The sequence below is a fragment of the Rhinopithecus roxellana genome, chromosome 1 (genome assembly GCF_007565055.1).
Source record: "Rhinopithecus roxellana isolate Shanxi Qingling chromosome 1, ASM756505v1, whole genome shotgun sequence".
NCBI lineage: Eukaryota > Metazoa > Chordata > Mammalia > Primates > Cercopithecidae > Rhinopithecus > Rhinopithecus roxellana.
This window is the reverse complement of record NC_044549.1, coordinates 51,884,792-52,028,970: the sequence shown is the minus strand read 5'-3', so window position 1 is coordinate 52,028,970 and position 144,179 is coordinate 51,884,792. Positions and strand designations below refer to the sequence as shown.

The 144,179-nt window shown below is 40.5% G+C and overlaps 1 protein-coding gene across 1 annotated transcript; it reads left to right on the top strand.

The window, feature by feature from the left end:
• Positions 1-34,907: 34,907 nt before the first annotated feature.
• On the top strand, positions 34,908-101,052 carry LOC104679021 (FYVE, RhoGEF and PH domain-containing protein 5-like). Its single transcript, XM_030937327.1, is given in 9 exon segments — positions 34,908-35,919; positions 35,922-36,163; positions 36,380-36,428; positions 36,431-36,585; positions 36,587-36,677; positions 36,680-37,113; positions 37,415-37,796; positions 37,799-37,940; positions 100,974-101,052. Coding segments are annotated over 9 exon segments (2,586 nt in total).
• Positions 101,053-144,179: the final 43,127 nt, after the last annotated feature.

The following is a 144,179-nucleotide window of genomic DNA, read 5'->3' as shown; positions in this document are numbered from 1 at the left end:
AAATTCTTTAGATACCTCATTAACCACAGAGAATACACATTGAAGAGAAACCTCATGATTATGTCACAGAGCCTTTAGCTGTAAAGACCTCATTTAGAGATAAAATAATTTACACTGGAGAAAACATTATCAATTTATTACATTCATTAGAATGTATAAGAGTCATGAATTACTTAACATGTAAAAACTCATGCACGAGGATAAACAACATGTGAGAACTCATACAGGTGAAAAGCCAGTTTGGGAAAATCATCTGGAAAAGAAACTTTGTAGATCACTAAATTCGTCCTGAGTACATACCAAATTATTCTATTAATTTGGAAAATTTGGAATGCATGTAAATGTATTCTAATAAATTGATATTATCAGATACCAAACTAAAAAGAAAAACTTACAAGCTTTAGGATTCTTCAGTATAGTGTTTATAATTTTTTGCATAATTTAAATTAATTCAGGTAGCAGAATAAAAATTCAAATACACTGGAAAGGAATAGGAATATGATAGGGTATGATTCAGAGTCCCTACTCTCATAGTAGCTTACTTTTATTTTTTAAACCAACAAGTTAGAAGGGAAACCTATTTGTGAGGGTCTTGTACCATATTTTATCAAATCAAACTCGTAATGAATTGTGAGATATGCCATTATTTTGTGTACCACTAAGACTTAAAAAACCTCCTAGACTATGGTATTTCATTGATTATAAGATGCATCATGATTCAGAGGTGTTGAAATGTGGGGGTATAAGTGAACCCTACATATAGAGTCTCTAAACCATATGATAATTCAGTAATATTTCATTAGGTAGAGGGGAAAATGTGTTGGATTTTAGCCCAAATTAACAAAATCTAATCTTTCCCTCTCTATCAAAAATCTTGTGCTGAAATAGTAATTGCACTTATTTCTGTAATATTTTGCTTTCTTTTCAAAAATTCTTTTTGGTATTTCAGCACCTGTATGGATGGTATACTAAGAATTGATCACATTTGGTTATTGAAGGGCCAGGATGGCTGATTGGAAGTAGCTGCAGTCTGTGGCACTCACATAGAGGAATAAAAAGAGCAAGTGAATTCAGCACCTTCAACTGAGATATTTGGGTTCTCACATTGGGACTGACTAAGCAATAGCTTGACCCACAAAGAACAAAAAGAAGCAGGGTGGGGTGATGACCCACTTGGGAGCAGCACAGAGCCATGGGAACCCACACCTCCAGCCAAGGGAAGTGGTGAGTGAATGTGTAACCCTTCTTCAGAAACCACGCTCATCCCATGGATCTTTGCAACCTGTGGATCAAGAGATCCCCTCATGAGCCCACAGCACCAGGGCCTTGGGCTCAATACATGAGCCTGTGTGGAGTCGTGACAGAGTGGCCACTTAGGCACACACAGAGACCCGGGAGTTTTGCATACTCCAACCCCAGGATCTGTGGCAAGGCAGGAGATTCGTCTGTGCATGTCCCTAGGAAGGGGACTGAGTCCGGGGAGCCAAGTGGCATCATTCTGCAGGCCCCACTTCCATGACATCTCACAGGTTGAGACCCAGTGGCTTGGAATTCCAGCCAGCCGGCAGCAGTAGGCTGGAGTTTGCCTGAGTCGGGACCAAGTTCCCAGTGGTAGGTATGGCTGCCGTCTCTGTGGTTTGGTTGACTCAGTTGTTTCAGCCTGCCAGCTTTGAAAAATACAGGTGGTCTGAACAAGGAGGGGTTCCCCACAGGACAGCACAGCTGCCTTGCCAGATCGTGGCCAGGCTGCTTTTTTAAGAACGACCCTGATCCATTTCTTCTTGCTGGGTGAGATCTCCCTGCAGGGGCTTCAGCCACTCCAGCAAGCGTTCTACAGACAGAGCTCTGATCTTTTCCCTGGGACAAAGCTCCAGGGAGAGGGGTGGGTACCATCTCTGCAGTTTGGTAGACTCAGCTGTTCCAGCCTGCTGGCTTTGGAGAATACAAATGGTCCAGATGAGGAATGGTCCTCCCCAACTCAGCTTACCTGCTCTACCAAAGGGCATTCAGACTGCTTCTTTAGGTAGGTCCCTGATCCTGTTCTTCCTCACTGGGTGAGACCTCCTAGCAGGGGTCTTCAGCCACCTCCTGTAGCCACATTCAGGCTGGCAACAGGTCAGTGGCCCCTGAGTTGGAGCTTCCAGAGGAAGGAGCAGGCTTCCCTCTTGGCTGTTTTGCACGAATCACTGGTGATACCTCCAGGTATGGGAAAAACCGAGGCAACGAGAGTCTGGAGTGGACCCCCAGCAAACCAAAACAGCCTTACTGAAGAGTGGCCTAACTGTTAAAACAAACAGAAAATAACAACATCCACAAAGATCTCATAAAAGCAACCTTGGCTGGGCGTGGTGGCTCACGCCTGTAATCCCAGCACTTTGAGAGGCCAAGGCGGACAGATCACAAGGTCAGGAGATCATAGACCATCCTGGTTAACGTGGTGAAGCCCCGTCTCTACTAAAAAAATAAAATTAAATTAAATAAAAATTAAAAAATAAAAATAAATTAGCTGGGCATGATGGCGGGCGCCTATAGTCCCAGCTACTTGGGAGTCTGAGGCAGGAGAATGGCATGAACCCAGGAGGCAGAGCTGCAGTGAGCCAAGATCACGCCACTGCACTCCAGCCTGGGCGACAGAGCAAGACTCTGTCTCAAAAAAAAAAAAAAAAAAAAAAAAAAAAGCAACCTCAAAGATTGAAGGTAGATAACCCCACAAAGATGAGAAAAAAATCAACACAAAAACACTGAAAACTCAAAAAGTCAGAATGCATGTTCTACTCCAAATGACCACAACACCTGTCCAGCAAGGGCACAGAACTGGGCTGAGGCTGAGATGGCTGAATTGACAGAGTAGACTTTAAAAGGTGGGTAATAATGAACTTCACAGAACTAAAAGAGCATGTTATAACCCAATGCAAAGAAGCTAGGAATCATGATAAGACAATATAAGAGATGATAACCAGAATAGCCAGTTATGTTTCTAAAGGAGAGAAACATAACTGACCTGATGGAGCTGAAAAATGCAACACGAGAAATTCACAATGTGATTATAAGTATCAATACAGAATAGACCAAGTGGAGGAAAGAATTTCAGAGCTTGAAGACTATCTTTCTGAAATAAAACGTATAAGAATAGAGAAAAAAGAATGAAAAGGAATGAGCAAAACCTCCAAGAAATATGGGATTTATATAAAGAGACTAAACCTATGACTGATTGAGGTACCTCCAAGAAATACGGGATTTACGTAAAGAGACTGAACCTGTAACTGATTGAGTTACCTGAAAGAGATGGGGAGAATGGAACCAAGATGGAAAACATACTTCAGGATGCAATCCAGGAGAACTTCCCCAACCTAGCAAGACAGGCTAACATTCAAATTCAGAAAATGCAGAGAATCCCAGTAAGATACTCAGTGAGAAGATCAACCCCAAAGCACATAATCAGATTTTCCAAGGTTGAAATGAAAGAAAAAATGTTAAGAGCAGCGAGATGTAAAGACCAGGTCTCCTACAAATGGAAGCCCATCATACTAACAGTGGACCTCTCAGCAGAGACCCTACAGGCGAGAAAATATTGGGAGCCAATGTTCCACATTCCACATTCCTAAAGAAAAGAATCTCCAACCCAGAATTTCATATCTGGCCAAACTAAGCTTCGTAAGCGATGGAGACACCAGATCCTTTTCAGAGAAGCAAATGCTAAGGGAATTTGTCACCACCAGGCTTGCCTTGCAAGAGCTCCTGAAGGAAGCACTAAATATGGAAAGGAAGAACCATTACCAGCCACTAGAAAAACACACTGAAGTACAGAGACCAGTGACTGTAAAGCAACCACATAAACAAGTCTGCATAGTAGTCAGCTAATATCATTATGACAGGATCAAATTCACACATATAAATACTAACCTTGTATGTAAATTGGCTAAATGCCCCAATTAAATGGTAAAGAGTGGCAACCTGGAAAAACAACCAAGACCCATTGGTATGGTGTCTTCAAGAGACCCATCTCAAAGGCAATGACACCCATAGGTTCAAAATAAAGGGATGGAGAAAAATCTGTGAAGCAAAAGGAAAACAGAAAGAAGCAGCGTTTGCAATCCTAATTTCAGAAAAAAAGAGTTTAAGCCAACAAAGATTAAAAAAATACAAGGGCATTACATAATTGTAAAGGGTTCAATTCAAGACTTACCCTAAGTATGTATGCACCCACACAAGAATATCCAGATTTATAAAGCAAGTTCTTAGAGACCTTCAAAGAGATATAGACTCCTATGCAATAATAGCGGGAGACTTCAACACCCCAGTGACAGTATTAGGCAGATCACCAAGGCAGAAAGTTAACAAAAGATATTCAGGACCTGAACTCAGCACTGAATCAGATGGATCTGATAGACATCTACAGAACTCTCCACCCCCAAACAACAAAGTATATGTTCTTCTCATTGCTGCATGGCACATAATCTAAAATTGATCACATAATCAGAAATAAAACACTCCTCAGCAAAGGCAAAATAACTGAAAACATCCACTCTTGAACCACTGTACAATCAAATTACACATTTAGACTAGAAAATTTGCTCAAAACCACACAACTACATGGAAATCAAATAAGCTTCACCTGATTGACTTTTGAGTAAATAATGAAATTAAGGCAGAAATCAAGAAATTCTTTAGAACAAATGAGAACAAAGATAAAATGCCATTTAATTGGGGCCTTTACCAGAATCTCTGGGACAGAGCTAAGGCAGTGTTAAGAGGGAATTTTATAGCACTAAATGCCCATGTTAAAAAGTTAAGCAGATCACAATTAATAACCTAACATCACAACTAAAAGAATGAGAGAAGCAAAGAAAACCAACCTCAAAGCTAGCAGAAGACAAGAAATAACCAAAATCAGAGCTGAGCTGAAGGGTGCTGAAACACAAAAGCCAATTCAAAAAAATCAACAAATCCATAGTTTTTTTTTTTTAAATAATAAAGCACATAAACCGCTAGCTAGAATAATAATGAAAAAAAGAAGATAAAAATAAATACAATTAGAAATGACAAAGGAGATATTATCACTGACCCAACATAAATACAAATAACTATCAGAGAATATAATGAACACCTCTATGCACATAAACTAGAAAATCTAGAAGAAATAGATAAACTCTTGGACACATACGCCCTCCCAAGACTGGGCCAGGAAGAAACTGAATCCTTGAACATAGCAATAAAGAGTTTCAAAACTGAGTAAGTAATAAATAGCCTACAAACAATGAAAGACCCAGGACCAGAAGGATTCACAGTCAAATTCTACCAGATGTACAAAGAAGAGCTGGTACCATATCTACTTAAAAAAATTGAGGAGGGGGACTCCTTCCTAACTCAATCTATGATGCCAGCATCATCCTGAGACCAAAACCTGGCAGAGATAGAACAAAAAAAAGAAAACTTCAGGCCAGTATCTGTGATGAACATGGATGCAAAAGTCCTCAATAAAATACTGGCAAATCTAATCCAGTAGCACATCAAAAAGATTATCCACCACAATGAAATAGGCTTCATTCCCAGGATGCAAGGTTGATTCGACATATGCAAATCTATAAATGTGATTCATCATATAAACAGAATTAAAGATAAAAACCACATGATTATCTCAATAGATGCAGAAAAGGCCTTGGATAAAATTCAACTTCACTTCATGTTAAAAACTCTCAATAGGCCAGGCGCGGTGGCTCACACCTGTAATCCCAGCACTTTGGGAGGCTGAGGTGGGAGGATCATGAGGTCAGGAGTTCGAGACCATCCTGGCTAACACGGTGAAACCCTGTCTCTACTGAAAATACAAAAAAATTAGCTGGGTGTGGTGGTGGGCACCTGTAGTCCCAGCTACTCAGGAGGCTGAGGCAGGAGAATGGCATGATCCTGGGAGGTGGATGTTGCAGTGAGCCGAGATCGTGCCACTGCACTTCAGCCTGGGTGACACAGTGAGACTCTGTCTCAAAAAAACAAAACAAAACAAAACAAAAAATCTCTCAATAAACTAGGTATTAAAGGAATATACATCAAAATAATAAGAGCCATATATGACATACCTACAGCCAGTAGTATACTGAATGAGCAAAAGCTGGAAGCATTCCCCTTGAAAACCAGCATAAGACAAGGATGGCCCCTCTCACTACTCCCATAGTATTGGAAGTCCTGGCCACAGCTATGACACAAGATAAAGAAATAAAGAGTATTCAAGTAGGAAGAGAGGAAGTCAAATTGTTTTTGTTTACAGATGACATGATCCTATATCTAGAAAACTCCATTGTCTCGGCCCAAAAACTTCTAAGCTGATAAGCAACTTCAGCAAAGTCTCAGGATATAAAATCAATGTGTAAAAATTACTAGCATTTCTATACACCAACAGCAAACAAGCAGAGAGCCAAATTATGGATGAACTCCCATTCACAATTGCTACAAAAAGAAAAAAATATCTAGGAATACAGCTAACAAGGGAAGTGAAGGACCTCTTCAAGGAGAACTACAAATGACTGCTCAAGGAAATCAGAGAGGACACAAACAAATGGCAGAACATTCCATGGTCATGGATAGGAAGAATCAATACAGTGAAAATGGCCGTACTGCCCAAAGTAATGTGTGGAATCAATGCTCCTCCCATTAAACTACCATTGACACTCTTCACAGAATTACAAAACACTATTCTAACATTTGTATGAAACTAAAAGAGAGCCTGAATAGCCAAATAATCCTAATCAAAAAGAACAAAGCTGGAGGGATCACGCTACCTGACTTCAAATTATACTACAAGGCTACAGTAACCAAAACAGCATGGTACTGGTACAAGAGCAGACACATAGACCAATGGAACAGAATAGAGAACTCAGAAACAAGACCACACATGTACAAGAGCAGACACATAGACCAATGGAACAGAATAGAGAACTCAGAAACAAGACCACACACTTACAGTGATTTGATCCTCAACAAACCTGACAAAAGCAATGGGAAAATATTTTCTACTTAATAAGTGATGCTGGGAGAACTGGCTTTCCAAATGCAGAAAGTTGAAACTGGAACCCTTCCTTACACCATATGCAGAAATTAACTCAAGATGGATTAAAGACTTGTGTATAAAACCCAAAAGTATAAAAACCCTAGAAGAAAATATAGGCAATACCATTCAGGACTTAGGCATAGACAAAGATTTCATGATGAAAATGCCAAAAGCAATGGCAGCAAAAGCAAAAATCAACAAATGAAATCTAATTAAACCAAAGAACTTCTGCACAGCTAAGGAAAAATCATCAGAGTGAATAGACAGTCTACAGAATGGGAGAAAAATTTTGCAATCTATCCATCTGACAAAGTTCTAAAATCCAGAGTCTATAAGGAACTTAAATTTGTAAGAAAGAAAAAAAACAACCCCATTAAAAAGTGGGCAAAGAAATGAAGAGACACATCTCAAAAGAAGACATGCACACAACCAACAAGCATATGAAAAAGAAGCTCAACATCACTGATCATTAGAGAAATGCACATCAAAATCACAATAAGATACCATCCCATGCTAGTCAGAATGGCTATTACTAAAAAGCCAAAAAACAACAGATGCTGGGAAGGTTGCAGAGAAAAAGGAATGCCTTTACACGGTTAGTAGGAGCGTAAATTAGTTCAACCATTATGGAAGACAGTGTGGGGATTCCTCAGAGATCTAGAGGCAGAAATACCATTTGACTTAGCAACCCTAATATTAGGTTTATACCCAAAGGAATATAAATCATTTTATTGTAAAGATACATGCACATATATGTTCATTGCAGAACTATTCACAATAGCAAAGACATGGAATCAACGTAAATGCCCATCAATGATAGACTGGATAAAGAAAATGTGATACATATACACCATGGAACACTATGCAGCCATAAAAAGGGTCAGAATATGGATGAAATTGGAAGCTATTATCCTCAGCAAATTAACACAGGAATAGAAAACCAAATACTGCATGTTCTCACTTATAAGTGGAAGCTGAATTATGAGAACACATGGACACATGGGGCATGGGGAGCAACACACACTGGGGACACAGGACTGTCGTGGGGACGGGGGAAGGAGAGCATCAGGAAGAATAGCTAACAGATGCTGGGCTTAATACCTAGGTGAAGGAATGATCTGTGCAGCAAACCACCATGGTACACATTTACCTTTGTAACAAACCTGCATATCTGGAACATGTGTCTTTGAACTTGAAGAAAAAGAATTGATCACATTTTCCTGGTTTCTCGTCTATTGAGTATTTTTGAATTATAGTTAGACTTTGTGATTTGTTCTCAGTCCTGGTACATAAATCTTGAGATACCCTGTGTACTATGATTATTTTGAATACACTGCAGTAACTCATCTTTTAACATATTTTTAGTTTTAGTTTTTGTATATATATACTATGTACCCATAATAGTTACAGTATATATGGGGTACATGAGATATTTTGATACAGCCATGCAATATATAATAATCACATGAGGGTGGATGTAGTATCAGTCAGCTCAAGCATTTATGTGCTGACAAAATTATGTGTTACAAAAATCCAATTAAAAATTAGAAGTAAGGAGATATTCCAACAGATGCCTCAGAAATAAAAATATTATAATTGACTATTATGAAGAATTATATACTAACAAACTGGATAACCTAGAAGGAATGCATAAATTCCTGGAAACATGCAACCTACCAAAATCAAATCAAGAACAGATAGAAATCCTGAACAGACCAGTAACAAACAAGATTAAATTAGCAACCAAAAACTTCCCAACAAAGCAAATCCCAGAGCCAGATGGCTTCATAGCTGAATTTTAACAAACATTCAAAAAAGAATTAATGCCAATGCTTCTTAAACTCTTTCAAAAAATAAAGCAAGAAGCTTTCAAACTCATTTTATGAGGCCACCATTGCCCTGATACCACAGCCAAAGACATCACAAGAAAAAACTTACCAGCCAATATCCATGATTTATATGGATGCAAAAATCCTCAATGAAATACTAGCAAACAGTTTCAACAGAGCATGAAAAGTATTGTACATCAAAGGTGAAGATGGTGGGTAGGAGACAGGGCTAATGTGCAGCTACCAAATGGGTGGACGGAACAGCATGTGGAGACTTATACTGTGATCTTTAGCTCCAAGAACCATTGCAGGAACATACCAGGAAAACCATAAAAATTAACAGATCCTTTGAAAGAAGTGACACACCACTGCAAATTCTGTGAAACAGGTGAAAACTGTAGATTCCCAAAGTGTGGGAGGGGGAAACCCTACCTCTGAACACACATCCCCATTGGGGAATCTGAAAATCTAGATCATGAGAGAAGGATTTAACTTCTTGTACACTGTCAGTGGTTATATAAATTAGTACAATTATTATGAAGAACAGTTTGGAGGTTCCTCAAAAAACTAAAAATAGAGCTACCATATGATCCAGCAATCCCACTGCTAGGCATATACATAAAATAAAGGAAATCAGTATTTTGAAGAGATATCTGCACTCCCGTGTTTATTGCAGCACTATTCACAATAACTAAGATTTGGAAGCAACCAAGCCCAGGGAAGCCATCCCTGACTATATCTCATAGGGACCCTTGGGGAAGACATACAGTGGAATTGGGGAGGGGTCGTGGGGCAAAAGAAGCTCTCAACTTAAATTGGTAGTGGTTTTGATTGGGCATAAGTTTTCTTGAACAGAGTCTGGGGATGAGCAGAAGCTGCTGTGGGTATGAGTGAGTGCAGGAACACAGGAGCTGCTGCCAACAGAGTGGGCAGACAGGGAGGCGTGAGGTCCGAAAGTTGTGCTTGCTTTCTCAGCAGGGTAGCTCATGGCCTGGGGCAAGGTCTGAGTGGGGCACTGTGGGAGTGACACCAGCCTCACCAACAGCATGGGAGCTGGGTCAGGCCTCTTGCCACTGGCTATCCCCAACTTCCCTGGTGAACTATATGACACAGCAGAGGCAGCCAAGATCCCCTCAGGAACATACCCCATTGGTCTGAGAACCACCCCCCACCCCATTATATACAGTGGTTGTGGCAAGCCCTGCCCAAGGAGAGTCTGAGCCCAGACCTGCCTAACCCTGCCCCCACCTGATGGCATTTCCCTACCTGCCTTGGTAGCCAAACACAAAACATAGAAACTCTTGGGAGTTTCATGGCCCCACCCATCACCTGAGAAACCTGGTATCCACGGCTGGGAGACCTGAATACAGATCACATCACAGGACTCTGCAGACATCTCCCAGCACCAGCCTGGAGCCTGGTAACCCTTCTGGGTGGCTAGACCCAGAAGAGAAATAACAATCACTGCAGTTCAGCTATCAGGAAACCCCATTCCTAGGGGAAGGGGGAGAGTACCACATCAAGGGATCACTCAAAGGGACAAGAGAATCTGAACAGAAGGCCTTGAATTTCAAACCTCTTTGCTGAAATAGCCTACCCAAATGAGAAGGAACCAGAAAAGTAATTCTGGTAATATGACAAAACAGAGTTCTATAACACCCCCCAAAAATCACACCAGCTACCTAGTGATGGATACAAACCAAGAAATTTCCAGATAAAGAATTCAGAAGATTGATTATTTAACTACTCAAGGAGATACCAAAGAAAGGTGAAAATCAACTTAAATTTTTAAAAATATAGGATATGGTTGAAAAAAATCACCAGAGAAAGAGATATAAAGAAAAAACAATCACAACTTCTGGAAATGAAAGATACACTTAGAGAAATACAAAATACAGTGGGAAGTTTCAATAACAGACTAGAACAAGTAGAAGAAAGAACTTTAGAGCTCAAAGACAAAGCTTTCAAGTTAATACAATCAGACAAAGACAAAAAGGAAAATAACGGAAAAAAAAATGAACACAGCCTTCAAGAAATTTGGCATTATGTTAAATGGCCAAACCTAAGAATAATTCGTGTTCCTGAGGAAGAAGAGAAAAGTTTGGAAAACTTACTTGAGGGAATATTGAGGACAACTTCTCTGCCATTGCTAGAGATCTAGACCTCCAAATGCAAGAAGTTCAAAGAATGCCTGGGAAATTCTTCACAAAAAGATCATTACCTAGGCACATAGTCATCGGGTTATCTAAAGTCAAGGTGACGGAAAGAATCTTAGAAACTATGAGAGAAAAACATCAGATAACCTGTAAAGGAAAACCTATCAGGTTAACAGCAGACTTCTCAGCAGAAACCTTACAAACCGGAATGGATTGGGATCTCATCTTTAGCCTCTTGAAACAAAATAATTGTCAGCCAAGAATTTTCAATCCAGTGAAATTTAAGCTTCACAGACAAAGGAGAGAGAAAGTATTTTTCAAACAAATTCTGAGAGAATTCATCACTACTAAGTCAGCACTACAAGAAATGCTAAAAGGAGCTCGAAATCTTGAACAAAAACCTCAAAATACACCAAAATAGAACCTCCTTAAAGCATAAATCTCACAGCACCTATAAAACAATAATACAATGGGGAAAAAACAAAGTTTTAAGGCAACAACATGATGAATAGAATGGTACCTCACATCTCAGTACATTAGTACTGAGTTGAATATAAATGGTCTAATGCTCCACTTAAAAGATACAGAATGGCAGAAGGAATAAACATCCACCAACCAAGTATCTGCTGTCTTAAAGAGACTCGCCTAACACATAAAGATTTACATAAACTTAAGGTAAAAGTGTGAGAAAAGATATTCCATGCAAATGGAAACCAAAAAGCAGGATTATCTATTCTTATATCAGACAAAAGAGACTTTAAAGCAACGACAGTAAAATAAGAAAAAAGGGACATTATATAATGATAAAAGGAATACTCCAGCAGGAACATATCGCCATCCTAAATATATTATGCACCTAACTCTGGCACTCCCAAATTTATAAAGCAATTACTACTAGACCTAAGAAATGAGACAGACATCAACACAGTAAGAGGGGGAATTCAGTACTCTACTGACAGCACTAAACATGTCATCAAGACAGAAAGTCAACAAAGAAACAATGGACTTAAACTTTACCTTGGAACAAATGGATTTACCAGGTATTTACAGAACATTCTACCCAACAGCTGCCGAATATAGATTCTTTTATTAGGTCATAGAACATTCTCAAGATAGACCATATGATAGGTCACAAAACAAGTTTCAATAAATTTAAGAAAATTGAAATTATATCAAGTATCCTCTCATACTATAGTGGAATAAAACAAAATTAATTCCAAAAGGAACCCTCAAAATTGTTCAAATACATGGAAATTAAATAAAATGCTTTTGAATGATCTTTGAGTAAACAATGGAATGAAGATGGAAATTAAGAAATTCCTTGAGCTGAACAATAATAGTGACATAAAAACCTCTGGGTTATAGCAAAAGTGGTGCTAAGAGGAAAGTTCATAGCATTAAGGGCTTACATTAAAAAGTCTGAAAAAAGTAAAAATAGACAATCTAAGGTCACACCTTAGGATGTGGAACTAGAGAAACAAGAACAAACCAAACCCAAATCCAGCCAAAGAAAATAGCAAAGAATAGAGAGAAATTGCAAAGAATAAAAAAGAAATAACAAAGGTTAGTGCAGAACTAAATAAAATTGCAACAAAAAAAATACGAAAGATAAATAAAACAAGAAGCTGGTGCTTTGAAAAGATAAATAAAATTGATAGATCATTAACGAGATTAACCAAGAAAAGAATACCTAAATAAGCAGGGCATGGTGGCTAACATCTGTAATCCCAGCACTTTGGGAGGCTGAGGCAGGCAGATAATTTGAGGTCAGGAGTTCAAGACCAGCCTGACCAACATGGTGAAACCCCACCTCTATTAAAAATACAAAAAGATTAGCCAGGCGTGGTGGTACATTCCTGTAGTCCCAGCTACTCGGGAGGCTGAGGCAGGAAAATCACTTGAACCCAGGAGGTGGAGGTTGCAGTGAGCCGAGATCGTGCCATTGCCCTCCAGCCTGTACAACAGAGCAAGACTACATCTTAAAAAAAAAAAAAAAAAAAGCAGCAGAAGAAGAAAAGAAAAATGAAACAGGAGATACTACAACCAATACTACACAAATACTAAAGATCATTCAAGGCTACTATGAACACCTTTATGCACATGAACTAGTAAATTTAGAAGAGATGGGTAAATTTCTGGAAATACACAATGCTCCCAGATTAAATCAAGAAGAAATAGAAACTCTGAAACAAATGATAACAAGTAGCAAAATTGAAACAGTAATAAATTGCCAACAAAAAAAAGTCCAGGACCAAATGGATTCACAGCTGAATTCCATCAGATATTCAAAGAATAGTTGGTACCAATCTTACTGAAATTATTCCAAAAGATAAAGAGGGAATCCTCCTTAAATCATTCTGTGAAGTCAGTATCACCCTAATTCCAAAACCAGGAAAGGACATAACAAGAAAAGAAAACTAAAGATAATATCCCTGATGAGCATATATGCCAGAAATCCTTAACAAAATACTAGCTGACCAAATCCAACAGCATATAAAAAAGATAATACACCATGATCAAGTGGGTTCCATACCAGGGATGCAGACATGGTTTAACATATGCAAGTAAATAAATGTGATGCATCACATAAACAGAATTAGAAACAAAAAGTATATGATCATCTCAATAGGTGAAGAAAAAGATTTGAGAAAATCCAGCATCACTTTATGATTAACACTCTCAGCAAAATTGGCATAGAAGGGACATACCTCAAGGTAATAAGAGCTATCTATGTCAAACCCACAGCCAACATCATACTGAATGGGGAAAAGTTGAAAGCATTCCCCTTCAGAACTGGAACAAGATAAGGATGCCCACTTTCACCACTTGTATTCAACATAGTACAGGAAGTTCTAGCCAGAGCAATCAGACAAGAGAAAGAAATAAAGGGCATCCAAATCGGTAAAGAGGAACTCAAACTATCTCGGTAGATGATATGATCCTATACCTAGGAAACCCTAAAGACTCATCCAAAAATCCCCTAGATCTGACACATGAATTCAGTAAAGTTTCAGGATACAAAATAAATGTACACAAATCAGTAGCACTGCTATGCACCAACAGTGACCAAGCTGAGATACAAATCAAGAACTCAATCCCTTTCACAAAACAAACGTAGGAATATACTTATCCAACGATGTGAAAGATTTCTACAAGGAAAACCACAAAAAACTGCTGAAAGAAGTCATTGATGACATAAACAAATGGAAACACATCCCATGCTCATGGATTGGAAGAATCAATGTTGTGAAAATGGCCATACTATCCAAAGCAATCTACAGATTCAGTGCAATTTCCATCAAAATACCAACATAATTTTTCACAGAAAAAAAAATCCAAAAATTCATATGAAACCAAAAAAGAGCCCAAATACTCAAAGCAATCCTAACCAAGAAACAAATCTGGGGTAGTCACATTACCTGATTTCAAACTATACTACAAGGCTGTAGTTTCCAAAACAGCATGGTCCTGGTATAAAAATAGGCATGTAAACCAATGAAACACAATAGAGAACCCAGAAATAAAGTGAAATACTTGCAACCAACTGATCTTCTACAAAGCAAACAAAACATAAAGTGGGGAAAGTACACTCTATACAACAAATGATGCTTGGATAATTGGCAAGCCACATGTAGAATAATGAAACTGGATTCTCATCTCTTAACCTTGTACAAAAATCTACTCAAGATGAATCAAGGACTTAAATCTAAGACCTGAAATCATAAAAATTATAGAAGATAACATTGGAAAAACTCTTCTAGACACTGGATTAGGCAAAGAGTTCATAACCAAGAACCCAAAAGCAAATGTAACAGAGAAATAGATGGGACCTAATTAAACTAAAAAGCTTCTGCACAACAAAAGAAATAATCAGCAAACAGACAACCCAGAGTGGGAGAAAATATTCACAAACAATGCATCTGACAAAGATTCAGAATCCACAGAATCTGACAAATATTCAGAATCCACAAGGAACTAAAAAAAAAAAAAAATCAGCAAGAAAAAAAAATCCCATTAAAAAGTGGGCAAAAGACATGGATAGACAATTCTCAAAAGAAGATATACAAATGGCCAACAAACATATGAAAAAAAGGATGTTCTCAACATCACTAATTATCAGGGAAATGCAAATGAAAATCACAATGAGATACCATCTTACTCCTGCAAGAATGGCCATAATTTAAAAATAAAAAAATAATAGTTGTTTGTGTGGATGTAGTGAAAAGGGAACACTTTTTTTTTTTGAGACAGAGTCTCACTCTGTCACCAGGCTGGAGTGCAGTGGCACAATTTTGGCTCACTGCAACCTCCACCTCTCACGTTCAAATGATTCTCCTGCCTCAGCCTCCCCAGTAGCTGGGCCTATAGGCGTGCACCACCACACCTAGCTAATTTTTGTATTTTTAGTAGAGATGGAGTTTCACCATGTTGGCCAGGATGGTCTTGATCTCTTGACCTTGTGATCCACCCGCGTTGGCCTCCCAAAGTACTGAGATTACAGGTGTGAGCCACCGTGCCTGGCCAAAGGAACACTTTTACACTGCTGGTGGAAATGTAAAATAGTACAACCACTATTGGAAACAGTATAAAGATTCTTTAAAGAACTAAAAGTAGAATTATCATTTGATCCAGCAATCCCACTACTGGGTATCTACCAGAGGAAAAGCAGTCGTTATATGAAAAGGACACTTGCCCACACATGTTTATAGCAGCACAATTCACAATTGCAAAAAAATGGAACCAGCCTGAGTGCATATCAACCAATGAGTAGATAAATAAATATGGTATATATACATCATGGAATACTACTCAGCTGTAAAAAGGAATGAAGTAACAACATTCACAGAAAACTGGATGGAGTTGGAGAACGTTATTCTAAGCGAAGTAACTCAGGAATGGAAAACCAAATATATGTTCTCACCTATAAGTAGGGGCTAAGCTATGAGGATGTAAAGGCATAAGAATGATAAAATGGACTTTGGAGACTGGGGGGAAGGGTGGAAGGTAGGTGAGGGATAAAAGACTACACATTGGGTACAATATACACTGCTAGGGTGGCAGGTGCACCAAAATCTCAGAAATCACCACTAAAGTAAGCAAAGAACCACCTGTTCCCCAAAAACTATTGAAATAAATAAATTAATACAGAAAACTCTAGTTAGACTGATTAGGAAAAAAAAAAGGAAAAGCACAGATCACCAATCAGTAATGAGAGGAGACATCCTATAATCATTAAGAGACGATTAAGGATATCCAGTGTGTATACCACATAATTTGGAAAAAAAATCTTTTTAATAAATAGTGCTGAAACAATAGGATATTCACATGCAACAGAATAAAGTTGAACTCTTTCATCATACCATAAGCAAAATGAATTCAAAATGGATCATCAATTGATACATTGAAGCTAAAAGCACAAACCTTCTAGCAGAAACTATTGAAGTAAACCTCCATGGCTTTGGGCTAGAAAAAGCCTTCTTAGATACAATATAAAATGTATAAACAACAAAAGAAAAATAGATAAATTGAACTTCATAAAAATCAAAAGCTTTGTGCTTTAAAGAACATTATTTTTAAAAGTGAAAAGACAACCAGATATAACTGAAAATATGTGCACACCATATATCTGATAAGGGACTTGTATCCAAGATACACGAAGAGCTCTTACAAGTCAATAATAAAAAGACAAATAACCTAGTTTTTAAAAATAGGCAAAGGATCTCATCTTAGTCTGTTTGGGATGCTATAGCAGCATGCAATAAACTGGGTGGCTTATAAACAGTAGAAATCTATTTCTTACAGTTCTGGAGGCTGTGAAGTTCAAGATCAAGGCACCAGTAGATTCAGGGACAGGTGAAGGTCTACTTCCTGGTCCCTTTCTTCTCACTGTATCTTCACATAGTGGAAGGGGTGAGGAAGCTATCTAGTAACTCTTTACTAAGGACACTAATCCTATTCATGAGGGCTCCACCCTCACGACCTAATCACCTACTAAAGGTGCCACCTCCTACTACGATCACAGGAGGGGTTAGGATAACATATAAAATTTGGTGGGACACAAACATTCAGTCTATAATGTATCTGAGTAGACATTTCTCCAAAAAATATATACAAATGGCCCCAAAAAAGATGCTTAGTATCATTAGCCATTAGAAAATTTCAAATCAAAGCCACGAGATACCACTTCATAACCACTAGGATGACTATAATAAAAGCAAATGTAAGGCAACAAGTGTTGGCAAGGATATGAACAAATTGGAACTTTCATATATGAGGATGTACAATGCAACTGCTGTGAAAAGCATTCTTGAGGTTTCCCCAAAGGTTAAACAAATGGTTACTATATGTCCCAACAATTTCACACCTAGCATATACTCATGAAAATTGAAAAGAGTTGTTCAAAAAAAAGTGCACATGAATGTTCACAGTGGCATTATTTATAGTAGTCAAAAAGTGAAACCAGTCCGGGTGCAGTGGCTCAAGCCTGTAATCCCAGCACTTTGGGAGGCTGAGACAGGTGGATCATGAGGTCAGGAGATCGAGACCATCCTGGCTAACACGATGAAACCCCGTCTCTACTAAAAAATACAAAAAACTAGGCGGGCGTGGTGACGGGCGCCTGTAGTCCCAGCTACTTGGGAGGCTGAGGCAGGAGAATGGCGTGAACCTGGGAGGCGGAGCTTGCAGTGAGCTGAGATCCGGCTACTGCACTCCAGCCTGGGCCACAGAGCGAGACTCCGTCTCAAAAAAAAAAAAAAAAAAAAAAAAGTGAAACCAACCCAAATAAGTAATAATTGATGAATAGAGAAATAAAATATGGCATATCTCTCTGAATCATTATTTTTCAGTAATAAAAATGAATAAAGTACATGCTACAACATAGACCTGCAAACATAACGTTATGTGAAAGAAGCCAGCCACAAAAGCCCATTTATTGTATAATTTCATTTATATGAAATGTCCAATATAGGAAAATCTATAAACATGTTAAATAGATTAGTAGTCAGAGGCCTGGAGGGTTGAGGGGAAATGGGGAATGGTTGCTGAATGGTATGTGGTTTCTTTTTAAGGTTATCAAAATGTTCTAAAATTGATTGTGGTGATGGTTGTGCAACTCTGTGAATATTTTAGGATATTGAACCCATCAATATATAAAAATATACATCACACCCTCTTAAAATGGCATCAAAGAAACATGTACTACTTAGGGGCACTTTAACAAAACGTAAGATATTTAGATTGAAAACTGCCAAATTTACTGAGAGATATTTTATTTTCAACTTTTATTTTAGAATCAGAGGGTACATGTGCAAGTTTGCTACAAAGGTATATTGTGTGATGCTGAGGCTTAGGGTGTGACTGAACTGTAACCCAGGTAGAAGGTATAGTACCCAAAAGGTAGTTTTTCAGCCCTTGTCTTCCCCCTTACTCCCTCCTCTAGTGGCCCCAGTGTCTCTTGTTTCCATCTTGATGTCCATATGTATTCAATGTTTAGCTCCCACCTATAAGTGAGAATATGTGGTATTTGGTTTTCTGTTTCTGCATTAGTTTGCTTAGAGTAATGGCCTCCAGCTGCACCCGTGTTGATGCAAAGGATATGATTTCATTCTTGTTATGGCTGTGTAATATTCCGTGGTGTATTTGTCCCATATTTTCTTTTTCCAGTCCACCACTGATGGTCACCTGGGTTGATTCCATGTTTTTGTCAAATGGTAGTTCAACTCTTATTTCTTTGAGAAATCTACAAATTGCTCATTACAGTGGCCAGACTTAAAATTACACTCCCACCAACAGGGTATAAATGTCCCTTTTTCTCTGCAGCCTTGCCAACATCTGTTATTATTATTTTTTTACTTTTTAATAAAACATTCTGGTGTGAGATGGTATCTCGTGGTTTTCATTTGTATTTCTCTGATTAGAGATGATGAGCATTTTTCATATGTTTGGGGGCCATTTCTATGTCTTCTTTTGAAAAGTGTCTGTTCATGTCCTTTGCCCAGTTTTTAATGAGGTTATTTGCTTTTTTGAGTGTTGATTTGTTAAAGTTCCTTATAGATTCTGTATATTAGATTTTTTTCCAGATGCACAGTTTATGAATATTTTCTCCCATTTGGTATGTTGTCTGTTTATTCTGTTGACGGATCTTTCATTTTTCTGCAGAAGCTCTGTATTTTAGTTAGGTTCCATTTGTCAATTTTTGTTTTTGTTGCAATTGCTTTTGAGGATTTAGCTATACATTGTTTGCTAAAGCTGATATCAACAAGGGTATTTAGGGTACTTCCTAGATTTTCTTCTAGGATTTTTATAGTTTGAGGTCATATATTTACGTCTTTAATCCATCTTGAGTAGATTTTTCTATATAATAGGTAGGGGTCCAGTTTCATTCTTCTACACATGAATAGCCAGTTATCCCAGCACCATTTATTAAATAAGGAGTCCTTTTGCCATTGCTTATTTTTGTCGAATTTGTCAAAGATCAGATGGTTGTAGGTGTGCAGCTTTATTTCTGGGTTCTCTATTCTGTTCCATTGGTCTATGTATATGTTTTCTGTTTTATTGTTATTATTTTTTTGAGATGGAGTCTTGCTCTGTTGCCCAGGCTGGAGTGCAGTGGCGCGATCTCGGCTCCCTGCAAGCTGCACCTCCCTGGTTCATGCCATTCTCCTGCCTCAGCCTCCCAAGTAACTGGGACTGCAGTCACCCACCACCATGCCTGGCTAATTTTTTGTATTTTTTAGTAGAGACGGGGTTTCACCATGTTAGCCAGGATGATCTCAATCTCCTGACCTCATGATCCACCCACCTCGGCCTCCCAAAGTGCTGGGTTTACAGGTATGAGCCACCACGCCCGACTGGTCTGTGTATCCGTTTTCATACTAGTCTGATGCTCTTTTGGTTACTGTAGCCTTATAGTATAGTTTGAAGTCGGGTAATGTGATGCCTCCAACTTTGTTCTTTTTGCTTAAGATTTCTTTGGCTATTTAGGCTATATTTTGGTTCCATATGAATTTTGAAATAGTTTTTTTTAGTTCTGTCAAGAATGACATTGGTAGTTTGATAGAAATACTGTTGAATCTGTAGATTGCTTTAGACAGTATGGCCATTTTAACGATGTGGATTCTTCCAATCCATGCACATAGAATATTTTTCCATCTATTTATGTCATTTCTGATTTCTCTCAGCAGTATTTTATAGTTCTCCTTGTAGAGACCTTTCACCTCCTTGGTTAGCTGTGCTCCTAGGTATTTTTTCGTGGCTATTGAAAATAGGATTGTGTTCTTGATTTGGCTCGCGGCTAGAATGTTACTGGTATATGGAAATGCTACTGATTTTTGTACACTGATTTTATATCCTGAAACTTTACTGAAATAGTTTATTGGTTCTAGAGGCCTTTTGGTGGAGTCTTTGCGGTTTTCTGGGTATAGAATCATATCATCAGCAAAGAGAGATAGTTTGATGACTTCTGTTCCTGCTTGGATGCCTTTTATTTATTTCTCTTGCCTGATTGCTCTGACATAGTACTTCCAGAGCTATGGTTAAATAGAAGTAGTGAGAGTGGGTATCCTTGTTTTATTCCAGGTCTCAAGGAAAAAGTTTCCAGCTTCTGCCCATTCTGTATATTGGCTGTGGGTTTGTCATAGATGGCTCTTATTATTTTGAGGTATTTTTCCATTGATGCTTAGTTTGTTGATGGTTTTTTTCATGAAAGGATGTTGGATTTTACCAAAAGCGTTTTCTCTGTCTATTGAGATGATCATATGATTTTTGTTTATAATTTTGTATATGTGGTGAATCACATTTATTGATTTGCATATGTTGAACTGACCTTGCATCCCACGAATAAAGCCTACTTCATCATGGTGAATCAGCTTTGTGATGTGCTCTTGGATTCAGTTTGCTAATATTTTGTTGAAGATTTTTGCATCTGTGTTCATCAGGGATATTGGCCTGAAGTTTTCTTTTTTCTTTCTGTCTCTGCTAGATTTTGGTGTCAGGATGATGCTGGCTTTGTAGAATGAGTTAACAGGTCCCTTCTCTGTGATTTTTTGGAATAGTTTTAGTAAAATTGGTTCCAGTTCTTCTGAGTGATCTTTTTAAAGACCTAAATAAATAGTGAAGTATCCCATGTTCATATATAGAAAGGCATCACGTTTCTGGAATTTTATTTCTCCCATATCAGTTTAAACATTCATTGCAAACCCAATCATAATCTCAGCAGCATTTTCTACAGAATTTGATAAGCCTAATATAACATGTATTGGAAATGCAAAGGATTTCATTATACAAACAATCTTGAAGAAGAATCAAGCTGGAGGACTTAAACCACCTTACTTCCAGTCTTGTTACACAGTGGCTCTAATTGCAACACTGTGGTATTGTCAGGACAGACACATATATTAATGGAATCAAATAGATACCAAAGAAATATACCCTTGTGTGTACAGTCAGATGACTTCTGAGAAAGGTACAAACGAATCCCATGAAAAGGAAAGTTTTTCAACAAATGATGTTGAAATAACAGGATCCATATGAGAAAAATGAACCTTGACTAGCACCTCACAGTATACACGAAGTTTAACTCAAGAGAGTTAATAAATTTAACGGCAGAAGCTAACAATATAAAGATTTTAGCACACAATATAGGAGGATATCTTTACAATTTGCATAGGCAGAGATTTCTTAAGACAGTGGTCCCAACATTTTTGGTACCAGGGGCCAGTTGAGTGGAACAATTTTTCCAAGAACAGTGGTATGTGGGATGCAGGGATGGTTTTGGGATGATTCAAGCACATTACATTTATTGTGCACTTTCTTTTTTTTTTTTTTTTTTTTTTTTTTTTGAGGCGGAGTCTTGCTCTGTCACCCAGGCTGGAGTGCAGTGGCCGGATCTCAGCTCACTGCAAGCTCCGCCTCCCGGGTTCCCGCCATTCTCCTGCCTCAGCCTCCCAAGTAGCTGGGACTACAGGCGCCTGCCACCTCGCCCAGCTAGTTTTCTGTATTTTTAGTAGAGACGGGGTTTCACTGTGTTCACCAGGATGGTCTCGATCTCCTGACCTTGTGATCCGCCCGTCTCGGCCTCCCAAAGTGCTGGGATTACAGGCTTGAGCTATTGTGCACTTTCTTTCCATTACTATTACTTACTATGATGGTTAATATTGAGTGTCAACTTGATTGGATTGAAGGATGCAAACTGTTGTTCCTGGGTATGTCTGTGAGGGTGTTGCCAAAGGAAATTAACATTTAAGTCAGTGGACTGGGAGAGGCAGACCCACCCTCAATCTGGATGAGCACCATTAATCAGCTGCCAATGTGGCTAGGATAAAAGCAGGCAGAGGATCGTGGAGGGGCTAGACTGGTTAAGTCTTCTGGCCTTCATCTTTCTCCTGTGCTGGATGATTTCTGCCCTCAAACATCAGACTCCCAAGTTCTTCAGCTTTTGGACTCTTGGACTTACACCAGTGGTTTGCCACAGGCTCTCAGGCCTTCAGCCACAGACTGAAGGCTGCATTATCGGCTTCCCTACTTTTGAGGTTTTGGGACTCGGACTGGCTTCCTGGCTCCTCAGCTTGCAGATAGCCTACTGTAGGATTTCATCTTGTGATCATGTCAGTCAATTCTCCTAATAAACTCCCCTTCATATATTCCTCTATCCTATTAGTTCTGTCCTTTTAGAGAACTCTGACTAATACACATGCTCATCGTAATGTAGAATCATTGCGAACCCTGAGCTTGTTTTCCTGCAGTGGTCCCGTCTAGGGGTGGTGGGAGACAATGACAGATCATCAGGCATTAGATTCTCATAAGGAACACACAACCTACATTCCTTTCATGTGCAGTTCACAATAGGGTTCATGTCCCTATGAGAATCTAATGCCACCGCTGATCTGACAGGAGGCAGAGCTCCACTTTGCTGACTTGCCTGCCACTCACCTCCGGCTGTGTGGCCTGGTTCCTAACGGGCCACAAACCATGTCCCGGGGGTTGGGAACCCCTGTCTTAAGACACAAAAGCAATAGGCATAACAGAAAAAAAAAAAAAAAGAAAAAAAGATAAATTAGGTTTCATAAAAACCACATTTATTCATCAAAAGTCACAAAAGTATTAATAAGAGGTATATGCTGAGAGAAAATATTCAGAAAGGATTTACCTGCTTTAGACTTGTATCTACATTGTAAAAACCTCTTAAACTCAACTATAAAAAGATATACTTGGGCATGGTGGCTCACACCTGTAATCCCAGCACTTTGGGAGGCTGAAGCAGGTGGATCATTTAAGGTCAGGAGTTCAAGACCAGCCTGGCCAACATGGTGAAACCGTGTCTGTACTAAAAATACAAAAATTAGCTGGGCATGGTGGCACCCACTTGTAATCCCGGCGACTTGGGAGGCCGAGGCAGAGGAATTGCCTCAACCTGGGAGGCAGAGGTTGCAGTGAGCAGAGATCGCACCACTGCACTCCAGCCTGGGTGACAGAACAAGACTCTGTCTCACGTAAAAAAAAAAAAAAAAAAAAGAACCACGTGCCCTCATTTAGACTGACACTATTGATTTTCTGATGACAAATCTGTGAAAATATGTGACTGAACCAATTATGCAATGTTATGTACCTCACATTTATAAATAAGTAGATAACTGTATTAATCGTGAAATATTCCACAACTAGCTCTTAATAAATTTCTTAGTAGAATTTTAACACTTGGACCCCATGACTGGGAAATATCCTTGCTGACTTAAAGAAGACATGAAAGATTGAACTCCTATGGGGAACCACCTTTTATGGTAGAAGTGGAGAGATGTCTTCTAATTATATCTGTAGAAAAATTATTCTAATCTTTATAAATAGTGAATATATTTACCACTATTTTCATGTGCCTAAGAATGAAGAGAGAAGAAATTTTGGAATGTGGTCCTGCTAATAATTGATGACTCTACTCACTTAGACTAGGTTTTTCTGGCATGAGTTTCAACTATATACATATCTTCAGGGATTCAGAGAAAAAGCTTTAAATTCTAAACATCAATGTCCTAAGACAGATTGTTGAAAGTCTACTATTCTAGCATTCATTGCTCCTTGGTCTTTGAGGCATGAACAAATTTGAAAAATTTTTAAAATAACTGCATTCTCTCAATCACATGTATGAGGAATTATATAATAAAAATAGTAGTTGCAATTTCAGTGGAGATTATTATTTGTCAGGAACTATCTATATTTGATACATTTACTTAATTTTTTTGCACGCATACCATGATATGGTTTAGCTCTGTGTCCCCACCCAAATCTCACCTTGAATTTTAGTTGCCATAATCCCTCTGTGTCATGGGAGTGACCTGGTGGGAGATAATTTAATCATGGGGGCAGTTACCTAATGCTGTTCTCAAGATAGTGAGCGAGTCATCATGAGATCTGATGGTTTTATAAGGGGCTTTTAGCCCTTTTGCTCAGCACTTTGCTGCCACTATGTGAAGGATGTGTTTACTTCCTCTTCTGCCATGATTGTAAGTTTCCTGAGGCTTCCCCAGCCCTGTGGAACGGTGAGTCAATTAAACCTCTTTCCTTATAAATTACCCAGTCTTGGGCAGTTCTTTATAGCAGTGTGAGAATGGACTAACACAGTAAATTGGTACCAGGTAGTGGGGTGCTGCTGTAAAGATACACAAAAATGTAGAAGCAACTTTGGAAATGGATAACAGGCAGAGGCTGGAACAGTTTGGAGGGCTCAGAAGAAGACAGGAAGATGTGGGAAAGTTTGGAACTTCCTAGAGACTTACTGAATGGCTTTTATCAAAATGTTGACAGTGACATAGACAATGAAGTCCAGGCTGAAGTGGTCTCAGATGGAGATGAGGAACTTGTTGGGAACTGGAGAAAAGGTGACTCTTGCTACATTTTAGCAAAGAGACTGGCAGCATTTTGCCCCTGTCCTGGAGATCTGTGGAAGTTTGAATGTGAGAGAGATGATTTAGGACATCTGGTGGAAGAATTTTCAAAGCAGTAAAGTGTTCAAGAGGTGACTTGGTGCTGTTAAAAGCATTCACTTTTATGTATTCACAAAGATACGGTTTGGAATTGGAACTTATATTTGAAAGGGAAGCAGAGCATAAAAGTTTGGAAAATTTGTAGCCTGATGATATGACAGAAAAGGAAAACCCATTTTCTGAGGAGAAATTCAAGCCAGCTGCAAAAATTCTCATAAGTAATGAGGAGTGAAATGTTACTTGCCAAGACAATGGGGAAAATGTCTCCAATGCATGTCAGAGGTCTTCATAGCAGCCCCTCCCATCACAGACCCAGAAGCCTAGCAGGAAATAATCGTTTCATGGGCTGGGCCCAGGGCTTGCTGCTTCATGCAGTCTCAGGAGTTGGTGCCCTGCATCCCAGCTGTGGCTAAAAGGGGCCAACATACATCTCAGGCCATTGCTTCAGAGGGTGAAAGCCCCAAGCTTTGGGGGCTTACACATGGTGTTGGGACTGCAGGTGCACCTAAGTCTAGAATTGAGGTTTCAGAACCTCCATGTAGATTTCAGAGGATGTATGGAAATGCCTGGATGTCGAATCAGAAGTTTGCTGGAGGAGTGGAGCCCAAGTGGAGAACCTCTGCTAGGGAAATGGGGAAGGAAAATGTGGGGTTGGAGCTCCCACACGGAGTCCCCACTGGGGCAGTCTTGTGGAGTTGTGAGAAGAGGGCCACCATCCTCCAGACCCCAGAATGGTCAATCCACTAACAGCTTGTGCTGTGCACCTGGAAAAGCTGCAGACACTCAACACCAGCCCGTGAAAGAAGCCAGGAGTGGGGCTTTACCCTGCAAAGCTACAGGAGTGGAGCTGCCCAAGGCCATGGGAGCCCATCTCTTACATCAGCATGCCCTGGATATGAGACATGGAGTCAAAGGAGATCATTTCAGAGCTTTAATCTTTGGCTGCCCTGCTGGATTTTTGACTTACTTGGGGCCTTGGCCCTTTTGTTTTGGCCAATTTCTCCCATTTGGAATGGGTGTATTCACCCAATTCCTGTACCCACATTGTATCTAGAAAGTAACTAACTTGCTTTTGATTTTACAGGCTCATAGGTGGAAGGGACTTGCCTCATCTCAGATGAGACTTCGGACTTGGACTTTTGAGTTAATGCTGGAATGAGCTAAGACTTGAGGGACTGTTGGAAGGGCATGATTGTGTTTTGAAATGTGAGAACATGAGATTTTGGAGGGGCTAGGGGCAGAATGATATGAGTTGGCTCTGTGTCCCCACCCAAATCTCACCTTGAATTGTAGTTCCCATAACCCACATGTGTCATGGGAGGGACCCAGTTGGAGGTAATTTAATCATGGGGGCAGTTACCCACATGCTCTTCTTGAGATAGTAAGTGAATTCTTATGAGATCTGATGGTTTTATAAGAGGCTTTTCACCCTTTTGCTCAGCACTTCTCCTTGCTGCTGCCATGTGAAAAAGGAAGTGTTTGCTTCTCTTTCTGTCATGACTGTAAGTTTTCTGAGGCCTCCCTAGCCCTGCAGAACTGTGAGTCAATTAAACCTCTTTCCTTTATAAATTACCCAGTCTCAGGCAGTTCTTTATAGCAGTGTGAGAACAGACTAATACATAACATCTCTAGAAGTAAGTAATATGATCCTTTGTATTTATAGGTGAGATAATCAGGGTTTAGATGTATAGGTGACAATTGTAGGTCACACATTTAGTAAATGTCAGTTTGGGGGTTTAGTTTAAGGCATTTGACTTCAGAGTCCGCACTTACCAACATCTAATCTCTTATGATTAAGAGTATTTAATCATACTCAGATACTTAGGAAGCTGATGTGGAATGATTGCCTGAGCCCAGGAGAAGGTTGCAGGTTACAATGAGCCTTGCACATGTAAGCCTTGCTGATGTAAGAGATGGGCTCCCATGGCTTTGGGCAGCTCCACTCCTATAGATTTGCAGGGTAAAGCCCCACTCCTGGCTGCTTTCATGGGCTGGTGTTGAGTGCACTCCAGCCTGGGCAACAGAGTGAGACTCAAAAATATATATATATATATTTGCCTGGCAATAAAGGAACCAAAATAAATATAGCACTGAGATAATATAACTGTATACATGGCTATACCATTGATACTCATTGTATGAGGGGGTCTCATTTCCATGTCTGTGAAATTCTCCTGAATTGAATTCACCAAAAATAGTAGAGCTCTTCCTGTGTACTGCACCTGGAACTTTACCAGGTTTCTGCAAATACAGATGGAAACAACTCATTGCTTCTGCCTATGAAGAAGTAGAACTACAGTAAAAATAAGAAAATACCTTCCTAATAATAGGGAGTTGTACTATGAAAGTAATGCGGAAGCCCAGCAATGGGAATCATGGTCCAGCCATGATGGCGTAGTCATGGGAGAAGAGAGAGGGTGGGGATGGCTTCCAGGAGGTGTGAAGAGGGGGTCCAGTACTGAAGGGAGAAAAGATGGATCAGGATTAATTCATGTATTTTGATGATGGCAATAATGTTTGAGATTGGAGGAAGTGGTAATATTTGTAATAAAGAATTTTTCTTGTTTTTCTTCTTAGACATTCAGTATGTGCTTATTTTCCCCATAAGATGAATAAAAACAAAAAACTTTCCAGTTTCATAGCCATAAGAAATGCTGCTTTCTCTGAAGTTTGCATTGGGATCTCGGCCAATGCCATGCTTCTTCTTTTCCACGTCCTCACATGCCTTCTCAAGCACAGAATCAAGCCCACTGACCTGATCATTGGTCATGTGGCTCTAATCCATATCATATTGCTGCTACCCACAGGGTTCATAGCTACAGATATTTTCGGGTCTCAGGATTCAGGGGATGACATCAAACATAAGTCAGTTATGTACATGTACAGGTTGATGAGAGGCCTCTCCATTTCCACCACCTCCCTGCTGAGTGTCCTCCCAGCCATCACCTGTAACCCCAGAAGCTCCTGTTTGGCAATGTTCAAAGATTCTCACATCACAAGCCACATTGCTTTCTCTTCCTGTGGGTCTTCCACATATCCATTAGGGGAAGCTTCTGAGTCTCCACTCTTCCTATCAAAAATGTTGCCTCAAATAGCCTTACATTTGTCACTCAATCCTGCTCTGTTTGGCCCCTGAGTTGCTTCCTTGGGCAGACAATTTTCATACTGATGACATTTCAGGATGTCTCCCTTGCAGGGCTCATGGCCCTCTCCAGTGGATACATGGTGATTGTCTTGTCCAGGCGTAACAGGCAGTCCCAGCATTTTCACAGCACCAACCTTTCTCCAAAAGCACCCCCAGAAAAAATGGCCACACAAACCATTCTTCTGCTCGTGAGTTGCTTTGTGAATGTGTACATTTTGGACTGCGTTGTCACCTCCTCCTCAGGACTGGTGTGGAACATTGATCCAGTCCGTCATTGAGTCCAGATGCTGGTGGACAATGGCTGTGCCACCATCAGTCCTTCAGTGCTGCTAGTCAGTACTGAAAAATGAATGATCAAAGTCTGAACATCCATGTGGGAGAAGGACAATAAATCCCTAATTATTCAGTAATGCATAATGTCTCTTAAGATGAGCATATCCTTTTTAAAATGATTAATCCCATCATAGGGGATATGCTTTCTAGGTTCATTTAATCATATGGGGTTATGCTTTTTCTGTTAAGCCTATTTACTTTGAAACATGTTACTAAGAAGTATACAATAGACAATTTAACCCTATAACTACTGAGATAACACAAGGATCTAATTCAAATCAGACACATAAACCTGGAGCTTTGAATTTAAAACTTCAAACAACAAAACAGAGATGAGCGAGTGTCTGAAGGTGCACCTTGGAGCCATGAAGATGCAGGAAGCTGGGATAATAAAAGGGCACAGGGGAGCTGTGGGGTGGCTGTGGTTTCTGCGTCACATGTGGTCCACATGCTGATATTTATCAATGTGTGTGCTTTAAGTATGTATACTTTATTTTGTCATTTATAAACCAACAAAGCTGTTAATAAAATAGAAAGTCGGAACAGAAATACAGCAAATAAAGAGATGCATTTGGTAATCAAAAAAAATCCCACAAGGAAAACCCCAAACCAGAAGGATTCACCACTGATAAATTGTATCAAATGTTTAATGAAGAATTAACACCAATGCTTCACAGAGTCTCCACCCTCCTCTGCCCTCCGCAACAATAAATGACTACCTCTCCCCATGACTCAGATCTCTCCAGGGTTTGCAGGGCAAAGTCCCCCAGAAAAAAACACCTTTCAGAGTACCAAGTCCCTGTCACTCTGCACTAAATCCCACCAGCGCCCACGGCCAGATGGAAAACTTTCAAAATGTGAGTTAGACTATCAATAAAAAGTCAGAAAACAACAGATGCTGGGGAGGATGTGGAGAAATAGGAATGCTTTTAGACTGTTAATGGCAGTTTAACCATTGTGGAAGACAGTGTGATGATTCCTCAAGGATCTAGAACCAGAAATACCATTTGACCCAGCAGTCCCATTACTGGGTATATACCCAAAGAATTATAAATCCTTCTACTATAAAGACAACACACACATATGTTTATTGCGGGACTATTCACAATAGCAAAGACTTGGAACCAACCCAAATGCTCATCAATGATAGAATGGATAAAGAAAATGTGGCACATATACACCATGGAATACTATGCAGCCATTGAAAAGGATGAGTTCATGTCCTTTCCAGGGACATGGATAAAACTGGAAACCATCATTCTCAGCAAACTAACACAAGAACAGAAAACCAAACACTGCATGTTCTCACTCAAGTGGGAGTTGAACAATGAGAACACATGGACACAGGGAGAGGAACATCACACACCAGGGCCTGTTGGGGGGTGGGGGGCTAGGGGAGGGAGAGCAGTAGGAGAAATACCTAATGTAGGTGACGGATTGATGGGTGCAGCAAACCACCATGGCACATGTGTACCTATGTAACAAACCTGCACGTTCTGCACATGTACCCCAGAACTTAAAGTATAATTTAAAAATAAATAAATATTTTTTAAAAAGAATCTGTCCCTCATCTGCTTTACCTCCTCTACAGCTCCACATTGTTATGAGAATAAAATCCAAAATCCTTGTGCTGTCCACCACTCTGAGTTCACCTCAAAGTTGCCCTTCATCCAATGCGTATAACATCTCAACCTTGCCTTTCCCTTGGAATGGTGGTGAGACTAGGGGATGTCCTTTGGGAGATGTGACTCCCCTTGTCACCTGTACAGTGCCACGCCCAGGAGGGGTTACTCAAGAGGCTCTCAGCCAGGCCTGCCCTCAGAAAGGTTAATATGGCCTCTTCATCCCATGGTTGCCATGGGGACAGTTCTTGCCCTTCAGGAAGCAGGGAGAGCAGTTCCCTATTTTGAAGAAGGCTTGAGGGCTGCTTTCCTCCAATCCACATGCCCAGAGAGGGGCAGGAAGCCTAGGGCCAGCTGCCCCTGCTGCTGGGTGTGTGACAGAGCTGTGCCCACATCCCGGCAGCCAGGAGGGGCTGTTTTGAAATGCAGCCTTGGGAAAAAGCCAAACAGGCCAAGGCAAGGAAAAAACTGGCTGCCTGAAAGAAGAGGATGTCCACTTCCTCCACAGACCTTGGAATCCCACCCAGTGATTAAAAACTCTGAGCTGGCCCTGCCCAGCCTCCATATGTCATGAGATGTATGGAAAGGGTGGAGCACAGAGCAGGTGCTCCGCAGGCATCTGCTGTCAGCATTTATTACTGTCATTGCTATGACTGCCTGTTATTAGCGCCACTACCTGTCTCCTCACCTGGCTGATGCACTGGATGTCCAGGTTCCTTTGATCCCAACTTCTGGGACCAAAGCTGGGCATGGGCACAGCTCTGTCACCCAGCAGGCTCTGAGGTGGACACCTGACTGGTCCTTGGATGGTGATGGTCCCCTTGACCCCCACTTCCAACACTCCTGCTGGGTTTTCACTGCAAGGTTGCTGGCAGCTGCTGGCCTTCTGATCATCCAAAGTAGATAGAGGGCAGGATGGAAACAGCAAAAAGAAAGGGGAAGAGAGGGAAAGCCTGCTCAGATGTCAACACTGCTGGCATCTGCCTTAGAGGTTCCTGTCCTTCACCTTCCAGCCTCCTCCAGAAAAGGGCAGAGAGGCTCTTGCCACCAAAAGGCAAAGCCACAGACTGCAAGCATTCACAGAGTAGTAAATGGGTGAATGGGATGCGAGTCCTGACTGGGCTGTAAGGGCAAGTCACTTCCCCTCTCTGGGTCTTGGTTTTTTTTCATCTGTGAAATGGGGATATAATAACTCCTTTATAGAATTCTTGGGATGAATACATATGTTAAAGGCTCAAGAAAGTAGCGATGATGGTCACCACCCCCACACATCATGTCTTTTGTGGGTATTTATAGTTACTCCCCCTGAATTCAATGAGTGGCTGTGGCTAAGTCCCATAAATACAACCACCAGTATTGGCAGTGGGTGTTTGTAAAGCCAACAGTGTCTCCCATCCATTTTCTCTTATTAGGAACAGCAAACAAAGGAATAAGCATTTCAACTTCACAGCCCATCACTCCACACTATTGTATGGCTTCAGCTGCACAAGCTCAGACCTGTGATTTTCCCAAATGGCCTTGGTGCTATGATCTTTTTAAGTAGACTTTGCTTAGCCTCAAGCCCAAATTCAACAGTAGTGGAAAGGACTTAGCAAAGCCTTGTCCCTCTTGTCCTCCCTTCTCCTTTGCACGGGCCAACAGTGAAGAGTAACACTGGTGGTGAATTGAATTATCTGAGGCTCCCACCCTGGGGATTCTAGGGTATTTTGCTTTTATTGCTAATCTCAGAAACAAGCTCAAGTTTTAAAAACATACTTTCTTTTTCCATCAAACATTGAAGCAATTTATCCACTCATTCACTTGTGCCCACATTTAAACACAGTTATACCTGCTCCACGACCTCCATCACCTCCCTTGACTCCATTACCTACACCACCTTCATCAACTCAATCCTTTCCACCACCTCCCTTGACTCCATCACCTATACTACCTCCATCAACTTAATCCACTCCATCACTTGTCCCACCTCCACTCGACTGCCTCTGTCACCTGCACCACCTCCCTCAACTCCACCATTTCCACCACCTCCATCACCTCCCTTGGCTCTGTCATCTATACCACCTTCATCAACTCAATCCACTTCATCACCTGTTCCATGTTCACCATCTCCTTCACCTCTTCCAGTTCCACCATGTCCACGTCATCTGTCAATTCCACCACTTCCCATTATTCCACCAAATATGCCCTCCAGCTGCACCACAATTTCCACAACTACGTCAATTACCCTTTCGACCATCACCACCACCACCACCTCGACCTCCTCTCCACCACCACTAGTATCTACTACCACCTCTGCCTCCTTCACCTCCAACATCACCTCCACCATCTCTGTTTCTGCTACCACCACCTTCACCACCTCTGCCACCTCCACCATCACCTCCATCTCCATCCCTGCCACACCTCCATGCATGGACCCATAAAATGTATCAAGAGCCTGTCTAAGTAACACCAGATTTTCTATTCGAGTCACAAGTATTTCTCCACAAAAGGCTGGAGAATTAAGGAATCTGTGGTGGCTTAGAAATGGAAAGGGCTTTGAAAGGATCAAGTTCAGTTCCTAATTTTACAGCTAGAGAAATCAGATCCGCCTCCAGCACCACCTCTGGACACTCCTCCAGCAGGCCAGGCCTTGTCCCACCTCGGCGAAGTCTTTGCCCCAGCAATTCCTCCTACTGGGAAGGCCTCTCCTCTGGTGGAACCCTCCGCACTGGGGTCCTCCTCTGAGCTCCCACAGGCACCTGTGCGTTCCCATCCCAGCACGAGCCTCGGGGTAGCAGAACTATCTGCCTGTGTCTGTGTGGATAAGCAGACTGGGAACTCCTGAGAGGTGGAGGCTTAGTCTGAGTCATCTATGTCGCCGAGCACCAGGCAGGTACCTGTGAGGGGCTGCGCGGTGTGTGCTGAGTGAATAAGGAAAGGCTCCTCATTAAAAGGATCTCCCTTACCAATGTCACCTCCTCAGGGAGGCTTTCCTTGACCACCCATTCCCTACTTCAGTGGTTCTCAAACCTGGAGGGTTTGATGAAACACGGGGTTTCTGATTAAGTGAGGCTGGGGAGGGCCCCAAGAATGCGTGGCGACCTGAGAGCCATTGCTGAGCTCCATTGCCCTGGTTTCCCTCCCTCGCTTTGAAATGGTGTCTCCAGCGACTTCCTCCCGTCTAAGCCCCATGAAGGCAAGAATTTGGGGCTGTCTTGTTCCGTGCTCAGCGCAGACTTAAAAATAAAGGGATAGATGGTCCGCTGGGCGAAGGAGCCAGGAACATCCCAGAAGCCCAACTCGATGAGTTCTGGTCCCTCCAACCTCACGAGCCTCCTGCGGTGCCCACAGCCACCGCCCCTTTAAATGTGCGCAGGGACGCCCCGATCCTTGGTTCTTTGGATCCCTAACTCAGCAGGAAAACAAAAACAAAAACAAAGTCCTTCCTTTTGGGGACGGAGGAAACGTCTAGGAGGGAGCGGAAGTGCGGCTGCGGCGCAGGCAGAGGCGCAGGCAAAGGCCCGACGGCCAGTGTGCAGAGTGCTGGTAAGGAGCCCTGAACCCGAGGGGACGCGAGGCCGCGCGCTGTCCCGGCCGCCGCCCCCGCGACCTCTGGCGGCGCCAAGGCACACGCGCCGGGGGCCCGGGCCAGGCGCTCGAAGTTGGAGCTCCCGGGGCGCCCGGGGACGAGCTTTCCAGGATTCCCCGATCTTCCGGTGCTGCTCGGCCTCGGCAGAAGCATGCATGGCTCCGGGGCCCCCTCGCCGAGAATCGGGGTCCACCCCTGCCAAATCGCCCCGCCTCAGGGACCCCCTCAACCTTGGCGAGGCCGCGCCCTGGCCGTGTGAGCTCGTATCCCACTCTCATGGCTGTCCACAGAGTGAGGGTACCCCTACAAGGGAGAAAGACGTCCCTTTCTCAAAAGCGACTTGATCGGGTCCCCAAACCCTTGCCTTCCACTCTCAGATGCCACAGACAGGCCTTGCTCCCTTCTCAGGGGCCCCACCTGACTGAGGCTTGGTTGGACACAGTCCTGAAGCATGCAGATTCCAGACATGACCCCCAGCAGAAGCACACATCACTGTTTCAAACCTTTTGGTGTGTCATTTGTGAAGGAATGAGATGGTGGCTATTCAGTCATAATATTCCAAGGGTCCCCGGATCTACCCTCCAGTTATTCTAACTTAACAGTGAGTTCTCAGCAGAGTCTGTCTTCTCTTGACCCTAGGAGACCTTGCCTTCTGCAGTGCTATGTGTGTAGCTAGTGGGTACCCAATGGAGTAGCTGTAGAAGGGGGGAATGTAAGCTCCATGAGGGCAGCAGGGAGGGTGAGGGCGAGTTCAGCCTTTTCTCCTGGTCGCTGGCTCATAGAAAGTGTTTATCAGTAGCTGCTGGATGAATGAATGCACTGACCCGGACACTTCATTTGAGGAGCACAGGATTTCATGTGGTTGATTTTCATTAGTTGGGCTGTGTGTAGAAGAAAGGTCTGTTCACCTTGTTTGCAGAATGAATCTTTAGTGGAAAATCAAGGGATTTTAAAGATCCTGGTGGAGGGCATAAGCCTAACACAAAGCGCGGGAGGTGGGCTTCACATGGGCAGATGGAACCATCTGCAGCGTCAACTGCAAGTGGTGTGTAGGAGACTCTGAATGGAAATAAAGTTAATCGTGTTTTTTCTCCTTTTCTCTATTTTTGTCCTCTAGATTTGCCAAAACCACCTGTTGCTCCCAAGCCAAAGACTACCAGTCCACTGACGCCAGTGACTGTGCCCAGATTCCCTTCCTCACCCAGGCCTGATAGTCTTCACAGTCCAAATTCCATGTTCAGGGGTCCGAAGCCCCCCGTTGCCCCCAAGACCAGGCTGACTGCCCCAAATGAGTGGAGAGCCAGTGTGTACCTGAATGACAGCTTGAACAAATGCAGCAACAGGCAGCTGCTCTGTGTAGACAGGGGGCTTGATGAAGGGCCCCGGTCCATCCCGAAGTGCTCTGAGTCAGAGACTGACGAGGATTACATTGTAGTCCCCAGGGCTCTGCTGAGAGAGGATGAACCCAAGGATGGGGGCAGTGCAGGGAATGCAGCCCTGGTGTCTCCTGAGGCCTCTGGGGAAGAGGAAGAGGAGTGTGAGGAGGGAGGTGAGGCATGTGGCCTGGAGGGGACAGGAGCTGGGGAGGACTTCGCAGTGACTGCTGCCCTAGCTGCAGTATCACTGAGCAGGGAGGGTGAGGAAGGCACAGACCTCGCTCCTGAGGACCAAGGAGAGGGCTGTGGCCCTAAGCTAGGGACACTGGAGCAGGTATCTAGAAGTGAGGAGGAAGAGAAACTGGTGCAGCCACACAGGGAGTGCAGCCTGGAGGATGGTGGGCCTTGGGCTGTAGAGGCAGTCTTCCAGAGCGACCTCCTCCTGCCTCACATCCATGGAGAGGAGCATGAGCTCCCCGACATCCCCCGGGAGGCAGAGGAGTATGATGAGGAAGGCTGTGCCAGCACAGACCCAGCAGGGGCAGATGAGGGTTTGGGTCCTGACAGGCCCACCGAGGACATGGGACAGGATGCTGAGGAAGCCAGCAAGGAGCCTCCTGAGAAGGAGCCGGCCATGGGGGTCCAGGAGGCAGAGATGGCCACAGACAGCCCTGAGGTTCTTGAGGAGGGATGGGAAGAAGCCACAGGTGTCACAGTTGGGGAGCAGGTTGACTTCAGTGAACCTCCTGACCACAAGGAGGAAACCAACCAAAAAGTGGCAGCCACCACCCTGGAGGACTGCACACAGGATGAGCCTGCAGAGGAGAGCTGCCAGATCATCCTTTTCCAGAACAACTGCATGGACAACTTTTTTCTCTCACAGGAAGCCCCTACGAGTTCTTCCCAACCGAGTGCACTTCTTTTTGTAGTGAGAGCTGTTCTCCTCTTTCTGAGTCAATGAAAGGCTTAGAATCAGAGCAGGCACCAAAGTTGGGGCTGTGTGCGGAGGAAGACCCCGTGGTCGGGGCTTTGTGTGGCCAGCATGGCTCCCTGCAAGATGGAGCAGCAGAGGGTCCTACAGCCCCTGATGTGGTGGTCCTGCTGAAGGAAAAGGTGGGGGAGGAGTAGGGGAGGGGGAGGAGGAGAAGGAGGAGAAGGAGGAGGTCTTCGTGGATGACATGCTGGCCAACCCCTATGTGATGGAAGTGGGCCTGCCAGGAGGAGGAGGGGAGGAGGAGGAGTAGGAGGAGGCCATGGATGACACGCTGGCCAGCCTCTATGTGATGGGAGTAAGCCTCCCAGGAGGAGGAGGGGGAAGAGGAGGAGGAGGTCGTTGATGACACACTGGCCAACCCCTATGTGATGGGAGGGGGCCTGCCAGTCTGGCAGCCCCTGGAAGAGGGCAGGCTGCATTGGATGCCCTGGGTTATTATGGCTCAAAAGAAGAAATGAACTGTGAAGCAGACGGTAGCCTGGTCTCCGTGGACAGGAAGAACATTGGCACAAGGGCCTGGCCCCACTTTGGGAAGGGGGCCAGAAACCATCCCAGAAACTGCCACCAAAGAAACCAGATCTGAGGTAGGTTCCTCAGCCCCTGGCATCAGAGGTGCTGCAGAGGAGGCAGGAAATAGCTTTTGTCACTGGAAGGGAAGCCCCTGGAAGCCAGTAGGGCCTTGCCAGCAAAGCCCAGGGCCTTCACTTTATACCCTCGGTTGTTTTCCATGGAAGGCCAAGAGATTCCTGTTCCCATCTCTGTGAACTGGGAGCCAGGAGGATCAGGGTTAGATGACCACAGGATAAAGAGGAAAGAGGAACATCTCTCTGTCCTGTCTGGGAGTTTCTCCCAGAGAAACCACCTTCTGTCCAGCGGCACCTCCACGCCTTCTTCCATGGTCAACATCCCACCTCCTTTTGACCTGTCCTGCATCACCATTAAGCCCATCACAAAGAGCTCTCCCTTGCTCCTTATCGAGAGCGACTTCTCGGACAAGTGCAAGAAGAAGTCATCCTTTAAGCAGTTCCTGGCACTGATGTTTAAGAAGAAGATGGAGAGACCAGGCATGGTGGCTCACGCCTGTCATCCCAGCACTTTCGGAAGCTGAGGCGAGAAGATCACGTAATGTCAGGAGTTGGAGAGCAGTCTGGCCAACATAGTGAAACCCTGTCTCTACTAAAAATACAAAAATTAGCCAGGCATGGTGGCACGCACCTGTAATTCCAGCTACTTGGGAGGCTGAAGCAGGAGAATCACTTGAACCCGGGAGGTGGAGGTTGCGGTGGGCCGAGATTGTGCCATTGCACTCTAGCCTGGGCAACAAGAGTGAGACTCCATCTCAAAAAAAAAAAAAAAAAAAAAAAAAAAAGACGGAGGGTAAATTGCACGTGAAGGTGTCTTCCTCCAGGTCCTCTTCAGAATCCAGCTGCCACGGGCCTTCCAGGATTCTGGAAGTTGACCAGAGAAACCCCAGTAACTCCCCTCAGCTTAAGTCTCGAACTGGGAAGCTCCAGGCTTCTGAATCTCCCTCCTCCCTCATCTTTTATAGAGATGGCAAGAGGAAAGGTGTCCCCTTCAGCAGGACGGTGTCCAGAGTGGAGTCCTTCGAAGACCGCTCCCGGCCGCCCTTCCTGCCCTTGCCACTGGCCAAGCCACCATCTATCTCCTTCCCCAGCACTGACACTTCAGACTATGAGAACATTCCAGCCATGAACTCGGACTACGAGAATATCCAGATTCTGCCCCGGAGGCCTGCAGGGCTGGCATATTTAGGAAGCTGTTTGAAGATCAGAGCAGATCCCTGTCCACAGCAAATGAAAACGATGGCTACGTGGACATGAGTAGCTTCAATGCCTTTGAGAGCAAACAGCAGAGTACCGGCCAGCACGCAGAAAGGTACCTGACATTCTATTTCCTTTCTTGTTTGATAGCTGTAACTATTCAAAAGGCAGCATGGGTGTGGGGGACAGATGGACTTGCTTTCCAGCCTCAGGCTCTGTTTCCCACTAGCTGCATTGACCCGGGGTGAGTGAGTGGCTTTACGTCTCTGAGCCCTAGTTACTTCATCCATGAAACAGGATTCATGCTACCTCACAGCAGATATTTAAGAATATCAGAGTAGATATTCTATGTAAAAGCAGTGTATAAAATGCCAAATATGGTACACGTAAGAGTATTTTTTTTTTTTTTTGAGACAGTCTCATTCTTGTCACCCAGGCTGGAGTGCAGTGATACTGTGTCGGCTCACTGCAAACTCCATCTCCTGGGTTCAAGCAATTCTCCTGCCTCAGCCTCCCGAGTAGCTTGGATTACAGGTACTCATCACCATGCCCAACTAATTTTTATATTTTTAGTAGAGAAGGGGTTTCACCATGTTGGCCCGTCTGGTCTCGAACTCCTGACCTCAGGTGATCCACCCGCCTCCCAAAGAGAGCATTTTTATTTAAATTATTTGGGGGAACAGTTCTCATATCTCCTAGGTAGATGGCTTTGTGACTCCGCTCTGAGAGTGTCACCAAGAGAGAAAGTTTTGGAATCTTGCCAAACTAAATATCTTTCACTATCAGGAAAATAGCCTAAATTGATATTGATACTTTTTATTGAGTAAATATATGCTGTACTCAATACGGAACTAGAAAAGAAATTTTATTTGAATTGCTTAAGGAGCTAATGGTGTGGCTCACCCCTGAAATCCCATCACTTGGGGAGGCTGAGGCAGGTGGATCATTTGAGTTCAGGAGTTCGAGACTAGCCTGGCCAACATGGTGAAACCCTGTCTCTGCTAAAAATACAAAAATTAGCCAGGCGTGGTGGCAGGCACCTGTAATCCCAGCTACTCAGGAGGCTGAGGCACAAGAATCGCTTGAACCGGGGAGGCGGAGGTTGCAGTGAGCCAACACTGCACCACTGCACTCCAGCCTGGGTGACAGAGCGAGACTCAGTTTCAAAAAAAAGAAAAACAAAGAGCTAATGGTGCTGTTACAGGAAAGGGGTCCCAGTCCAGACCCCAAGAGACACTTCTTGGATCTTGTGCAAGAAAGAATTTAGGGTGAGTCTACAGTGCCAAGTAAAAGCAATTTTATTAAGAAAGTAGTGAAAGCACAGCTACTCCATAGAAAGAGTAGGGCATTACTAAAAGAGGAGGAATGCATCCACCATAGGTACAATGCTTGTACCATGTATATATGTATGTATATATATACATATATATGTGTATATATGTATATATATGTGTGTGTGTATATATATGATAAAGATTCTCGGGAGATGCACTCTGCTACAAGGGTTTGTGATAAAGGATTAATTTTCTTAATTAGTATATTTTGCAATAATTAATATTATTATTTTTAAAGCAAAATTAGGAATGCCTTTGTTCGCCAGATATCAGAATATCTGGACACTCCCAAGTCTGGGTTTGTTTAGTAAACATTATTAATTTGTTCCCTTAACTGTAAACATCTAGGGGCTAGGAATGTCTAACCTTTTGGGAACGCAGTCCAGCAAGTCTAAGCCTCATTTTCCTAGCCCTCACCCAAAATGGAGTTGCTCTGGTTTGAATGCCTCTGACATATCTCCCCCTTCCCTTTACAAAAGGACCTTTAATCCTGGGGGTTGCAGAGGGACGAAGATCTGTCTTCTGTAACTTGTTCAGGCTGAATAGGGGCGATGATATTCCTGCCTAAATTAGGGTCTCTTGCATTCAGGGTAGAGAGAAGCTCAGTTAGACAGCGTTGGTATGGTTAAGGTTGTTTATAACTCCCGAGTTCTGACAAAAGGTGATGTCTGGCAGATCAGTAAGTGTTTAATTTAAGAAAGCATTGAGTGAGCTTGTCTTGCATTTCTACACAAAGAGTACAACCACAACAGCAAAGCAAAATATGTAAAATTATTCCAAGTAAACTAAACAGGGGCAGGAATATCATCGCCCCTATTCAGCCTGGGTCCTGCCCCAAGAACTGGGCAGTTGTTGGAACCAAGCTGATAAAGGGTTGACTGATAGCACATTAATGGCACAGATATGAGTGTCTAAAGCTTCTATAGTCTGGGTAGTATTATGTGAATAGTCTGGAACATACACACAACATTCGGTTTTAATTAAAGCACAGTTCCCCCCTTGGGCTGCTGTTAAAATGTCCAAAGCCATATGGTTTTGTAAGACTACCTGCCTAATCGGAGAAGTTTCCTCAGGAGGGTAAGGGCCTAGGGTGTATTACTGAAAACTGCAGCCATGTGCTTCACTAAGGCTTCACCTTGTAACTCGATACTGATTGTAGCTACCTGTGGGGAAAATACAGCCTTCGAATAGAACCGTTTTGTTGCCTATGGTGAGCTTTCACGATTTCCCAGTTAGATGGGAGACAGTCCAATTTGGTGAGGATAGATCTCTGGAGATAAGGATGACCCCATGTATACCTTTTAGTCCAGTTATAAGGTAAATATGGCCAGCCATGAGTTCTGCAAGCCCATAACCATCCCAAGGAGAAGGGTAGGCACTTATTTTTGGGAAATTGTCTTGCCATCCCATCCACATTTGATCTGTTAAAAGAAGGATCTGATTACAGGTGACAGCCATCCCATATAATGGGTTCCAGTTTGGTGGTGACTGCTGTGCCTTTTAAAACATATAGGTGCTTTGCCTGATGCCTGCACTTGAATAGCTGTCATTTGCCCAAGTTCATTATGTATAGCATAACCTAAAGTTGGGGTGGAATTTAGCTGTTTTTAATTAGATTAGAAGGATGCTGTTTTGTTTCTTCATAGGAGGGGAAGGGGCTAAGGCCCGTGTGGCTATGATACATGGGAAAAGAGGGGCTATGTTTATAATGTCCAATCATAATAAAATCCCCATAAACTTAAGTTGGCCAGTTGAATATGCCAGGGCCACCTGGAAATGGAGAAAAGGAGCAATTTCCCACATACCCGACAGTTTGATTTTGTAGAGAGGCTAAAGTCTGTGCCCACACAGTAAATAAAATACTCCGTAAATAAAATACTCTCTGCGTGATTCCAACTTACACCCAAAAGTAGAACGCCAATCCATATATTTATGTTACCCATCTTTTGTATTTTTTTTGAACAGGAGTTGGAGGTCACTGATTGGCTTACAGGAATAAACGTGATTAGTCTTCCGTGTTCCGTCGGCCTGTGAGACTTTTTATGAGAGACAGGTTTAATTTGAGATAGGTGGCCCCAGCTGTTTGTTTTCAGAAGTTTAACTGCAGTTGGGGTACTTAGGAGAACTTGATAAGGTCCCTTACATTTTGGGGAAAGTTGATCTGCTGGGGATCCTTTCTTTCATGTTTTGAATAGGACCTAATCTCCCAGCTGGTTGTAACAAAATTCTCTTTCTTAGTAGGGGAAGGGAGTCTTTGATTTCCATATTTAAGGAGTGCTTTTTGCACTTATCCTAAGTTGATTACATAATTTTGTAGCCTGAAAGTATTTATGTTTATTAGGAGGTCTATAGTTAAGAAAGGCCTTTCCTACATTATTTTAAAAGCGCTGAGCTGCAGATTTCCCTTTGGGGTCACTTGAACTCTTAATAAGGCTACAGGTAATAAATACAGTCAGGTTTCTGATGTTTCTTGTCATAGTTTTTTTTTTTAATCTTTCCATAAGTTATTGGGGCACAGGTGGTATTTGATTACCTAAGTTCTTCGGTGATGATTTGTGATTTTGGTGCACCTATCAACTGAGCAGTATACACTGCACCATATTTGTAGTCTTTTATCCCCCGCCCCCTCCCACTCTTTCCCCAAGTCTCCAAAGTCCATTGTATCATTCTTATGCCTTTGCATCCTCATAGCTTAGCTCCCACATATCAGTGAGAATGTATGATGCTTGGTTTTCCATTCCTGAGTTACTTCACTTAGAATGATAGTCTCCAGTCTCATCCAGGTCATTGCAAATGCTGTCAATTCCTTTCTTTTTATGGCTGCATAGTATTCCATCATATGTATATAAAAAATAAACTGTGATAATATATATAATAAACAGTGATATATATATCACAGTTTGGTAATATGGTATTATTTGGTATATATATTATATATAAACTGTGATATGTATAATAAACTGTCATATGTATATATCACAGTTTGGTAATATGGTGTTATTTGGTATGTATATTATATATAATAAACTGTGATATATATATCAGTTTGGTATGGTATTTTTTGGTATATATTTGGTGTATATATACACACACACGCATATACACACCAAATATGTATATGTATCTCTCACAGTTTCTTTATCCACTCATTGATTGATGGGCATTTGGGTTGGTTCCACAATTTTGCAATGGTAAATTGTGCTGCTATAAACATGCGTGTGCAAGTATCTTTTTTGAATAATGACTTCTTTTCCTCTGGGTAGATGCCTAGTAGTGGGATTGTTGGATCAAATGGTAGTTCTACTTAAGGAGTCTCCACACTGTTTTCCATAATTACTGTACTACTTTACATTCCCACCAGCAGTGTAGAAGCGCTCCCTTTTCACTGCGTCCACACCAACATCTAATTTTTTGGGGGTGGGGGTGGGAGTGGGGGTGGGGTGTTATGGCCATTCTTGCAGGAGTAAGGTGGTATCACATTGTGGTTTTGATTTGCATTTCCCTGATCATTAGTGAGGTTGAACATTTCTTCATATGTTTGTTGGCCACTTGTATATCTTCTTTGGAGAACTGTCTATTCATATCCTTAGCCCACTTTTTGATGGGATTGTTTGGTTTTTCTTACTGATTTGTTTGAGTTCCTTGTGGATTCTGGATATTAGTTCTTTGTTGGATGTATAGATTGTGAAGATTTTCTCCCATGCTGTGTGTTGTCTGTTTACTCTGCTGACTGTTCCTTTTGCCATGCAAAAGCTCTTTAGTTTAATTAGGTCCCAGCTGTTTGTCTTTGTTTTTATTGCATTTGCTTTGGGTTCTTGGTCATGAAATCCTTACCTAAGCCAATATCTAGAAAGGTTTTTCCAATGTTATCTTCTAGAATTTTTATAGTTTCAAGTCTTAGGTTTAAGTCCTTAATTTATCTTGAGTTAATTTTTTGTATAAGGTGAGAGATGAGGATCCAGTTTTGGTCTCCTACATGTGGCTAGCCAATTATCCCAGCACCATTTGTGGAAAAGGGTGCGCTTTCCCCACTTTATGATTTTGTTTGCTTTGTTGAAGATCAGTTGGCTGTAAGTTTTGAGTTTATTTCTGGGTTCTCTATTCTGTTCCATTGATCTATGTGCCTGTTTTTGTACCAGTACCATGCCGTTTTGGTGACTATGACTTTGTAATATAGCTTGAAATCAGGTAATGTGATGCCTCCAGATTTTTTCTTTTTACTTAGTCTTGCTTTGGCTATGCAGGCTCTTTTTTGGTTCCATATGAACTTTAGAATTTTTTTTGTAACCCTGTGAAGAATGATGGTGGTATTTTGATGGGGATGGCATTGAATTTGTAGATTGCTTTTGGCAGTACGGTCATTTTCACAATATTGATTCTACCCATCCATAAGCATGGGATATGTTTCCATTTGTTTGTGTCGTCTATGATTTCTTTCAGCAGTGTTTTGTAGTTTTCCTTATAGAGGTCTTTCGACTCCTTTGTTAGGTATATTCCGAAGTATTTTATTTATTTATTCATTTTTGCAGCTACTGTAAAAGGGGTTGAGTTCTTGATTTGATTCTCCACTTGGTCACTGTTGGTGTATAGAAGAGCTACCGATTTGTGTACATTAATCTTGTATCTGGAAACTTTGCTGGATTCTTATATCAGTTCTAGGAGCTTTCTGGAGGAATCCTTAGGGTTTTTAAGGTAAACAATCATACGATCCACAAACAGTGACAGTTTGACTTCCTTTTTGCCTATTTGAATGCCCTTTATTTCTTTCTCTTGTCTGATTGGTCTGGCTAGGACTTCCAGTACTGTAAAGAAGAGTGGTGAGAGTGGGCATCCTTCTCTTTTCCCATTTTCAGGGGGAATGCTTTCAACTTTTCTGTTTTCAGTATTATGTTGGCTGTGGGTTTGTCATAGATGGCTTTTATTACATTAAGGTATGTCCCTTGTATGCTGATTTCACTGAGAGTTTTAATCATAAAGGGATGCTGGATTTTGTTGAGTGCTTTTTCTGCATCGATTGAGATGATCATGTGATTTTTGTTTTTACTTCTGTTCATGTGGTGTATTACATTTATTGACTTGCATATGTTAAACCATCCCTGCATCCCTGGTATGAAACCCACTTGATCATGGTAAATTTTCTTTTTTTTGATATGTTGTTGGATTCAGTTAGCTAGTATTTTGTTAAGGATTTTAGCATCAATGTTCATCAAGGATATTGGTCTGTAGTTTCCTTTCTTGGTTGTGTCCTTTCCTGGTTTTGGTATTAGGGTGGTGCTGGCTTCATAGAATGAATTAGGGAGGGTTTCTTCTTTCTCTATCTTGTGGAATAATGTCAAAAAGATTGGTACCAATTCTTTGAATGTCTGGTAGAATTCTGCTGTGAATCCTTCTGGTCCTGGACCCTTTTTTTGTTGGTAATTTTAAAATTACCATTTCAATCTCGCTGCTTGTTATTGGTCTGTTCAGGATATCTAATTCTTCCTGATTTAAGCTAGGAGTGTTGTATTTTTCCAGAAAGTCATCCATCTCTTCTAGGTTTTCTAGTTTATGTGCATTAAGGTGTTCATAGTAGCCTTGAATGATCATAGTAGCCTTGATTTCAGTGGTGTCAGCTCTAATATCTCCTGTTTCATTTCTTAGTGAGGTTATTTGGATTTTCTCTCTTCTTTCCTTAATCTTACTAATGGTCTATCAATTTTATTTATCTTTTCAAAGAACCAGCTTTCTGTTTCATTTATCTTTTGTACTTTTTTTTTTTTTGTACTTTTTTGTTCCAATTTCATTTAGTTCTGCTCTGAGCTTGGTTATTTCCTTTCTTTTGTTGGGTTTGGGTTTGGTTTGTTCTAGTTTCTCTATTTACTTGAGGTGTGACTTTAGATTGTCCTCTTTTAGACTTTTTGATGTAGGCATTTAGGGCTATGAAATCTCCTCTTAGTACCACCTTAGCTGTATCCCAGAGGTTTTGATAGGTTGGTGTCATTATTGTCATTCAATTCGAAGAATTTTTAAATTTCCATCTTGACTTTGTTTTTGGCCCAGTGCTCATTCAGGAGCAGGTTATTTAATATCCATATATTTGCATGGTTTTGAAGGTTCCTTTTGGAGTTGATTTCCAGGTTTATTCCACTGTAGTCTGAGAGAGTGCTTGATATAATTTCAATTTTCTTAAATTTATTTAGGCTCATTTTATGGCCTACAACGTGGTCTATCTTGGAGAAAGTTTCACGCGCTGTTGAATAGAATGTGTATTATGCTGTTGTTGGATGAAATGTTCTGTATGTTTGTTAAGTCCATTTGTTCTAAGGTATAGTTTAAATCCATTGTTTCTTTGTTAGATGACCTGTCTAGTGCTGTCAGTGGAGTATTGAAGTCCCCCACTATTATTGTGTTGCTATCTCATTTATTAGGTCTGTTAGTCATTGTTTTATAAATTTGGGAGCTCCGGTGTTAGGTGCATATATGTTTATGATTGTGATATTTTCCTGTTGGACAAGGCTTTTTACCATTATATAATGTCCCTCTTTGTCTCTCTTTGTTTTTATTATTATATTTTAAGTTCTAGGGTACCTGTGCACAATGTGCAGGTTTGTTACATATGTATACATGTGCCATGTTGGTGTGCTGCACCCATTAACTCGTCATTTACATTAGGTATATCTCCCAATGCTATTCCTCCCTTCCCCACAACAATAGGACCCAGTGTGTGATGTTCCCCTTACTGTGTCCAAGTGATCTCATTGTTCAATTCCCACCTATGAGTGAGAACAGGCGGTATTTGGTTTTCTGTTCTTGCAATAGTTTGCTGAGAATGATGGTTTCCAGCTGCATCCATGTCCCTACAAAGGACATAAACTCATCCTTTTTTATGACTGCATAGTACTCCATGGTGTATATGTGCCACATTTTCTTTTTTTTTTTTTTGGAACATATAACATCATTTATTCTGACATCCAACAAGTCACACAAAAGAGGACACTTGGAGTTTTCCCCACCATTAAATGTCATGTCAGCAGTGACAACTTGGAGGCTTATTCCATATCTCTGCTAGTTTTTTTTTTTTTTTTTCACAGATGCAACCATCCATTTTTTTATCAAATATTTTTTACTGTGATTGGTTGAAGCTGTGAGTACAGAACCTGTGATACAAAGGGCTGACTGTGTATATGCACGTCCACACACACACTTACATACATATATGCATAAGTATAAATATTTCCAAGTATATTTATGTTACATAAATATTCTAAATTATAGGTAAGTATTTATAATTCTTATACATTTAAACATCTATGCATAGGACTAAATCATAAGGTATTAGCTGGGCATAGATGCTGAAAAATATTTTAAGTAGCTAATCCTTTGCTTATATGCAAATTCTGCAATTAAAGCAGTAATTTTCTTTCATAAAATTCTTTATGTAGTTGGCAGAATTTAACTTTTAAGCAGGTTAAATAGTTCCCTTGTTTACACTGCTGAAACTTTGCAATCTAAAAGATATTATCTAGGAAGGTAGATTAAAACTCAACCTGCTTGAACTACTATATATCCCAAAATAATAGAATCAGAAAATGAGATTTTGCTGAATTAAGTATCAGTTGATTATAATACAATGGTTTGATAAAGGAATACTTGATTCGGTTAATTCATTGTGTGAATATTCAGTAAATGCCAGTGGGATAAAATTAGACTGAAGGGAGGAATTATGAAAGCAAACTTTCCACTTGTTTTACATAAAATTTACAATTTCACATCTCAAACTAGTGATTAAAATATTTGAAATTATATTTACATTGTATTAACTTGATAGGATATGTTGAAAAATATGATTTCTAAATTTTAGTTTAATCAGATTTAAGAGGATTCTCATTCATTTTGCAATATCATATCCTATCCTTTACAACCTAAAATACTATAGTGAATTTTTTTTTTGTTTGTTTGTTTTATTATACTTTAAGTTCTAGGGTACATGTGCATAACGTGCAGGTTTGTTACATATGTATACTTATGCCATGTTGGTGTGCTGAACCCATCAACTCGTCAGCACCCATCAATTCCTCATTTATATCATGTATAACTCCCCAAGGCAATCCCTCCCTCCTCCCCCCTCCCCATGATAGGCCCCAGTGTGTGATGTTCCCCTTCCCGAGTCCAAGTGATCTCATTGTTCAGTTCCCACCTATGAGTGAGAACATGCGGTGTTTGGTTTTCTGTTCTTGTGATAGTTTGCTAAGAATGATGGTTTCCAGCTGCATCCATGTCCCTACAAAGGACGCAAACTCATCCTTTTTTATGGCTGCATAGTATTCCATGGTGTATATGTGCCACATTTTCTTAATCCAGTCTGTCACTGATGGACATTCGGGTTGATTCCAAGTCTTTGCTATTGTGAATAGTGCCGCAATAAACAAACGTGTGCATGTGTCTTTATAGCAGCATGACTTATAATCCTTTGGGTATATCCCCAGCAATGGGATGGCTGGGTCAAATGGTATTTCTAGTTCCAGATCCTTGAGGAATCGCCACACTGTTTTTCACAATGATTGAACTAGTCTACAGTCCCACCAACAGTGTAAAAGTGTTCCTATTTCTCCACATCCTCTCCAGCACCTGTTGTTTCCTGATTTTTTAATGATTGCCATTCTAACTGGTGTGAGATGGTATCTCATTGTGGTTTTGATTTGCATTTCTCTGATGGAGAGTGATGATGAACATTTTTTCATCTGTCTGTTGGCTGTATCTGTTCATATCCTTTGCCCACTTTTTGATGGGGTTGTTTGTTTTTTTCTTATAAATTTGATTGAGTTCTTTATAGGTTCTGCATATTAGCCCTTTGTCAGATGAGTAGATTGCAAACATTTTCTCCCATTCTGTAGGTTGCCTGTTCACTCTGATGGTAGTTTCTTTTGCTGTGCAGAAGCTCTTTAGTTTAATTAGATCCCATTTGTCAATTTTGGCTTTTGTTGCCGTTGCTTTTGGTATTTTAGACATGAAGTCCTTGCCCATGCCTATGTCCTGAATGGTACTACCTAGGTTTTCTTCTAGAGTTTTTATGGTTTTAGGTCTAACATTTAAGTCTCTAATCCATCTTGAATTAATTTTCATATAAGGAGTAAGGAAAGGATCCAGTTTCAGCTTCCTACTTATGGCTAGCCAATTTTCCCAACACCATTTATTAAATAGGGAATCCTTTCCCCATTTCTTGTTTTTGTCAGGTTTGTCAAAGATCAGATGGCTGTAGATGTGTGGTATTATTTCTGAGGGCTCTGGTCTGTTCCATTGGTCTATATCTCTGTTTTGGTACCAGTACCATGCTGTTTTGGTTACTGTAACCTTGTAGTATAGTTTGAAGTCAGGTAGCGTGATGCCTCCAGCTTTGTTCTTTTGACTTAGGATTGTCTTGGCAATTTGGGGTCTTTTTTGGTTCCATATGAACTTTAAAGCAGTTTTTTCCAATTCTGTGAAGGAAGTCATTGGTAGCTTAATGGGGATGGCATTCAATCTATAAATTACCTTGGGCAGTATGGCCATTTTCACAGTATTGATTCTTCCTATCCATGAGCATGGTATGTTCTTCCATTTGTTCGTGTCCTCTTTTATTTCACTGAGCAGTGGTTTGTAGTTCTCCTTGAAGAGGTCCTTTACATCCCTTGTAAGTTGGATTCCTAGGTATTTTATTCTCTTTGAAGCTATTGTGAATGGGAGTTCATTTATGATTTGGCTTTCTGTTTGTCTGTTAACTGGTGTATAAGAATGCTTGTGATTTTTGCACATTGATTTTGTATCCTGAGACTTCACTGAAGTTGCTTATCAGCTTAAGGAGATTTTGGGCTGAGACAATGGGGTTTTCTAAATATACAATCATGTCATCTGCAAACAGGGACAATTTGACTTCTTCTTTTCCTAACTGAATACCCTTTATTTCTTTCTCTTGCCTGATTGCCCTGGCCAGAACTTCCAACACTATGTTGAATAGGAGTGGTGAGAGAGGGCATCCCTGTCTTGTGCCAGTTTTCAAAGGGAATACTTCCAGCTTTTGCCCATTCAGTATGATATTGGCTGTGGGTTTGTCATAAATAGCTCTTATTATTTTGAGATACGTTCCATCAATACCGAATTTATTGAGCGTTTTTAGCATGAAGGGCTGTTGAATTTTGTCAAAAGCCTTTTCTGCATCTATTGAGATAATCATGTGGTTTTTTTCTTTGGTTCTGTTTATATGCTGGATTACGTTTATTGATTTGTAATGTTGAACCAGCCTTGCATCCCAGGGATGAAGCCCACTTGATCATGATGGACAAGCTTTTTGATGTGCTGCTGAATCCGGTTTGCCAGTATTTTATTGAGGATTTTTGCATCGATGTTCATCAGGGATATTGGTCTAAAATTCTCTTTTTTTGTTATATCTCTGTCAGGCTTTGGTATCAAGATGATGTTGGCCTCGTAAAAGGGTGAGTTAGGGAGGATTCCCTCTTTTTCTATTGATTGGAATAGTTTCAGAAGGAATGGTACCAACTCCTCCTTGTACCTCTGGTAGAATTCGGCTGTGAATCCATCTGGTCCTGGAATTTTTTTGGTTGGTAGGCTGTTAATTATTGCCTCAATTTCAGAGCCTGCTATTGGTTTATTCAGGGATTCAACTTCTTCCTGGTTTAGTCTTGGGAGAGTGTAAGTGTCCAGTAAATTATCAATTTCTTCTAGGTTTTCTAGTTTATTTGTGTAGAGGTGTTTATAGTATTCTCTGATGGTAGTTTGTATATCTGTGGGGTTGGTGGTGATATCCCCTTTGTCATTTTTTATTGGGTCTATTTGATCCTTCTCTCTTTTCTTCTTTATTAGTCTTGCTAACAGTCTATCAATTTTGTTGATCTTTCAAAAAACCAGCTCCTGGATTCATTGATTTTTTTGGAGGGTGTTTTGTGTCTGTCTCCTTCAGTTCTGCTCTGATCTTAGTTATTTCTTGCCTTCTGCTAGCTTTTGAATGTGTTTGCTCTTGCTTCTCTAGTTCTTTTAACTGTGATGTTAGGGTGTCAATTTTAGATCTTTCCTGCTTTCTCTTGTGGGCATTTAGTGCTATAAATTTCCCTCTACACACTGCTTTAAATGTGTCCCAGAGATTCTGGTATGTTGTATCTTTGTTATGTACCCAGTAGTCCTTCAGGAGTAAGTTGTTCAGTTTCCATGTAGTTGAGCGGTTTTGATTGAGTTTCTTAGTCCTGAATTCTAGTTTGATTGCACTGTGGTCTGAGAGACAGTTTGTTGTAATTTCTGTTCTCTTAACATTTGCTGAGGAGTGTTTTACTTCCAATTATGTGGTCGATTTTGGAATAAGTACGATGTGGTGCTGAGAAGAATGTATATTCTGTTGATTTGGGGTGGAGAGTTCTGTAGATGTCTATTAGGTCCACTTGGTGCAGAGTTGTGTTCAATTCCTGGATATCCTTGTTAACTTCTTGTCTCGTTGATCTGTCTAATGTTGACAGTGGATGTTAAAGTCTCCCATTATTATTGTATGGGAGTCTAAGTCTCTTTGTAAGTCTCTAAGGACTTGCTTTATGAATCTGGGTGCTCCTGTATTGGGTGCATATATATTTAGGATAGTTAGCTCTTCCTGATGAATTGATCCCTTTACCATTATGTAATGGCCTTCTTTGTCTCTTTTGATCTTTGATGGTTTAAAGTCTGTTTTATCAGAGACTAGGATTGCAACCCCTGCTTTTTTTGTTTGTTTGTTTGTTCTCCATTTGCTTGATAGATCTTCCTTCATCCCTTCATTTTGAGCCTATGTGTCTCTGCATGTGAAATGTGTCTCCTGAATACAGCAAACTGATGGGTCTTGACTCTATCCAATTTGCCAGTCTGTGTCTTTTAATTGGACAATTTAGTCCATTTACATTTAAGGTTAATATTATTATATGTGAACCTGACCCTGTCATTATGATATTAGCTGGTTATTTTGCTTGCTAGTTGATGCAGTTTCTTCCTAGCATCGATGAACTTTACATTTTGATATGTTTTTGAAATGGCTTGTAACTGTTGTTCCTTTCCATTTGCAACGGTTGTTCCTTTCCATGTTTAGTGCTTCCTTCAGGATCTCTTGTAGGGCAGGCCTGGTGGTGACAAAATCTCTAAGCATTTGCTTGTCTTTAAAGGATTTTATTTCTCCTTACTTATGAAACTTAGTTTGGCTGGATATGAAATTCTGGGTTGAAAATTCTTTTCTTTAAGAATGTTGAATATTGGCCCCCACTCTCTTCTGGCTTGGAGAGTTTCTGCCGAGAGATCTGCTGTTAGTCTGATGGGCTTCCCTTTTTGTGTAACCCGTCCTTTCTCTTTGGCTGCCCTTAACATTTTTTCCTTCATTTCAACTTTGGTGAATCTGACAGTTATGTGTCTTGGAATTACTCTTCTTGAGTATCTTTGTGGCGTTCTCTGTATTTCCTGAATTTGAATGTTGGCCTGCCTTACTAGGTTGGGGAAGTTCTCCTGGATGATATCCTGCAGAGTGTTTTCCAACTTGGTTCCATTTTCCCTGTCACTTTTAGGCACACCAATCAGATGTAGATTTAGTCTTTTCACATAATCCCAAATTTGTTGGAGGCTTTGTTCATTTCTTTTTACTTTTTTTTCTCTACACTTCTCTTTTTGCTTCATTTCATTCATTTGATCTTCAATTGCTGATACTCCTTCTTCCAGTTGATCGAGTTGGTTACTGAAGCTTGTGCATTTGTCACATAGTTCTCGTGTTATGGTTTTCATCTCTATCAGTTCTTTTAAGGTCTTCTCTGCATTGATTATTCTAGTTATCAATTCATCCATTCCTTTTTCAAGATTTTTAGTTTATTTGCGCTGGTTACATAGTTCATCCTTTAGCTCTGAGAAGTTTGATTGACTGAAGCCTTCTTCTCTCAACTTGTCAAAGTCATTCTCCATCCAGCTTTGTTACATTGCTGGTGATGAGCTGCATTCCTTTGGAGGGGGAGATGCACTCTGATTTTTTGAATTTCCAGCTTTTCTGCACTGCTTTTTCCCCATCTTTTTGGTTTTATCTGCCTTTGGTCTTTAATGATGGTGACATACTGATGGGGTTTTGGTGTGGGTGTCCTTTCTGTTTGTTAGTTTTCCTTCTAACAGTCAGGACCCTCAGCTGTAGGTCTGTTGGAGTTTGCTTGAAGTCCACTCCAGACCCTGTTTGCCTGGGTATCAGCAGCAGAGGCTGCAGAAGATAGAATATTGTTGAACAGCGAGTGTTGCTGTCTGATTCTTGCTCTGGAAGCTTCGTCTCGGGGGTGTACCCCACCGTGTGAGGTGAGGTGTCGGTCTGCACCTAGTGTGGGATATCTCTCAGTTAGGCTACTCAGGGGTCAGGGACCCACTTAAGCAGGCAGTCTGTCCATTCTCAGATCTCAACCTCTGTGCTGGGAGATCCACTGCTCTCTTCAAAGCTGTGAGACAGGGGCATTTACCTCTGCCGAGGTTTCTGCTGCTTTTTGTTTAGCTATGCCCTGTCCCCAGAGGAGGAGTCTACAGAGGCAGGCTGGCCTCCTTGAGCTGTGGTGGGCTCCACCCAAGTTGAACTTCCAGCTGGCTTTGTTTACTACTTAAGCCTCAGCAATGGCGGGCGCCCCTCCCCTAGCCTCGCTGCCACCTTGCAGTTAGATCTCAGACTGCTGTGCTAGCAATGAGGGAGGCTCCGTGGGCGTGAGACCCTCTGGGCCAGGTGTGGGATATAATCTCCTGGTGTGCCGTTTGCTAAGACCCTTGGTAAAGTGCAGTATTAGGGTGGGAGTTACCCAATTTTCCAGGTCTTTGACTCTTTTAACTGCTGTTGCTTTAAAGTTTGTTTTGTTTGATATAAGAATAGCTGTCCTGCTTGCTTTTGGTATCCATTTGCATTAAATGCCTTTTTCCATGCCTGTACTTTAAGTTTATGTGAGTCCTTGTGTGTTAGGTGAGTCTCCTGAAGGCAGTAGATGGTTGGTGAGTTCTTATCCATTCTGTGATTCTGTATCTTTTAAGTGGAGCATTTTGGCCATTTACATTTAATGTTAGTATTGAAATGTGATGTACCATTGCATTCATCTTGCTCTTTGTTGCCTGTGTAATTTGTTTTTGTTTTTGTTGTTTTGTTTTGTTTTTTAACTTATATTTTTGTTTTATAGGTCCTGTGTGATTTATGCTTTAAAAAGGTTCTCTTTTGATGTGTTTTCAGTATTTGTTTCAAGATTTAGAGTTCCTTTTAGCAGTTCTTGTAGTGGAGGTTTGGTAATGGCAAATTCTCTCAGCATTTGTTTGTCTGGAAGTGACTGTATCTTTCCTTCATATATGATGCTTAGTGTTGCTGGATACAAAATTCTTAGCTGGCAATTGTTTTGTTTGAGGTGACTGAAGATAGGGCCCCAATCCCTTCTAGCTTGTAGACTTTCTGCTGAGAAATCTTCTGTTAACCTGATAGGTTTTCCTTTATGGGCTACCTGGGTGCTTCCATCTCACATCTCTTAAGGTTCTCTCCTTCGTCTTAACTTTGGGTAACCTGATGACAGTGTGCCTAGGTGAAGATCTTTTTGCTGCTATGAATTTCCTGGGTTTTCTTTGTGCTTCTGGTATTTGCATGTCTAAGTCTCTAGCAAGGCCGGGGAAGTTTTCCTCGATTATTCCCCCAAATATGTTTTCCAAGCTTTTAGAATTGTCTTCTTCTTCTGGAACACCAATTATTCTTAGGTTTGGTCATTTAACATAATCCCAGACTTCTTGGAGGCTTTGTTCATATTTTCTTATTCTTTTTTCTTTGTCTTTGTTAGATTGGGTTAATTCGAAGACCTTGTCTTCAAGCTCTGAATTTATTTCTTCTACTTGTTCAGTTCTATGACTGAGACTTTCCAGAGCATTTCACATTTCTAAAAGTGTGTCCAAAATTTCCTTACTTTTTGATTGTTTTTTCTTCAAGCTATCTATTTCCTTGAATATTTTTCCCTTCACTTCTTGTATCATTTTTAGGATTTCCTCACATTAGGCTTCACCTTTCTCTGGTGTCTCCCTGATTAGATTAATAACTAACCTCCTGAATTCTTTTTCAGGTAAATCAGGGATTTTCTCTTGGTTTGGGTCCATTGCTGGTTAACTAATGTGATTTTGGGGGGCTGTTGAAGAGACTTATTTTGTCATATTACCAAGGTTGGTTTTCTGGTTCCTTCTTATTTGAGTAGGCTCTGTTAGAGGGAAGGTCTAGGGCTGAAGAGTGTTGTTCAGACTTTTTTTGTCCCATGGGGTGTTCCCTTGATGTAGGAGTCTCCCCCTTTTTCTGTGGATGTGGCTTCCTGTGAGCTGAACTGCAGTGATTGCTATCTCTCTTCTGGGTCTAGCCATCCAGCAAGTCTACCTAGCTCTGGGCTGGTACTGGGGGTTGTCTACAAAGAGTCCTGTGATGTGAACCATCTATGGGGCTGTCAGCCATGGATACCAGTGCATGTTCTGGTGGAGGTTGCAAAGGATACAATGGACTCCATGAGGGTCCTCAGCTTTGGTATTTTAATGCTCTATTTTTGTGCTGGTTGGCCTCCTGCCAGGAGGTGCTGCTTTCCTTAAATGCCCTTTGTCTTCTGCTACCAGGGTGGATAGGGAAGGACCATCAGGTGGGGATGGGGCTAGAGGTGTCTGAGCTCACATTCTCCTTGGGCAGGTCTTGCTGTGGCTGCTGTGGGGGATGGAAGTGAGATTCCCAGGTCACTGGAGTTGTGTACCTAGGAGGATTATGGCTGCCTCTGCTTAGTCATGCAGGTTGTCAGGAAAGTGGGGAAAAGCCAGCAATGACAGGACTTGCACAGCTCCCAAGCAAACAGAAGGGCCAGTCTCACTCCCACTGTGTGTCCCCCAACGGCCCCAAGTCTGTTTCCAGGCAGAGGGCAAAACGGGCTTGAAAACTGGCCAGAAGCTTTCCACCTCCCAGCCGAGAGAGAAAGGGGCTTTAGTTCTTCCCCCTGCCTGTGAAGTCTGCCAGGTTTGTGCCCTCCCCCAAGTTCTTGCCAGGAGGCTTCTTGCCCTGTTCAAATTGTTACAAAGCTCAGCTAAAGAATTCCTTCTCCCTGCGGAGTTTTAGCCCCTGCTCCTCTGGCCACCCTTTCGATGGATCCCTGTGGTGTCAGGCAGGAATGGGCTGTTTGGGGACCAGTGAGCTCCTAGGACCTTTCTGCTGCTTCCTTTACCCCTCCCTGTATTTTGCTCGGCTCTCTAACTTGACTCAGCTCCAGGTCAAGTCGGAAACTTCTCCCACAAACAGAACTTCAGCTTCTCCAGTGGGGGAGTGTGTTCGGGAGAGGAGAGTCTCCCTTTCTCACTTCTGCAGCTGGGGCACTCACAGTATTTGGGGTGTCTCCCAGGTCCTGCAGGAGCTGTGCTTCCTTCAGAGGGACTGTGGGTGCTCTCAGGATTGCTGGTTTGTTCTTGCAGTGGATCTGGAGCTAAAATTCACAATGCAAGCCTGCATGCTGCTCTGTCCAGAGCTGCAATTTAGTCCTCAAGAGTTCTTTTTAGAGTTTGATTAGCTCTTTCTACTTTCCCTGAGGACTGTGGCCTCCACTCCAAGTGAAGGCGGTATTGCATTTCTAAGGTTGAAGATATGTTTTGGGTAATTGTTGCTGTGAAAGATGGACCATTATCACTCTGTAAGCTCTTAGGCAGCCCAAGTCTAGGAATTATTTCCTTTAGTAGGAGTTTAGAAATCTCAATTGACTTTTCAGACTGGGTAGGAAAAACCTCAATCCCATCGGTAAAAGTGTCAACAAATACTAATAAATACTTAAACCCTTTACGTGGGGGCATTTGAGTATAATTTATTTGCCAGTCTTTACCAGGGTATGTTGCCCTATGCTGAACAGGCCTTACTAGAGGAGGAGGTAAAGATTGGTTATTTGGGTTGTTTTGGGCACAGAGTTCACAGGCCTGAGTTACCTGCTTTACTATTTTAAGTAAGCCTTTTGCTATAAAAAGCTGAGACATGAATTGACACACGGAATCTCTTCCCAAATGAGTAAAGTCATGCAAATGCTTAACTATTTTCCACTGATTAGCACCTGATATTAACAGTTTGTTGTTATTGATAAGCCAGACAAAAGGATCTTGAAAATTACACCCTGACCTTTAGCCCATTGTCATTCCTCTTTAGCGTATGAGTTCTGTCATTACCATGGCTGAGGGCACTAACATGCCGACGAGTTCAACTAGCTCCTTTAACACTACTGCCTTAGCAGCTGCATCTGCAAAGGAGTTTCCCTTAGCCACACTAGAGTCTCCTTTTTGATGTCCTCTGCAATGGATTACAGCTACTTTCTTGGGCAGCAAAATAGCATTCAATAGATTCGGAATTTTTAAATGATGTTTTATAGGGGAACCCTTAGCAGTTAGGAGTCCCCGTTCCTTCCAGGTAGCAGCATGAACATGAAGTACCAGAAAGGCATACTTAGAATCAGTGTGTTAATTCTTAAGTCCTTTCCCAATTGCAGGGCTCTAGTAATAGCTATTAATTCTGTATTTTGGGCTGAGGTAGAAGCTGGTAAGGCCCGGGATTCAATTACCTCATGTTGACTGACAACAGCATACCCAGCTTTCCTGTTTCCCTAGTGCACAAAACTACTTCTATCTGTAAACCATTCTACCTCAGGATTATCTAGAGGCTCATCCTTTAAATCCAGATGGTGGAGTAAACTCACTCCATAACTTGTATACAAGAATGATCTAGGGTAGGTGGATTCAAATAGGTAGGTGGATTCAAAGTTTGGCATACTTTAAGTGTTATATTAGGAGTGCCTAGCAACGAAGCCTGATATTTTAATAAACGTCCCCCTGTCATCCACTGGTGTCCTTTAGCTTCTAGGACTCCTTGTACTTAGTGTGGGGTTAAAACATCCAGATTTTTTAATAAAGCCAAAAAACCAGTTTATTGGCTTCATCTGCTAAAAGAGCAGTTGCTACCACTTCCCTGAGGCATCCAGGCCATCCCAAAGGGACATGGTTTAATTGCTTAGAAAAATATGCCACTGGTCAGGGAATATCTCCTAACTTCTGTACAAGGACACGTAAGGTGCTTCCTTGTTTTTTACCCACATAAAGGAAAAATGGCTTAACAAGATTAGGGATTCCTGGGCTGGAGCTGATCCCAGTTTCTCCTTGAGAGCATTAAAAGCCTGTTTACAGTTATTATCCTGTTCAAAAGGATTTACATCTGCTCCTTTTAGAGCCTCATATAAAGGCTTGGCTATATGCCCACATCCAGGCACCCATAAATGGTAGAATTCTGCCATCCCTAGGAAAGCCCACAGCTGCTTTTTAGTTTGGGGTTCTGGAATGTCCAAGGTAGCTTCCCTTCATTCTGACGCTATTGCCCAGGTGCCAGGGCTTAGGACATATCCTAAGTGTTTAACCTCTTGAGTTGAAATCTGGGCTTTATGCATCTAAACCTTATACCCATTAGCTCCCAGAAAATTTAGCAACATGGTGGTATTTTCATTTGAGTTTCTTTTGGTTGGGCTAACAATCAGCAGATTATCTACATATTGAATAATACTGCCCTTATTTAATTGTAACATCTTTAATTCTCTAGCCAGTGCATTTCCAAATGGATGAGGGTTGTCCCTAAAACCCTAAGGAAGAACTGTTCAAATTAACTGGAAAACTAAATGACAATCAGGATCAGTCCACTTAGTGAATTGTGAATCAGGTGTACTGGAATAGGGAGACAAAAAGGCATCCTTAAGCTCTTGGCATTCCCAAGGACCTCGGCTAATGGCAGGCAGGGACTGGGCACTATAGGATGTATGGCAATGACAGCTTCATTGACAATTTGAAGATCTTGAACAAATTTAGAGTCTCTATTTGGCTTTGACTTTTTAACTGGTAAGACTGGCGTATTACAAGGAGACTCACAGGGCCTTAGCAACCCAAACTGCAAAAACTTAGCTATTAATGGTTGGACCTCTCTTTGTGCCTCTGGCTTTAAGGGGTATTGTCTCTTCCAGGGGTATGGGACACTAGGCTTAAGTTGGATGTAAACTGGGGAAACATATAATAGTGTCCCATACTATAGGATCTACTTGGGAGATTACGCCAATAGGTAAAGTAGATACATCCCCTATTGACTTTCCTCCCTTATCACAGGAAAGGAGGAGGAGTAGTTCCTCCTCTGCCTCGTGATTTCCAAAAGATACCACTGTCTGCAGCTGAGTCATCAAATCCCCTCCCAACAAAGGGATGGGGCACTCAGGCGTGATAAGAAAGGCATGTGAGAAAACCAAAGTCTCTGAAGAACAGCTTAAAGGGTAGGTCAAATGGTGTCTATAGGCTTGTCCATCTACCCTGTGACCATACAGTTTTTGGGTGACAGAGGCCCATTATAATGGGCCAAAACAGAGTAAGCAGTCCAGAAGGAAGTTAATATTCTTACCTGCCACATCAAAGGTTACCGAGGCTTCTCCAGAGATTTGGCTAGTTGTCTGACAGGAACTGTGGCAGAAGGCCTTGGACCCCCGTCACTCTTGGGTTTGTCTGGCTATTTTGGCCATTATTGATTCAGGTGCCAATGGCTCCCTCTGGAGTGCTGGGCAATCCCTCTTCCAATGACCGCTTTTCTTACAGGGTGCACACTGATTTATGCACAAGGCACGGTGACTCAGACGTCCAGCTTTGGGCTTCCCACCTTTCAGCTTCCCTTGTTCAGGCCAAGAGTCAGGAGGGCAACCCCATCAGCTCCAGCCCAGGAATCCCTAATCTGCAGCTTAAGGCTGCAGCCAAGAGCTGCACCCTGGGGGAGGTCCATTTTGTTCCTTCTGCTTCCTCTGGTTTGTCCCTGTTATTAAAAACTAAAAATGCCAAATCCAAAAGCTGTTCCATAGGAGTTTGGGGACCCATAGCTGCTTTTTGTAGTTTCCTACAGATATCAGGGCAGACTGGGTTATAAAATGTACTCCCAAAAGGGTTTGTCCTTCCTTTGGAGCAGAATCAGTGTTAGTATATTTCCTGATTGCCTCAACTAAATGCTTTTGAAACAAAGCTGGATTCTCATCTTTACCCTGAGAAACTTCCTTAACCTTTGCATAGTTAACAGGCTTTTTCATATATTTCTTCATCCCTTCCAATAAACAAGTGACCATATGATGTCTCCTCCCCAAGTCTTCACTGGCCGTTTGATACTTCCACTCTGGATCTTGATCTGGAACTGCTATACCTCCTGCCATATATATTATGGTTCAGGCTGTGAGCCAATTCCTTATCTGCATGGGCCCTAGCTGTCCCCAAAACACGTTCTCTTCCACTGTACAACACAGAAACAACAAAACGTGAAAATCCTGCCAGGTTAAACTATAGGTTGGAGTTAATTTCTTAAACTCATCTATGAATTTTCCTGGATCTTCAGAGAAAAGACCAAACTTCTCTTTATATAGAGCCACATCAGGGAGAAAAGGGGATATGTACTCTCACAGTGCCTTCTTCCCCATTCACCACCTCTTTAAGTGGACAAAGATTTCCTGTTGGAGGTTGATAGGAGGCTCCACTATGAGTGGTACTTGCTTGGCTAAGTTCCTTAGGGAGTGGTGGGTACAGAGTGGGACTAGACGGGTAAGAAGGAGGGGATGAAGGGTTCTCAGTACAGCTTTCAGGTGGACTAGAAGGAGAAATGACCGACACATCTGAACCTTCAGAGCTGACAGGAGGAGGTTCTGCTCCACCCAAAAATGCCCACTGAACCAGGGGGGGCTTGCATCAAAGGATCATCTAGTATGTCTAATTCTTTTTCTTCCTTTCCTCTCATCAAACATGATGCACATTATCCAAATAACAAATAAATGTATAACCGAGCTGTGAATCTTAGATAAACCACAACATGGACTCCAACACAAAAAAAATATTGAATAAGGCAAGGAAATGAAGAGGATTTAGATGGAAATAACCAAACCAAGCAGATTCTGGGCAATAGCAGATGAGCAAAGCCAGTTTGCCCAAATCTAAGAAAGGAAAGAAGTTTTGTTTTGTTTTTTAGTGTGCAAAATGAAACAAAACAGCAAGGAGAAAAGTCCCCTGATTTCCATCCTCGTGCTTCTCAATCACACTCAGTTGGCATAGCAGCAACAAAACATAAACGCATTTGCCAGGCATGGTCGCTCACACGTGTAATCCCAGCACTTTGGGAGGCCAAGGTGGGTGGATCACTCGAGGCCAGGTATTTGAGACCAGCCTGGCCAACATGGCAAAACCCCATCTCTACTAAAATACAAAACTTAGCTAGGTGTGGCAGTGGGTACCTGTAATCCCAGCTACTTGGGAGGCTGAGGTAGGAGAATTGCTTGAACCCGGGAGTTGGAGGTTGCAGTGCGCCATGCCACTGCACTCCAGCCTGGGCAATAAAGCAAGACTTCATCTCAAAAAAACCAAACAAAACTAAAAAACATCTATCTAATCTTATTGCTCATAGCTATTAAATACCAAATCTCAATCAGCAATTTTAGAGACAGTGTTTAATGCTTTTTGTGCCCTTCTGTGGTCACGAGAAATATGTTACAGGAAAGGGGTCTCGATCCAGACCCCAAGAGAGGGTTCTTGGATCTCATGCAAGAAAGAATCCAAGGCAAGTCTGCAGTTTAAAGTAAAAGTAAGGTTATTAAGAAAGTAATGAAAGTACAGCTACTTCACGGATAGAGTAGAGCGTTCCTGAACATAAGAGGAGAAACACGTCCACCCTAGGTACAATGTTTATATATATATATATATAGGATTAAAAAAAAAGATTTTCAGGAGATGTGCTCTGCTGCAAGGGTTTCTTATAAAGCATTAATTTTCTTAATTACTATATTTTGCAAGAATTAATATTATTATTTCTTTTTTGAGACAGTCTTGCACTGTCACCCAGGCTGGAGTGCAGTCGTGCCAACTCGGCTCACTGCAAGCTCCACCTCCTGGGTTCACGCCATTCTCCTGCCTCAGCCTCCTGAGTAGCTGGGACTACAAGCGCCCGCCACCATGCCCAGCTAATTTTTTGTATTTTTGATAGAGATGGAGTTTCACCGTGTTAGCCAGGATGGTCTTGATGTCCTGACCTTGTGATTCCCCCTGCCTCAGCCTCCCAAAGTGCTGGGATTACAGGCGTGAAGAATTCATATTATTTTTAAAGCAAAATAATTTTTAAAGCAAAATTAGGAATGCCTTTGTTCTCCAGATATCAGAATATCTGGAAACTCCCAAGTCTGGGTCTGTTTAGTAAACATTATTAATTTGTTCCCTTAACTATAAACATCTAGAGGCTAGTAATGTCTAACTTTTTGGGAATGCAGCGTAGCAAGTATCAGCCTCATTTTCCTAGCCCTCACTCGAAATGGAGTCGCTCTGGTTTGAGTGACTCTGACAGTGCCCTGAGCTAAATTTCTGATTGGTTGTCTTTACGAGCTACATCCAAGCTGGTTTTTAAAAAAATTGATTCATGTTGGAAGTGAGAGCAAAACACTGAAGTGTTTTGAACAACAGTGAGGGTGTTCTGACCCCACCTTCCCAAGACTGACTGAATGCACCTCATTGATCATCCCTGGTGGATAATTGCCAAATCTTGCCATTCCTCATGGAATTGTGGTCGCAACTTAAAGGCAATGCAATTCACCCTCAACCATCTACACTGGGGTCACCTGATCTGACTTAACAAAAAAACAAATGGTTGTGATTTTAAAAGAAACCCTGTGATTCTTTTCCCTCATGTGCAGAAACTTAAACCAGTCCTACACAGCTGTTGTTGCTAGGAATTCCTAGGGGACCCGCAGTCTTGCCTAGATAAGGATGATTTGCAATTAGCATTAGCTGTTGTTGGAGTAGAGCTGCTAGAAGTGTTTGTATGGATCATTCTCCTGAGTATTTTGCATGGTTTCCCATCCTAGCTCCATCTTCTCCCTACCCCGAGTCTGGGTAAGGCTATTAATTTATTAGTTCTTTCTAGGATGAAAAGATTTGTTTGTCAGAGCAAAGGTAAACACCCGCACGGCCCGAGGGACTGAGTTTAATTTGGAGAATGTGGACTTGTGTGAGCTGCAAGAAGGGTAGAGAGGCAGAGTCGACAAGTTTATTGCATTAATAACTATCCGCAGGGGTGGACAAGACCTGGCCCCAGCTGAGTGCCTCCTAGCACTGAGGAAAGCAGAACAAAGCTTTGCAACAATAAACTCTCCGTGCTCGAAGAGACCGCCCACCTCTAACAGGTGCTTACCTAGTGTACTTAAAATCCTCCAGCCACAGGGAACCCATCACTCCCAGTGCTGCCTCATCGGGTGCTGGGTCCTCTGATCATGAAGAAGAGTTTCTTTCTGACTGAGGCATATACTGTTCCTCTCTAATATCCCTCCCCAGCTCATGGTTCTTCTCTCTCAAGTCAGGTGAGGGAGCTGATTTCATCTTTTGTATGACAGCCCTTCAAAAATTGAAATCTGCCTCTGTAGAATCACAGAATTTTATAGCTGGAGGAAACTTCAGACACAAGTCCTGTTACAGAAGAGGAAACTGGCAGAGAGAGGAAATGGCGCTTGCATAAGGTCTCTTGGTAAGTTACTGGAGAAATCAGTGTCCAAACCCAGACTTCTTGACTTCTGGATCAGGAATTTGTAGTGAATTATGTGAGGGGATACCAGGTCTGGATGTGCAGGCTGTGCATTGTACAATCACAAGAGCAACTCCTTCACCTTTTGGTCTATGTATGGTGCCACCTGGGGTGTGCAGTGCACAGGCTGCTTGGCTATATGTGAAGGACCTGTTGCCTTGGTCTGTACTTTTTTTTTTTTTAATTTTTATATCAATAGCTTTTGAGGTACAAGTGGTTTTTTTTGTTGTTGTTACATTGGTGAATTATATAGTGGTGAATTCTGAGATTTCAGTGCACCGGACACTCGGCTAGTGTACATTGTACCTAATGTGTAATTTTTTATTCCTAGCCTCCCTCCCCGCCCTTCCTCCCTCCCTCCCCGCCCTTCCTCCCTCCCTCCTTCCTTCCCTGCCTTCTGAGTCTCTGAAGTCCATTATATCATTCTGTGTGCCTTTATGTGCTCATAGCTTATAAGTGAGAACACATGGTTTTTGGTTTTCCATTCCTGAGTTACATCACTTAGAATAATTGCCTCCACCTCCATCCAGGTTGCTGCAAAAGACATTATTTTATTCCTTTTTATGGCTGAGTAGTACCCCATGGTGTATATTTATCACATTTTCATTATTCACTCATTAGTTGATGGGCACTTAGGTTGGTTTCACGTCTTTGCAATTGTGAATTGTGCTGCTGTAAACATATACATGTGCAAGTGTCTTTTTCATATAATGATCTTTTCTCCTTTAGGTTAGATACCCAGTAGTGGGATTGCAGGATTGAATGGTAGACTTACTTTTAGTTCTTTAAGGAATATTCATACTATTTTCCATAGAGGTTGTACTAATTTACATTCGCATCAGCAGTGTATAAGCATTCCCTTTTCACCATACCCATGCCAACATCTGTTGTTTTGAAACTTTTTAATAATGGCCATTCTAACAGGAGTAAGGTGGTATCTCATTGTGGTTTTAATTTGCATTTCCCTGATGATTACTAATGTTAAGCATTTTTTTCATATGTGTGTTGGCCATTGTATATCTTCTTTTTAGAAATGTGTACTCATGTCCTTTGCCCACTTTCGATGAGATATTTTTCTTGTTTGAGTTCCTTGTAGATTCTGAATACTAGTTCTTTCTCAGATGCGTAGTTTGCAAATATTTTTTCACATTCTGTGGGTTTTCTTTTTACTCTATTTCTTTTGTTGAGCAGAAGATTTTTAGTTTAATTAGGTCCCTTTTTTTGTTTTTGTTGCATTTGCTTTTGGGGTCTTAGTCATGAATTCTTTCTTTGCCTAGGTCGATGTCTAGAAGAGTTTGGCAATGCTGTCTTCTAGAATTTTTATGATTTCAGATCTTATATTTACATCTTTCATCCATCTGGAGTTGATTTTTGTATAAGGTAAGAGATAGGGATCCATTTTCATTCTTCTATATGTGACTATCCAGTTTTCCCAGCCCCATTTATTAAACAGGGTGTCCATTTCCCAATTTAAAATGTTTTTATATGCTTTGTCAAAGATCAGTTGGCTGTACATGTTTGGGTTTATTTTTGAGTTCTCTATTTTCTTGCATTCGTCTATGTGCCTACTTTCTTTTTTGTTTTGTTTTGTTTTGTTTTGTTTTGTTTTGTTTTGTTTTTTGAGGTGGAATTTCACTCTTGTCCAGGCTGGAGTGCAATGGCATGATCTCGGCTCACCACAACCTCTGCCTCCCAGGTTCAAGCGATTCTCCTGCCTCAGCCTCCAGAGTAGCTGGGATTACAGGCATGTGCCACTCTGCCTGGCTAATTTTGTATTTTTAGTACAGACGGGGTTTCTCCATGTTGGTCAGGCTGGTCTCGAACACCTGACCTCAGGTGATCCACCCACCTCAGCCTCCCAAAGTGCTGGAATTACAGGCATGAGCCACCACACCCAGCCTATGTGCATACTTTCATACAAGTACCATGCTGTTTTGGTAACTACAGTCTTGTAGTATAATTTGAAGTTCAGTAATGTGATGCCTCCAGATTTGTTCTTTTTGCTTAGGATTGCTTTGGGTATTTGGGATTTTTTTTGGTTCCTTACATTTTAGGATTGTTTTTTCTAATTCTGTGAAAAACAATGTTGATGTTTTGATGAGGATTGTATTGAATCTGTAGATTGCTTTGGGGAGGTATCATTTTCACAATATTGATTCTTTCAATCCATGAACATGGGATGTGTTTCCATTTGTTTGTGTCATCTATGATGTCTTTCAGCAGTGTTTTGTAATCTGTAGAGATCTTTCACTTCCTTGGTTAAGTGTATTCCTAAATATTGTAATTTTTTTGCAGCTGTTGTAAAAGGGATTGAGTTCTTGATTTGAATCTCAGTTTGGTCATTGTTGGTGTATAGCAGTGTTACTAATTTGTGTACATTGATTTTGTAACCTGAGACTTCACTGAATTCCTTCATCAAATCTAAGAGTCTTTTGGAGGAGTCTTTAGGATTTTCTAGGTATACAGTTATATCATCTGCAAACACAGATATTTTGACTTTCTGTTTTCCAATTTGGATGCCCTTTATTTCTTTCTTTCGTCTGATTGTTCTGGCTAGGACTTCCAGAACTATATTGGATAGGAGTGGTGAAAGTGGGAGTTCTTGTCTCGTTCCTGTTCTCAGGGATGCTTTCAACTTTTCCCCATTAAGTATGATGTTGGCTATGGGTCTGTCATATACGGCATTTATTATTTTGAGGTAAGTCTCTTCTATGTTTAGTTTGTTGAGGGTTTTTATCATAAAGGGATGCTGGATTTTGTTGAATGCTTTTTCTGAATCTCTTGAGATGATCATATGGTTTTTGTTTTTAATTCTGTTTATGTGATATCACATTTATTGACATGTGTATGTTGAACCATCCCTGTATCCCTGGGATGAAAATCACTTGATTATGATGTATTATCTTTTTAATGTGCTGTTTGATTCAGTTAGCTAGTATTTTGTTGAGGATTATTGCATCTATGTTCATCAGAGACATTGGTCCGTAGTTTTCTTTTTTTGTCATCTTGTTTCCTGATTTTGCTGTCAGGGTGATACTGGCTTCTTAGAATGGTTTAGGGCAGATTCCTTCTTTCTCATTTTTTTAGAATAGTTTCAGTAGGATTGGTACCAATACTTCTTTGAGTGTCTGGTAGAATTCAGCTTTGAATCCATCATGTCCTGGGCTTTAGTTGTTGGCAATTTTTAAATTACTAATTCAGTCTCACTTTTTGTTATTGGTTTGTTCAGAGTTTCTGTTTCTTCCTGATTTAATCTAGGAGGGTCTTATGTTTCCAGGAATTTCCTCTAGGTTTTCTAGTTTGTGTGCATAAGGGTGTTCATAGCAGTCTCAAATGATCTTTCATATTTCTGTGGTATATCAGTTGAGTATCTCAAGTTTCAGTTCTAATTGAGCTTATTAGTTTTACGGGGGCTGACGGTGTCAGGAAGAGACTCTATTGGATCCTTTGAAACACGTTTCATTGATCCCCCACCACCTACACTTTCCCCTGAGTCTTCTTCCAAAATCTCACAACGAAACGGTTGTTCCACCTCCATCTAATGAGAAGACCAAGGTAGCTATTGTAGAAGTTAAAGACCTAAAACAAACTTTGGCAATTGAGACAGGATATCAAGATACGAATGCCTGGTTGGAATGGATCAAATATTCCATCCGCACTTTAAACAAAAGCAATTGTTATGCTTGTGCACACAGCAGGCCAGAGGACCAGGTTGTCCCATTTCCACTAGGATGGTCCTCCAGTCAACCAGGCATGGGCTGTGTGGTAGCTCTTTTCCAGGATTCCACAGCCCAGGGTAACAAGTCGTGCCAAGCTCTCTCTCTGCTATATCCTGAAGTTCGACACCCTGCGGGTCAGCCCCCGAGGGCCATCCAGCCTCCGTCTCCCGCATAGTCTAAGCTAATTCCAATTAGCTATTTTAAAGAGAGCAGGGGTATAAACCAGAGTGGCAGGGAAAGCAGTTTCAGTGGGAAGGATAGTTATGGAACAGGTGACTAAAAGTGACTCAGGTCAGAGCAGGTGACCAGGGGTGACTCAGGATGGAGCAGATGACCGGGGGAACAGATGTGAACTACTGATTAGAACTGGTGGAAAAAGTTGTTTACTGAAACTAGGGGCAGGGAGATGAGGAGAACGAGGAAGTTCAACTTTAAAATGGAGAACAAAGAACTGAACATACTGACATACTTATTCTTTGAAGAGAAAGTTAGAACTCACTGTATTTAACAATTTTCCCCCTCTTGAATTTTACAATTCTTTCTCTTCAAACTTCCTTAACATGTGTTGGCTTAGTTCTGCTTGATTCTCTAAATGAAGAAGCTTCTTGGAATAAGGTGGAGGAGAGTTAAGGGAGGGTTTTTTTTTTTTTTTTAGACAGAGTCTTGCCCTGTCACCCAGGCTGGAGTGCAGTGGCATGATCTCGACTCACTGAAAGCTCTGCCTCCTGGGTTCACACCATTCTCCTGCCTCAGCCTCCCAAGTAGCTGGAACTACAGGTACCCGCCACCACATCCAGCTCATTTTTTGTATTTTTAGTAGAGACAGGGTTTCACCGTGTTAGCCAGGATGGTCTCAATCTCCCGACCTGGTGATCCACCTGCCTCAGCCTCCCAAAGTGCTGGGATTACAGGTGTGAGCCACTGCGCCTGGCTGAGGGAGGTTTTAGTAAGTGCTGTCTCTCTGAGTCTTTGCACCAGCCCATGGATGCATGGTATGACACAATACCTGACAAGAATGAATACACCTACTATGGCTGTGAGAGAAGTAAGAGTTGAGGCTATGATTCCTTTCCATTTACCAAACCATTTTCCTAGCCACCATGTGAAGGGGTCATTTACTCCTGAGTTTTTGGCTAACTCATTGGACAGAGCAGTTAGACCTTGCAATGCCTTTGTTATACTTCCATCAGGGGTGGTATTGTTTGGGATGAAGGTGCAACATTGAGTTTTAATCATGACAAAAACTCCTCTTTCTGCTAATATTATGTCTAAGGCTGTTCTATTTTCCCAAGCCATCTGGCTAGTAGCCACTAATTGCTCAGCTATTCCTTTAACAGCACCTCTAGTGTAGTTAATAAACCACTGTTGGTTGTAATAAATGTAATTTATCCAGTCTGTGTTTTTATTGTCACCCACCAAAATATTGACTCAAATCCTATTTGATCTCGAGATTTAACTTTATCTGGTACTCCTCGTGGGACTCCGATTGCATCTAAGTAAACATGAGAGTCGAAAGACCCATAAGGGGCTTCTCTTGTTTTACAGTGTTGTATTTTTCTTCTCTCTGGTTGATGAAATGCCAAGGTGAAAGGAATAGCCAATTGGACTACAGCACAAGTGCCACTCCAGTTACTTGGCAGAGTGTCCAGTAAAGGTTCACCACAATATCACCTTACATCTGCTCGGGGATGAAAAAGGGCCGATTGATCAGTAAACTCTTGAAAATTCTTAAGCTCACCGCATTCCTTCAGGTCTCCAAGGAACACTAAGTTTCCCCCTTGTCATGAGAGACATGAAGTGAACTTAACGTTGGGAGACGGAAGCTGGATGGCCCTCGGGGGCTGACCTGCAGGGTGTCGAACTTCAGGATATAGCAGAGAGAGAGCTTGGCATGACTTGTTACCCCGGGCTGTGGAATCCTGGAAAAGAGCTACCATACAGCCCATGCCTGGTTGACTGGAGGACCATCCTAGTGGAAATGGGACAACCTAGTCCCCTGGCCTGCTGTGCGCACAAGCATAACAATTGCTTTGTTTAAAGTGTGGATGGAATATTTGATCCATTCCAACCAGGCATTCGTATCTTGATATCCTGTCTCAATTGCCAAAGTTTGTTTTAGGCCTTTAACTTCTACAATAGCTACCCTGGTCTTCTCATTAGATGGAGGTGGAACAACTGTTTCGTTGTGAGAGATTTTGGAAGAAGACTTAGGGGAAAGTGTAGGTGATGGGGGATCAATGAAACGTGTTTCAAAGGATCCGATAGTCTCTTCCTGAAACCTTAGCCCCCATAAAACTGACTTAAAGAAGAGAACCAGCTTGGAGAAGGGGAAGAACTTTTAGGGTTTGGGATAATAACCTGTATTGGATTGCACTGGTTTAACTGACAGGGGAAACTGTTTTAGTAAAATGAATGTATGGTTTTAGGAAATTACAACTACTGGTTGGGGCAGCCCATCCTTGCTCTTTTAGTGGTCTATAGAACATTGGACTAACTATGGCATAAAAGCTCTGGATTGGGGGTGGGAGGCAAGACTCCCAGTTGACACTGGGGTCTTCATCGAAATCTTCCCAGACTAAATGATCCCAATTCACTAGTGTCCAGTCTGAGGAGAGCCTGGAAGGACAGACGTATTTTTCTGAAGTGGAGAGCTATCTTTGACTTGGCCAGTCTCCACACGGTATAACAAGGCAAGCATCACATGTAATAGTTTGAGGCAAAATTGACTTGGTTACATTAATAGCTAGGTGGTCAGTAATAGAGCAAGGAAATAAACAGTAATGGGATAGATGAAAGAGAGTTAAGTTTTTCTTAGCTTTAGTTTGGTAGGGTTTTCCCCTGGGACTATGGCCCAGAAGAGGCTGCATTTTCTTGACTCAGGTGTGATGGGTCCATCCTCTCTCTGCTGTCTGGTCTATGGTTTCAGTACTTAGGAGCACTAGGCCGGATCCTTCCCAGGCCAGCTCCAGCTTCTCCTCTTTTCAGCTTTTGATGAGGATGTGATCCTCAGGTTGATGTTGATGCACTGGGAGCTCCAGGGCTGGTGCCTATGCTAAGAGAACTTTAATTTTAAGAGAAGAGAAAGTAGAAGACAGGCCAAGTATATAACTTTTAAGAAATTGATCTTTTGTTTCAAAGGTAGGATTGTCAGCAGTGGAGTGTAAATAAGGCAATCCATATAGAGCATCTCATCAGGAGAAAGACCAATATCTTTCCACAGGGCAGTTCAGATTCTTAGCAGGGCAATAGGAAGGCTCTTGGTCCATGGTAACCGAGTCTCCGGAACCAATTTTGTTAAGTGATTCTTTAAAGTCTGATTTATTATTTCTACTCTCCCTGATGAAGGTAGATGCCAGGGAGTATGGTATTCCCATCTAATGTCTAATGTTTAGGATAGCTTTTTAATTATGTGTGTGGTGAAATGAGTTCCATTGCCTGAGTCAATATTTTCTATTAGTTCAAACCTGGGCACTATATTTTCAATTAGGGCTTTGACTACATTATTGGCTGTTGCATTTGAAAAGGGAATAGCTTTGACCCAGTGAGTGAGGTGATCTATCACTAGTAAGTATTTTAGACGACCTATTGGAGGCATTTCTGTGTAATCAACTTGGATATTTTGGAATGGCCTTAAGCCTGGACTCCTTCCCCTAAGGGCTAATCTTTTACAGTTTATTCGTTTTTGTTTTTTTTTTTTTTTCATACTAAACAACTGTCTGTACATGTTTGGCCAGGATATAAATTCCTATGCACCCATAAACCCATAAACTCTGAGAAGTGCATCACACATGCCCTGGGGCCCCCAATGGGTCCCTCGATGTGGTTGGGACAAGATTTTCCTCATAAGGGGTTTGGATAACATTTCTCTCTGGTCTGGCAATATCTATTTTCCTTCTGAATTCTCTTTAGCACTTATTTTTATTAGTTTTTAGACCAAAGAAAGCCAAACACCATTTTATATTTGACAATGCTTCCTGTATGATTTTTATACCAGATAAGCTAAATTTCACCTTTATATCAGTGTGCTATTAATGTTAAACTCAATTTTAATAAAACCTGTAGACATATTTATCCAATTTTAATGTCTAACCATAAGGTAAGATTTTTATACACTCTTTTTAACCCTTTATAATTTTTGTTAAAGAACAGGTGAGTGCTTTAAGAAAAAAAATTGTGCTTTTATTTTAATGTTCAATTTACAGAAAAACTGGTTGATACCCCTTTCACTTTAGCCAGTATGTTCACACACAGAATTTCCTTTACAATTAACATTTCAAAACTTGCATAAACCTTCAAAACATTTTTTTAACCTTTTAATGTAGGTAAAAATCCACATTCTTATGCCTCCTAATAATTTAAAGTATATTTTACTTTCCTTACACACCTTGCACATAAACTATTTCTTCAATAGTTTTACATTCAGGAGGCCTAATTACTTGTAAATTATACAACATTTCTTGCATAGATTTCCTTTTAATACATTTTTCATGACTTTCACAGACAATCTTTGACATGCCTCAACTTTCTGACTTGTTGTAAATATCCCTTTCTTTAAACAACCCGTTAATTTACTTTAGGACAAGAATTTACCATATAAAACTCTTTTTACATAAATTCTCCTTTTTTTTAATGTCAAAGATGATAATCGTTCTTTCCCAAAGCAAACTTCCTTCATGTCTATGGACTAAACTGCCTAAGGCCACAAGATTAGAAGTGGGGATAATACATGTTATACTGTTAACTTTTACTTTTGTTGAAAAACCTTGTAAGTTTGGGATTTTAATTATGTGCTAGGTTTAGAGCCTAGGACCTAGAGAGAAGTGCAGATAAGGTCGCGCTTATTCTGCATTTAACTTCATGTGTCCTAGGTTTTACCTACCTGCAAAGCAGGCCAGTTGTACAGCTAAGAAATGGTCACCTATTTGGCTATCTGGTCTGCTAGGTTATTTCCTCAACTTTCAAAAGGCTTTTCTGGTGTCCAGGGACATGGACAATAACTATTTCTTTTGGCGACTGAAGGTTATTTAATATTTGGGTGACTAATTCCTTGTGGACCAGGTCTTGGCCTTTGCTGTTAATAAGACCTTGTTCAGTCCAAATTTTTCCAAATGTACGAGCCACTCCACAGCTGTACTTAGAATCAGTATATATGGTTCCTTCCTGGTTCTGTAAGTACTTTAAGGCTTGGCTGAGTGCAAACAGCTCACACGTTTGAGCAGACCAATTATTAGGCAATTTTCCTGACTCTATTTCTACAAGAGTTTCTCTGTTAATTACTGAATACCCATGGTGTCATTTTCTCTCAATCACCCAGGAAGAGCCATCTATAAATAAGTGTCATCCTGTCCTGAAGGGAGTTTCTCCTAGGTCTGGTCGGACCTCTGTATGGTAATCAATTAAATCTAAACATGTGTGATCTTTCTCTAAATTTGGGTCCCCTGTTAGGAAACCTGCTGGGTTAAGCGAATTATCAGTGGTTAATGTTAAATCATCTTTTTCTAACAGAATAGCCTCATACTTGAAGATTCTTGAGTCAGTAAGCTACCTTTTTGCTTTCTGACTTAGGATAGTTCTGACCTGGTGAGGTGCTCACAATGATGTTTCCCCCAAAAGTTATTTTTCTACTTTCTTCTGTTAGCAAAGCAGTTGCCGCTACAGATTGAATGTATCTGGGCCATCTGCAGGTTACTGGGTTTAGGATTTTTGATAGGAAGGCTACGAGTTGCAAGTGGCCTCCATACTCTTGGGTAAGTACTTCTAAGGTTATGCCCTTGTTTACACTGACAAAAAGATGGAATGGCTGCTTAAGGAGGGTAAAGCTAGGACAGGGGCGGTTACTGATAGGTGTTTTAACCTTTCCACGTGTTGGATTTCTGGTAATTGCCAAATGAGGGGTTTGGCCCATCTTGCATGAGCTTTTTGTATAAGGGTTTTGTTTTTAGGGCATAAGAGTCTGTCCATAGATGACAGTATCTGACTAATGCTAAAATTTTCTAAGTTTTTGTTTAGTCTCTGGCAGAGGCAAGGATATGATGCCTTTAATCCATTCAAGCTCAATTTTCTGTTTACCTTTGCTAATTAAATGACTTGTTCTAATATTTGACTAAATAAATTTGGAGACTCCGTAAACTCCTGGGGTAAGACTGTCCATTGGTATTGCTGTTTTCAACCAGAGTGAGGGTCTTTCCACTCAAAGATAAATAGGTCCCGGCTGCCCTCTACTAATGGACAAGCCCAGAGGCATCTTTTAAATCTCTTACTGTAAACCACTGGTGACTGTATGAGATCCTACTGATAATAGTATAAGGATTGGGAACAACAGGCTGTGTAGTTTGGACTATTTGATTAATAGCTCTAAGGTCTTGCACTAACCGGTATGACCCATCTGGCTTCTTCACAGGCAGTACTGGAGTGTTATAGGGAGACATACAGGGTTTAAGAAGCCCATCACAAAGAGGATCTTCAATTATAGGTTTTAAATTTACCCTGGCTTCTAAAAGAATAGGGTATTGCATTCGCTTTACTACTTCCCCAGGGGTTTTTAATTTAACATGAATCAGAGGAATCTAACTTTCCTCAATTCCGGTCTTTTGACCATATCTCGGGATGAATGTGTTCTTCATCTGCGGTGGTGAGCAAGATTAGGGAGGGGAGGGGAGGAATTTTCCATGATTGATTTGGAGGCCTAAGCCTAATACTAGCATTAAATCTCTTCCTAATAGATTTGTCTTTGTGTCCAGAATTGGCAGAAATTTGATACTAGCTGATCGGTTTTTGGATTTTACTCCTGTCTTCTCTAAGATTTTTGTTTTAAACCCTTCTCCTTTTACTCCTGAGATAAAAAATCATTGTGAACAAATTACACTGGATGGAAGATAACAAACCGAGGAGTGAGCTGCTTCTGAGTTGATTAAAAAGGTAATAAGCTTAAGTTTAGGTCCCACTTCTAAATTTATTAAGGGCTTTTGGTGGGACTTAAGATAAAAAAAGATAGAGCCCCTGACTTCCATAGTCTTCTTCAAAAGCTTTAAGTGGGATGACTTTTTCTTTCTTTTCTTTCAGGACATTGTCTTTTAAAGTGACCTAATTTTCTACATCTGAAACATTCGTGCTGTCCCCTTTTTTTCTACTTTTGAGTCTTCTGGCTTTACTATTCCATACCCTTTATATTGCCTGGAGAGTGGGGGTTTAGGTTCTTTATAGGTTCTGGCCCCCGGGTACTTTATTATATGATGGAGAACACAATTTTTGCTTTCTGCTTTTGTTTTTCCTTCATCTCTTTTTGCATATACTTTTTGGGCTTCTCTTAGAAGCTCTTCTATAGGTCTGTCTTTCCAGTTCTCTATCTCTTGTAATTTCTTGTTAATATCTGGCCAACTATTAGTTACAAAATGAAGCTTTAACATCCCTTATTTGAGGGGAGTCTTCTAATTCTAGATCTACATATTCCTTCATTTGCTCTTTGAGTCTTCCTAGGAATTTTATAGTTCTTTCATCCTTTCCTTGTTGTATATTGAAAGCTTTTGTAATGCTTTGAATGTGGGCTACAGACTCTCGAATTCTTTCAGTTATCATTTCTCTAAGGTTTTTTTCTTCTAATATTTTAACATTAGGCCTAGGGGACTATTAGGGGGAATATGATTGTTGTTAACTTTATCCTTTTTATCTCTTACCTTACTTGGGGTATTTCCCATATTGGGTCCTGGTTAGGCTCAATCTCTCATGTTACAGATGTCTTACCTATCCTCTGGGGGCTTGCTAGGGCTATTAGACGCGATCTCTCATATTAGAGCTGTCTCGCCTATCCTTTAGCCCCACCTGCTGGAGGCTCCTTGCATTCACACACACTTTCATCCCCCAGAATATCCTGACCACCAAGGAAATACTTTGCCACCCCTGTGATGTTTCTTACCTTGGTCTGTGCACAGAATTACCTGGTCGCCATGGTATGTGAGGATCCTTTCCCCCAGGTTGCCAGCCGGTTTCTTTCTGCATTGCTGAGAGTCTGGGTTTATTCATCACACCAGGTGGGTCTCAATTCCTTACCCCCGAGGCCGCTGCAATGAGGCAGCAGGCCATGTCTCCTCATGGGAGAGGTCTAGACCCTCCCCAGAGGAGAATGGGAATCCCAGATGGGCCCCCAAATTTGCTAGAAATAAATTTTTGGTGCCATAAAAGAAATAGCACTCAAACACGAATTTTCTCAGCAAGGCAATTTTACTTCTATAGAAGGGTGCATCTCTCAGATGGAGCAATTGCGAGAGCACACCTGAACAAGGGAGGGGGAAGGGTTCTTTTGTCTGATACAGGTAACCCCTACTGCTGTGTCTGTCGTTCCCCTATTGGCCAGGGTTGGACCACACAGTCTAAGCTAATTCTGACTGGCTATTTTGAAGAGAGCAGGGGTATGAACCAGAATGGTGGGGTGAGCAGTTTCGGTGGGAAGGACAGTTATGGAACAGGTGACTAAAGGTGACTCAGAGCAGGTGACCGGGGCGACTCAGGTTAGAGCAGGTAACCAGGGGTGACTAAGCATGGAGCAGGTGACCAGGGGAACAGATGTGAACTACTGATTAGAACTGGTGAAAAATGTTGTTTACTGAAATTAGGGTCAAGGAGACGAGAATGAGGAAGTTCAACTTTAAAATGGAGAACAAAGAACTGAACATACAGAACTCACTGTATTTAACACTATCTTGGAGAATGTTCCACCTGCTGATGAGAAGAATGTGTATTCTACAGTTCTTTGGTAGAATGTTCTGTAAATATAAGTCCATTTATTCTAGTGCATCATTTAAGTCCATTGTTTCCTTGTTGACTTTCTGTCTCTGATTTGTCTAGTGCTATCAATGGTGCATTGAAGTCTTCTACCATTATTGTTTTGCTGTCTATCTCGTTTTTTAGGCCTAGTAGTAATTGTCTTACGAATCTGGGAGTTCCAGTGTTAGGTGCATATGAATTTAGGACTGTAATGTCTTCTTCTTGGAGTGATCTTTTTATCATATAATGACTTTCTTTGTCTTTTTTTTTTTTTTTTTTTTTTTTTTTACTGTTGTTGCTTTGAAGTCTGTTGTCTGATATAAGAATAGCTATGCCTGCTTGCTTTTGGTTTTTATTTGTGTGGAATATCTTTTTGCTCACTTTACCTTGAGTTTATATGAATCCTTCTGTGTGAGATGAGTCTCTGGAAGACAGTAGATATTTGGTCTGTAATTTTTAAAAATCCATTCTGTATCTTTTAAGTGGAGCATTTAGGCCATTTACATTCAACATTAATATTGAGATGTGAGATACTGTTCATCATGTTAATTGTTATCTAGATTTTTTTTCATTGTGTTATTGTTTTCAGGCCCTGTGAGTTTTATGCTTTCAGAAAGTTCTATTCTGGTGCATTTTGAGCTTTTGTTTCAAGGTTTATAACTCTTTTTAGAGTTTTTTATAGTGCTAGTTTGGTAGTGACAAATTCCCTCAGCATTTGTCTGAAAATGACTTGTTTTCTCTTTCATTTATAAAACTTAGTTTTGCTGGATTCAAAATTCTTGGCTGACAGTTATCCTGTTTAAGGAGGCTGAAGATCACACCCTAATCCCTTCTGGCTTGTAAGGTTTCTGCTGTCAAGTCTGTTCTTAGTCTGACGGGTTTTCCTTTATAGGTTACCTGATGCTTTTATCTTACTGCTCTTATAATTCTTTCTTTTATTTGGGCTTTAAATAGCTTGATTACTATATTCCTTGCTGAAGATCTTTTTGCAGAGAATTTCTGAGGAGTTCTTTGAGCTTCTTGGATGTGGGTATCTAAATCTCTAGTCAGGCCAGGGAAGTTTTCCTTAATTGTTCCCTCAAGTAAGTTTTCCAGACTTTTTGTTTTCTCCTCTCCTTCAGTAACACTAATTATTCTTAGGTTTGGCTTTTTTTTTTTTTTTTTTACGTAATCCCATATTCCTTGGAGACTTTATTTCTTTTGATTCTTTTTTCTTTATTTGTATCTGATTGGGTTAATTCAAAAGTATATCTTCACACACTGAAATTCTTTCTTCCACTTTTTACAATCTATCGTTAAAACTTCTCATGACATTTTGTAATTCCCTAAATGTGTCTTTCATTTCCAGAAGTTGTGATTGCTTTTTCTTTATAATATCTATTTCTCTAGAAAATTTTTCATTCATATCTTGAACTGCTTTTAAAATTTCTTTGATGGTTTCCACCTTTCTCTGGTACCTCCTTGAATAGCTTAATAATCAACCTTCTGGCCTGGTGCGGTGGTTCACACCTGTAATCCCAGCACTTTGGGAGGCCAAGGCAGGCAGATCACGAGGTCAGGAGATCAAGACCATCCTGGCTAACATGGTGAAACCCCGTCTCTACTAAAAATACAAAAAATTAGTTGGGTGTGGTGGCGGGTGCCTGTAGTCCCAGCTACTCAGGAGGCTGAGGCGGGAGAATGGCGTGAACCTAGGAGGCAGAGCTTGCAGTGAGCCGAGATTGCACCACTGCACTCCAGCCTGGGCAACAGAGTGAGACTCTGTCTCAAAAAAAAACAAAAAAGAAAGAAAGAAAAAGAAGAAAAAATCAACCTTGGAATTCTTTATCTGGTATTTCAAAGATTTCATCTTGGTTTGGATCCATTGCTGGAAATCCAGTGTGATCTTTTGGGGGTGTTATAGAACCCTGTTTTGTCATATTACCAGAGTTACTTTTCTGGTTCCTTTTCATTGGGGTAGCCTATTTCTTCCAATTATTCTTGAATTTATGTTTGATTTGACTGTTTTTTAAATTTTTGCCCTTAAGGATGTGACTTTAATGCTTATAGTTAATTATAGCCTAATTCGGTTATTGGTGCTTTCAGGGGTGAAGACTCCGTAAGAGTGCCTTGGTTACAGAGATTCTTTGCATGATGACTTTCTCATATGCTGGTTGTAGTAGCAGTGTGCTCCATGTGTGAGCAAGTTCATTGTCTTCTATGGAGTTGGAATGGTAGAGGTCTCTTGAAGTTTATCTCATTCCCCTCTGGCATGTACTTTTTAATTTATTTTCCTCCATTATTGTATTTACTGGTTTGATAGTCAGACTTCAGGCCAGTAGGGGAAGTATTCCTGGGTAAGAACCCACTGTGGCTAAAGCAGGTGGGTAAGTGCAATACCCAATGGTGGGCAGAAGTTCCAGCCTTGACAGAGGTGGCTGGAGGAGCTGTCAGTGAGTTGCACTGAGGTCTTATCAGGGGGAAGGGTTGGAGCCACCTCAGTTATCCTGCCAGGTCAGCAGGCAAGTGATCTACCTTTCACACACACTCCTGTCCTAGTGCTCCACATGATCAGGCTACAGAGTTTAGCTAAACTACTCTCTATGCAGGATTCAAAAAATATTTGTTTAAAATTAATGTTTTTGGATTAGTTCCTTGGAAATTACACTTAGGAAGTTTCAGATTACATTACTCACTCAGAGGAGACATTAGAAAAATGCCAAAGTGGACACATCCACAGTTAACAGGATTTCAAACCTCAGGATTTCAAAACCTCAGAAGGTGATTATGCTTCCCAGCACAGGGCAGGTTCTGGGAGTGCTCCCAGGTTGCACGCTGAAATACAAAATGTTAAGAGATAGTGTCCAGGCAGATTCTATTGTACCACAGGACTCACATGTTTTAAAATGTTCGTCATTTTTGGTGGTCAAAGGTCATACCAGGAAGAGTTAAGATAACTTTACTCAGAATCCTAGCCTGACTGAATCAGGGTGGTAGGGTTGACTGCTACCTTAAAGGACATTCAAGGATTTATATAATAGGAAATGTTGCCATCTTCCTTACCTCCCCCAGATCAGATCCACTTGCACAGATAACTTAAGCAGAGACATATTCCAAATATTTAATATACCACACTTACAAATTAGAAGTACAGAAACTTGCTCTATGCATAGAAGTGTAAGTAAAATTATATTATCCACTGTGGGGGTCTGTTCTTTCTGAAGGAGTTTCTGGGTAAGTATGTGGAGCAATACAAATGTGCTGTGATAACAGAAAAAGAACATTTTCTCTTCCTGTTTTCTTACACTGAAATGACACATTAAAACCATAATAAATGGCAGAAACAGTGGCTCAGATTCTACCAGAAAAAACCTAATCAAAGACTTTTCACGAGTTAACAATTCTCATAGGTTTCCATCAACACTGTTGGGCATTATTCCGCATTCTGGATTATGTTGTGCATCACTTTTATGCAACTCCTAGATTCCTTTCTAAATAATATGGAATTAAACATATCTGCTTAATGCTATGTGATAAAACTGCTTATTTACCATTCCAGTATATTTTCTGAGGATGCTCCAGATACCAGAGTATCTGGAAAAGAAGGGAGAGGACAAACTTGTTCTGAAACAAAGAAAAAAAAGTTCATTTTAATGCCATTGACATTGGGAAGGACAAACTGTCGTTTGTCTATTAACATGAGAGCTGCAGGCACACAGGTATTGAGACACTTTAAAAATGTTCCTCATCATAGACAGAGCCAATCTGGGATTGCACCTGTTCACTGCTACTTTGGCGCCTGAAAAGTTTTGTAGCAAATCATCTGGCCGTGTGTTTTCAGCACCGTTCTGATCTGAAGTCAGTTCTCTCAGTCCTTTGGGTCTAGCTGTCGGACCACCTCAGAGGCCTACTCTCCTTTCATGTCCTGGCACATCTGACCCTGTCGTTAGATTCAAGGCACACCTACCATGTTCTAATACTTAAATTGTTGTATAGCTACTAAGTAATGTAAACTAAATGCCGTCACAGAGCCTAGCTACAGATTTTTAAGAAACGAAATGGGGAAATGGAAACAAACTGTAAAAGCCAAAGTAAAACCCAGGCCCTGCATGGTACATTAGTACTTCCTCAAGGGCACTGAATTGAACAAAATTTGGTAATCTGGGTACACTGGAAAACCCTTTACAAATTAACCTAGACAGAAAAAATATCGAGGCCTCTGCAGGTGTTTGGATATAGCCAGAGGAATAGTGTCCGCTGGGGGTAGAAGGTCTGTGGCTTGGATAAGCAGCACATCAACGCCAGGTCTGGTAGGCAGGGAGCTGGCCCCATATCTACAGATCAGAATGGCAGCATCATTGGGCATGGGGTTATGTAAGAGGTGCCCAGACCAACCTTCTAGAAAAGTTGTTAAAGTTTTCCAGTTGCCTTCTGAAATATATCTGTATTCTGAAATATATCTGTGTAGCTAAAATATTAAAGAAAATGTTTTTAAAAATTGTCTTCTAAAGAACCTCTGAATTTAATTAATTAATTTAATTAATTTGAACTGTAGAAGTTAACAAAATTTTACATTTTAAAATCAATAATATCATTTTTTAAATCCTCCATGGTAGAATTCTTCTGGTTACATTTTCTTTTTCTTTTGCAGGAACTCACACTGCCCATTTGGCAGATCTGCCATCCAGCCAATCTGCTGGATAAGCAGCTACAGGTTAATCAGATTCCCCACTGTCTAAGACTATCAATCTTGGATAGTCTTAGATACCAAACGATGGATACCAAGGATAAGAATCCCTGCCATTACGTACCATTTACTTGTATAATATAGTTTTTGAGATGTATATGAACTAAATTTGCCATCTACTATCTTGGAAACATCTATCAGAAATGTAGCATATCTAGAGAGATGTAAGCCTGAGAGTAACTTTGTGAAGATTGAATGAGGGCTGCCATTCCCCCCAACAAATGCTTACATTAAATGTGTGTGTGTGTGTGTGTGTGTGTGTATACACTACCATTCCAATTAAAGGCAAAAGTAACAAATATCTTGGAGGTATTTATTGGAGGCAGAAGATGAGAGACACCAGAGCTTTGTAATTATTCTCAACTTAGACATTGTCAGATGACTGCCAGCTAAGAGTCCCACTAATTTTTATGTACAAAACTTTTTGTGGTTTTGTTAGAAAGTAATCATTTGGTGGCATTACTACAGCCAAAAATAAGAACAGATGAGAGCAGCAATCAGAATTTTCAGGCTGAAAGCACAGATCAGTGATTCTTTTTCAGTGGAGTTTTTCTGAGGGTTGTTAGCCTGAACTCTATGCTGCTTTTTTCCTTTCATACTGAGAGAAAACTTTTTCTTATTCTAGGGACTGGCAGTGATATGTCCTTATGTCCTGGTTACATTTTCTTTTTTTCTTTTTCTTTTTTTCTTTTGAGACGGAGTTTCGCTCTTGTTGCCCAGGCTGGAGTGCAGTGGCGTGATCTCAGCTTACCACAACCTCCGCCTCCTGGGTTCAAGCAATTCTCCAGCCTCAGCCTTTCCGAGTAGTTGGAATTACAGGCATGCGCCACCACGCCCGGCTAATTTTGTATTTTTAGTAGAGATGGGGTTTCTCCATGTTGGTCAGGGTGGTCTTGAACTCCTGACCTCAAGTGATCTGCCCTCCTCAGCCTCCCAAAGTGCTGGGATTACAGGCATGAGCCACCACGCCTGGCCTGGTTACATTTTCAACCATACAGATGACATTATGACTATCTAGACAACAACACAATAACTGTTTTTTTTAAAAATCTTCACGGTTGTTTTGTCTGTGGGATGCAATGGCTCTGCTTATCATCTCACCATTATTTTTTCCCTGCTACACAGCGTTGTAGACAGACTCCAAAGAAACAAATTAATTTATGAAGTGTGACTAACAGATGCTGTGCTTGAATCCCCCTCATTCTGAGAAGTGGAGCAAGGTCAGGAGATCACTATCCGCCAAATCATTAAATGTTATTTGGATGGAAGAAATGATACGCTATGTGGGAGCTGAGCCTTCCAAATTCTCATAACTGCACAATTGACATAACTGTACAGGTCCCCTTTATCCACCTGCTGGACACTGAGCCTGCTTCCTGCTTCTGCTCCATGGATTGCTAGGTTAAACTCACAACACTGTTTGCTCTAGAGACCCTCTGTAAAAAAGAAAAAGATGATAAAACAAAGGTAGGCAAAATTAAGCTTTCCCTGGAATTGGCTGCCAGGTGTTTCATGCTTTCCAGGTTTGCTTCAGTTTTCATGAGACACACATGAGCTCTTCTGGGTCTCGTGTATGGGCATGTATATTTTTACTAAAATATCCTTATACTTTGTAGGAGGTTAGGGGGAGCCATTTTTTTCATGGAAGATATAAAAGAACCGTGGGATGGGAACCAGAAGTACAGCACACGCTCTTGCTACTGCCCAGCTGCGTAACCTGGGGCAAATCTTCCGAGTCGAATCTCCACAGCTACACAGTTCACCTGATTTTGGCAGTTAGCTTCTCAGTAAGAAAAATAATGCCCAGGACAATTAAAGCCGCTTGGAAATGAAGCTTCAGTTTCTTACCTATATGTCAGTTTTAAAGAATTTAAAAAAATTTTTTTTCTTTTTCTTTTTTTCTTTTCTTTGTGTGTGTGTGTGTGTGTGTGTGTGTGTGTGAGACAGAGTTTTGCTCTTTGGCCCAGGCTGGAGTGAAGTGGTGCGATCTCAGCTCACTGCAACCTCCGCCCCCCTGGTTCAAGCAATTCTCCTGCCTCAGCCTCCCAAGTAGCTGGGATTACAGCCACCTGCCACCACACCCAGCTAATTTTTTGTATTTTTAGTAGAGACGGGGTTCCACCATATTGGTCAGGCTGGTCTTGAACTCCTGACCTCAGTTGATCCACCTGACTTGGCTTCCCAAAGTGCTGGGATTACAGGTATGAGCCACCATGCCTGGCCCATTGTTATTTTTATAAAGTACAAACACACTAAGATAAAAACGTTTATTGTCAGTGGTGATATCATCTGCCCACTAAATTATCATCTCACTTTGTAGGAGCTCTTTGTATATTTTAGATACTTTATTCACTACCTACATTACAGATAACTTTTTGCAACTCTAGCATTGGTCTTATGATTTTGTTTATACTACATCTTTCTGTTTATAGTGTGATTTACAGTATGATTTGCCAAATCAAATTTATTTACCTGGGAAGACATACATTTTATTATAATCTATATATGCCTATGTATAGATTTTTTGGCATTTACCCTGCATATTGTTTTTTAAAATTCTTGGGTCTGTGGTTTGGTTTCAGACATCAATTTTGGGAAATTCTCAGTCATTATTGCTTCAAATGTTTCTTTGATCCTTTCTGTTATTCTTCTCTTTCTGATTTTCTCATTAAGTGTATGTTACACCTTTTGTAGTTGTCTCACCATTCTTGGATATTCTGGGGGTTTTTAATCTTTTTCTCTTTAGTTGTTGTTACTGTTTTTTGTTTGTTTGTTTGTTTTGAGATAGAGTTATGCTCTGTCACCCAGGCCGGAGTGCGGTGGCGTAATCTTGGCTCACCATAACCTCCCTGTCCCAGGTTCAAGCAATTCTCCTGCCTCAGCCTCCAAAGTAGCTGGGATTACAGGCATGTGCCACCATGCCTGGCTAATTTTTTGCATTTTTAGTAGAGATGAGGTTTCGCCATGTTGCCCAGGCTGGAATCAAACTCCTGACCTCAAGTAACCCGCCCACCTTGGCTTCCCAAAGTGCTGGGATTACAGGCATGAGCCACCACGCCCAGCCAAATTCTTTTTTGGTAGAGATGGGGGTCTCACTCTATTGCCCAGGCTGGTATTGAACTCTTGGCCTCAAGTGATCCTCCCACTTTGGCCTCCCAAAGTGCAGGAATTACAAGTGTGAGCCACCATTCCTGGCCCATCATTGGTTTTTACTTTAGAAGTTTCTATTGACATAAGCTGAGGCTCACTAATTCTTTCCTTTGTCGTGTCCATTCTACTATCAAAGATATTCTTCATCTCTTTTAAAAATTTTGTATTTTTAAATATTGTGGGTACATAGTATATATTTATAGGTACATGAGATGTTTTGATGCAGATACTCATGTATAATAATCACATCATGGAAAATGGGGTACCTGTCCCCTCAAGCATTTATCCTTTGTGTTATAAGCAATCCAATCATACTCTTTTAGTTATTTTTATTTTATTTTACATTGATTGAGATGGAGTTTTGCTTTTGTTGCCGAGGCTGGAGTGTAGTGGCACTATTTTGGCTCACTACAACCTCCACCTCTTAAGTTCAAATGACTCTCCTGCCTCAGCCTCCCGAATAGCTGCGGTTACAGGCATGTGCCCACCACACCCAGCTAATTTTGTATTTTTAGTGGAAACGGGGTTTCTCCATGTTGGTCAGGCTGGTCTCGAACTCCCGACCTCAGGTGATCCGCCTACCTCTGCCTCCCAAAGTGTTGGGATTACAACATGAGCCACTGCGCCTGGCTTTATTTTTGAGATAGAGTCTCACTTTGTTGCCCAGGCTAGAGTGCAGTGGTACGATCTTGGCTTACTGCAGCCTCCGCCTCTCAGCTTCAAGCAATTCTCCTGCCTCAGCCTCCTGAGTAGTTGGGATTACAGGTGCCAGCCACCACACCCGGCTAATTTTTGTATTTTTGTAGAGACAGGGTTTCACCATGTTGGCCAGGCTGGTCTTGAACTCCTGACCTCAAGTGATCTGCCTGCCTCGGCCTCCCAAAGTGCTGAGATTACAAGTGTGAGCCCCCCTGCCTGGCCTCTTTTATTTATTTTTAAATGTACAATTAAATTATTACTAACAGTAGTCACCCTGTTATGCGATCAAATATTGGGCCTTATTCACTCTTTCTGTTAATAACTTTTTTGTACCAATTAACCATCTACATCTTCTCATGCACCCATTACCCTTCTCACCCTCTGGTAACCATCCTTCTAAGAACTCTCTGTCTCCATGAGTTCAATTGTTTTGATTTTTTAGATCCCATAAATAGGTGAGAACATGTGATGTTCATCTTTCTGTGACTAGCTTATTTCACTTAACATAGTGACCTGACAGGATATCATTCTTGTTTATGGCTGAATAGTACTCCATTGTGTATAAGTACTACAGTTTACTTTATCCATTGATCTGTTGATGGACATTTAGGTTGCTTCCAAATTTTGTCTACTGTAAACAGTGCTGCAACAAACATGGAAGTGCAGATATCCCTTCAGTATACTGGTTTCCTTTCTTTTGAGTGTATACTCAGCAGTGGAATTGCTGGATCATTTGGTAGCTCTATTTTTAGTTTTTTGAGGAACCTCCAACTGTTCTCCATAGTGGTTCCACTAATTTACATTGTCACCAACAGCGTACAAGGGTTCCCTTTACTTCACATCCTTGCCAGCATTTGTTATTGCCTGTCTTTTGCATATAAGCCATATAAGATGATATACCAGTGTAGTTTTGATTTGCATTTCTTTGCTGATCACTGATGTCAAGCATTTTTTTATATGCAAGTTTGCCATTTGTATTTCTTCTTTTGAGAAATGCCTATTCAAATCTCTTCTCTGTTTTTAAATCAGATTATTTGTTTTTTTTCTATATAGAGTTGTTTGAGCTTCTTACATATTCTGGTTATTAATTCCTTGTCAAATGGATAGTTTACAAGTATTTGATCCCATTCCATGAGTTGTCTCTTTGTTGATTGTTTCCTTTGCTGTGCTGAAGCTTTTTTTACCTGATGTGATCTCATTTGTCCATTTTTACTTTGGTTGCCTGTGCTTGTGGGGTACTACTCAAGAAATTTTTGCCCAGACCAAGGTGCTGGAGAGTCTCTGCAATATTTTTTTGCAGTAGTTTTCTAGTTTGAGGTCTTAGATTTAAGTCTTTAATCCATTTTGATTAGATTTTTGTGAGAGATAGTGGTGTAGTTTCATTCATCTGCATATGGATATCCAGTTTTTCCAGCACCGTTTATAGAAGGGACTCTTTTCCCCAATGTTTGTTCTTGGCACCTTTATCAAAAATGAATTTACTGTAGGCATATGAATTTGTTTAACAGTACTCTAATCTGTTCTAATGGTCTATGTGTCTGTTTCTAGGTCAGTACCTTGCTGTTTTGTTTACCATAGCTCTGTAGTATAACTTGAAGTCAGATGATGTGATTCCTGCAGTTTTGTTCTTTTTGCTCAGGATAGCTTTGACTATTCTGGGTCTTTAGTGGTTCCAAATAAATTTGAGGATTGTTTATTCTATTACTGTGAATAATGCAATTGACATTGCAATGGGAATTGCATTGAACCTGTGGATTGCTTTGGGTAGTATGGACATTTTAACCATATTAATTCTTCCATCTGTGAATATGGAATATCATTCCATATTTTTGTGGGTCCTCTTCAATTTCTATCATTAGCATTTTATAGTTTTTATTATAGAGAACTTTTACTTTCTTTAATTCCTAGGTATTTAATTGTGTTTGTGGCCATTGTAAATGGGGTTACTTTTTAATTTCTTTTTCAGATTGTTTACTGTTGGCATATAGAAATGCTACTGACTTCTGTATGTTGATTTTATATCCTGCAAGTTTACTGAATTTGAGTTCTAATAGATTTTTTTTATGGAGTTGTTTAGGTTTTTCCAAATATAAGATTATATCATCTGCAAACATAGATAATTTGACTTCTTCCTTTTTGTATGCCTTTTAATTCTTTCTCTTGTCTGATTGTTCTAGCTAGGATTTCCAGTACTATATGTTGAATAACAGTGGTGACAGTGGGCATCCCTGTTGTGTTCCAGACCTTAGAGGAAAGGCTTTTGGTTTTTCCCCATTCACTATGATACATCAGTCTGTCATATATGGCTTTTATTATGTTGAGGTATGTTCCCTCTGTATCTAGTTTTTTTAGGGTTTTTATCAGGAAGGGATGTTGAATTTTATCAAGTGCTTTTTCAGTGTCAATTGAAATGATCATATGGTTTTTTGTCCTTCATTCTGTTGATATGATAGATCACACTGATTTGCATATCTTGAACCATCCTTGGTTCCCAGGGATAAATCCCACTTGGTTATGATGAATAATATTTTATTCTTTTTTTTTTTTTTTAATTTTTTTTTTGAGGCAGAGTCTCACTCTGTCGCCCAGGCTGGAATGCAGTGGTATGATCTTGGTTCACTGCAACTTCTGCCTCCTGAATTTGAGTGATTCTCATGCCTCAGTCTCCCAAATAGCTGGGGTTACAGGTGCATGCCAACATGCCTGGTTAATTTTTGTATTTTTAGGAGAGACGGGATTTCGACATGTTGGCCAGACTGGTCTCAAACTCCTGGCCTCAAGTGATCTGCCCGCCTTAGCCTCCCAAAGTGCTGGGATTACAGGCATGAGCCACCACGCCCAGCCTATGAAGAATATTTTAAATGTGTTGTTGAATTTGGTTTACAAGTATTTTGTTGAGAATTTTTTCATCAATATTCATCAGAAATATTGGCCTGTAGTTTTCTTTTTTGATGTGTCTTTATCTGGTTTTGGTTTCAGAATAATACTGGCCTCATAGAATGAGTTTGGAAGTATTCCTTTTCTCTGTTTTTCTGAATAGTTTGAGTAGGATTGGTGTTCTTCTTTAAATGTTTGGTAGAATTCATCAGTGAAGCCATCAGGTCCTGAGCTTCTCGTTGCTGGGAGACATTTTATTACAGCTTTGGTCTTTTTACTTGTTACTGATGTGTTCAGGTTTTGTATTTCCTTATAGTTGAATCTTGGTAGATTATGTGTGTCTAGGAATTTGTCCATTTCTTCTAAATTTTCCAGTTTATTGGCATATAGTTGCTCATGGTGACCACTAATGATTCTTGGACTTTCTGCAATATTGGTTGTCATATCTCATTTTTCATCTCTGATTTTATTTATCTGGGCCATCTCTTTTTTTTCTTAGTCTAACTAAAGGTTTTTCAATTTTGTTTAACTTTTTTAAAAAACAGCTTTTTGTTTCATTGATCTTTTGTATATTCTTCATTTCAAAACCATTTATTTCTGCTCTGATCTTTATTTGTTTTATTCTACTAATTTTGGGTTTATTTTGCTCTTGCCTTTCTAGTTCTTTTCTTTATTTATATACTTTACGTTCTTGGGTACATGTGCAGAATGTGCAGGTTTGTTACACAGGTACACATGTGCCCTGGTGGTTTGCTGCACCCATCAACCCGTCATCTACATTAGGCATTTCTCCTAATGCTATCCCTTCCCCTGCCCCCATCCCCCAACAGGCCCTGGTGTGTGATGTTCCCCTTCCTGTGTCCATGTGCTCTCATTGTTCAACTCCCACTTATGAGTGAGAACATGCAGTGTTTGGTTTTCTCTTCTTCTGCTAGTTTGCTGAGAATGACAGTTTCCGGCTTCATCCATGTCCCTGCAAAGGACATGAACTCACCCTTTTTTATGGCTGCATAGTATTCCATGGCATATATGTGCCACATTTTCTTTATCCAGTCTATCTTTGATGGGCATTTGGATTGGTTACAAGTCTTTGCTATTGTGAACAGTGCTGCAGTAAACATATGTGTGCATGTGTCTTTATAGTACTATGATTTATAATCCTTTGGGTATATACTCAGTAATGGGATTGCTGGGTCAAATGGTATTTCTGGTTCTAGATCCTTGAGGAATCGCCACACTGTCTTCCACAATGGTTGAACTAATTTACACTTCCACCAACAGTGTAAAAACCGTTCCTATTTCTCCACATCCTCTCCAGCATCTGTTGTTTCCTGATTTTTTAATGATCACCATTCTAACTGGTGTGAGATGGTCTCTCATTGTGGCTTTGATTTGCATTTCTCTAATGACCAGTGAAGATGGGCTTTTTTTCATATGTTTACTGGCTGTATAAAGGTCATCTTTTGAGAAGTGTCTGTTCATATCCTTCACCCATTTTTTGATGGGGTTGCTTGGTTTTTTTCCTTGTAAATTTGTTTAAGTTTTTTTTAGATTCTGGATATTAGCCCTTTGTCAGATAGACTGCAAAAATTTTCTGCCATTCTGTAGATTGCCCATTTACTCTGATGATAGTTTGTTTTGCTGTGCAGAAGCTCTTTAATTAGATCCCATTTGTCAATTTTGGCTTTTATTGCCATTGTCTTTGATGTTTTAGTCACGAAGTCTTTGTGCATGCCTATGTCCTGAATGGTACTGCCTAGGGTTTCTTCTAGAATTGTTATAGTTTTAGGTCTTATATTTAAGTCTTTAATCCATCTTGAGTTAATTTTTGTATAAGGTGTAAGGAAGGGGTCCAGTTTCAGTTTTCTGCTTATGCCTAGCCAGTTTTCCCAACACCATTCATTAAATAGGGAATCCTTCACCAGCTGCTTGTTTTTGTCAGGTTCGTCAAATATCAGATGGTTGTAGATGTGTGGTGTTATTTCTGAGGCCTCCGTTTTGTTCCATTGGTCTATCTATATATCTGTTTTGGTACCAGTACTATTGCTGTTTTGGTTACTGTAGCCTTGTGGTATACTTTGAAGTCAGGTAGTGTGGTGCCTCCAGCTTTGTTCTTTTTGCTTAGAATTGTCTTTGCTATGGGGGCTCTTTTTTTGGTTCCATATGAAATTTAAAGTAACTTTTTCTAATTCTGTGAAGAAAATCAATGGTAGCTTAGTGGAGATAGCAATGTATCTATAAATTACTTTGGGCGGTATGGCCATTTTAACAATATTGATTATTTCTGTGTGCATGGAATGTTTTTCCATTTGTTTGTGTCGTCTCTGATTTCCTTGAGCAGTGGTTTGTAGTTCTCCTTGAAGAGGTCCTTCACATCCCTTATAAGTTGTATTCCTAGGTATTTGATTCTCTTTTTAGCAGTTGTGAATGGGAGTTCACTCATGATTTGGCTATGCATGTATAGGAATGTTTGTGATTTTTGCACATTGATTTTGTATCCTGAGACTTTGCTGAAGTTGCTTATCAACTTAAGGAGATTTTAGGCTGAGACATGGGGTTTTCTAAATATACAATCATGTCATCTGTAAACAGAGATAATTTGACTTCCTCTCTTCCTATCTGAATACCGTTTATTGCTTTCTCTTGCCTGCCTGCCCTGGCCAAAACTTCCAATACTATGTTGAATAGGAGTGGTGACAAAGGGCATCCTTGCCTTGTGCTGATTTTCAAAGGGAATGTTTTCAGTTTTTGCCCATTAAGTATGATATTGGCTGTGGGTTTGTCATAAATAGCTCTTATTATTTTGAGATACATTCCATCAATACCTAGTTTACTGAGAGTTTTAAACATGAAGGGGTGTTTAATTTTGTTGAAAGCCTTTTCTGCATCTATTGAGATAATCATGTGGTTTTTGTCATTGGTTCTGTTTATGTGGTTCTGTTTATGGTTTATGTTTATTGATTTGTGTATGTTGAAGCAGTCTTGCATCCCAGGGATGAACCCAATTTGATCATGGTGGATAAGCTTTTTGATGTGCTGCTGGATTTGGTTTGCCAGTATTTTATTGAGGATTTTTGCATTGATGTTCATCAGGGATATTGGCCTGAAATTTTCTTTTTTTCTGGTGTCTCTCCCAGGTTTTGGTATCAGGATGATGCTGGCCTCAAAATGAGTTAGGGAGGATTCCCTCTTTTTCTATTGCTTGTAATAGTTTCAGAAGGAATGGTACCAGCTCCTCTTTGTACCTCTGGTAGAATTCGGCTGTGAATCCATCTAGTCCTGGACATTTTTTGGTTGGTAGGCTATTAATTACTGCTTCAATTTCAGAACTTGTTATTGGTCTATTCAGGGATTTGACTTCTTCCTGGTTTAGACTTGGTAGGGTATATGTGTCCAGGAATTTATCCATTTCTTCTAGATTTTCTTTTTTTTTTTTGAGATGGAGTCTCGCTCTGTCGCCCAGGCTGAAGTGCAGTGGCACGATATCGGCTCACTGCAAGCTCCACCTCCCGGGTTCACGCCATTCTCCTGCCTCAGCCTTCCGAGAAGCTGGGACTACAGGCACCCGCCATCTCGCCCGGCTAGTTTTTTGTATTTTTTAATAGAGACGGGGTTTCACCATGTAGGCCAGGATGGTCTCGATCTCCTGACCTCGTGATCCACCCATCTCGGCCTCCCAAAGTGCTGGGATTACAGGCTTGAGCCACCGCGCCCGGCCTCTTCAAGATTTTCTAGTTTATATGTGTAGAGGTGTTTATAGTATTCTCTGATGGTAGTTTGTATATCTGTGGAATCAGTGGTGATACCCCTTTATCATTTTTTATTGCATCTATTTGATTCTTCTCTCTTATTAGTCTGGCTAATGGTCTATTTATTTTGTTGATCTTTTCAAAAAAACCAGTTCCTGGATTCATTGATTATTTTTTAAGGGTTTTTTGTGTCTCTATCTCCTTCAGTTCTGCTCTGATCTTAGTTATTTCATGTCTTCTGCTAGCTTTTGATTTGTTTGCTCTTGCTTCTCTGGTTCTTTTAATTGTGATGTTAGGGTGTTGATTTTAGATCTTTCCTGCTTTCTCTACATTTAGTGCTATGAATTTCCCTCTACACAATGCTTTAGCTGTGTCCCAGAGATTCTGGTATGTTGTATCTTTGTTCTCATTGGCTTCAAAAGACTTATTTATTTCTACCTTAAGTTTCGTTATTTACCCAGTAGTCATTCAGGAGCAGGTTGTTCAGTTTCCATGTAGTTGTGTGGTTTTGAGTAAGTTTCTTAATCTTGAGTTCTAATTTGATTGCACTGTGGTCTGAGAGACTGTTCATTATGATTTCCATATTTTGCATTTGCTGAGGAGTGTTTTACTTCCAACTATGTGGTCAATTTTAAAATAAGTGCAATGTGGTGCTGAGAAGAATGTATATTCTGTTGATTTGTAGGGAGAATTCTGTAGCTGTCTATTAGGTCTGCTTGGTCCAGAACTGAGTTCAAGTCCTGAATATCTTTGTTAATTTTCTGTCTCATTGATCTATCTAATATTGACAGTGGGGTGTTAAAGTCTCCCACTATTATTGTGTGGGAATATAAGTCTCTTTGTGGATCTCTAAGAACTTGCTTTATAAATCTGGATGCTCCTGTACTGGGTGCATATATGTTTAGGATGGTTAGCTCTTCTTGTTGCATTGATCCCTTTACCATTATGTAATGTCCTTCTTTGTCTCTTTTGACCTTTGTTGGTTTAAAGTCTGTTTTATCAGAGACTAGGATTATAATCCCTGCTTTTTTTTTTTTTTCTTTCCATTTGCTTGGTAAATATTCCTCCATCCCTTTATTTTGAGCCTATGTGTGTTGTTTCACATGAGATGGGTCTCCTGAGTGCAGCACACCAATAGGTCTTGACTCTTTATCCAATTTTTCAGTCTGTGTCTTTTAATTGGGAGCATTTAACCCATTTACATTTAAGGTTAATATTGTTACGTGGGAATTTGATCCTGCCCTTATGATGCTTGCTGGTTATTTTGCTTGTTACTTGACGCAGTTTCTTCATAGTGTTGATGGTCTTTACAGTTTGGTATGTTTTTGCAGTAGCTAGTATTGGTTTTTCCTTTCCATGTTTAGTGCTTCCTTTAGGAGCTCTTGTAAGGCAGGCCTGGTGGTGACAAAATCTCCTAGCATTTGGCTGTCTGTAATGGATTTTATTTCTGCTTTGCTTATGTAGCTTAGTTTGGCTGGATATGAAATTCTGGGTTGAAAATTCTTTAAGAATGTTGAAGATAGGCCCTCACTCTCTTCTGGCTTGTAGGGTTTCTGCAGACAGATCCACTGTTAGTCTGATGGGTTTCCCTTTGTGGGTAACCCAACCTTTCTCTCTGGCTGCCCTTAACATTTTTTCCTTCATTTCAATCTTGGTGAATTTGACTATTATGTATCTTGGGGTTGCTCTTCTCGAGGAGTATCTTTGTGGTGGTCTCTGTATGTCCTGAACTTGAATGTTGGCCTGTCTTGCTAGGTTGGGGAAGTTCTCCTGGATAATATCCTGAAGATTGTTTTCTAACTTGGTTCCATTCTCCTCGTCACTTTCAGGTACAGCAATCAAATGTAGATTTGATCTTTTCACATAGTCCCATATTTCTTGGAGGGTTTGTTCATTCCTTTTCATTCTTTGTTCTCTAATCTTGTCTTCTCACTTTATTTCATTAAGTTGATCTTCAGTCTCTGATATCCTTTCTTCTGCTTGATCGATTCAGCTATTGATACTTGTGTGTGCTTCACCAAGTTCTCATGCTGTGTTTTTCAGCTCCATCAGGTCATTTATGTTCTTCTCTAAACTAATTATTCTAGTTAGCAATTTGACTAATCTGTTTTCAAGGTTCTTAGCTTCCTTGCATTGGGTTCGAACATGTTCCTTTAGCTTGGAGGAGTTTGTTATTGCCCACCTTTTGAAGCCTACTTTTGTCAATTAGTCAAACTCATTCTCCACCTAGTTTTGTTCCCTTGATGGTGAGGAGTTGTGATCCTTTGGAGGAAAAGAGGCATTCTGGTTTTTGGAACTTTCAGCCTTTTTGTGCTGGTTTCTCCCCCATTTTCGTGTATTTATCTACCTTTGGTGTTTGATGTTGGTGGCCTTTGGATGGGGTTTCTGTGTCTGGATGTCCTTTTTGTTGATGTTGATGCTATTTCTTTCTGTTTGTTAGTTTTCCTTCTAACAATCAGGCCCCTCTGCTCCAGGTCTGGTGGAGTTTTCTGGAGGTCCACTCCAGATCCTGTTTGCCTGGGTATCATCAGCAGAGGCTGCAGAACAGCAAAGATTGCTGCCTGTTCCTTCCTCTGGAAGCTTCATCCCAGAGGGGCACCCGCCAGACACCAGCTGGAGCTCTCTTGTATGAGGTGTCTGTCAGCCTCAACTGGGAGGTGGCTCCCATTCAGGTGGCATGGGGGTCAGGGAGGCACTTGAGAAGGCAGTCCGACCCTTAGCAGAGCTCCAACACTGTGCTGGGAGAGCTGCCATTCTCTTCAGAGCCATCAGGCAGGGACATTTAAGTCTGCTGAAGCTATGCCCACAGCCACCCCTTCCCCCAGGTACTCTCTCCCAGGGAGATGGGGGTTTTTTCTATAAGCCCCTGACTGGAGCTACTGCCTTTCTTTCAGTGATACCCTGCCCAGAGAGGAGGAATCTAGAGAGGCAGTGTGGCTACAGTGGTTTTGCTGAGCTGCGGTGGGCTCTGCCCAGTTCGAACTTCCTGGTGGCTTTGTTTACACTGTGAGGGAAAAACCACCTACTCAAGTCTCAGTAGTAGTGGATATCCCTCCCTCCACCAGGCTCAAACATCCCAGGTCGACTTCAGACTGCTGTGCTGGCAGTGAGACTTTCAAGTCAGTGGATCTTAGCTTGCTGGGCTCCCTGGGGGTGGGATCCACTGAGCTAGACCACTTGGCTCCCTGGCTTCAGCCCACTTTCCAGGGGAGTGAACGGTTCTGTCTTGCTGGCATTCCAGATGCCACTGGGGTATGAAAAAAAAACCAAAAAACCAAAAAACTCCTGCATGTAGCTCAGTGTCTACCCAAAGTGCCACCCAGTTTTGTGCTTGAAACCCAGGGCCCTGGTGGCGTAGGCACTGGAGGATATCTCCTTGTGTGCAGGTTGCGAAGACCATGAGAAAAGTGTAGTATCTGGCCTGAAGTGCACTGTTCCTCATGGCACAGTCCCTCCCGGCTTCCCTGGGGTAGGGGAGGGAGTTCCCCAACCCCTTGTGCTTCCTGGGTGGGGCCACACACCACCCTGCTTTAGCTCGTCCTTCATGGGCTGCACCCACTGTCTAACCAGTCCCAATTGGATGAACCAGGTACCTCAGTTGGAAATGCAAAAATCACCCGCCTTCTGCGTTGATCTCCCTGGGAGCTGCAGACTCAAGTTGTTCCTATTCGGTCATCTTGCCAGCTATCTTTTTTTTTCTCTTGAGACAGCATTTCAGAGTTTCACCCTTGTTGCCCAGATTGGAGTGCAATGGTGTGATCTTGACTCACTGCAACCTCTGCCTCCCGGATTCAGGAGAGTCTTCTGCCTCAGCCTCCCAACTAGCTGAGATTACAGGCATGCACCACCATGCTCGGCTAATTTTGTATTTCTAGTAGAGATGTGCTTTCTTCATGTTCGTCAGGCTGCTCTTCAACTCCCGACCTCAGGTGATCTGCCCACCTCAGCCTCCCAAAGAGCTGAGATTACAGGCATGAACCACCACACCCAGCCACCTTTCTAATTCTTTAAGATGCATCATCAGGTATTCCATTTGAACTTTTTCTTGTTCTTTGGTGTAGGCACTTATAGCTATAAACTTCCCTCTTAGTACTGCTTTTGCTGTTTCCAATCGGTTTTGGTATGCTTTGTTTCCATTATCATTTGTTTTAATAAATTTTGCAATTTCCTTCTTAACTTCTTCATTGACCCACTGGTCATTCAGAAGGATATTGTTTAATTTCCATGTATTTGTATACTTTCCAAAATTCCTCTTGTTAATGATTTCTAGTTTTATTCCATTGTGGCCACAGAAGACGCTTGATATGATTTCAATTTTTTGCAATGTTTTAAGACTTGTTTGTGAGCTAACATATTGTCTCTCAGAATGAGCCATGTACTGAGGAAAAGAAGCGGTATTCTGTAGCCATTGGATGAAATGTTCTGTAAATATCTATTAAGTCCATTTGGTCTATATGTAGATTAAGTCCAGTGTTTCTTTATTGTCTGGATGATCTGTCCAATGCTGAAAGTGGGGTGTTGAAGTCTTCAACTGCTATTATTTTGTATTGGGGTCTTTCTCTTTAGCTGTGATAATATTTGCTTTTATATCTGTGTTCTCCATGGCATTCTCCAATTCTGATACAATGTTTCTTATCTCTAGAATTTCCTTCTTAGAATTTCCATTTATCTTCTTATATTGCCCATATATTCTTGCTTTTTCTATTAGAACCCTTAGAATATTATAATTATTTTAAATTCACTGTCTGATAATTCCAATATTCCTACTGTATCTGAGCCTGATTCTTGCTTGCTCTGTCCCTTCAAGCTGTGTTTTATGCCTTGTGTTGTTGCATTGTTTTGTTTTTGAAAGCAAGGCATGATGCATATAACAAGCTTCAGTAAATAGGCCTTTGATAACATGGTAGTAAGCCTGAGCCCATGGGCTGTGACCTTCACATGTGCTTCTCAGTCCCCCCTTTAGGTGGGACAGAAACTGCAGGTGACTGGAGTTGAGTATTTCCCTTCCCAAGGTTGGTTATGCTCTCACAACTCTGGCATGTTAAAATAGTTTCTCTGATAAAATAGTTTCTCTTGAGGGCAGCCTTTAAGATAATAAAATGTGCTAGTCGTGTTTTACGATGGCTGCTTTTTCCCTCCCCTGCCCGAACCACAAGGGGATTTTTCTATATATTCACCCTGAGACCTGGTAGAGCTCCTAGAGGTAAAAGTCTCAGAATTGTAGGGGTCCCCCTGAGATTGAGCCCTGCTGGAATTTTTAGCTCTTGGACTTATTTACACTGAGCTGCCAGCAATTTATCAATTATCACTTAGGTATTCCTACTCCAGTACTGGTTCTCACATATGTTTCTTCTCATGGGTTTTTGCGCCCTTCAGCTGTGATTGTCTATATTCTCCTTTCTGTCTTTTCAGTTTTTGAGGTAGTGGTTTGCCCTTTGACCACAATTCCCTGATGGGTCTAAGAAGAGTTGTTTATTTTCAGTTCATTTACCTTTTTACTTGTGAGAACAGAGTGACCACTTCCAAGTTCTTTACATGCCAGAAGTCAGAAGTCTTAAATTTAAATATCTCAAAGTATACTAAGAAAAAAACATACTTTAAATAAAATATCAGTAGCTCAACTTTATACCTTATGAATAAATATAGCAAGAACATAAATCATTTCATTCATAGAAACTATATATATATATATATTTTGAGACACATTCTCACTCTGTTACCCAAGCTGGAGTGCATTGACATGATCTCAGCTTACTGCACCTATTTTCTCACATGTCATATTGATACTGCAATCAAATTAACAAATACATTTAATATCAAACTTCCTAATACCTCTTCTCTTGGCATAAGGGGTCCCCAACTGCCTCACATATATTCAAAAAATACCTCTAGGACAAATCTCAATTGCTAGTGCAGCTCCTGTGTTGTATTGTATTTCATGAGTCATTGTCTCTGTTTCCTGTGCTAACTTTAGTAGCCAGACTCCTTCATTTGATTTACTAAGGATAACAGTCATGTCTCCCTAGCAACTTTTTAAAATTTGAGATATAATTCACATTCCATAAGATTCACCTCTTAAAGTATACATTTCAGTGGTATTTAGTATATTCACAGGCTACCATCACTCACCATGTGTTTCTAGAACATTTCATCACCCAAAAAGAAATCTCGCTGCTCACTATTATTCAGTTCAAAGAATTTTTAAATTTCCATCTTGATTTCATTGTTGACCCAATGATCATTCAAGAGCAGATTATTGAATTTCCATGTATTTGTATGGTTTTGAAGGTTCCTTTTGGAATTGATTTCCAATTCTGTGGTCTGAGAGAGTACTTGATATAATTTTAATTTTCTTAAATCTATTAAGACTTGTTTTGTTTTGTGGCCTATCTCGGAGAAGGTTCCATGCACTGATGAATAGAGTGTATATTCTGCAGTTTTGGGGTAGAATGTTCTGTAAATATCTGTTAAGTCCATTTGTTCTAAAGTATAGTTTAAATCCATTGTTTCTTTGCTGACTTTCTGTCTTGATGACTTGTCTAGTGCTGTCAGTGGAATATTGAAGTCCCTAGTATTATTGTGTTACTTTCTATCTCATTTCTTAAGTCTGTTAGTAATTGCCTTATAAATTTGGGAGCTCATGTTAGGTGCATATATATTTAGAACTGTGATATTTTCCTGTTGGACAAGGCCTCTTTTTTTTTTTTTTTTTTTTTTTTTTGTGAGGCGGAGTCTCGCTCTGTCGCCCGGGCTGGAGTGCAGTGGCCGGATCTCAGCTCACTGCAAGCTCTGCCTCCCGGGTTTACACCATTCTCCTGCCTCAGCCTCTGGAGTAGCTGGGACTACAGGCGCCCACCACGTCGCCCGGCTAGATTTTTGTATTTTTTTTAGTAGAGACGGGGTTTCACTGTGTTAGCCAGGATGGTCTCGATTTCCTGACCTCGTGATCCGCCCGTCTCGGCCTCCCAAAGTGCTGGGATTACAGGCTTGAGCCACCGCGCCCGGCCTAGGCCTCTTATTATATAATGTCCCTCTTTGTCTTTAATTGCTTTTGCTTTAAGCTTGTTTTCTGATAGCTACTCCTGCTCGCTGTTCATTTGCATGGAATGTCTTTTCCCACCCCTTTACCTTAAGTTTATGTGAGTCCTTATGTGTTAGGTGAGCCTCTTGAAGGCAACAGATAGTTGGTGAATTTTTATCCATTCTGCAATTCTGTATCTTTTAAGTGGAGCATTTAGGCCATTTACATTCAATGTTAGTATTGAGATGTGAGCTACTGTTCCATTCATCATGCTATTCATTGCCTGTATAACTTGGTTTTTTAAATTGTATTTTTGTTTTATAGATCCTGTGAGATTTATGCTTTAAAGAGATTCTGTTTTGATGTGTTTCCAGGATTTGTTTCAAGATTGAGAGGTTTTTTTTTTTTCTTTTTTCTTTTTCTTTTTTTTTTTTTTTAGCAGTTCTTGTATCACTGGCTTTGTACTGGTGAATTCTCTCAGCATTCATTTGTCTGAAGAAGCCTGTATCTTTCTTTCACTTATAACGTTTAGTTTCACTGGATACAAAAGTCCTGGCTGTGAATTGTTTTGTTTGAGGAGGCCAAAGATAGAGCCTGAATTCCATCTATGGATTCTAGGGTTTCTGCTGAGAAATCTGTTAACCTGATAGGTTTTCCTTTATAGATTACCTGGTGTTTTTGCCTCACAGCTGTTAAGATTATTTTCTTCATCTTGACTTAAGATAACCTGACGACAACATGCTTAGGCAATGATCTTTTTGTGATGAATTGCCCAGGTGTTCTTTGAGTTTCTTGTATTTGGATGTCTAGGTCTCTAGCAAGGCCAGGGAAGTTTTCCTTGATTATTCCCCCAAGTAGATTTTCCAAACTTTCAGATTTCTCTTCCTAGGAATGCCAATTAAATTTCTTAGGTTTGGTCATTTAACGTAATTCCAAACTTCTTGGAGACTTTGTTCATGTTTTTGTATTATTTTTTCCTTTGTCTTTGTTGCATTGGGTTAATTTGAAAACCTTGCCTTTGAGCTCTGAAGTTCTTTCTTCTGCTTGCTTGATTCTATTGCTGACACTTTCGAGAACATTTTGCATTTCTCTACCTGCATCCTGTGTTTCCTGAAGTTGTGATTGTTTTTTATTTATGCTATCCATTTCACTGAAGATTTCTTCCCTCATATCTTGTATCACTTTTTTTACTTCCTTAAATTGGACTCCACCTTTCTCTGGTGCCTCCTTGATTACCTTAATAATCCACCGTCTGAATTCTGGTAAATCAGGGATTTCTTCTTGGTTTGGATCCATTCCTGGTGAGCTAGTGTGATTTTGGGTGGATGTTAAAGAACCTTGTTTTGTCATATTACCAGAATTTTTTTTCTCATTCCTTCTCATTTGGGTAGGCTATGTCAGAGGGAAGATCTGGGGCTCAAGGCTGCTATTCAGATTCTTTTGTCCCACAGGGAGTTCCCTTGATGTAGCACTGTCCCCCTTTTCCTAGGGGTGTGGCTTTCTGAGAGCCTAACTGTAGTGATTGTTATTTCTTTTCTGGACTTAGCTACCCAGCAGGGCTTCCAGGCTCCAGGCTGGTACTGGGGGTTGTCTGCAGTGTCTGTGATGTGAACCATCTTCAGGTCTCTCAATCGTGGATACCAGCACCTGCTGTGGTGGAGGTGGCAGGGAAGTGGAATGGACTCCGTGAGGGTCCTTGGTTTTGGTTGTTTAATGTACTATTTTGTGCTGATTGGCTGCCTGCCAGGAGGTGGCACTTTCAGGAAAGCATCAGCTGTGGTAGTACCTGGAAGGTTAGGTGGTGGGTGGGGCCCTAGAGTTCCCAAGATAATATGCCCTTTGTCTTCAGCTACCAGGCTGGGTAGGGAAGGACCATGAGGTGGTGGCGGAGTTAGGCATGTCTGAGCTCAAACTCTCCGTGGGCGTGGCTTGCTGTGGTTGCTGTAGGGGATGGAGGTGTGGTTCTCAGATCGATGGAGTTATGTTCCCAGGAGGAATATGGTTGCCTCTACTGTGTCATGCAGGTTGTCAGGGAAGTTGGGGAAAGCCAGCAGTTAAGGCCTCACCCAGTTCCCGCACAACCCAGAAGGCTAGTCTCAGTCCCACTGTGCCCTTTCCAATAGCAGTGAGTTTGTTTCTATGCTATGTGTGAACAGGACTGAGACCTTGCCCCAGGCTACCAGCCTCCCAGCTGAGAAAGCAAGCAGGGCTTTCATGCCTCCCTGCCTGTCGAGTCTGCACATGGGTTTCACACCCTCCCCTGTGTTCTGGCCAGGAGACTTTGCGTTCAGTTGGAATTGTTACAGAGTTCAGCTGGAGGTCTCCTTCTCCCTGTGGCCTTTTCCCAGTTCCTCTGGCAGCCCTCCTCAAGGACCCCTATGAGATAAGTCAGAAGTGGCTTTCCTAGGGACCCAGAGAACCCACAGGGCTTTTCCCACTGCTTCCTGTATTTTGCTTGGCTCTCTAAATTGAATGAGTTGCAGGTAAGGTCAAATCCTTCTCCTGTGATCTGTATCTTCGGGTTCCCCAGGTAAGGTGTGTGTTTGGGGTGGATGATCCCCCTTTCCTTCTTTCACAATTTGGGCACTCACAGTATTTGGCTGTCTCCTGGGCCCTGCAGGAGCAATCTACTTCCTTCAGAGGGTCTGTGGATTCTCTCGGCTTTCCTGGTATGTTCCTGCAGAAGTGCTGGAGCAAAAGTTCATGATGCGAGTTTCCACATGCTGCTGTGTCCGAATGGAAGCTGCAATTCAGTCCTGCCTCCTATCTGCCATTTTTACTCCTACTTAATACTTTCTAAACATATAACTGAATACTGGTTTCAGATATGTAAAAGTGTATTATTATATTGTGTTTTCTTAATTTTACGATTAAACTTTTGCATTATCTATTTTGTAAGAGAGATTTGATTTTTAAAAATCAACTTGTTTTTTAATTTCCATTTTATTTTTAGTTTTCCTTATAGTTTGTCTTAATGCTTTATGGTAACACTTTCGTTATGATATCGAATGGTTTGATATTAGTGTTCTAGAGTTAGGGGTTTGATTGTATTCCTTGAAATTTGGCTTGGATTTCTTTATTTGTTTCACTTGAGAGTTTGGGAGCCTAAAGGTTTTATTAACATTCATTATGATGTGTCTTGATGATCTGATTATGATTAATCTTATGTCATTTAATAAACTGTGTGTGAGGCCTACTCTGTCTGAGGACTTGTCCTCTGCCTGACAGAAGCCCGTGGGTCAAGGCTCACCCCTGGAGGCCACTGCTGGGATGAGTCCCAGCCCCTCCACTCTGGTCGAGTGACCTTTGACAAGACCCTGCACTTCTTTAAACCTTGCTTCCATCCTCAGTGAGATGGGGACCCCAGTGGTACCCTGGTAGAGTTTGGCTGTTAGGATTCAGGGAGGTAATCCAGGAGGTGCGTACTGTACAAAGCTCAGAGTGAGTGCCCAGTTGTTGGCTGTAATGACAATGGCACTGTTGTGACTGCTCTTAGGGCTGTGGATCTAAAAGTGAAGCAACAGAGCTCACTCTGCATTGGGGACAGTCCAGATGCATGGGCAGCAGACACGTAGCAGATGCAGAGGTCACTGCCCCTTGAGAATCATAAAGAGAAGACTCCCAGAATGCAGAGAACCACGAAACTTAACCATGGTGCGACCTCCTACAGCTGGGAAAGATGACCCAGAAGTAGGGCTGTTTGGGCTGCTTCTTGAAGAGTCAGTAGGAGTTTTCAGTTAGACGTAATTTTCTTACAGTATTCGGCTCTTAAATGTTCAGGACATGAGGGATGAGCTGCATACAAACTCAGAATGGAGAAAAGCCACATATACTGAAAAGATCTGATCTCCGTAGGGCTTACAGGTGGAATAGGGTGACCTGGGAAGAAGGTTGTTCTATTTTCTCAATCCAACCAGTGAATTTCTTTCTCATAGAGGAGTTTAGCTTCTTCACTCATCCATAATTGAGTGCATGATGCATGTGTATTTTTTTCCATTCCCTTTCAAGGTTGTATTTATTCTTGCTTGTATCTGTCTCTGCTTACATATTTTGGCAAAGGCTTTTTCTTAGTATCAGGTTAAAATATGATCTTAGTTTTACTTGTTTTGCCTGTTTTTCTGGTAAATATTAATTTCACATATCTATGCAGTGCGTGTTCCAGTATTTTTTCTTTCTCACTTTTCTAGTGCTAATAGGTATATGGTGAACTCCCTTTGAGGGATGATATAGAGGCTAATTTCAGAAAATAGCATTTCTAACTTTTTACTTACGCCTTGTCAAAAACTTTTCTATGAAATTTTGTTATTTTATCTTGTAGGATTCCTATTAGATTTTTCTTTACAATGTTCAGGCACACTGGCTCCTTAAATCTGTGCATATCTTTCTTTAGTCCTCACTTCTCTGTGGTTTCTTGTAGAGGACGTAGCCATGGGAATTTGTTGACATAGTGTGTCAGAGCTTCAGTTTTTGCTGTGTCATGTTTTAGAACATTGGACTAAAAACATCTGGAAATCTGTTTTCTGGTTTTGGCCCTGCCATAAACAGTAAAAATATACTTCCCAGTGGTTGCTTTCATATCAGACAGTTTGAAAGAGCTGTGAGACAATCAGTCAAGCCAGTGGGACTTCTCTGGTGCTCTTTTTATTAACCTGGAATGCCAGGGGATTGAAATCCACCAGGGTTTTCTGAAGCAGCTTCTCTGGAGCCCTGATTTCATGGGCTTTTAGTACATGTTCCATGAAAAGAGGTTCTGTGTCAGGTTAATTGGGATATCCTGTAACTTTTTAGAGACTTTAGTTTTTCCCTATGGTTCTTCAAGGGGAATATAGAGTATACAGTTGTGCTGTGTTTAACCACAGGAAAATTTCTGTTTATACAGTAGCCTGTGGGGCTGGAAGGGTTCCATAGAGCATACTTTGGGAAACAGCTAATTTCTAAGGTTTCTTCCAACTTTCAAGTGTACAGTTCTGTGAATATACTAAAAACCACTTAACATTATACTTTAAAAGAACGAATTTTCTGCTTTGTGAATTATATCTTGTTAAATCTCATTATAATAATTTTTAATGACTCTTTAATCTTCAAAACTACCTGGGATTATTTCTGGTTTTTACAATGTGGTCTTCAATTCCTCATTAAAAACAAACAAAAAACTGTATAGCACCTTGACTGTTTAACATCCTTTACAGAGTATGTCATTCAATTCTAGGAACCTTTCAAGGTCACTTTGCTGATTTTGGCCTCTGTGTGTTTGTTTCAAACCAGTCTCTATCCATATTAGAACTTCTCTATCAGACTTTCTAGGTTTATCTGTTTGTCTTGAATTGCTGTCTTTTGGGTTGTGTGGCTGTGTTTGCAGGCTAGTGTATTCTGTACATCTATAATCTTTGGTTTTCTGGGTTAATTCTTGCATTATCCTTTTTGCTATTATTTTTAATTCTTTGATAACATCTTTTATTTAGATTTCTTCAGGTTCAGTGGTTAATGTGCAGGTTTGTTATATAGTAAACTCGTATCACAGGGGTTTGTTATACATATTATTTTGTCGCCTAGGTACTAAGCCTAGTAGCCAACAGTTATTTTTTTTCTGCTTTTCTCCCTCCTGCCACCCTCCACCCACAAATAGGCCCAAATGTCTGTTGTTCCTTTCTTTGTGTATATGAATTCTCCTTGTTTAGTTCCCACTTGTAAGTGAGAACATGCAGTGTTTGGTTTTCTGACTCTGAGTTTGCTCAGGATAATGACCTCCAGCTCCATCCATGCTCCCACAAAAGATATGATCTCATTCTTTTTTATCACTGCATAATATTCCATGGTGTATATGTACCACATTTTCTTTGTCTGTCATTGATGAGCATTTAGGTTGATTCCATGTATTTGCTATTGTGCATACTGCTGCAATGAACATCCATGTGCATGTGTCTTTATGGTAGAATGATTTATATTCTTTTGGATGTGTACACGGTAATGAGATTGCTGGGTCAAATGATAGTGTTGCTTTTAGCTCTTTGAGGAATTGCCACACTGCTTTAAGCAATGGTTGGACTAATTTACACTCCCACTAACAGTGTATAAGTGTACCCTTTTCTCTGCAACCTTGCCAGCATCTGCTATTTTTGAACTTTTAGTAATAGCTATTCTGACTGTTATGAGATTGTGGTTTTAATTTGCATTTCTCTGATCAGTGGTATTGAGCTTTTCAGTATCACTGACAAGCTTTATGCTTGTTGGCCACATGTACGTCTTCTTTTGAAAAGTGTCTGTTCATGTCCTTTGCCCACTTCTTTATGGGGTTGCTTTTTCCTTATAAATTTCAGTTCCTTATATATGTTGGTATTAGACCTTTGTCAGATGCATAGTCTGCAGATATTTTCTCGCATTCTGCAGTTATCTATTTACACTTTTGATTGTTTCTTTTGTTGTGCCAGAAGTTCTTGAGTTTAATTAGATTCCATTTGTCAATTTTTGCTTTTGTTGCAATTGTTTTTGGCATCTTTGTTATGAAATCTTTGCTCATCCTATGTTTAGAATGGTATTGCATAGCTTGTCTTCCAGAGTTTTTATAGTTTTGGGTTTTACATTTAAGTCTTTAATCCATCTTGAGTTGTTTTTTGTATATGGTGTAAAAAGGGGGTCCAGTTTCAATCTTCTGCATATTGCTAACCAGTTATCCTAGCACCATTTGTTGAATTGGGGGTTCTTTCCCCCATTGCTTGTTTTTGTCAGCTTTGTTAAAGATCAGATGGTTATAGTGTGTGGCCTTATATCTGGCCTCTCCATTCTCTTTCATTGGTCTATGTGTCTGTTTTTGTACCAGTACCATGCTGTTTTGGTTACTATAGCCATGTAGTATAGTTTGAAGTCAGGTAATGTGATACCTCTAGCATTGTTCTTTTTGCTTAGAATTGCCTTGGCTATTTGGGCTCTTTTGTGGTTTCATATGAATTTTAAAATAGTTTTTTCTGGTGCTGTGAATAATGTCAATGGTAATTGGATAGGAATAGCATTGAATCTGTAAATTGCTTTGGGCAGTATGGCTATTTTAACAATATTGTTTCTTTCTACCCACGAGCATGGAATGTTTTTCCATTTGTTTGTGTCATCTTTGATTTCTTTGAGCACTGTTTCTTAATTAACCTTGCAGAGATCTTTCACATTCCTGGTTAGCTGTATTCCTACATATATATATGTGTGTGTGTGTGTGTATATATATACACACACATATATATATATATTTGTGTGTGTGTGTGTGGCAGTTGTGAATGGGCTTGCATTCCTGATTTGACTCTTGGCTTGGCTCTTGTTGGTATGTAAGAATGCTGATGATTTTTGTACATTGATTTTTGTATCCTGAAACTTTGCTGAAGTTGTTTATCAGCTGAAGGAGCTTATGGGCTGAGACTATGGGGTTTTACAGATACAGAATCATGTTGTCTGCAAACGGATAATTTGACTTTCTCTCTTCCTATTTGTGTGCCTTTAATTTTTTTATCTTGCCTAATTGCTCTGGCCAGGACTAACAATACTATGTTGAATAGGAGTGGTGAGAGAGGGAACCTTTGTCTTGTGACAGTTTTCAAAGGAAATCCAGTTTTTCCCCATTCAGTATGATATTGGCTGTGGGTTTGTCATAGATAGCTCTTATTATTTTGAGGTATGTTCTTTAAATACCTCGTTTATTGAGAGTTTTTAACATGAAGGTATGTTGAACTATATCAAAAGCCCTATCTGCATCTATTGAAATAATCATGTGTTTTTTGTCTCTAGTTCTGTTTATGTGATGAATCACACTTATTGATTTGCATATGTTGAACCAACCTTGTATTCCATGATGAAGCCTACTTGATAATGGTAGATTTGCTTTTTGTTGTGCTGCTGGATTCAGTTTGCAAGTATTTTGTTGAGGATTTTTGTATTAGTGTTCATCAAGGATGTTGGCCTGAAGTTTTTTCCTTTTTTGTTGTGTCTTTGCCAGGTTTTGGTATTAAGATGATGTGAACCTCATAGAGTGAGTTAGGGAGGGGGCCCTCCTCAATTTTTTGGAATAGTTTCTGTAGTAATGGTACTATCTTTTCTTTGTACATCTGGTAGAATTGGACTGTGAATCCATCTCTTCCTGTTTTTTTGGTTGGTAGGCTATTTATTACTGATTCAATTTTGGACCTCATTATTGGTCTGTCCAGGCAATCAATTTGTTCCTGATTCAGTCTTGGGAGGGTGTATATGTCTAGGAATGTATCCATCTCTTCTAGGTTTTCTATTTTTTTGTGTGCATAGAGATGTTCATAGTAGTTTCTGATAGTTATTTTTATTTCTGTGGAGTCAGTGTTAACATCCTGTTTGTCATTTCTAATTGTGTTTATTTGGATCTTCTCCCTTTTCTTTATTAGTCTAGCTCTAGTGGCCTATCTTATTCATTAAAAAATAAAATAAAATAAAAAAATAAAAAAATAAAAAAACTCCTGGATTCATTAATCTCTTGGATGGTATTTTATGTCCTGATTTCCTTCAGTTGGGCTCTTATTTTGGTTATTTCTTGTCCTCTGCTATCTTTGGGGCTGGTTTGCTCTTGCTTCTCTAATTCTTTCAGTTGTGATGTTAGGTTGTGAATTTGAAATCTTTCTAAATTTTTGATGTGGGCACTTAGTGCTATAAATTTCCCTTTTAAAATTGTCTTAGCTGTGTCCCAGAGATTCTGGTATGTTACATCTTTGTTCTCATTAGTTTCAAACATGTCCTTGATTTCTGCCATATTTTTATTATTTACCCCAAAATCATTCAGGAGCAAGTTGTTTGATTTCCATGTAACATGGTTTTGAGTGATTTCTTTTAATCTTCTATTTTTATTTTGCTGTGGTCCATGAGTATATTTGATATGATTTGGTTCTTTTACCTATGCTGGGGATTATTTTATGTTTGATTTTGTGGCTGATTTTAGAGTATGTGCCGTGTGGCAATAAGAATAATGTATATTCTGTTGTTTTGGGGTGGAAAGTTGTGTAGAGATCTATCAGATCTATTTGGTTGAATGTTGAGTTCAGGTCCCGAATGTCTTTAATTTTCTGCCTCACTCATCTGTCTAATACTGTCAGTGGAGTGCTGAAGTCTCCTACTATTAATGTGTGGGAGTTTAAGTCTCTTTGTCTCTAAGAACTTGCTTTATTAACCTTCCTGCTTCTGTGTTGAGTGTGTGAACCTGAAAAACATTAACTGAGACAGGTCTCAGTTAATTTAGAAAGTTTGTTTTGCCAAGGTTGAGGACACGCTCCTGTGACACAACCTCAAGAGGTCCTGATGACATGTGCCCAAGCTAGTAAGAGAAGAGCTTGGTTTTATAAATTTTAGGGAGACATGAGACATCAAACAATATGTGTAAGATGAACATTGCTTCAGTCCTGAAAGGTGGGACAACTTGAGATGAAGGTGGGGATGACTCAAAGTGGGGAGGGGACTTCCAGGTCATAGGTAGATAAGAGGCAAATGATTACATTCTTTGAGTTTCTGATTAGCCTCTCCAAATAAGGCAATCAGATATGCATTTATCTCAGTGAGCAGAGGGGTGACTTGAATAGAATGGGAGGCAGTTTTGCCCTAAGCAGTTCCCAGTTTGACTTTTCCCTTTAGCTTAGTAAATTTGGAGCCCCAAGATTTATTTTCCTTTCACATTTCCTCCGTTTTCTTTTTAAAAATCTTTTGGAGAAAGCATTTTAGAAGAAAATGGGTCTCTGGTCTCAGGTTTCATCTGATCTCTCATGGCTAGGCTGGTTTATTCCTAGACAGGTAGGTCCTGAGTTACTAGGAAAGCTCATTTTTGCAGGTTGTGAAGTCTCATGTCCTATGTAGAGAAAATAGGGGGAGGAAGGGAGAAAAACAGCAACAAACAGAAGAAAAATCCTGGTAAATTGATATAGGCCACATTACTCTGAAGTCCGTATATCAGTAGGCAGGTATGAAAGTAGCTTATGTATGTAAATAGATTGCTGTTATTTTCTAATGAACTTTAAGTTGTCTAGCCTCAGTTTGTAGGGCTTTACAGAAGAAGAGCTTAGTTTTCAGTGATTTCAAATTAGGAAAAATGGGGGAAAAGGAAGGGAAAAAATAAAAACATTATTTTGAAGACTTATAGCTGAGACAAGTTAGAATTTGCTTCAAACTGTAGAAAACAATAAAAATTGAGAAACATTAGGCAAGACTAGGATCTAACAACAGGTATGCTATATTTTTAAGCAATTTTTCTCTCTCCAGTTTCCTATTTTTACTAAGACAAATCATGGTAGGACTTAGTTTTACTTTATTATACTTGCCCTGATTATTTTTATACAGTGCAGCAAGAATAATTTTTCTACATAGGCTTTTAAATTGGCTTTGATGGAACTTTGTTCCATAGAAGGAATCCCAGATAAGATTTTTTTTATAGCTGATCCCAGCCATGATTTGTATCATCAAATACCTATGAGTTGAGTGATCCTCTTCTCTTAAGGTCCCAAGATAAACTTGGGGCTACTGGGCCTATTAGAAGGTGACATTCTCTACTTACCACAGGTCAGGAACCCTGCACAGGGACTATGTAGACAAGATATGAGGCCAGTTTCCTAAGGGGGCTTTTATTGGCTCCATAAGTCAAGTTTGATTCCTTAAAGGAAAGCACACCATTCCAGTCAAAGCCTTGGTAAAATAACCAGTTTCTTCAATTGTGTTCTGTTACAAATGAAAACAGATTCTTATCGCACTTATGCAAGTGACTGTATTGCCATAAGTGAAGAGTACCCACGATAGTTTCCAAATTCTGAAGAAATCAGGTAGAGATAAGCAAATATGCTCCAAATTATGTTCATAGGAGTATACTAAATTGCTAAAAGCTATCAATAGCTTAGAAGAAAAGTTTCCTTTACCCTGAAAAAAGGACCATCAACATTTTAAGCAAAAAGTCAAAAAGGTTACTTCAGTCTTCTATTAGTTCAGTCCATGTAGTTAATTCCTGTTCTGCTTGATATTCATAAACATTTCCATACTCCATGAGTCCTAAAAGTTTTTCTTGTATTCCAATGTCACAATCTCCAAAGTTATTAGATACTTGTATTCAAGAGAACCTATTAGAGTTTTATAGCTAATTATAAAATCACCTTCCAAAGAGGGCCAAGACAAGTCAACAATTGTCTGTCAAAGACAAAAAGTTTTAGGGCAGACATAGTCAAGAATACAATTGACAAGGAAATTTGTTACCTCTTTGGCACACAATAATTTAACATAATGACTATAATTATTACTGATAATGTACATTAAGTCATATCAGAATTATAGGCATTTTCCATAATTTTGGAACACATACCAATAACATATTTATACAAACACACCCCAAAGAAGACCAAACACCATTTTATATTTGACAATGCTTTCTGTATAATTTTTATACCAAATAAGTCAAACTATATCTTTTTTGGACTTTAGGAAACCTACTATCCCAAAGGATTAATTAGGTCAGAAAAAGACATAATTTATAATTTGACTTTGGAAAGTTTGTCAGATATCAAAGATTTAAAACACTTGATACCACAGGTTATTGTAAAATAAGTCATTCATTTGACCAATGCAATAATGCAAGGATTTCAAAAAAAGATGAAAACCTTTATTCTTTGAGAGAGGAGACTTAATTTTTCAAACAATAAGCCCTGATAAAAACAGCATGAAGCCAATTAAATTTGTTTTTTAAAATGTTTAGACAGTCTATAACATTTTAATCTTGACCTTAAGATAACTGCCATGAGCCTTTTATAAACTTTATAACCTTTAGTAAGGAGTCAGTTAATGCTTCAAGAAAACCTTGTTAATCTGACATAGAGACCCATATGCTGGTCTTGCATCAGTGTGTCTTTGGCATCAATGATTAATTTATAGAGAAACTGAACTTATTTTATCTGTCAAAATCAGCCCTTACAATCTCTCATGCCCACCTCTTCTGTGATAGTCCCTGGGCCTCGAGGAGTGGAATAGCTTTAATTTCTGACCCTGTGTCTCAGGAATGCAGTTTATTTGATCAGCATTTTTTACCAGAAGATGAGGCTTTAATTGCTGTTAATGTTTGAGATTTAGCAGGACTTGGCATACTTTCTAGACCCAGGAGCCAAAGTCCTGTAACTCAATGTCACAGGTACTTTAAAAGCACGTACAGCAAGATATGCAGATGTAATAACCTTAATTTTTAAAAAAATTTAATCTCAATTTTTTTCCTAAGCAAACCAAAACTCAATAATAATGTCATAGGAATTGTTTCAATAAACTGTAAAATCTGTTAGACTAGTTACCAAAAGGCAAAAGAAAAGACCTTCTGCAGTGCACAGAATATTACATTGGAAGAAAACAGTTCCTTTAGACCTTTAAGAAAGCATTGTTAGCATCAGGCCACAACAAACAGAACTCAAGGAAAAAAAACTTATATGGGCTGAAGGAGAGCATTACTATTTTGCACTCTTTAAAAGGGGAGAGAGAACTGAAAATGTTGAGATGCAATAAAAGTTAAATTTTGGGTTAAAAAATTAAAATATCTTATAATTTATTAAGAGCAAATTAATTCCTTAAGAAAATTTTATTGTTCCAACCAATTATTTAGTGTATAAACGTTGTCATTGTTCTTGTTTTTACATCAAAACCACTGTCATTATAACTTCCCTTTAATTAATAGTCAACTTGATCATATAAAAGTTTTTGTTTTATAAATCCTCTTATTTGACTTACATGGACTGTTCATGACATGTTTGGGCTTTCTGGTTTGTCCTGAACATCAGTCTTTCTTAAACAACCAGTTATTTTATTCTAGGACTAAATCTACCGTACAAAATTCTTTCTCATATAAAATTACTTCTCTTTAAGCTTTCTTACAAAAAAAAAAAAAAAAACTTCTATTTTTATAAGTTTCTTTACATCTCTCATTTTCTGGTTCCTTTTACCTTGTTTTATACCAAACCTTTAGGTCTTGAATTGGATAAAAATTGTTCACCTTTTTAAAAATGACACACTTTTTGTAAGGAAGAATGTGTTCCTACAAATATATTTTTATTGAAAAATACCCAAATAATGAAATAACTATTTAATTTAATATAAATTTAGATTCTAAATTATGATGAGTTTGACTACATGTATTTATCCCATTACATTTACCTAATTATTTTATTTTATTTTATTTTATTTATTTTTTTATTTTTTTTTTTTGAGATAGAGTCTCGCTCTGTCGCCCAGGCTGTAGTGCAGTGGCCAAATCTCAGCTTACTACAAACTCCGCCTCCCAGGTTTACGCCATTCTTCTGCTTCAGCCTCCCGAGTAGCTGGGACTACAGGCACCTGCCACCTCGCCTGGCTAGTTTTTTGTATTTTTTAGTAGAGACGGGGTTTCACCAGGTTAGCCAGGATGTTCTCGATCTCCTGACCTTGTGATCCGCCCGTCTCGGCCTCCCAAAGCGCTGGGATTACAGGCTTGAGCCACTGTGCCCAGCCTACCTAATTATTTTAATTGTTTACCTAGATTATTTATGAAAACTGCAATAGTCATCATTTAAAATTATGGAACTACTGTTGCAAAATTATAACTGAGACCGTGAAAATCTGACCTAACTGACTCCATCTTCTAACCTGCAGTCTGTCTTTATTCATTCCAGAGCGTAGGCCAGACTAGCTTTGGGAGGAACTCGGTTTATAGTTCAGCTTTGAAACAAAGATAGTAACAGTCCTTTCCCAAAACAAACCTTACACTCAGTAGACTAGACCACCTACAGCCACAAGATTAGAAGTTATGATAATCTTACTAAATTCAAGATGTAGCTATTTTTATTAAACCAATATCAATGTCTTATGTATTAAAAATTACATAAGCCAAGATTATTCTGTCTTGGGCTGGGTTTATGGTTTTATAACACCTATGCCAAATATTGGCACCTTACAGTATTTGACAGGGATAAGTATGAAATTGCTTGATAAATAAATGCAAACAAAAATGTATGCTGGCAATTCTTAAGACATTTCTAATTTTACTTTACTAATAACTTTAAAGCTGTCTTATTTATTACAGATTTTACTTAAGTTACACAAACTGGAAAAAAGCATTTGACTAGTCTTCTCTTTTCCTGATAAAATATTTGATTCAAGCATTTTTATTTTCTTCGTCAATTAATTAGAGCTCTTTTATATATTTTCAATAGTGAAACATGGTATACACAACCCATAAGTACATAGACATATTAGGCATGCCAATAGAACTACATCTTATAAAGACCCTTTTTTTCCCCATCCTAGACTTTCAAATTCTTGATGACTTGTTTCACAATCCTAGGCAGTTGTCAGCTAAATGGCCTTAAATTTGCATATTAAAGGAAACAACTCAGGTGAAAATCAAATAGCAAAATTTACATTATAAGGTAGGAGAGAAAGTCTGGTATGCTAGAGGGAAATTAAAATGGATTTAATTGCCAATTAAACATAAAATTATAGAAATGATAAAGGCCTTTTAAATACACACACACACACACACACACACACACCCAAGATCCTATAGCTTTTATTTCAGAACCTTAGCCATAAGATAAATACAAATTCACCAGCTTGCAAAAAGAACCTGTTGGATTCAAACAGTGGTTTTTATCTTAACAGAAAAATAACAGCATATTTAAAGCAGGCAGAAAAGAAAGAGAAAAAGAGAACTTAAGAACTTTATAGTTTGCAGTTTGACCTTAGGGCTCTTTTTCCTTAATATAAATGTGTGCAAAGACCATATTACTTCCATTTTACATAAACTCTAGCAAGTAGATGTGCCATAAAACCTAAAGAGTCCTTGAAAGGGTCATTCTTCTTATTCTTAGATTCTTTGTTTTCCACATTTTTTTTTTCTTAAAAGGAGGTACTGAGCTTTGGCCTAGTGTTTTTGTGTGGTGGGTCAGTGTGTTCTGCTTGTGGGCAGGATGCCACAGTGTGTCACCAATGAGTCATTTCCACCATCTCATGTGTCTCACTTTCTCTCTTCAGAGGTCTGTGACCTCTGAGAGGGCTCAAAACACTGGGTGAGCCCTTATGCATCTCCTGGATAAAACCTTTTTAAAAAATCAGTTTTTGTTGGGAATTTCCCTGTGGGGCCACTGCCCATTGTGGTGGGTCAGCCCCCCCAGACACTCCCATGAGACCCCAGTCACCTAGGGGTGCCTTTTGGCCTAGGGGTGCCTTTTGGCTGGAAGGAGCAAAATGCCCTTTCTCTTCAGAGCTGAGAAAACTCAGTCTCTCATTTACCTATGAAAATAACAGTTCAGTTTCTCAAACAAATCTGCACAGACAAGCCAAATCAAGATTAATTTTGGGAGAAAAAGCAATAGAGAATAGACCCCTTAGAATGCATCTCTGAACTACAATTTGGATCCTTAAACAACTTTGTAGGAGAGAAAAAAAGAACAACAGCCAAGACCACTTGCTGTAAACTGTGTTCAGCCACCCCCTACTTTGTAGCACTCATCTGCCATTACACACACCATGGTCAGATCCTCTCACAGTACAAGGTAATCTCTGCTACTGACAAAGCCAAAGAGGTCAGGTTATGCAATACAGAAAAACAGAGCTTTAGACCTAAGAAGAATCTGCCCATGACTCTTGAAACTCCACAAAGAAAAAAGAACACCCCAAAAGGGATGAATGGTGCCTTTGTTCTGGATTATTTAAAGGCGTTCAAGTCATTAGAAGCCTTCTCTAGACTTTTGGGTACTGCAGATGGCAAAGGTGGAAGGAGGTATAGGATGGAAGAAAAGTAAACAAACATTTTTTAAAGGCAGAAAACAAACACAGAAACGAAGCACATTTTTTTGTTCTTTTTTCCCCCTCTTTTGCTGCTTTGAGGAATTTTAACCAAATTAGAGAGGCTTTATTATCCATAATTTGGAATTATAGATATATAGTTGCTCAAATCTGATGGGAGAAAGATTGGAACAAACAAAAACAACAACAACAAAAAACACCAACAATGATTCCTGAGTGCTCTAATGGTAACGAGAAATTAAGACCAGTCGGTTGTTACTTTAGCCAAGACAAAAACCCTAATTCAGCTACTGGTCTCAGGCTGAAGATGGCCTTTTACCATCCTAGAAGCAGGAAAATAAAAACCTAGAACACATTTTCCCTGCTTGGAGTGAGCTCAAACTCCATAAAGGGGTTACCTACCTTCCCTCATCACGAAAACAGAAAATCTTGCTTTCCCTGTTGGAAGCAAGTAGAACTCCAAAAAAGAAAAAAAAAAAAAAAAAAAAAGGAGTCTTACAGCAAAATAAACTTTAGGTCTTGACCAAATTTTGGGAGATCAGGGATTCTGTGGAGGGGGTGCTCCCAGTCCTAAGCAAATTGTCCTATCGGTTTGAGCCATAAAGTTGGCTCATGCTGGTACCAAGCACCAATAGAAGATTTCTCAAAGGCAGAGGTACCTCCACTGAGAATTTCTTTGTGATTGCCAAAATGTGAACCTCAAAAATTTGAGACATGTCTCAGTTAATTTAGACAGATTATTTTGCCAAGGTTGGGGTGCATGCCCATGGCACAGCCTCAGGAGGTTCTGATGACATATGCCCATGGTGGTAGGGGCACAGCTTGGTTTTATACATTTTAGGTAGACATGAGACATCAATCAAGATGTGTAAGATGTACATTGATTTAGTCCTGAAAGGTGGGACAACTCAAGGCAAAGGCAGGACAACCTGAGGCAGGAAGGGGTCTTCCAGGTCATAGGTAGATAAGAGACAAATTGTTGCATTCTTCAGGTTTCTGAATAGCCTCCCCACATGTGACAATCAGAGATGCATTTATGTCAGTGAGCAGAGGGGTGACTTTGAATTGAATGGAAGGCAGTTTTGCCCTAAGCAGTTCCCAGTTTGACTTTTCCCTTTAGCTTAGTAATTTTGGGGCCCCAAGATCTATTTTCCTTTCACAGGTGCATATATATTTAGGACAGTTAGGTCTTGCTGAATTATTATGTAATGACTTTGTCTTTTTTTTTTTTTTTTTTTTTAATCTTTGTTGAAGTCTGTTTTGTCTGAAATTAGGGTTGCAAACCCTGCTTTCTTTTCTATTTCCATTTGCTTGGAAGACTGTCCCCTAATTTTTTATTTTGAGCCTATGGGTATTATTGTGTGTGAGATGGGTCTCTTAAAGACAGCATACCATTGGGTCTTGCTTCTTTATCCAGTTTGTCAGTCTGTGCCTGTTACATGGGGCACTTAGCTCATTTACATTTAAGGTTAGTATTGATATGTGTGGACTTGACCCTGTCATTGTGTTGCTAGCTGGTTATTATGCTGGCTTGTTTGTGTGGTTGCTTTATTGTGTCATGGGTCTGTGTGTTTAAGTGTGTTTTTGTATTAGCTGGTAACAGTCCTTCCTTTATATATTTAGTGCTCCTTTCAAGATCTCTTGTAAGGCTGGCTGGGTAGTAATGAACTCCCTCAGCATTTGCTTATCTGAAAAGGATCTTATTTCTTCTTTGCTGAGGAAGCTCAGTTTGGCTGGATATGAAATTCTTGGTTGAAGATTTTTTTTTTAATTTAAGAATGTTGAACATAGGCCCCCAATCTCTTCTGGTTTTTAGGGTTTCAGCTGAGAGTTCCACTGTTAGCCTGATGGAGTTCCCTTTCCAGATGACCTACCCTGTCTCTCTAGCTGCCTTTAACATTTTTTCTTTTTTACCTTGGAAAATATGATGATTATGTGTCTTGGGGGTGATCATCTTGTGTAAAAGTCTTAGAGGGGTTCTCTGTATTTCCTGAATTTGACCGTTGGCCTCTCTAGTAAGGTTGCAAAGTTTTCACGGACAGTATTCTGAAATATGTTTTCTAAGGTTTGTTTTCTTTTTGTCCCTTTCAGGGATGCCAGTGATTTACAGATCTGGTCTCTTTAAATAATTCCATATTTCTCAGATTTTGTTCATTCCCTTTTTAAAAAATTTTTGTCTATCTTATTTCAGAGAGCCAGTCTTTGAGTTTTGGGATTCTTTCCTCAGCTTGTTCTATTCTACCGTTAACACTTGTGATTGCTTTGTGGAATTCTTGCAGTGTGTTTTTCAGCTCTATCAGATCAGTTAGGTTCTTTTTTCTACTGGTTATTTTATCTGTCAACTCCTGTATCCTTTTGTTGTGATTCTTAGTTTCTTTGGATTTGGTTTGCTAGTCTCCCGCATCTCAATCTTCATTCCTATCCATATTCTGAATTCTATTTTTGTCATTTTGGCCAGCTTAGCCTAATTAAGAACTCTTGCTGAAGAACTTGGGTGATTGTTTGGAGAACACAATACACTCTGGCCATTGGAGTTACTGGGGTTCTTGAATTGGTTCTTTCCCATCCCTGCATGTGGGTGTTCCTTTGAGTGCAGTGTTGATTGAGTACACTCAAGAAACTTCTATTCTGGATGTTTTTGCAGAGCTGAGGTATTGAACAGGATCTTTATTTGTAGGTGACTTTTTGTCTTTGGTTTCATAGTGTGGTATGTCAGTGAGGTGTTTTGGTGTCGAAGCTTTGGGGTGTGATCCAGTAGGTTTAGGCTTCTGCTCAATCATATGCCTCCCCTATATTTCCTCACAGTTACAGCCATGCTCCCATATCTCAATGCTCTGAAAGTGTGAGCTCCTCTCCCACTTGAGTGCTGGCTATAGATTGTGGCTTTGCACTCCCAGGCTGCCCCCCACAGTTCTGGGGTGATCTCAGGGTTTATGTTTCTTCCCCAACTTGGAGGCAGCAGAGCAAGGGACCTTAGTAGTAGTTGTGGCCAAGGGTCTTTTGCTTGACTCCTGGGTCCCCACCCCAGAGAGATGCAGGTTAGAAATCAGCCAGGGTCAGGGGTCTATGTTGTGGGCCTAAGCTGGGGGTTTTCCCTGTCTGGTGATGAGCTGTAGGGGGAGACCTGTGGAAAATGGACCAGTCTCCTCTCCTTGGGTCGACTGCAGCTTGTTGGAGGTGTGGATAAGGCACTTTGGGTCTTTGTTCCTTCTTTAGTCCAAGGGTAGTGGGGTAATACTGCAGAAGCAGTGGCAGAAAGGCTTTTGGTTGTCCCTGGTGACTCCACCTCCAAGAAATGTAGAGTCACTGTTACTGAGAGTATTCAGCCAGTGGGGTGGTGCAGCTGCACTGCTGGCATGTGCTTAGGATGCTCTTGTTGGAGAGCATGGGATCAAAGGCTCACTAGGAGGAGAGACTGGTCTCTTCTCTCTATGGTGACTATGGTGTGCTGTAAGCTCAGGTGTAGCCCTAAGGCTCTTTGTTTCTTCCCCATACCAAGTGGCAGTGGCAGAGAGGCTGTTGGATGCCTGTGGGAACATTTCCCAGGGAAACTCTGGACCATTACCTTGTAACGCCAGCTTTTACAGCTGTAAATTGTTGAACTGATCCTTTTGTCATAATATAATGATTTCGTCTCTAGAGGCAATTTGGCGTACAGTCTATTTTGTCTGACATAAGACTAGCCACTCCTACTTTCTTTTTGTTACCATTTGCATCACTGTCAGCCTATGTGTTTTTGAATCTAAAGTGAGTTTCTTGACTGGGCATGGTGGCTCATGCCTGTAATCCCAGAATTTTGGGAGGCCAAGGCAGGAGGATCACTTGAGCCCAGGAATTCAAGGCTATAGTGAGCCATGATCATGTAACTGCACTTTAGCCTGGGCAACAAAGTGAGATCATCTGTAAATAAATAAATAAATAAATAAAGTGAGTCTCTTGTCAACAATGTATAGTTGGATCATGCTTTTTAAAAAATCCATTAAGCCACTCTATCTTTTTATTGGGGAGCTTAGTCCATTAACATTTAATGTAATTACTGGTGAAGAATGATTTACTGTTACCTTTGGTAACCACAAAGAAAATACTTATAAAAGTTACACAGGAAGAAAAGAGAAGGAATAAAAACTTATCGATATGTTGCAGGAATGAAAGGACCTGAGAGACCAAATGGGTATTACAGGAGGATTTTTATTAAGGTGTACACTGGCTTAGTGGATCCACGTTTTTTTTGCATCCAAAAAACTGAGACTAGAACAAAGACAGGGCTTGATTTTTATAAGCAAGCTTACAGAAGCAGAAGAAAGAGAGTTAATTAAATAGTGACAGGTCTCGTAATCTCTAGCATAGCTTGTGACGTTGCAGCTGCATCAAAGGAGAAACAGGAACTTACAGAACCTGCAAAATATTTATGGGGAAGGGGTAAAGGGCTAAAAGAGGAATTTTGTTTTTCTTATCCTTATGTTGGGGAGTGCTGGGAGAGTCTCCAGAGCACATTCCTTTTGGGTCTTGGCTCTTAGATAGTGTTATCAGGACCTTTCCTGGGTCTGGGCTGTGTCTGTTACTGCTTTTTGGGATGAGACAGCCCAATACAGGAAAACTTGTTTTTCTCTTTTAGTTTAATTTGATTTTCCTTTCTTTAATTTCCTGTCTCAAATATAAAAAAGAGAGAAAACACTAGGGAAGGGAGCAAGAGAGAAAAAGAGGGTCAAAAGAACTACAAGACAAATAGAAAACAGTTAACAAAATGGCAATAGTAAATACTAGATTCAAGGACACACATAGGCTGGCAGTGAAGGGTTGAAAACAGATATCCCATGTAAATAGCACCCAAAAGAAAGCAGTAGTGGCTATTCTTATATAGCACAAATTAGAATTTAAGTCAAAAACTGTCCCTGGAGACAAAGTCATTACATAATGATAAAAGGGTGAATTCAACAGGAAGATACAGCAATTGTAAATATATATGCACCTAATATTAGACTACCTAAGTATATAGAACAAATATCAAAATACCTGAAAGAAGAAATGGACAGCAATAGTGTAACAGTAGAATAATTCAGTACCCCACTTTCAATAAAAAATAGAAAATCCAGATAGAAAATCAATAACAAAATAGTGGACTTGAATTAAATTGATCTAATAGGTATATACAGAATTTTTCAATCAACAGAAGAAAAATATGTAATCTTCTCAAGTGCACACAGAACATTCTCCAGGATGGATCACATCACACATCTCCAGGATAGGTCACAAAATAGGACTTAATACATTTAAGAAGATTGAAATCATATTTAGGAAGAATGGAATCAAATAATATGTCAGACACTTCCAGTGGCTTTATTATTTTCATTATTGTATCTTTATCTTCATTTCTGTTTGGTTCTTTGTTATATTTTCTATTTGTTGATATTCTCATTGTTGGAAAGAGGTGTTGGGTGCCACAAAGAAGAACCAGCACTTAGACCGAAAATTCCTCCAAGGCAACTTTACTTCTGCAGAGGGGTGCTACTTGCATCTGAAGCAATTGCAAGAGCACACCAAGGGGGATAACGGAGCTCATGTTTCTGTGTCCTTTCCCCAGTAACTACAGTTGGACCACACAATCTAAAGTAACCCAGTTGGCTATTGTTTGAAATTGAATAGAGCCAATTAGGCAGGAAGGGAGACGCTGTTCCTATTACCAATCAGGTGGGAAGGGTTGTTTACCAAACCAGAAAGAACAAGGAAGTTTGAAGAGGAGCTTATTGTTTCTGGCAATTTTCCCCCTCTTGTCTTTATAGTTTTTCCGTTTCAAATTTTTCTAACATAATTTGACTTTGTTGTTCCTCTTGGTGATCTAGAAGTAGGAGTTTATCTGAATAGGGTGGAGGAGAATTGAGGGAGGTTTTAGTAAGAGCTGTTTCTATAATAAGCCTTTGCACCAACCCATGAATAGAAGATATAATACAGCAACCTACAAGAATGAGTACACCTGTAACAACTGTTAGAGAAGTAAATGTTGAGGTCATGAGTCAATTCCATTTTCCAAACCATTTTTCCATGAGACCTGAAAAGGGACCATTTATTCTGGAATTTGCAGCTAATTCATTTGTAAGTCCCTGTAATGCTTTTGTAATTGTTCCATTAGAGGCTGTGTTAATGGGGATAAAAGTGCAACATTGGACAATGATTTTTCAGCCAATATCATGTCAAGGGCTATCCTGTTTCCCTAAGCCATTTGGCTGGTGGGGCCTAATTTCTCAGCTATTCCTTTAATGGCATCTCTTGTGTAATTGATGAACCACTGTTGATTATAGTAAATGTAATTTATCCAGTCTACATTTTTGTTTGTAGTTGACTACCAGAATAATACAGATTCAAATCCTGTGGTCATTTGATTTTGGGCTTTAAATTCATTGGGCACCCCTCAGGGAACTCTGATAGCATCTATAAAAACATGAGGGTCAAAAGACCCATGAGGGACACTTCTTTTTCTGCAGTTGTCCTTTTTGTTTGGTTGATGAAATGCCAGGGTGAAAGGGATGGCCAATTTGATTACAGCACAAGTGCTGCTGCAGTGACTTGGCAGAGTACCCAATAGTGGTCCACCACAATACCACCATACGTCTGCTCAGGGATGAACAAGGGCAGACTGATTGGTTAGCTCTTGAAAAGGCTTAGGTGTGCTGCACCCTGTTAAGCTTCCAAGGAATGCCAAGTTTTCCCCCTGCCATGAGAGACACGAGGTGAAATTGACATTTGTAGCTGGAGGCCAAATGGCCCTCAGGGGTTGACCTGCAGGGCTTTTAACTTCTGGGAATAGCAGCGAGAGGGTTAGACGTGCCTTATTGCCCCCAAACTGTGGAGTTTTGGAAGAGGGCTACCATACAGTCCATGCCCTGTTGGTCAGAGGAAAGAAGATAATCTGGGTTTCTGGCCTGCCTGTTGCACAAGTGTAACAATCGCTTTTGTTTAGTGTGCAGACAGAATATTTAAGCCATTCCAGTGAGAGATTTGCATCTTGGTACCCTGTTTCAATGGCTAAAGTTTGCTTTAAATTTTTTATTTATATTACGGTTACTTTGGTTTTATTGTTGGGTATGAGGTGGAAAATGGTTTGAATTTGTAGGATTGAGGAGGGGGTGGGAGACGAAGGAGAAGGAACAAAGCGTAATTTAAAGAAGCCTATAGGATCCCCTCCAGCAACATCTGCTCCTAAGCCGTAAAATCACTCTAAAGCAGGTGTGGGAATGGTGAAGGTAAGGGTATTAATAGAGGTAAGTACTGGGTTGCAGTGGTTAGATTGGCAATTATAGGGGGTAGTCCCTTTGGTGAAGTGTAGGTATGGTTTTAGGGTGGTGCAACCCTGTCAGGAGGTCCAACCCTGATTTTTAGTAGTCCATAGAACATCTGACCACTGAGAACATAACTCCCAATTACCCGACTCTTCCTCTGAAGATTCCCACCACACACAAGACAGAATTAATATTAGTGTCTTCCTTGGAGGGACAGAAGTATTTTTCTGTAGAGGCTAGCTTTCTTTGACTTTGGAGATCTCCACAAGGTAAGACTAGACAAGCATCAAATGTAACTGGGGAAAGGGTGATTGAGTTACATTGATAATAAGATATCCTTGAGTAGCTAAGGAGAGAAGAAAAAGATAGATTAAACCCGCTTGAATATTAATTTTGAAGCTGTTGTTCCTGGAGTGACAGTCAATGACTCTGGAGATAGCGACACTTTTTTGACTCTGGTATAATAGGTTCACCACTTTTCAGTGGTCTGGACTGCCATCTCAGTCATTAGGAGCACCAAATAAGGCCCTTCCCGGGTGGGTTCGAGCTTTCCCTCTTTCCAGCTTTTGATAAATATGTGATCTCTGGGTTGGTGTTGGTGAACTGAGAATTTGAGGGGTGGAGTTTGTGCTAGGAGGCCTTGAGTCCTGAGGGAGGGTAGGGTGGAAGACAGACAAAATATATAGCTTTTAAGAAACTGATCTTTTGTTTCAAATGTAGGAAGGTCAGTTGTGGAATTTAGGGAAGGCAGCCCACAGAGCATTTCATAAGGGGACAGCCCAAGGTCTTTTCGAGGGGCAGTTCAGATTCTTAGTAAGGCAATGGGAAGGCATTTTGTCCATGGTAACCAGGTTTCCAAGATTAATTTGGTGAGGTGTTTTTTGTTTCTTTTTCTTTTTTTTTTAAGACGGAGTCTCACTCTGTCGCCCAGGCTGGAGTGCAGTGGCACGATCTCCACTCACTGCAAGCTCCGCCACCTCCCAGGTTCATGCCGTTCTCCTGCCTCAGCCTCTCGAGAAGGTGGGACTACAGGCACCCGCCACCATGCCCGGCTAATTTTTTAAAAATATTTTTAGTAGAGACGGGGTTTCACCATGTTTGCCAGGATGGTCTCGTCTCCTGACCTCGTGATCCGCCCGCCTCTGCCTCCCAAAGTGCTGGGATTACAGGCGTGAGCCACCACGCCTGGCCCTTTTTTTTTCTTTTTAGACTCTGGTTCATTATTTCTACCCTTCCTGATGAAGGTGGATGCCAGGGAGTGTGGTATTCCCACCTTATTTCTAGTGCTTGGGTTAGCCTTCTAATTATGAGTGTAGTAAAGTGGTCCCGTTGTCTGAATCAATATTCTCTATTATTCCAAACCTGGGTATGATATGTTCTAACAGAGCTTTAACTACATTACTGGCTGTTGCACTTGGGAAGGGGATGGCTTCTACCCAGTGCGTGAGAGAGTCTACTATTACTAATAAATATTTGGGGTGACCTATTGGGAGCATTTCAGTGTAGTCCACTTGGATACTTTGGAATGGCCTTAGCCCTGGATTTCTTCCTCCAAAAGGTTGCTTCTTTAAGGTTTGCTTATTAGTTTCTCTGCACACTATGCAACTATCTGTAATTTGCTTAGCAAGGGTCTGGATCCCCATACACCCATAAACCCTAAGGACTGTGTCACACATAGTGTGGGGACCCCAGTGGGTTCCTTGATGAAGATGTGACAACATTTCCCTCATGAGAGGTTTAGACGACATTTCCCTTCCATCTGGTAATACCCACTTTCCCTCTGGGCTTTCCTCAGCTCCTAATTTTTTTAGTTTTTCTTGGTCTGCAGGGGAAAAGGTGGGGATTGCAGCTGGTGGGGGAAGACGGGGGTTAGATGGAAAATGGGTGCCTTCTGGGAAGAAGCAGCTTGCTTAGCTATTTGATCTGCAAGGTTATTCCCCCAGCTTCCTGGGACATGAACAACAGCTATCTCTTCTGGCAGCTGTAGATTATCTAATACTTGCATTATTAACTCTTTGTGGACCAGGTTTTGGCCCTTACCATTAATGACACCCCATTCAGTCCAGATTTTTCCAAAGGTATGGACTACTCCAAAGGCATATTTGGAGTCAGCGTAGATCCTTCTTGGTTTTGTAGACATTTTAAAGCCTGATTTAGTACAAATAGCTTGCATGTTTGAGCAGACTAGTCATTTGGCAATCTTCCTGATTCTATTTCTGCGAGTTTCCCCATCAGCTACTGAGTATCCATTATGCCTCTTTCCTTCAACTACCTGAGAAGCACCATCTATGAAAAGATGCCTCCTTGTTTGGAGAGGGGTTTCACTTAGGTCTAACCTAACTTTTGTTTGGTAACTGATTGGATCTAAACATTTGTGTTCCAGGTTCTCTGGGTTTCGATTCTCTGTTAGGAAGGCAGTGGGGTTAAGTGAATTGTCAGTAAAGTTAAATAATCCTTCCCTGATAAGATAGCCTCAAACTGTAAAATTCTTGAGTCAGTAAGCCATCTTCCTGCCTTTTGGTTAAGAATAGTTCTGACTTGGTGAGGAGTAGTCACGATGAGGTTTCCCCCAAAGGTTATTTTTTTCTGCTTTCCTCTGTTAGCAAGGCAATTGGTGCTATGGATTGGACACATTTGGGCCATTTATTACTGGGTCAATAATTTTTGACAGAAAAGCTATGGGCTGCCGGTGGCCCCAGTGTTTTTCAGTGAGTACCCCTAAGGCTTCTCCTTTGTTTACATTGACAAAAAAATGAAATGGCTGTTCTAGGGAGGGTAAAGCTAGAACCAGGGCAGTTACTAATAAATGTTTTAATTTTTCTACTTGTTGTATTTCTGACAGGGTCCATAGAAGGAAGTCTGGCTCCTCTTGGGTGAGTTTTTGGTATTATAAAGGTTTTGTTTCTAAAGCATATGACTCAATCCATAGGCAACAGTATCCAACCACTCCCTCAAATTTTCTAAGTTCTTGTTTCATTTCTGGTAGAGGTAGGGATATGATACCCTCAATCAGTTCAAACCCTATTTTCCATTTCCCTTTGCTAATTAAGTGCCCTAGGTACTTTACTTCAGGTTCTACAAACTGGAGTTTACTCTTCAAGACTTGTAACCCTTGTTCTCTTAGATGATTTAGGAAGCTGATTTAAAATGTTATTACTGGCCGGGCGCGGTGGCTCAAGCCTGTAATCCCAGCACTTTGGGAGGCCGAGACGGGCGGATCACAAGGTCAGGAGTTCGAGACCATCCTGGCTAACACGGTGAAACCCTGTCTCTACTAAAAAATACAAAAAAAGCTAGCTGGGCGAGGTGGCTGGCGCCTGTAGTCGCAGCTACTTGGGAGGCTGAGGCAGGAGAATGGCGTAAACCCGGGAGGCGGAGCTTGCAGTGAGCTGAGATCCGGCCACTGCACTCCAGCCCGGGCGACAGAGTGAGACTCCGTCTCAAAAAAAAAAAAAATGTTATTACTTTGTTCTCTCCTGAAATAAGCAGGTCATCCATGTTTTGGAGTAGGCAAATGGATGAGGGCAGGGAAAAGTTTTTATCACTTGCTCTAGGAGTTGACCAAATAAGTTTGGTGATTCTGTAAATCCTTGGGGGTAAAACTGTCCATTGGTATTGCTGTTTTTGACTGGAGTAGGGGTCTTCCCATTCAAAGGCAAATGTGTCCCAGCTGTCCTCTGCTAACAGACAAGCCCAAAAGGCATCTTTTAAATCTATTACTGTGAACCATTGGTGGTTATGTGGACTTCTACCAATAATAGTGTAAGAATTAGGAACAACAGGGTGGGTGTTTTGAACTATTTGATTAATAGTCCGGAGGTCTTGCACTAACCAGTATGACCCATCTGGCTTCTATACAGGCAGTATTGAAGTGTTATAAGGGGACATACAGGGTTCAAGGAGTTTGTCATGGAAAAGGCTTTCAATTATGGGTTTTAAACCTATCCTGGCTTTTAAAGGAATAGGGTATTGTTTTCTTTGTACTACTTCTCTGGGAGTTTTTAATTTGACATGCACTGGAGGAACCCATAGCTTTCCTTAATTTCCTTCTTTTGACCATATGTCAGGATGAATATGTTCTTCCATCTGTGGTGGTAAGTTTACCGATGTGAGAAAGTTTCCTTGATTAATATAGAGGCCTAAACCTAATTTTAGCATTAAATCTCTCCCTAATAAGTTTGTTCCTGCCTCTGGAATTAACAGAAATTTAATATTAGCTGAGTGGTTCTTATATTTGACCTCTGTTTCCTTTAAGATTTTTGCTTTAAATTTTTCTCCTTTTACTCCTGAGATAAGTTCATGTGAACAGATTACACCAGATGGAGGATAACAAACAGAGGAACAGAGGAGTCAGCTGCCTGTTAGTCAATTTTAAAAGTAATAAGCTCAGGTTTGGGTCCCACCTCTATATTTGTCAAGGGCTCTGGGTAGGACTTGAAATAAGAGACAGAGCCCCTGACCGCCTAGTCTTCCTTGAATGCCATAAGTGGGGTGACTTTATTTTCCTTTTCCCATTCAGGGCATTCTCTTTTGAAGTGTCCTATTCTTCCACATTTGGAACATTTATTTTGCCCTCTATCTCTCAGTAATTTTGAGTTCCCTAGCTTTGCTCTTTTGTACGCTTTATATGACCTGGCGAGTGGAGGCCTAAGTTATTTACAGGTTTTGGCCCCTTGGGTGCTTTGTTGTAGGGTGGACAGCAGAGTTTTTGCCTTTTGTTTCTGCTTTTTTTTTTTTTAATCCCTTCGTACATATGCTTTTTGAGCCTCCCTTAAAAGTTCCTCTATAAGTCGATCTTTCCAGTTCTCTAATTTTTGTAGTTTTTTTGTAATGTCCAGCCAACTATTGGTGACCAAATGGAGCTTTAACATCCCTTATCCACGGGGGTCTTCTAATTCTAGGCCAGCATATCTCCTCATTTGCTCCTTAAGCCTCTCTAAGAATTCCATAGGTCCTTCATCTTTTCCCTGTTGTATATTAAAGGCTTTGGCAATATTTTGAGTTTGAGGAACTGATTCCCAAATCCCTCTAATTACCATATCTCTGAGATCTCTCATATTTCCTTGATGGGCTATATTGTTACTATCCTATTGAGGATCTTCAGCAGAGAATTTTTGTTCAGCTGCTGGGATGCTTTGACTGGGGGAGGGGCGGGGTGCTCACATTCCCAAATCATCATACTGGCCCTGCAGATCATGCTTCTTTCCTCTCCAAAAAAAAAGGTGCTTAGGATGGATATTAACTTAACCCAAGTATACAGCTGGGGTCCTAGGAATTGATCAATTTGATTTGCCACTCCATAGGGATCATCTAAGAGTGGGTTGAGCTCTCTTTTTAGGTTTTGGACTTCTGAGCTGGTTAAGGGGGTGTTTACAAAGCCAATACCCCCTCCTCCTAGAGGCACTTCCCTTAAGGAAAAGAGGGTTAGAGGAGATTCTCTGGAGGTAGTGAGTATTGAGGACCGTGCTGGGGGTGGTGAAGAATGAACAGACACAAGAGACAAAGACAAACAGAGAACATGGCGGCCGTGCGCAGAGCCTCCGCCTCACTTTATTTATACTCCATAAACCTCACGTCAGCAGAAATAACACAATGCAAAACAAACTTTCTCTACCCAGATGTAACCTTCTGCTTAGTTCCTTGTCTCTAGGCTCTTGCTTATTTGTCTGCCTTCTTGGCACCTACTGGAGTTCATTAAAAGTTCAACTGGAGATACTGTCCTTGAGCCCTATCTATTCTTAGCATATTGTTTTCAGTGGCCCCTGCATTTCCCCCTTTTCTTTTGCCTCAATCTTAGAAAGGTAGCCCATACTTGTTCCTGTTTTTTCCTTTGTTTTTGGATGCAACGGAGGGAGCATCGGATTACCAGGAGAAGTAGACTCAATCCAAGCGCCCAAAGCAATATACTTCCAGAGATTGTAGAAATCCATGTTTTCATCTGGGTCCATGGATTAAGAGCAGCAAGGCATTGACCCAGCTCCTGCATAGTAGCTGCTCTGGACAATGCATGTAATTGTTGTTGAAATGCTTTGGAAATGTTTTGAGTGAGTTTTTGGATGTCCACACTAATATTTTTATGGCCTATTAATAGTTTTCGGATTTCGGTCCAATTTTGAGAGATATTAAAAGGCACAGGTGTTACGCAAAATTAAGTAGAGTTCCAATCACATTGTAGTGTTATCCGAGTACTGAGGACAGTGAGCTGATCTCCAAGCCACGTTAAGGCTTGTTCCACGTTGTCCAATCTTTTAGCGAGTTGGGAGTCAATGTTCCGTTGTTGCAGCCACAACCGGTGAGATTGTTCATGCCATTGCTGTACAAATTCAGCATTTTGTATGCTTTGATGTAGCGCGAGCCCTGCCACAGCCACAGTGGAGGCAATGGCAACAAGGCTCATCACCAAGGCAATTATAAGTCCAAGGGCACGACGGGTCCGCTGAAGGGAAGTTCAAATATAAGTCTCAAGAGGTGATGCCCCCCACGGTCACATAAGGTTGACAGGTAGCCAAATTTCCTTACGAGCCCTGAGGATATAAATATCCCCCATAAAACTGCGCCACCAGGAATGATTGAGGCAAGACAAAAAATGTACACGTATCTTTACAATTAACAATCCCTGTATCATTATCCCACGTTAAGTTCCCCGCTAATAATAGGTAAGGCTTTTGGACACAAGCAATAATATATCGGGAGGTATTCCGATGTAAGTGAATATGAAAGGAGCTCTTCGGGTTAGAAAGATTAAGGGACATATTTCCCACAAAAGTACTAATAGCATCACCTGTAGCTAATAACTTCCAAAGATGACTCTGTACTTGTAAAGAGTATTTAAGATGAGGCATAGGTGGCGACAAGCCTCCTTCATGCCATACCAAGGTCTCATTACCATCAGCAGCAATACTTTTATTTACCCGGTGCCATTTCAAAGGTATGTGACTAAATTTTGTTTGAAAATCACCGTGCACACTCCAATCAGTTACTTGCAGCCCATTGTACTCTATTAAAATCCGGGGCTTAGTTCCCCGACAGTGCTGCCACTCCAGCACCTCAATATTAGGATATTATATTAGGATAGGAAACCTCTGGGATAGGACAAAAAGGTAAGGAACTAGGAATAGTCTCATTACTATATACAGTATGGTTATACTGAAAGCTTCTAGTTACAGTAATAACAGTGTTAGCAGCCACATGGCTATGATTATAGCGAACAGCCCAAGCTTCATGCGATTTTCAGAGACAATGAGGACTAATTCCCATGCAAATCGGAAGTCCTTCCACTCCAAATTGGTATGTGCTGTTTATTATTCCCATTTCCCGTTCTATGTTGTCATTATCCATATAGGGGGATGGCATCCAAGTAGTGTCATTGGTGAAAACCTTAATTCCCGCCTCCCCCCAGGCGACTCCCTGATACAAGGGTGGAAAGGGAATATAAGTCCAATATTTATACAAAGCCTCACTAAGGGAAATAAGTCCCCCGCCGAGGCACATCCAACAAGAGAAGAGGTGCATGCTGAGTCCAGTTTTCTTTTCAACAGGGTTTCAATCACCTTGTAGGAAACCACTCAGGTCCGCTCCCTGTAAGGATAAGAGCATAGCCCCATCCCTGTTTTAGAACTTGCCCTTGAGCATACTTACCCTCTTCATTAGGATACCAAACCCTTAAATTGTCAGCAGGGACTATCGTCGAGGGAGGTGAGGAAAGATGAGTTACGGTAGTGGAGTCCTGCAATTGTCTCCATTGATTCAAAAAATTTAAGGTAAAAAGAACCTTCAGTATCTGGTTTCTGGGGGACTCATTTCCCCCTTTTTGTTTTTGTAGCTGCGTTTTTAAGATTAAATTTGCGCGCTCAATAATGGCTTGACCTTGACTGTTCACCTCCAGGATGTCCTGACCACCAAGGAAATACTTCACTGCCCCCACGGATTTTCTTACCTTGGTCTGTGCACTGTTACCTGGTTGCCACAGTGTTTATTTGTAGACTTTTTTTCCCGCGTTGCTGAGAGTCCAGGTTTATTCGTCATGCCAGGTGGGTTTCAATCCCTTACTCCTGAGGCAACTGCAACAAGGCAGCAGGATGCATCTCCTCATGAGAGATGATCGGAGACCCTTCCCTGGTGGAGAATGGGATCCCGGACAAGCCCCCAAATTGTTGGAAACAGGTGTTTGGTGCCACAAAGAAGAGCCAGCACTTAGACCAAAAATTCTTCAGCAAGGCAATTTTACTTCTGCAGAAGGGTGCTGCTTGCATCTGATGCAATTGCAAGAACACACCGAGCAGGGTGGGGCAGGGGTTTTTATCCCTAAGGCAGCTCCTGTTTCTGTGTCCTTTCCCCAGTAACTGGAGTCAGACTGCACAATCTAAACTAACCCGACTGGCTATTATTTGAAATTGAATAGAGCCAATTAAGTGGGAAGGGAGAGGCTGTTCCTGTTACCAATTAGGTGGGAAGGGTTGTTTATAGAACCAGAAAGAACAAGGAAGTTTGATGAGAAACTTATTTCTGGCATCATTTTGTTCGTATATCCTTCTTCTGATTTCTCTTAGTTTTGTTTATCTTCTCCCTTAGCTATTAGTACACCTTTAAGACAGGTGTTTTAAAGTCCTTATCTAGTGAGCCTGAGTCTGGACTTTCTCAAGGATGGGTTCTTTAGCTTTTTTGTTTCTTCTTCGAAGGGGCTGTGTTATGCTGTATTTTTTTGTGTGGCTTTTTTAATTAAAAATTAAGCTTTTGATTATTATGATGTGGTATCTCTGTGAAGTCTGATTCTTCTACTTCCCCAGGGTTTTTTTTCCTCCCTTTAATTGTTGAATGCTGTAGTAGTCCTTTACTTTTGAGACTTTTCCTGACTACGTTTACAGAGATGATTCCTTGTCACATATTATCTGTAATGTCTGTTCCTATAGTTATATGCATCTAGTGGTTTGACAGATTTTCTTGAATGCTGGGAACTCTCCCAGTCTTTGCAGATTGTCTCTGTGCTGGGACAGTCCTTCAGCATTTAGCTAGCCTTGCCCTGAGCCTGGGGTGAAAGCTTACGGTCTTCACAAGTCTTTTTTGAGCATGCATCTTGCCTGGGCATGCCTATGGCTTTCTAAATTTCCTTATATACTTGACTGCTTTTGAACATTCTAATTTCCCAGTGAATCACATAACAGCTTCTGCTCCATACTTTTGTATGGTATATTTTGTGTCTCCATTTGTAACCTTTTGCCTCAGGCTTCTATAAGACTGTAGTTAACTAGCCACTTTTAATAAGGATTCACTGTATTTCCTGCCTAAGTTCCAAGTTGGGCAAACCAGATAGGAACACCTTGCATAAATGTTTCAAGTATCTAACAGACAGCTTACAATAGATGTACACAGTGGTTTGCAAATAAGATCTACTCTGCTTCTTCTGGTTCAAGGAAAATAATTATCTGGATTGTTGCCACTTCAAGACCAAGACTGCTGCCATGCTAGTAAAGGGATGGGGTAAGGTGAGAAAAAATGCCACAAAACTTTCTTACAATTTTGAAAATGGTTTTGTTTTTTATTGGGTATTCACCTGATTGCAGTAATCAGGTGTAGACTGTTTTCTAGCGCTCAGATGGCATTGTTTCAGGTAGTTTCTGCTTAATTTTTTCATTGCTTCCCTGGGGAATAATAGCTTGGAAATTCCTAATCCTACATTTTGCTGACATCCATTTTGATGGCATTTAATTACGTGGTACCAAATCACTGGTTGATGAAAAGCTGAACTTAGCTGGCTGCTGTGTCTGCTAGATGGGGCCTCTCTACCCCTGTGGGAAGACAAAACTTTGCTGCTGGGCATGTGTGGTTATGACCCCACAAGTCCTTCCACCTGCTGCTCAGCCTATCTGATTGGCAGCCACAGATCAAGTGCTTTCTATTCCTGATCAGGGGCAGTGAGAGCAGACCTGGGCAGTGGATCCCACATGCCTTGGCCTGGGTCAGCTCACACTAATAGACAATTGATGGCAGATGGCACTTTTTATTGAGCCAAGAGTCTCCATGGTCTGTATTTACCCAACTAACTCCTTAATAATGTATTTTTCTGGGCATTTCACTTCTATTTAAACTTGTTTGAATAGACAGAAATTTTCATCTCTTTTCTGATTCCCTTCCTAATGAATTTGGTAAAATTGGGCTGTGTGCAGTGGCTCATGCTGTAATCCCAGCACTTTGGGAGGCTGAGCCAGGAGGATGGCTTGAACTCAGGAGTTTGAGAACAGCCTGGGTAATATAGTGAGACTCTGTCTCTACAGAAACTCAAAAAATTAGGTTGGCTTAGTGTTGTGTTCCTGTGGTCTCAGCTACTCAGGAGGCTGAGGCAAGAGGATCACTTGAGCCTTGGAAGGCAGATTTTGGAGAAGCCAAGATCATGCCACTGCACTCCAGCCTGTGCAACAGAGTGGACTCTGTCTCAAAAAAAAAAAAAAAAAAAAAAAAAAAAAGAATTTAGTAAAATGTAGAAGATTGAGAGTTATTCAAGATCAAATTGTCTAACATTTTTGCTTTCATGGAATGATCACATTTGAAGCCTGGGGGTCCCTGTACTACCAGGGAACCCTTTGGTTACACTGCAGTGATCCATGGTGATGTAATTCTCTTTTGTTGCCCTGGAGGGCTCAAGGATTAGATTTCTCAGTATCTCAGTCATAGAATCCAAAAGGTTTTCAGCTCCTTGAGATGTGTGCTCCATCTTCTGCAGGGTCTAGGCCATTGACCTGCAGGTCTGCACATTTATATCACATTTAGGAACACTGTAGGAATTCTTAGAAAATGGAAAGAAATCATCTCCAACTGGATTTGCTCTCTTAACTAATGGCCATAAGAAATATTTTAATATCTTGTTTAAACTGAGAGAGAGCTGGAAACGTGAAAATGGGAGAATGGAAATCACAACATGCATGACCAATACTACCTGGAAAGTACATGCTCCAAGTGGAGAACAGACCTAAGGATGCAGGTGCCTGTCACACATTGCAGGGAGAGGATACGCAGAGCCACTGTGAGCTCGGGGGAGGCACTAGGAAACTTCTCGCCCCAGAGTAGAGACATTACAAAGCATGCAGTGGGCTTGGACTAATTTGATCTTGGTATCAGAAGGAAAGAACTTGGTCTTGTCTACATGATTGTGACCCTTCTGATTCTTCACACAGATGTGACAAGGGAAGTTGGAGAAAATTTTGAGCACAGCTCTCCCCAGATTGCTATTATCCAGGAGAGAATAGAGTAAAATTAAGAGGCAGGTAAAATGTTCCACTGGTGACTCTATGATTCCATGCTCCCCAGTTGAATTTTGCCACCTTTCTATAGACACTACAGTTGCAGGCCTACAGAGCGATGAGCAAAGGATATCTTTCTGTAAAACGGTGCAGGTTCTTCACAGGTGAACTGAATCCCCTACTCATCCGACTGCGTAAATGCCTCTTTATTCTGCAGGTGTAGAATTAGTGGGTGAGCTGGGCCCTAGGCAGGCTGTGGATTGAGACCTGTCAGTTCTAATAGTGAGGTTTTGGTGACCAGCTTAGCTAACCAGCTCTAACCATCACCCATGGCTCAGAGGATTGTTTTCTTGGCAGTGCAAGGGGATCTTTTTCTATTTGGTATGTTTAATCCTTTAGTGACTCATAAAATTAGTGGATGCTTTCCTTGAGAGATACTCAATTTTGGGTTTCCATTCACTTCTCAGACTAAATGACTTTTATTTACTTGCTTTATTAGTTCTCAAGGTTCATATTCTTATGTTATCTAGTTATTTCAGATCCAGACATTACTAATGTCATATTCCTATTTGTGAAGGAAGGGATAGGTTTTAACTGCAGAATTTTACTAAACATACTTGCTTTTACTTCTCTCATCTTTATCAATCAATTCAAAATATTATCTAAGAAGTCTTCTATAGTTTGAGTAATTTTTAAAAATTATATACATAGAAATAAAATAATTTTAAATCATTTAGAAGGAAATTAGATTCTTTATTCAAAACACTGGCTTATCAAGAGAGTATAACCTTACATTCCCACAAAATATCTTAACAATTTCTCATGAAGACACATCTTACCCCAGTTTTAATTTCACAAATTAATTAATTAATTAATTTCAGACAGGGTCTCATTTGTTGCCCAGGCTGGAGTGCAATGGTACCATCACAGTTTACTGCAGCCTCAACCTCCTGGGCTCAAGCGATCCTCCCACCTCAGCCTCCTGAGTAGCTGGTACCACAGTCATGCTCCACCACACCTGGCTAGTTTTTTGTTTTGTTGGTAGACATGGGGTTTTGCCATGTTGTTCAGGCTGATCTGGAACTTCTGGGCTCAAGCAATCCCAGAGAGCTGGGATTATAGGCATGAGCCACCATGCTGGGCCTGACTTCTCAAATTTAAATTAATGGTGTCAGCACATAAGCATGTACCCTAGTGGCTAGAATATTTCAAATTAGAGACAGTGACTATGAGGTTGCAGTTGCTTTAAAAAATAAAGAAAACAAAGTGATGATGGTGGTGATAACCCGTTTTGTGGCTCCCAAAGGTGTAATCTCTCAAATTTATTGAGGAGAAAATTGATGATAGTCATGACAATGATGATGAAGTTGACAATTATGATAATGCAAAGCCAAACTATGCTCTTTCACGTATCTCAGGTACCTTACTAGGTGCTGGATATAAATCATAGTATTTGCACATCATCTCTACCCTGAGAGATATGCACAATTACACTGGTGCTGCAGATGTGACGATAGACATGCCCCCACTCCCTTCCTTCGCCCTGTAACCTGTCCACCCCCAAGGGCATAAGTGCCAAACTTGTGAGGTTGCTTCCTTTTACTCTGCTCTCCTGACCACTGGCTCAGGTGCAGCGACCTGAGCATTCTTCACTAGTTTGTGGCCCATTTGATTATTCGATGTATCACAGACTGTCCATGATTTGGTAACTACAGGTTGCAAAATGTTTAAAGTGATTGCTTCCTTAATCAATGTAGTAAAGGGAATCTTACCTATGTTACCTTTCTCCGGAAGGAAATTCAGGCTTCACTGTCTGCTTTGAGAGATTTTTATGGTGACTTTTCAAAGAAATGTTCAGATTGTTCTTTGACATTTCTTGCTCTGTGTTTTCTTAACCTATGCACTTAGCTTTACTCTTGTCTTCTGCAATGTGTCCTCTCCAAATGTGACCTATCTCAGAATTTTCTTCCATGTTATTTTTCCTGTGATTTATGTCATTATCTTCTGAATCTCAAGTCTCTCTGAGAATAGCTTGCCTTTTCCCATGTGTAAAATGCAATTTTTGGGGCTTGGCTCATTGGGCAAGCCAAGTCTCAGCATCTGACACTCCTAAGAACCATATTTGAAGAAAGTCTCCTAGCTCATCTTGCTGATGGAAGGGGTTTCTTTTCTGTCCCCTTATCTCCTAAACCATGCTGTGCAAGTCAGGTGGTGAGCATGGTGTGGCACAGTGGGAGGATTCACACTGGGAGGATTTCTTTTAGCTCGTTTTTATGCAATGTTCACATGCTTCAGGAATTTTTTTATATATATACTTTAAGTTCTAGGGTACATGTGCACAACGTGCAGGTTTGTTACATATGTATACATGTGCCATGTTGGTATGCTGCACCCATCAACTTGTCAGCACCCATCAACTCATCATTTGCATCAGGTATAACTTCCAGTGCCATCCCCCACCCCCGCTCCCCACAATAGGCCCCGGTGTGTGATGATCCCCTTCCCATGTCCAAGTGATCTCATTGTTCAATTCCCACCTATGAGTGAGAACATGCAGTGTTTGGTTTTCTGTTCTTGTGATAGTTTGCTGAGAATGATGGTTTCCAGCTGCATCCATGTCCTGACAAAGGACATGAACTCATCCTTTTTTATGGCTGCATAGTATTCCATGGTGTAAATGTGCCACATTTTCTTAATCCAGTCTGTCACTGATGGACATTTGGGTTGATTCCAAGTCTTTGCTATTGTGAATACTGCCACAATAAACAAACGTGTGCATGTGTCTTTATAGCAGCATGATTTATAATCCTTTGAGGATATACCCATTAATGGGATGGCTGGGTCATATGGTATTTCTAGTTCTAGATCCTTGAGGAATCACCACACTGTTTTCCACAATGGTTGAACTAGTTCACAATCCCACCAACAGTGTAATTGTGTTCCTATTTCTCCACATCCTCTCCAGCACCTGTTGTTTCCTGACTTTTTAATGATTGCCATTCTAACTGGTGTGAGATGGTATCTCATTGTGGTTTTGATTTGCATTTCTCTGGCCAGTGATGATGAGCATTTTTTCATGTGTCTGTTGGCTCTATGAATGTCTTCTTTTGAGAAATATCTGTTCATATCCTTTCCCCACTTTTTGATGGGGTTGTTTGTTTGTTTCTTGCAAATTTGTTTGAGTTCTTTGTAGGTTCTGGATATTAGCCCTTTGTCAGATGAGTAGATTGCAAAAATTTTCTCCCATTCTGTAGGTTGCCTGTTCACTCTGATGGTAGTTTCTTTTGCTGTGCAGAAGCTCTTTAGTTTAATTAGATCCCATTTGTCAATTTTGGCTTTTGTTGCCATTGCTTTTGGTGTTTTAGACATGAAGTCCTTGCCCATGCCTATGTCCTGAATGGTATTACCTAGGTTTTCTTCTAGGGTTTTTATGGTATTAGGTCTAACACTTAAGTCTCTAATCCATCTTGAATTAATTTTCATATAAAGAGTAAGGAAAGGATCCAGTTTCAGCTTTCTACTTATGGCTAGCCAATTTTCCCAGCACCATTTATTAAATAGGGAATCCTTTCCCCATTTCTTGTTTTTGTCAGGTTTGTCAAAGATCAGATGGCTATAGATGTGTGGTATTATTTCTGAGGGCTCTGTTCTGTTCCATTGGTCTAGATCTCTGTTGTGGTACCAGTACCTTGCTGTTTTGGTTACTGTAGCCTTGTAGTATAGTTTGAAGTCAGGTAGTGTGATACCTCCAGCTTTGTTCTTTTGACTTAGGATTGTCTTGGCAATGCGGCCTCCTTTTTGGTTCCATATGAACTTTAAAGCAGTTTTTTTCCAATTCTGTGAAGAAAGTCATTGGTAGCGTAATGGGGATGGCATTGAATCTGTAAATTACCTTGGGCAGTATGGCCATTTTCACAATATCGATTCTTCCTATCCATGAGCATGATATGTTCTTCCATTTGTTCGTGTCCTCTTTTATTTCACTGAGCAGTGGTTGGTAGTTCTCCTTGAAGAGTTCCTTTACATCCCTTGTAAATTGGATTCCTGGGTATTTTATTCTCTTTGAAGCTATTGTGAATGGGAGTTCATTCATGATTTGGCTCTCTGTTTGTCTGTTACTGATGTATAAGAATGCTTGTGATTTTTGCACATTAATTTTGTATCCTGAGACTTTGCTGAAGTTGTTTATCAGCTTAAGGAGATTTTGGGCTGAGATGATGGGATTTTCTAAATATACAATCATGTCATCTACAAACAGGGACAATTTGACTTCTTCTTTTCCTGACTGAATACCCTTTATTTCTCTCCCTTGCCTGATTGCCCTAGCCAGAACTTCCAACACTATGTTGAATAGGAGTGGTGAGAGAGGGCATCCCTGTCTTGTGCCAGTTTTCAAAGGGAATGCTTCCAGTTTTTGCCCATTCAGTATGATATTGGCTGTGGGTTTGTCATAAATAGCTCTTATTATTTTGAGATACATTCCATCAATACCGAATTTATTGAGCGTTTTTAGCATGAAGGGCTGTTGAATTTTGTCAAAGGCCTTTTCTGCATCTATTGAGATAATCATGTGGTTTTTGTCTATGGTTATGTTTATATGCTGGATTATGTTTATTGATTTGCGTATGTTGAACCAGCCTTGCATCCCAGGGATGAAGCCCACTTGATCATGGTGGATAAGCTTTTTGATGTGCTGCTGGATTCGTTTTGCCAGTATTTTATTGAGGATTTTTGCATCGATATTCATCAGGGATATTGGTCTAAAATTCTCTTTTTTTATTGTGTCTCTGCCAGGCTTTGGTATCAGGATGATGTTGGCCTCATAAAATGAGTTAGGGAGGATTCCCTCTTTTTCAGTTGATTGGAATAGTTTCAGAAGGAATGGTACCAGCTCCTCCTTGTACCTCTGGTAGAATTCGGCTGTGAATCCATCTGGTCCTGGACTTCTTTTGGTTGATAGGCTATTAATTATTGCCTCAATTTCAGAGCCTGCTATTGGTCTATTCAGGGATTCAACTTCTTCCTGGTTTAGTCTTGGGAGAGTGTAAATATCCAGGAAATTATCCATTTCTTCTAGGTTTTCTAGTTTATTTGCGTGGAGGTGTTTATAGTATTCTCTGATGGTAGTTTGTATTTCTGTGGGGTCCGTGGTGATATCCCCTTTATCATTTTTTATTGCGTCTATTTGATTCTTCTCTCTTTTCTTCTTTATTAATCTTGCTAGCGCTCTATCAATTTTGTTGATCTTTTCAAAAAGCAACTCCTGGATTCATTGATTTTTTGGAGGGTTTTTTGTGTCTCTATCTCCTTCAGTTCTGCTCTGATCTTAGTTATTTCTTGCCTTCTGGTAGCTTTTGAATGTGCTTGCTCTTGCTTCTCTTGTTCTTTTAATTGTGATATTAAGGTGTCAATTTTAGATCTTTCCAGCTTTCTCTTGTGGGCGTTTAGTGCTATAAATTTCCCTTTACACACTGCTTTAAATGTGTCCCAGAGATTCTGGTATGTTGTATCTTTGTTCTCATTGTTTTCAAAGAACATCTTTATTTCTGCCTTCATTTCGTTATGTACCCAGTAGTCCTTCAGGAGCAGGTTATTCAGTTTCCATGTAGTTGAGCGATTTTGATTGAGTTTCTTAGTCCCGAGTTCTAGTTTGATTGCACTGTGGTCTGAGAGACAGTTTGTTATAATTTCTGTTCTTTTACATTTGCTGAGGAGTGCTTTACTTCCAACTATGTGGTCAATTTTGGAATAAGTGCGATGTGGCGCTGAGAAGAATGTGTATTCTCTTGATTTGGGGTGGAGAGTTCTGTAGATGTCTGTGAGGTCCGCTTGGTGCAGAGTTGAGTTTAATTCCTGTATATCCTTGTTAACTTTCTGTCTCGTTGATCTGTCTAATGTTGACAGTGGGGTGTTAAAGTCTCCCATTATTATTGTGTGGGAGTCTAAGTCTCTTTGTAAGTCTCTAAGGATTGCTTTATGAATCTGGGTGCTCCTGTATTGGGTGCATATATATTTAGGATAGTTAGCTCTTCCTGTTGAATTGATCCCTTTACCATTATGTAATGGACTTCTTTGTCTCTTTTGACCTTTGATGGTTTAAAGTCTGTTTTATCAGAGACTAGGATTGCAACCCCTGCTTTTTTTTTTGTTCTCCATTTGCTTGGTAGATCTTCCTCCATCCCTTTATTTTGAGCCTATGTATGTCTCTGCATGTGAGATGGGTCTGCTTCAGGATGTTTTCTAATAAAAATGATCTATTAGCACAGAAGTAGCTATGTACCTTTTCTTATAAGACATACAAGTATAAAGCATATTGAGATGGGATGTGTGCTTCACAGATTCAGTTGTGTATGATCCACACGATGTGGAGAGAGCTGGATGATTAGAGCTTAGTTTTCTGTTGTCTTGGTATTCCATGGGCACCACTCCATAAGTGGATGATCATGAATGTATCCCAAGTGTCACTTTCCAATACTCTAGAAAAAGTTTTCCAACTCTAACTGGGGAAATTATCTTATATAGAAATATAATTTCCCATCAGTTTTAAAGCAGTGATCCACATAAAACATGATTTCTTAAATGTTATTGCAATTCAAGGCACCTGAAGAATTCTGCCTTTTCTGTACACATTTATATTGGCAGGACTGTACACATTTATATTGGCAGGACACACACTGAGTTCTGCGTCCTCAGTTTACAAATGATTAAACTAATACTTAGCTGGTTTTACAATGGTATGTATTTTATTTTTAAAACTGAAATAAACTGGATTGAAGTAAAGCTTGTATTTCCCAGAAATTATACGATAGAAGGGAATTTCATAATTATTTTGTTTTATATTTTTGCAACATCTTTTAAATGTTATATATTTAATATTTTTCTTTTTAAAGCATTTCCAGTATCAAGGTATCTGTGTATATCTTATGACTTACATGAAATAGAACTACAGAAATAGGTATATGCCATTTATAAGCACACAGAAGACAAGAAATCATTTAGTGCTGTGTGCTTAATAATTAGTGGGACCTATGAAGCTTAGGGACTACTGGGACGTTAGATTAATATTTTCTGTTTTTTCTCCTGGGCACATCAAGGGAGCAAATCCAAATTTTCTTAATGTGTGAATAGAGAGAACTTTTTTACTAAATTGATTAATAATTCAGAAAAGATTAACCTTTGCTAATGCTACTCTATGGAATTTATATTTTAGATAATGAAACTTTTCCATAGGTTTCAGACCAATTACCTAACTAGGCTCAGAATACATAAATTTTCATGGCTTCTTAGCATTTCTGCCCTTCCTTAGTTAGCTATAAAACCACACTGCTCTAAATAGTTGTGAAAATTAGCCTTACACACTTGATTTTCAGATGATAAAATTGTAGGAATATGTTACTGGTCCCATTTTGCGTGTTATGTACCCCATATCTATACACTGTAGATTAAAAGTGATTGAAAGTAAATACCTGCATACCATAGGGAAATACTCCATGAATAGGTCTCTACTAAATTCTCTAGTGTAATTGTTACAATTAGGACCCCTACTTTGGAAAAATATCATTGCTTACTCAAGGTAGACATGAAAGCCTGGATTTCTATGGGGAATCATCTCTCAGGGTGAGGGTGGATACCTGTTTTCTAATTAAAATACTAAAAAAGAGTGACTCCCAATCTATTTGAATTGTGCTTATATTTTCCACCTTGATTTTACACGCCTAACATTGGAAAGAAACATTTTGGAATGTGGTCCAGCTAATAATTGATTACTCACTTAGGCTAGGGTTTTGTGGCATGATAATAAAACATATGTAAAATGAATTTTAGAGAATTCAGAGAACTAAAATTTCATCAGAGACCTACAACCAGCATTGTTAAATAGAGTCTGCTATTTCAATGGTAACTTTTCCTCTCTCATTTAGACAGGGATCCTTGAAGAAATCTTTCAGAGACTTGCGTTAGCTTCCCAAGCCATGTATATGAGGAACCACATAATAAAAAGAATAGCTAGCATTTCTATTAAGATCATTATGCATCAGAAAAATTTCCATGTTGGAGAAAATTCCATGTGCTGATGCATAGAATGTATATTCGGTGGTTGTTCAAGAAAATATTCTATATATATCTGTTAAGTCCACGTGTTCTAAGACATGGTTTAAATCCATTGTTTCTTTGTTGACTTTCTGTGTTGATGACCTGTCTAGTGCTATCAGTGGAGTACTGAAGTCCCCACTATTATTGTGTTGCTGTCTATCTCATTTCTTAGGTCTATTAGTAATTATTTTATGAATTTGGGAGCTTTAGTGTTAGGTGCATATATGTTTAGGATTGTGATATTTTCCCATTGGACAAGGCCTCTTATTATATAATGTTCCTCTTTGTATCTTTTAACTGCTGTTGCTTTAAAGTTGTTTTGTCTGATATAAGAATAGCTATTCTGGCTCACTTTCGGTGTCAGTTTGCATGAAATGCCTTTTTCCATCCCTTTACTTTATGTGAATCCTTATGTGTTAGGTGATTCTCCTGAAGGCAGCAGATAGTTGATTGGTGAGTTCTTATCCATTCTGCAGTTCTGTATCTTTTAAGAGGAGCATTTAGCCCATTTACATTCAATGTTAGTATTGAGATGTGAGGTGACATTTCATTCATTGTGCTATTTGTTTCCTGTGTACCTTAATTTTTTTGTTTGATGTTTTTGCTTTTTAAATTGTATTTTCCTTTTATAGGTGCTATGTTATTTATGGTTTAAAGAGGTTCTGTTTTGATATGTTTCTAGGATTTGTTTCAAGATTTAGAGCTCCTTTTGGTAGTTCTTATAGTGGTGGTTTGGTAATGGCAAATTCTCTCAGCATTTGTTTGTCTGAAAAAGACTGTATCTTTCCTTCATATATGATGCTTAGTTTTGCAGGATATAAAATTCTTGGCTGATAATTGTTTTGTTTGAGGAAGCTGAAGATAGGGCCCCTGTCCTTTCTAGCTTGTAGAAGGGTTTCTGCTGATAAATCTGCTGTTAATATGATAGGTTTTCCTTTATAGGTTACCTGGTGCTTTTGTCTCACAGTTCTTAAGATTTTTTCCTTCATCTTAACTTTAGATAACCTGATGGCATTGTGCCTAGGCAATGATCTTTTTGCAGTGAATTTCCCAGGTGTTCTTTGTGCTTCTTGTATTTGGATGTCTAGGTCTCTAGCAAGGCTGGGGAAGTTTTCCTCCATTATTCCCCCAAATATTTTTCCCAACTTTTAAATTTCTCTTCTTCCTCAGGAACACTGATTATTCTTAGGTTTGGTCATTGAACATAATCCCAAACTTCTTGGAGACTTTGTTCGTATTTTCTTATTCTTTTTTATTTGTCTTTGTTGGATTGGGTTAATTCGAAGACCTTGTCTTTGAGCTCTGAATTTCTTTCTTCTACTTGTTCAATTCTATTGCTGAGACTTTCTAGAGGATTTTGCATTTCTATAATTGTTTCAATGTTTCCTGGTCCAATGTTTCCTGAACTTTTGATTATTTTTTCTTTATGCTATCTATTTCCTTGAATATTTGTCCCCCCCGCCCCCCCTTCTTGTATCGTATTTTTTTTGGATTTCCTTGCATTGGGCTTCACTTTTCTCTGGTGCCTCCCTGATCAGGTTAATAATTAACCTCCTGATTCTTTTTCATGTAAATCAAGGATTTCTTCTTGGTTTGGATCCATTGCTGGTGAGCAGGTGTGATTTTTTTTGGGGGGGGGGGGTGTTAAAGAGCTTTGTTTTGTCAGATTGCCAGAGTTAGTTTTCTTGTTCCTTCTCATTTGGGTAGGCTCTGTCAGAGGGAGGGTCTAGGGCTGAAGGCTGTTGTTCAGATTCTTCTGTCCTATAGGGTGTTCTCTTGATGTAGTACTCTTCCCCCTTTTCCTAGGGATGTGGCTTCCTGAGAGCCAAGCTCTTCTGGGTCTAGCCATCCAGCAAGTCTACCAGGCTCCAGTCTGGTACTGGGGGTTGTGTGCACAGAGTCCTGTGATGTAAACCGTCTATGGGTCTCTCAGCCATGGATACCAGCACCTGTTCTGGTGGAGGTGGCAGGGGGTGAAATGGACTCTGTGAGAGTTCTTCACTTTGGTGGTTTAATGTTCTATTTTTGTGCCAGTTGGCCTCCTGCCAGGAGGTGGTGCTTTCCAGAGAGCATCAGCTGTGGTAGTATGGAGAAAACCGGCAGTGGGTGGGGCTCTAGACCTCCCATGAGAATATGCCCTTTGTCTTCAGCTACCAGGGTGGTTAGGGAAGGCCCATCAGGTGGCGACAGGGCTAGGCGTGTCTGAGCTCAGACTCTCCTTGGGTGGATCTTGCTGTGGCTGCTGTGGGGGATGGGAGTGGGGTTCTCAGGTCACTGGAGTTGTATACCTAGGAGAATTATGGCAGCCTCTGCTGAGTCATACAGGTTGTCAGGGAATTGGGGGGAAAGCCAGCAGTCACAGGCCTCACACAGCTCCCACACAATCTTGAAGGGCCAGTCTCACTCCCACTGTGCCCCCTCCTAACAGCAACGAGTCTGTTTCCAGGCAGTGGCTGAGCAGGGCTTGAGCACTTGCCTCAGGCTGGGAAAGAAAAGGGCTTTGGTTTTTCTCCCCACCTATAGAGTCTGCCTGCTGGGTTCACACTGTCCCCTGAGTTCTGGCCAGGAGGCTTCTTGCCCAGTTTAACTTGTTACAAAGTTCAGTTGGAGATTTTCTTCTCCCTGTGGCATTTTCCACACACCTCTGGCCGCCCCGCTGAAGGATCTCTGTGGTGCCAGGCAGGAATGCCCTGCTTGGGGACCCAGCAAGCTCCCAGAGCCTTTCCTGCTGCTTCCTCTACCCCTGTATTTCATTCAGTTCTCTAAATTGACTCAGCTCCAGGTAAGGTGGGAAACTTCTCCCACAAACTAGACCTTCAGTTTCCGCAGTGGGGTGTGTGTTAGGGAGCAGAGGATCTCCCTTTCCTACTTCTTCAGTTTAGGCACTCATAATGTTTGGGGTGTCTCCTGGGTCCTGTAGGAGCAATCCACTCCCTCCAGAGGGTCTGTGGGTCCTCTCGGGATTCCTGGTTTGTTTTTGCAGTTGTTCTGGAGCTAAAATTCACAGTGTGAGCCTCTGCACACTGCTCTGTCCAAGTCAGAGCTGCAATATAGTCCTGCCTGCCATCTACCATGAAGATCCGCTCAGATTTTCTGTTTCTGTTAAAAAAAAAATAAAAAAAAAAAAAAAAGTCATTGGGGCCAGGCTCGGTGACTCACGCCTGTAATCCCAGCACTTTGGGAGGCTGAGGTGGTTGGATCACGAGGTCAGGAGTTTGAGACCAGCCCAGCCAACATGGTGAAACCACCTCTCTACTAAAGATGCAAAAAATTAGCTGGGCGTGGTGGTGCACACCTGTAATCCCAGCTACTTGGGAGGCTGGGACAGGAGAATCGCTTGAACCCAGGAGCCAGAGGTTGCAGTGAGGCAAGATCGTGCCACTGTACTCCAGCCTGGGCAACAGAGACACCATCTCAAATGAATGAATGAATGAATGAATGAATGAATGAATGAATGAATCCATCCACCTATTTTTTTAAAAAAAGAAAAAAATAAAAATATATTAAAAAGGTCATTGGAATTTGATAGGGATTGTATCAAATCTGTAAATCACTTTAAGTAGTGTTCTGCTTCTAACAATATTAAGTCTTTCCATTTACGATCATGGGATGTTTTCTCATTTATTTATGTCTTTACTTTCAGCAGTGTTTTGTGTAGAAAGTCTTTTGTGCACAAGTCTTTTGCCTTTGTGGTTAAGTTTATTCCTCAGCATTTCATTCTTTTTGATGCAATTGTAAAGATAATTGTTTTTGTTTCCTTTTGGGATTGTTCATTGTTGTCTTTGCCCGTTTTTTACTTTTTTAATTTAATTTAATTTTTTGAAACAGAGTCTCACTCTGTCACCCAGGCAGGAGTGCAATGGCACTACCTCAGCTCACTGCAACCTCTGCCTCCTGGGTTCAAATGATTCTAATGCCTCAGCCTCCCAAGTAGCTGGGATTACAGGCATATACCACTATTCCCAGCTAATTTTGTACTCTTAGTAGAGACAGGGTTTCACCATGTTGGTCAGTCTGATCTTGAACTCCCGACCTCAAGTGATCCACTCTCCTCGGCCTCCCGAAGTGCTGGGATTACAGGCATGAGCCATCATGCCTAGCCATCTTTGCACGTTTCTGATTGGGTTGTCTTTTTATTGTTGAGTTGTAAAGGTGCTTTATATATTCTGGGTACAAGTCAAGCGATGTGATATAAAGATTCTTACATGGTATTTTTTCCTGTTGTGGAGATGGTAGTAACTAATAATTTGCAAAAAGGCTTAAATGCAATTAAGTTAATAATAGCTAAAATTAATTTCTCTGTGTTTCGGAAGTTGGGAA